This window comes from Amblyomma americanum, chromosome 3, assembly GCF_052857255.1.
Source record: "Amblyomma americanum isolate KBUSLIRL-KWMA chromosome 3, ASM5285725v1, whole genome shotgun sequence".
Classification (NCBI taxonomy): Eukaryota; Metazoa; Arthropoda; class Arachnida; order Ixodida; family Ixodidae; genus Amblyomma; species Amblyomma americanum.
Window position 1 is genome coordinate 141368796 of NC_135499.1, and position 144179 is coordinate 141512974.

Here is a 144179-nt window from a genome sequence, read left to right on the forward strand (position 1 = left end):
TGTTACTCCAGGGCGCTTACTGGGAAACGGCCAATATGAGCACGTTTCAGATAGGAGGGGAAGTAATAGCGTCGTTCTTAACTCCAAGCGGAAGCTACGCAACGGAAGTAAACGTCGCAATTTTTCTCATTTCTTACCTATTTCATCTTCGGGGATTGCTCCACGTATATGCCCAAGAAGTTTAAACAAATGTTGCGTGCGTTCCATTTTTCCTTGCACCTTGCTTTGAATGATATTTTTCACTCGCCAAGTACGTTTGTGAGTTAACGTTTATTAAGATTAAGGTTGGTTAAGGTCTTCCTTTGGGAGTTCCGCTCACACGTCATTATTTTCTAGACGTTCATTCTGCGCGAAGGGGGATTTTTAAGAATTCACCTTCCTGTTTGTTTTATGGTTTATACGACGGCCAGTTACACCACAAACAAGGGTTTGAGAAAAATAAAAACTATAATGGCGCCACCTTACGCAGCTCCCGCGCAAATATTAACAGATACACTTTTGCAAGTAGTTAGAGGTAATAAGAAACGCGTTACAGTTTACAGTTTACCAATAAAAATAACTGGTTACAGCGGCAACCCGTTACGAAATCTAAGGTTTGACGGAATCTCGTCTGGTCGGATAGTAAGTTCATTCCAACAGGAAACAGAAGACGCCGACCAAGGGTTTGGGTAAAAAGAATTTGCGCCTTCCATACGTAAGCCTTGGTCACTGAACACTATGCTTGAGAAGCATTAAGTACGTTTTAATAATCGTGAAATGTACTCATGCATCGCTTCTCAAGCGTAGTGTTCAGTAACCAAAGCTTCCGTATAGAGGCCGAAATGTCTTTTGACCCAAACCATTGGTCAGCGTCTTCTTTTTTTTTGTTGAAATGGTAACTCGTTATTAGTCTGGTTACCGCCCAAGACGGAACAGCCAAGCCTCCAAGCTATGCGGCTGAATATGACGCCAAGGATACCCATTATGCATTGACGAGAGGTATGGAAAAAAAAAATGGACCAGACACTTAAGCTCCGCCTAAAGGGTATGACTCGATAACGTAATGGGTTAGTTCTCATATACGCGGAAGGACATTCTCTACTTAACAATCGTAGATTCCCTGGGAGTCCTCACACCCCTCCTGGCGCAGTGGTGCAGCGGTTAAGCGATTTGCCAATGCCCTACAATGGAAGGCGCTCCGAGCGGTCTGCCATGTGCGGCCGAGGTTGCTCATCCCGAGCGACCAATTATTAATTTAACTGCCATGGCGCATGGACAGTTTTCTCACTATCCGGTGGGCAGGTTGTGATGACGCCGCAAGGCCACGTGACCTATCTGGCACACCTGGCTCCTAGGTTGCTCTCTGGGGACTACCTGCCAGACCCATGCTCGTGATTCTCCACTCACAACGCCGACGCTGGATTTTCCGCGTAATGGGGGCCTTCAACGCTACCGCGTTAAAAAAAGGATTCTATACAAGCGCTGCGTGTTTTCGCGCTTTCCTTCGGGGTCTATCATGAACTAACTAGTCCGGTCTAAAAGTACTAATAGCTGTACGCACACTCTCCATCTGCGCCTTTGATTCGCCCTTTTTTGCCCCCTGGATCCGGGGTAATGTCGAGTCCTCCATCCCCTCCCCCTTCCCCTCTTATTATCGGCTTATACGTTGCTTTTTTAGGCAGCAGATTTTTAAGAAAGTCTAGCATTCAGCAGTCGCTGTGAATACCTGAATATTTTTTTTTTCTCCGGCATAGTTGTTCAAACGCTGATGCCCGACAGCGGAGTAAGAATGTATTGCTTCAGACACACCTCGAGAGGAATGGAACCGACCCCCATCTTCGCTACGTGAAATGAATAAAAGAGGCGTATACACAATAGCTGCGCCACAGAACACGATCCCGAACAATACGCCACTTGTACGCACGCGTTGAGCGCAGCATCTTTTCAAATAGGCGGATTCGATCCACTCCGCACTCCATGCATATTGATAGGGTGGCGAAACGCCGCTTGTCGCATGAACGACGCCATGTACCTTTCGAACACGCCGCGACTGCTCAAGGACAGGGATATGAATTGTCTACCCCGCTTCAAAAGTGAAGCCCTGTTAGCCGGGCAGGGTTGCAATAGTTCAATATTAACCTGTTGTCAGACAACGGAAGCTACGCCGCATGTATACCGTGCAACGTTGAGACATTCGTTGTGAATGGAATGCCTATGCGAGGCAACGCAGCTGATTACAGCTGGGCGGACCCCTTCTGTATACACCACGCTTAGGTGTAACGCCCTCGCTTCAACAATGATACACCGAAAATCAAACTTTGCTGTGAGGAAGGGACGACCTTAGCTGTCAAGACGCAGTACGTAGTATTAATCAAAGTGAAAGAAAGAGGGACACAATAACAACACACGCAGGAACGTCATCACTCGTGTTGGTTTAATCAGTATAGTAGTAGTAATGGTAGTAGTAGTAATGGTAGTAGTAGTAGTAGTAGTAGTAGTAGTAGTAGTAGTAGTAGTAGTAGTAGTAGTAGTAGTAGTAGTAGCAGCAGTAGTAGTAGTTTATTAATAAAAATAGTCCGAAAAGGAAGGAAGAGATGTTGCCAGCCGCGGCAATTGCTGTCTAACGTCTTAAGCACCCGAGCTGCGGCCGGCGGAAATAAAGAGACAAGGAGGGGATAGCAAGGAGAAGTATAAAGAGGGGAGCGATAGCGAGAAAGGACAGGGGAGAGTTTTCACTATTTACAATCTTTACAAAAATATAAAGAAAGGGCGAACAGCTTCGCGCCGCTCGCGCGCCAGTGTCCATGCTCTATCTGAATTATAACCGTGCGCAGGCGGTTACTGCACATATTTACAACATAGAAATACTGCCTAATTCTCTTATCAATTAAGTACCGAAGTTAAATGGTATATATATTGCTTCTGCAGGTTTTATTTGAGTAGATGAATGGAAATCACGAGACGAAGTTTCTAAAAGTTCCAACATGACACCGGGCCTACCTTGATTATCAGAACAGATTTCTCTGGTTAGATTACCGTCTTTATCAGAAGTCAGATGCTTGGGGATGGTGCTGCCAGCTCCTTGTGTGTGACTAAGCCATGAGAGAAGTGCACTAGGCCTGACTGTCTATACACTTGTTTTCTATAAGAAGCAAGCCACCTTATGGCCGCTCTCATTTAGCTACCTCGACCGTAGAGGTAGCTGGTTGGCCATATTTTGTTATACTTCAACTACGACGTTACATTGCGCACGTTAGAGGATACTGTGATCCGAAGAAAAATCGTGGTTGGTGCTGCAAGATGTTACCTCCTTGAGGACGCAACACCGACTTTGAAGAATGCATGGCGGCTGAATGAAATGGTGGCAGCAGCTACAGGCAGCCGGCAAGTACTTTTTGAGCCGGTATGACGAAATGCAGAAGTGGTGCGAGGAGAAACAAGGCGGCTAACTGCTCGCGGCCCGCACCATGCAATAGCAGCTAGCAGTCGTGGTCCCTGCGGCACCACCATGGCAGGAAGGCCTATCGAATTATAACAGCATTGTTGGACCTTATTAACAGCGGACGTAATTGGCAACCGGCTTCCTTGAACAAAGTGACCACCTTCGCTGCCGTGAAAGGAGCCAATATTCAGGCGCTTATGGGCATCTCTACGACCTTTTCGGCGAGGCATCTTCAACGCTACGTAGTATACATGTCCCTTCTACGAATCCAAGTGATTGATTGGTACGTACGTTTCCTCAAACTGCAACTGACTGCTTGAAATGTTCTGGGATTAAGTACGGACGACGTCAGAGGATGAGGAAGGGCAAAAATTGGCTCCCAAGGATTTTCCGCTTTTCCAACATTTATTCGCCCACGTCACAAGACTTATCGGATCATCAGAGGCATCATCACGATTAAAAACCCAATATTTATTTAATTTGTACCTCAAATGCCCTCAAGGAGGCATTATATGAAGAGTGGGATGACATATTGATGCCTTGAAGCGGTTAGGGGTGTTATGTAGTACCGTTTCCATTGGCAGGTGGTTCCACTCTCTGGAAATCTGGCTGATTTATATAATATAAATATAATATTTATTCGGATATTGGGTACATGCCAAAATAAACTCCGCACATTTAAGAAATAAACGTCGCGTTTGTTCCCTCATCCAAGCGGGCAGAGTGGGTGAGGGAACAAACGCGTGTTAATGACATCCTAGTCGAAATCAGGAGGAAGAAATGGGCTTGGGCAGGGCATGTACTGCGAAGGCAAGATAACCGCTGGTCGTTAAGGTTAACGGAGTGGATTCCAAGAGAAGGCAAGCGTGGCAGGGGGCGGCAGAAGATTAGGTGGGCGGATGTGATTAGGAAGTTTGCAGGCATAGGGTGGGCGCAGCTGGAAAAGGACAGGGTTAATTGGAGAGACATGGGAGAGGCCTTTGCCCTGCAGTGGGTGTAGTCACGCTGATGATGATGATGATGAAGCCTAGCTGTTAAAGTACAAACGATATCACCCTGTACCCCCTGATTTGGTGTATTACCATGTGCTCCCAAACCTAGCCTCCCTACGCCACGTTGTTTAATTTCTAACCTTGCTTGAACATCTGGTCTCATGCACAGGACCGCATTACCAAAAGTAAGGCTAGGGACCATCACCCCTTTCCAGATCCCTCTTACCACTTCATACCTATTGTAATTCCACAGTGCCCTATTTTTCATGACAGCTGCATTCCTACTAGCTTTATTCATTACATATTTTTCATGCTCTGTCAGATACTCAGCACCGTTATTTATCCACACCCCAAGATACTTGTACTCATCCACTACTTCTAGCATGAACTCCTGTATTCTATGCTCGCCGCCCTCATCACTAAATATCATGATTGCAGATTTTTCCTTACTAAACCTGTAACCTAATCTATCTCCCTCTGCACCACATATGTCTATGAACTTCTGTAAATCTTCCTTGTTGTCATCCATTAGCACTATATCATCGGCGTATATTAGTCTCGGTAATGCCTGTTTAATCCATTCTCCTTGCTTGAAAAAAGAAAGGTTGAAGCCTAGTCCGCCACTCTCTAGCTTGGTCTCCAACCCTTGCAGGTACAACATGAACAACAAAGGATACAGAGGACATCCTGGCCTAAGCCTCAGCTGTATCTCTACAGGCTCTGATACATTTTTTCCCCATTTTATAAGCGCTCTGTTACCTTTATATATATCTTTTAAAATATTAATTACTCCATCTTCCACGTCCAATGTGCCCAGTATGTCCCACAGATACTCTTGAATAACGTTGTCGTAGGCTCCCCTAATGTCCAGAAGTGCTAGCCATAGGGGCCTGTGTTCCTTTTCAGCAATATCTATACACTGCGACAATGAAAACAGATTGTTCTCCAACCTCCTTTGTTTCCGGAACCCATTCTGTAGTTCCCCTAGCACCCCCTCGTTCTCCACCCAAGCCTGCAATCTATCCTTTATAATCTGCATCACCACCCTGTAAACCACAGATGTCACTGTTATGGGACGGTAGTTTTGTCCCACTTTCCCTTATATATCATGTTCATTCTACTTAATCGCCATTCATCGGGGACTTTCCCATCCACTATCATTTTATTCACTACCTGTATTGATGTATGCTATGATTTTGGTCCTAGCTTCTTTATTAACATAATCGGAATACCATCTGGTCCTGCTTATGTGCCACTAGGAACCTTCTTCTCTGCTCTTTCCCACTCTCTTTGCTCAAGTGAAGCTATTGCAGTAACCGGCCTGTCCTCCTTCGATAAATTATGTGCAACATTTCTTTCTTTAAATCTTTCTGTGATCCTTGTTCCTATCCTTGTTCCGACAACCGAGGCGAAATGCCGTCGACGGCAAAAAACGGCAAAATGGTCGTAACCGTGCAGTAGCATTTTTTCTTCGTAAGGGAAATGCTTTGCCTGACAAATTGAACAGCTGACAAGGATGCGTACCCGCTCTTCCAGAATAGCTGCTACGTCGGTGACCCCACTCACCGACACATTATTTGGAATCCTCCTCACCAGGTGCTGGCTGGAAACGCGGCCAGCGCGCTCTCTCTCCGGGAAGTTTCCTCCTCTCCCTTAGAACAGGAAGCTGATCCTAACGCGGCGTATACTTTCAAAGATATCGTCAGTAAACTACCAATCTGCCCACAGCCTTTAGCCCCGCCCACGTAAAGGCCTTTCAAAGGCGGATGTGTGACTCTTACTCCGCCTTTTTACTCCAATACATTACTTTGCCCGGCAGCTCTAAAACATTTTGACCCTGCTTTCTCTGGCAGCTGCCCGCACTGTGGAGCGGTGTCTTCGGACATCTACCACATGGTGTGGGCCTGCCCCTGCAATCCCGCTATATCTTCTCACCCCAACCCAACTTGGGAGGAATGGGAGGCGACCCTGCTCGGCTGCTCTGACCTGCAGGCCCAACGGACCTTGGTTGGGCGTGCCCGGGCGGCGGCCGACGCCACTGGGGTCCTGAACTAGGGACCTCCAACTAATACTTGTAAGGGCTGGTCCCCTCTGGGTCAGCTCATGCATAAACTTCTGTGAGTGTATCTGCCCATAAATGCCCCCCCCCCCCCTGCATAAGTCGCCTGTGTGCTGCGAGTGAACGTTAAAGATCCCCAGGTGGTCGAAATCATAATGGAGTCCTCCAATACGGCACCCTTTTCTCCCTTTCTTTTTTCACTTCCACCTTTATACCTGCCCTTACGGCGCGGCTCGGTGTCCATCGAGATATCAGACAGTTACTGCGCCATATTTCTTTTCCACGTACACACACACAAAAAAAAAACGCTGCATGCGATGTGCTAGGTGCAATACAATGCTGCCGGATGTATCCCATTATTGCACGTGTGCATCCACAACTATTGTCTCGCGGCATAACGTTCCCCGAAAAGCTTACTGTGCTCTTCCATTGATGCAAATCTGGAGCCGACTTTTCCGTTTAGGTTCGTCTTTGGGTGCTCGCTGCAACTGCAAGGCTTACAGCACTCCAGCGCCTAGAAAGCCGGTTTCAGTGCGGTAAACCCCGAGCAAGATCTTGCGATGTTTGTGGGTTTGTTGTTGTTGTTGCCTGAAATACGATGGCACATACCCACGGTGGGGGATTGGCCAGGGTTTGGTGCAGATTCAAACGGAAAATCTAATCCAGGTTTATCTCAAGCGGCTCATAAATTGAGAGGATTGTGAGTGAGAAAGGAAATCACGAATTTTGAGAGAGCTTGAGGAAATCGGAATGGAAATCAAGGAAACAAAGCGGTGCGAGTAGAATAATTAAATTTTGAGAATTAATCAGAAAGAAAATAATTTTGAGAGGGAAGGAAAGGCATCGAGAAGTTAACACAAAAATCTCCCGGTTTCAATGATATACTTGTGTAGTAGCTGACACACCTGCCAAATGGCATGCCCTTTGACGGTTGCACCGAAGGAGAGGAGGACGGGAAGAGTAAACGGCAGTCCTAATTGAGCGAGAGGATTTTGCAAAAACTGAATTCTCTGCCGTGCAAACCGCCGGCAGTAGAGGATGAAATGACCTATTGATTCAACGTCCCCGCATGGCGCACATAGATTCGACGGCGTGAACCCGGAACGGCATAAATATAGATTAAGGCGAGGAATCCTACAGCGCAGCAGCGTCATGGAAACCTCACACTGTCTTGATGCGCAGTAACGTATGTTCCATTGGAATTTCAAATGTTTGAAAACCGCTGTATCAAGAATGGGCTCAAGGCTCAGGTAATGGTGAATTTGGTAACGTTCATAACGGGACGTGGTCAGAAGGATGAGGTTTGGAACGACATGGGCAACAGGGCCATTGATGGCTGATTCCGCTAAGAAATCGGCCATCGAATTTGAAGTAATGCCACAGTGCCCTGCCCTCGGATACACTGAAAGCACACCTCTAGGACATGACGTGGCTTTGTGCGAAGAGACATATTGTGACGAAGAAGACGAACTGTGCAGTGGCGCGGGCAGGAGCGCTCGCGCTAGGCCAGCGGCCATTAAATCACCTCATTGCAATCGATCATCGCGTCTCTTTCTTCGGCTGACCGCCACGTGACATTTGGTGGAAGTGTGGGGTTTCGTCGACATCCTGGTCCTGGAGCTTCGGCGTCCTGCGTCAGCCATTGTCTTCGGCCGTGAGTTCTTGGCCTGCGTCGCTCGGCCATGCCCCAGCCTTTCAGACCCGAACCGACCTCGCCGTTGTCCCCCGTCCACCGCCCAGACCACTCAACGCGACGAAATGAACCCGACGCAAGGACGTGACCTACCGACACCACCGACCAGAGACGCCGCTTACATCTGAAGACACCGTTCCCCTGCCCAGGCCGTTCGGCGCGTCCTGGGGCCTCGATCGTCGGCTCCTGGCGACCTGCGGCCCGGAAGCTTCGTGGACCAGGATTCATTCAGCCATCTCATTCATCGTGGCGGCCAGCACCTCAACACTTTCTCGTTCCTGTCCAACTGTGCAGTGGCGCGGGCAGGAGCGCTCGCGCTAGGCCAGCGGCCATTAAATCACCTCATTGCCATCGATCATCGCGTCTCATTCTTCGGCTGGCCGCCATGTAACAATACATACATACGTACATACATACATACATACATACGTACGTACGTACGTACGTACGTACGTACATACATACATACATACATACATACATACATACATACATACATACATACATACATACATACATACATACATACATACATACATACATACATACATACATACATACATACATACATACATACATACATACATATATCCGTGACTGCGAGCGGTGCGAACAGATCAGCTTCGCTGGCTAATGCACGACAACACCATGCTATCGCCGCAGTTCATCACGATCACGCCTCGTGTTAAACTGCAACACATTCTAGCGCTGCGCATTGAATATCGTATTCTTTATCAACTAATATACTACTGCCAAACTAATATTCGCGCTTTGAGCTATGTGGCGGTATCAACATATAGAAGAAGGGAGCCGTTGTGGTCGTTTCATTTTACGTTAGACCAGCCGGTGGTGCTTCCTCCCGTATTAATCTTGTCTGGTTAACAAGTGTCCGTCGGCAGGATCCGGGTGTCCGATTTTAGTCGGAGGCGACTTTAACGCCCCTCACCAGGATTGGGGGTACCCCGCTTCAAGCCCTCGTGGTAGGCGTGTGCGGGACGCCTTCTCGGATGCCCAATTTGTGCTGCTCAACCATCCTGGGAGAGCAACACGGCCAGTGCGTCCAACTCGCAGTGCTTCATATGCTCCAGACTTGACGTGGTGGTCGGGTCCGGGTGCTCCCTCCTGGCACATGGAGCAAGGCTGCTGGGGAAGTGATCATCACTCTATCATCATCGGTCTTCACACCTCACATTTCCGACCTTTACGCTAAAAATGTTCTGCGATCAACTGGGACAGTTTTCGCTCCTGTATGGACAATCTCTCCTCAGATTCTTCACCAATCCTTGTTGAGCGCATAATAACAGCGCTCAACAATGCTACAACTACCACCTGGACTGATGTGGGTTGACCGGCACCAGACATCGGCCTTCTTAACTTGTGGGCGGCACGCCGTCAAGCCGAGCTGGCTGCTACGCGAGACCCTACTTCGTCGCAGGCACGTACGCGATTGCACTATTTTACAGCTAAGACACGAAAATACGAGCGCGACCTCTCTCTGCGGCAGTGACATGCGTGGTGCGAACAATTTTCTGCAAAATCCTCGAATGCCTCTCTCTGGCGAACATTCCGTACAATGGAACGCGGTCGCCGTTCGACTGACGCAGCAGCAACCGCATGCTTCGCGGCTAACTTGTCGCCAGATGATTTCGCCAAATATGCAGCGCAAAAGTTTTTCCCAAAATACGATGCTGTGCCTTCTTCATCCGCTAGTTTAAATATGGCAGGCATCCCAGCGCATGCATATCAAATGCCGTCTGATGTCGACGTAGATGGAATTGCGTGTCCATTCTCTAAGCCTGAGTTGCTGGCTGCAATAGATGATGCGAAACGGAAAACAGCGCCCGGCCCGGACAATATTCAGTACGAGGTGTACAAGAACCTGAGTAGCGCTGCCCTCCCTCAACTACTTGACACCATAAACAAAGTATGGTTGGATGGCGTAGTGCCCGAGAGCTGTAAATCCGCTGTCGTCATTCCTATCCCGAAACCAGGAAAGCCTCCGACGGACCTTGCCAACTTGCGGCCTATCTCCTTAACTCCTACGCTGTGCAAGCTGGCGGAAAAAATGTTGGCCACACGATTGTCATGGTGGCTAGAGCACCACGGTTTTCATCACCCAGCACAAATCGGCTTTCGTCCATATATTGGTACAGAGGACGGGTTGGCTGTCTTAGCATCTGCAGTTTTGTCATCTTCCCGCAGCCGCAATGTGCGTGCGTACTGTTTTAGCAATGGACGTTGAAAAGGCATATGACAACATCAGTCATGCAGCCATTCTGAACTCCGCTGACATGCTTCATCTCCCTCTGAGTGTGCATAGTTTTGTCCAATCATTTTTGGAAGGCAGAAAATTTGCAATACGTCTCGGCGGCGAAGCGGTCGGATCATTTGTTCCTCTCTGCGGCGTGCCCCAGGGATCAGTATTGTCGCCGACCTTATTTAATATTGCTGTCATCCCGCTGGCTTGGCGCTTACATGACATCCGTGACATCAAATTTCTTCAGTACGCTGACGACATCCCGGTGTGGAGTACTCACCAAGATCTCCGTACTCAGGAGGCTGCCTTTCAGTCTACCTTGGATGTTACCTGTAATTACGCATCATCCATCGCACTTCATCTATCCGTGCATAAAACAACATACACGTCAGTCGCCAAGTGCTGGGGACGCCGTAAACTTGCTGCAAGTCCAATCCGTCTTTGTCTACCAGGCACCCCACTACAGGAAAGTCCGAGCGTAAAAATCCTTGGCTTAATGATTCACCAATCAGGATCAGCGACTGCATGGCTTTCTCAGGCAAAAAAGCAAGCTATTAAGACTTTGGGTTTGATTAGAAGAATTGCCCTTAGAACTGGTGGCGCAGGCTCGTTCGTTGCACGGCACTTGGTGAGGGCAGTTCTGCAGCCACGTATTGTTTATCAAGCCCAGTTTCAACATCTTACAAGAGCCCAACGGGATCGCCTTGAAGCCGTGAACCGAGAGGCTATGGGGACCATTACGTGCCTTCCACGCATCACACCGGTCGTAGCTTTACAAGAGAATGCGCAGCTCAATACCATTTAAGAGCTGGTGCAGCAGCGCCGTGAAGCGCGCAGCCAGTCTACCGCACTCCACGCATGCACTGAGGACTTATGCAACGTCACACTCCATTAATCAGCCGCCAACGCCAGTTCTTCCCCCATGGAAGTTTGTGCAGCTCAGCGACAACAAGCGAACAGATAATCGCCGGCCAACATCTACTCATTCAGCCTCGTTGCTTCGCCAGAAATTTGAGGAACAAGATGCTTGCCTGTCTGAAGGATCCATTGTTGTCTACGTGGACGCAAGCATACAAGACCGCAAAGCAACAACAGCTATCTACTGCCCGTGCAGACCTGCCCTGAATCAAACCTCTTGGTTTCAGCTTATGAAACCCCCTTCGTCCTTTTGTGCTGAGCTCGTTGCAGTTCAAGAAGCACTCTGCTCCGTGGCCGAAATAACTATATATGCTCCCTGCGGCCCGCGTTGTCATCCGCACTGACGCCCTTCAAGTTGTCCGGTTGCTACGTGTTAGCCGCTGTCCAACGATATGTCAGGACATCCACCGGCTCGCGGCACGCATCCCGCAGCCAGTACGTATTGAGTGGGTCCCACGGGATCTGCTGACCTATCAAAGCCAGGCAGATTTAGCGACACGCCTTGCGAATACAAACTCATCATCGCCTCGGCTCCTTCATTTGGACAATTTTACCCTCCTTTCATCAAGAAAGGAACTCCTCCGGCGCCGCACACGTGCTGTCATCCCTCCGTGTGCGGTAACCCTCCCCCGCGGTCTTACCCGTGCAGAGGAGGTTGCGCTTAGGAGGATCCGGGTCGGGGTTGCCCTCACACCAGCCATCACTCGGAAGTGGCCTCAGTACCGAGAATTGTTTCCTCGGCCAGGGTGTCCGGTATGTAAACACGAGGACATTGAGGCCGACATTCATCACTTACTGTGGGACTGCCCAGTTCTCAAGCCCATAAGGATCCGGCACCTGATGGTAGCAGGTCTTTCACCAAGCAACCCTGCTTCATACATTGCCTGGACGCAATGACCGTACCATCGTTCTCTACTGGACTTCGTCAAATCAGCTAACCTTTTTCCATTTATTTAATCTCTACTACATAATTCATCCCACCTTCACCCACCATTGATGCCCTGGGGCAATAAATTTCGCTTAAAAAAAAAAGATGTGCGCTGCATGCGTTGGCGCGGACAACGCTGTGCTTTCGCACAATATTCCGTGCCAAACAATGCTAAACCGCCAGCCATTTATTTGTCGCCAGTGCAAGTTTTTCAACGACGGCTCTAGCAACGGATGTGTCGACAGGGGTCTCGTGTACGGTAGCCTTGCGGCCTTTATATATTGACAAGATGCTGACAGCTCTATAGGCACGAGATGCTGAAGCGAATGCAGCAGTGGGGGTGCGCCATTCACACTGCCGGGGACGCAAGTGCAGCGTTCGTAATGCCGCTTATTTCTTCCTGCTTGTGTACCGTGTCTTTGTATCTTTTTTGTCGCGATTTATTGGGTGGCTGCGCATCTTATAGCTGCATCCGGATTTACTTTATCAACGTAGCGTTTCGGGCAGAATAATATCGACTACGAGCTTCGGCGCTCACTCTTCTCACTCGTAATCTAGAGGAAATTAATGGGTATATAATATTTCCTCACGTAAATGACCCCTGTGCGCCTACGCATAAAGGAAGAAAACCTTTCAACAGTTGAAGAATGGGGTGCAGCGCATACATGGCAGGTTCTTTCAGATCATGAATGGCAATTTACCAATATCCCTCGCCCCGCCGCGGTGGCTCAGTGGTTAGGGCGCTCGACTACTGATCCGGAGTTCCCGGGTTCGAACCCGACCGCGGCGGCTGCGTTTTTATGGAGGAAAAACGCTAAGGCGCCCGTGTGCTGTGCGATGTCAGTGCACGTTAAAGATCCCCAGGTGGTCGAAATTATTCCGGAGCCCTCCACTACGGCACCTCTTCTTCCTTTGTTCTTTCACTCCCTCCTTTATCCCTTCCCTTACGGCGCGGTTCAGGTGTCCAACTATATATGAGACAGATACTGCGCCATTTCCTTTCCACCAAAAACCAATTATTAATTATTATTAAGCAACTGCATATGGTACCTGAGAAGCGCAGTGCGCAGACAATTTGGAGTACGGGAGAACTCCAATGACCTTGACAACCCGATCCAAGCACAGCGCTTTCAGCCACCGTTCTACGGGCCGCGTATTAGAGTTTCGGAATCTTTCGCGCCGAAGCCTACGAATCGCCCAGAGAAATGCTCCCTGTGAGTTGGCGCTTGATCAGTAGTATGACCGACACAGCCGGGTAACATTTTTGCCGGTAATTTTTGCTGCTTCGAATGGCAACGCAACTGTTGCGCATCATTACAAATAAATAGACATAGCGCGAAACGGCCAGTGAAGTTACCTTGAAGTTCGTTATATCCCTTAGTAGAAAAAATTTCTTTGTAGAAATGAGACATCGAATACATGGCCTGCTATGGGTACTCCCAAGACGCAATAGCTATTCCTTCGTTATGTCCGTTATTTCATTATAGCGAGGTTTGACTGTGTGTCCATTACATAAAGCGAGAAAGCAGTTGGATTGCCGAAGCGCAGTCCATATTCTGTCAGTGACTGTACCTGCAATGCTGCACCAGACTCAGGTATGTGCACTTACCTTGTGCACTATGACTGAGTAAATATTTTTAAAAATGTTTTTCCAAGAAATATTACATCATGCACGTCACAATGCATGAGGTTGATCGAATTAATTTTTGGGCATGCTCTTATTTGGAGGCAGTCAATAGTGTGCATCGATGCCAGCATCCAGGCATCCTTATATCTACCGTTTATGCAGCTCCATCTCTTGCACCTTCTAGGCAAATGCTGCAGGGGCTTTAAACTAATCAAATGAACAAGAAGAAGGTCCCTTAAAGGTGCCATTCAAGTGTGACAAGGTCAAAGCCAATCTAATTTGCGAGCTTCTCTAGCACCTATTGAGTTTCTCATTACCATTGTTTACCACCCCACATCGAGTCCTATCTGGAGCAGCCTTTCCCACTAAAGGTGTACTGTATGACACAAGCACTTGACTAACACCATGAAAAGTAGTGAACACCTTCCAGTCACCCAGAAAAATGATGAAGGCGGGTACTTTTGTCATTGCTTTATTCCTCCTCTACATGATGAGTGGAGCACTATATATGCATGTGTATTTCTTAAAACAGAAATATCAACGCCATTCAAAAGCGTGAACCCTCTCCCAGACATCTCAGTATGGATGGAAGATCAGGAAAGGCGCAATGTACAAAGAACTGCCCAGTTCACACCCTAAACTCATTTTTTACCAGGCTGAACACCATTATGCATGAGCACACATGCCTATACAAACACATAAAAATGATGCACATGCGTCATAAACCATCATTCGCAAACTTCACTCGCACAGATTTTTTTAAGACAATGTCAAGGCGGTCTGGTGACATGCACACACATTCACACAACACAGTTCTCACACAGCAGGTCCCGTCACCGAAGCAAAGCAAAATCGGTTACATGGAGGTACTGATGGTATCACAATATGTACAGCTGTTACCTTCAACACCTCTGCCACACACTTCTTTACTGTTGGCACACTCTATAGGTTTTGTGGAAGCCTGCGCTCGCTATGGGAGTGACACTAGGAATGCGAATATGCTTATGCACCAACACTGTGGAAACACTTGACAGTGCCAAAGTGACAAAATAATGCTAACACTAAGAACAAAAGTCACCAGAAGGAACCGTCAGCCAAATTTGATTGCAAGCCAAATGAACGGAGAGGAAACAGCATTAAAACAGTGAACGTCCAATTACACCTCAGATTTTCTAAGCAAGCCCTGCAGAGCAATATGACAATTATCTGGCACAGAATCCAGTGCGCAGAACCTTAGAAGTCTGCGGAACCCCCTGAACTACTTAGTGAGAGCAGTTTCAGCGCACTGGAAGATTAAAGGTTTAACGGTGGATTCTTGCCACAACGAATACAAAACCCTCCTTTCCAGAGGATTATAGATATGCAAAAAAAAACCTTAGAAAAATAAAGTTACAGATGAAAAAACTTCAGCATATGCATGACTGAAATGTCAGAATTATGAGACAGCATTGGAAGAGGGGAAAATGGAAACAGATATGATAGTACTCGGAGCTTTTAGTGCCTTTTGCATAAAAACTCATTTTAGCTTACTGGCAGGACAAACATAAATGCTGCACATCTGCCGGCCAAGACAAGAAGCTGCAAGCTGAACATTCACGCTCTAGACAAGTATACAAGGCGGTATGCTTTGGCGGAGTAATCACACCTCTGATGTAGGATGGTGCAACTGCTGAATGAAAATGTGATGCCTATTCAAGCCACTGTGAGCAGGGCAACCATAACAACAGATCAACCAGCATAGTAGTGTGGTCTGCCTTTACTGCATTATCTGACAGCAGAGTCACAGAAACCTGCCCTTCAGGCGGCAATGCACTGTAACCGGAACATACATTTTCCAGGTAGGCAGCCAACCTTTAAATGTGTTTCGTTGCATATTAAGCCATCAGTTACACTAAAAAATATTGGAAGACAGCAAAATAAAGCTCAGTACGGTCCTCTCTGGAGCACTTCACTATCTTGGCATCACGATCATCAACGTTCATTGGCCAATTACAACATGGGCTAATGCATGGGTAAATTCAGTTAGTGCTTAACTTCGTTTCATGCTGCCACCAGAAAAATGCACACTTGAGACTTGCCGCTAAAATGCAATCCTGAATTTAGCTGTGGCTGCCACGGTTACTATGGCTCCAAGTTGTGCCCTTTGCAGCTTATGGGAGAGACGATACATTAGAAAATGCCCCCACAGTTAGATATTGCCAAAATGTGCCACACAGCCATCAGACCGTTCACTTTTCGTGACCTTGCCCGTGTGCTGCCAAGGAACATGTAGTGCTCTGCCTGGGAACTTGCTTGCTGCAAAAGACAGCTGGCAGGTTAGTTGAGAACACGTAATGCATGCAGGATTTTTCTGCAATTAGATGTATGCAAAACAATTTCCTAAACTATTTCGAAGTGCTTGGGAAGCAAGCTCGTAATAAGAAAAAAACTGTATTACATCTGCTCGTGTAACGCTGCATATCATAAGCCATCAGCACTGCATATACGTGAAATATTTCTTACAGAACACGATTTAGCAAAGTCAGGGCTCAGAAAAGTCAGCATACGAAAAAAAAAGTTACAAAGCATCAGGGCCCCAGTTAACACACAGACATAAAGAAAAGGCATATCGCAAAGTCAGGGCTCAGAAAAGTCAGCATACGAAAAAAAAAGTTACAAAGCATCAGGGCCCCAGTTAATACACAGACATAAAGAAAAGGCATATCGCACTACAATGTCCAGAGGGTTATTTTTCGCCTTTTTTTTGTGCCAGTCCATTCCACTAAGAAATGCCAACTCTTCTAGAAAATAGTAGTAAGTGGCGGCTGGCACCTTACAAGATGCCGGCTAGCAATGTGCGAAAATAATAATAATAATAAAAAAAAACACGTGGGGGCAGGGGGGGGGGGGGGATAAACAGGGCAGGTAGGGTTTAAGCACATTCCTTGTACTCCGAGTCCTTAGACGGCATCAGAATCTGTCAAATTCGCTCTATGAACCGAAAAATTTTTTAGCGGCCACTCTGCTTTGGATCAGTAAGTGCCTTGGAAGTTGAGAAAAACTTATTTATATAGTTGACACTGAATGCACTGTATTAAATTAGGAGGCAACCAATCCTGACCTTGTCCCCCTGCTTACACCGTGCCTGCAAAAAATCAGGCCTTCGTATGTGTCAATGTGACCAGCTAACAAATAAAATGGCTAAGAGCTAAAGCAACTGGATGGAATGTGGCCTCAGAATATGGTGCCACTGATACAGCACATGAGAACACTTTGATGCCACCAGTAGCATAGTAAACCACCACACTAGACTAAATTAAATTTTGGCCACATGCACAGTGATTAAACGCGTACACTGCTGGCAAGCCCACGTCACCTGAACATACTTAAGGTCACACCTGCAGCCATCGACAAGCTCTCATCTCCAAATGCACACAAACGCATGGATATCGCTTACATATTCACCTAACAATAAAGCAGCATGTCCAGTGCAGTAGCATCTGCATTTTACAACTTGCCCCACCAGAAAGGATGAAAAAGAACCAAACTAAAAAACTATTACAAATCATTACAAAACTTACGCACAAATATGGAAGCACATTCTAGTAACGCAACAGTGACACCAATGACAATTCCCACCTTGTCAAGTAGCATCTCAAGTAAGCTAAATGAAAAGAAATTGCACGCAATGTGAAGGCTACTTTTTACCATGTTTTCGGCTGATAGTGTTTCTGCTGCAAATTAAACGTCTGAAAAAAAAATCCCAACACTCACCTGCAGGGCAAAAACAGCCTCACACTTTTCAGTAATTGTAAATTTAACCAAGAGAATGGGAGGTCTGTTGCACAACTATCGTGGCATATGAAAGCCAGCCAGTAAGTGCAATATATGCTAACATTGACAGAAATTTAACTGAACCCTCTATTAAAGTTCCACCATAAATTTCAGGCCATTGCAGCAGACCAGAAATCAGGATGGATTGAGGTAATGCCTGTTCACTCTGCGATGACACTTTATAAGACACGCTGAAACTGTCTGCACCTTTTTTGTGAAGCAAGTCAAAACATTAAAGAAGCTGAAATTTAGCTGCAGATAACTTCTGGTGAGCAGGCAAATGAATTATGCTGGAACATCAAATACACAGTTATAAGTAGTCGCGCAGGCATTTCATAAAATTTCGTATGACTGAACAAAAACGCACCGCAAGTCCAATGTAGGTCTCAAGCCCTGTAATCTACAAATTTATTGTACTGCTCGAACAGGGAAGCCTTCAAACTGCTCTCATCAGTCGCTTCACAGGCATGCCAGTATGGTATTTCATGTCTTCTAAATATGCCACAAAATGCATTTGAAGGTTTAGTGAAAGGAGCTTCTGCAATAAAAGAACAAAATGGAAGAGCAGTTACACACCTCTCAACGTCATTACAAATAGCTTTCAGACAGGGGAAAACCTCTCATCTGCATCTGCCATTTGGTGGCTACTAAAGGTACTGGAAAATGGGACTTTGGAACACCCTTCCTAATGACTCAAACCCTGTTCCTACCTTTTCATATGTCATCATCATCATCATCAGCCTTACTGGCCTCTCCCATGTCTCTCCAATTAACCCTATCCTTTGCCAGCTACATCCACCCTTTGCCTGCCAACTTCTTAATCTCATCCGCCCACCTAACCTTCCGCCACCCCCTCCTGCGCTTACTTTCTCTTGGAATCCACTCCGTTACTCTTAAGGACCAGCGGTTATCTTGCCTTCGCATTACATGCCCTGCCCAAGCCCATTTCTTTCTCTTGATTTCGACTAGGATGTCATTAACCCGTGTTTGTTCCCTCATCCACTCTGCCTGCTTCCGGTCTCTTAACGTTACACCTATCATTTTTCTTTCCATGGCTCACTGCGTTGTCCTTAACTTAAGCTGAACTCTTTTCGTTAGCCTCCACATTTCTGCCCCGTAGGTGAGTACCGGTAAGATTAAGCTGTTGTACACTTTCCTCTTGAGAGAAATTGGTAAACTGCCCCTCATGATCTGCGAGAATTTTCCATATGCGCTCCACCCCATTCTTATCCTTCTAGTTATCTCCCTCTCATGATCCGGATCAGCTGTCACTACCTGCCCTAAGTAGACGTATTCCGTAACAACTTCTAGGCTCTCGCTGCCAATTGTGAACTGTTGTTCCCTTGCTAGGCTGTTGAACATTACCTTGGTTTTCTGCATGTTATTTTTTAGACCCATCGATCTGCTCTGCCTGTCTAACTCATTGATCAGATTTGCAGTTCACCTCCTGAGTGACTCAGCAAGGCAATGTCATCAGCAAATCGCAGATTATTTAGGTATTCTCCATTTATTCTTATTCCCAACTGTTCCCAATTCAGGCCTCGAAATACCTCCTGTAAACATGCGGTGAACAGCATTGGCGAGATCGTGTCTCCTTGCCTGACGCCCTTACTTATTGGAATTTTATTGCTGACTTTATGGAGGACTATAGTATCTGTGCAGTTGCTATATATATCTTCCAGTATTTTGACATAAGGCTCTTCTACCCCCTGATTACGCAATGCCTGTATGACTGCTGACGTTTCCACTGAGTCGAATGCTTTCTCGTAATCAATGAAAGCTATACATAGAGGTTGGTTATATTCTGCGCATTTCTCTATCACCTGATTGATAGTGTGAATATGATCTATTGTGGAATATCCTTTACGAAAGGCTGTCTGATCATTTGGTTGGTTAAAGTCTAACGTTGCCCTGACTCTATTAGCGATTACCTTAGTAAGTGCTTTGTAGGCAACGGATAGTAAGCTGATCGGCCTGTAATTTTTCAAGTCCTTGGCGTCTCCCTTCTTGTGAATTAAGATAATGTTTGCATCCTTCCAAGCTTCTGGTACAGTCGAGGTCAGAAGGCATTGCGTATACAGGGCGGCTAGTTTTTCTAGCACGAGGTCACCTCCATTCTTCAACAGATCTGCTGTTACCTGATCCTCCCCAGCTGCTTTTCCCCTTTTCATTGCTTCTAAGGCTTTCTTTACTTCATCTTTCGTTACTGGCGGGATGACGCATTGCTGTGCACTGTTGTCTTTCTCATTAATGCTCTGATTACATTGGCCAGTGATGTACAGTGATGAAACTGCTGTTTGACCTCTTAGCTCACATTGTGGCACTAGCAAAATGTGCTAACTGCGTGCCCTCAGGCTGTTTTGGCACAATAGTTGGCATGTATTTGTATTTACATGCTACATGTGGTTCTAAGATTTATTTCATTGGGTAAATGAAAGCAGCCTTAGAAATTGGTGATAAAAAAACTATGTGGATGCTTAAGTCACCTTAAGAATGGAATGCGACAGCATTAAATTTTATTACAGCTTCTGTCGCAACTTCTATGTGTGTTTGCGTCATTTTCTTTGCAATTGTCAGTGCATCAACTGCCATATTCGGACTGCTAGCTGCAGTAGCAGGTATCTGCTATGCTGCCATGGTGCTGATATTTGCATACATCATATTTTTTTATGATTTCGATTCTCTATCTAGGTTGCTGTCTAGAAACTAGATTGCTTACAAACCGGTGGGCAGGTTGTAATGACATCACAAGGTCACGTGACCTTTCTTGACCAATCGCTAATTTCATTGCCATCTGCCACAGTGGGCAGGTTGTGACGATGTAACAAGGTCACGTGACCTCTTTCGACCAATCAGCGAATTTTGCGACACCAGACATCGGCGGCATTTTGGTGTGTTGACAACTCTAATGCTATCGTATTAAAATTCCTCTAGACCATAACAGTTCTAAATGTTTTCTAACACATCAGCTTTGCAGTAGCGTACCAATCCCCTTGTAACAATGCAGCACACTTGGAGCAATAGGAGAGCTCCGAGAGAATTTGCTTCCACAGGATGGCAATCATCCATGTCAGCTACATCAGCAAGTCAGAGAATGCTACCAGCAAGGACGCATGGATGCATATATCTTGATGCATCTGGATGCTAAAGAGACAAGGAAAAATGAAGGGACACACAATACATGTAGCATGAGCATCATAAGCCATTTGCATCCCATTGTTTGTGCTCGTCTCTTGTGCACAAGACACATCCCAGAATCAACAAACTAGACCTGACCAAAGAGTTAAAAAGACATCTACCTTGGCTGCGTTAACAATTGCTAAATATATATTTTTTTTCTACTTTTATATGTGCGTGATTGTGTGCGTCTTGGTTGACCTGCAAGTGCCCGTGGGCGAGAACTCTTCCAACACGGCATTTCCCGCCTGTGTGAATGAATATATGCTTGCTAAATATGCTTTTCACGGCACTGACTTGTGCGCTTTGTTTATGTGCTTGTGCAAAATGTCTCCATGTGAGTTCAGCCGTTTCCATCTGGCTCAGTCCAACGGGTTGGTCATGGCGACACAGTTGTGCGCGCATGTGACGCATGACCGCAGCGTGCCTGTTTACCATTGCTGAATTGCTCTGATGCCTCCTGTCCATGCCTTGTGAGCTTTAAAGAGCACTAAAAGTACTACTTTTTCGAGTTCATACGCTATGCTAACGCAGCTATGTTTTTCCTTTGTCAGTACGAACCATGCTAGTAGGAAAAATGACATGCTCAAGGAGCCATTTGCCATGACATCATGCAATGTCAGAAAAGCTGCGTTGGCAGTTTCGTTGTCATGCCAGTCATGTGACGATTCCCTCAATGGCACAGGTGCAGTGCTTAATGTTTGGCTCCATAAAAGGGGTGTATCTAGTGATCCTAGCACAGGTGGAGAGGGAAATACAAGAGGGAGAGAGACAGAGAAAGCAGCTGGCGGCCTGTTTTACCTGTTTTACACATTTACACAATCTTTTATACAAAGGGGAGAAATCATTTTTAAAGGTTCTTGCTTGCTCTATGACACAGACCTCAAGCAAGCAATTTCTGTGCTCTAGCAGCGTGCTCGCTGTTGTGTAGCCTCGGAGCTGAGGCCTACTCTGGACTGACTCGTGGTGCGAGGGCATCGGTTTCTTTTTTTCTTCCAGCCTTTATGTAGTGCTGATGACTTTTCAATTTTCTCCGTCTTGGGTTTTAGAAAACATGTTATTGATTCTGACAAAAAATCACAGTGAAACTTTCGAAACGATCAAGAAGAAATATTCTGACCACCACTGACAATTAAGAAGTGGATTCAATTGGTCCCTACAACCTAGCACAGGAGTCTCAGAACCTTTGTCAATCCTGGTGGGGGTCTGAGACCTCCTGAGACCGTCCTGACTTTAAGCCCTGCATGCTGTTCACTCTAAGGAGTGTGCAATGATGCTCAGCAATGATGTTCACTGCAATGATGTTCAGCATTTGCCTCTGTCACCGTGAGCTTGTAGAGAACGAGGAGAGGAGGCAACAGGACGCTCCGGCACCACGTGGGTTGGACACGAGATGCCTCGCGCATCTGCGCCACTCGTTGATATCCTCTCCTCATTCTTTACTAGCAAAATGCATAGCTGCCTGCTTTGCACAGGTCTCGTTTACAGCAACCTACCAAACATACAATAAAACCTCATCAACTAAAAGGAAGAGGGCAGAGTATGTCAGGGATCAAATACCAGTTAATGACATCCAAGTCAAAATCAAGAGGAAAAAAATGTACTGGGGTAGGGCATGTAATGCAAAGGCAAGGTAACCGATGGTCCTTAAAGATAACAGACTAGATTCCAAAAGAAGAGAAGTGTAGTGGGGGGCAGCAGAAAGTTAGGTGGGCGGATGAGATTAAGAAGTTTACGGGGATAGGGTGCCCGCAGCTGGCACAAGACAGGATTAATTGGAGAAATATGGCAGAGCCCTTTGTCCTGCAGTGGGCATAGTCAAGCTGATGATGATGATGAACTCAAAGTTTTAGAAACAATGAAAAATTTTGAGATAGAAAGAGTTTCAAGATAAGCCAAGTACCTAAATTGTTTAATGTATGGGACTAAAAGAAACTTGGGCGACAAAAACATGCATGCAAAAACATGCATGCACAGATGGCGGCGGCCACCGCCATCTGTGCCATGCGCCAGATGCTTCCGTTACCTGTGTCAATGAGGGTTTATTGCAACTCCGGGATCAGCTCAGTGCTAAGCAGAAAAATCTTATTCTTTTTTAGATTCTGAGACACATTTTGCCACATGCACATTTCTGTATGTGGCATTTTTTTTAGCAATTTTTCACTATAATGCCATTGCGGCAATGTATCAGCACAGCAGTTCCATTACTGTACGCAAAGAATGTTACGGCTGAATATGCTTGAATTTTTGAACTTCAAGTAGTACCAATAAGCTAAAAAATAACCACAATTAATGCTCATTGTATTAGAACACATGTACAACCCCCAAAGCATGCTTCCTTAATAGCACTTACAGCACAGGCAATATGATGGCACAGTGGTGTAGACACATTCAAATGCTGCTTTTACAACATATTTAAAAGCTAAGTGCACAGAGAAGTTGTAAAAACAATGTTCCAAGATGACTTAGAACCAATAAAATTTCTATAAAAAAACCATTATATTTTTGTGTGCTTAAAGTTGCACAGGTAAGTTTTATTCCAAAGCCAACAGTTTGGTGAAAACTTGTCTGGTGAGTAGAGAAGAGTGTGAAAGAAATGAGCACAAGTGAAACAAAAAAGATTGGTTTGGTTTGGTTTAAGGGGTTTAACGTCCCAAAGCGACTCAGGCTATGAGAGACGCCGTAGTGAAGTACTCCGGAAATTTCGACCACCTGGGGTTCTTTAACGTGCACTGAAATCGCACAGTACACGGGCCTCTAGAATTTCGCCTCCGTTGAAATTCGACCGCCGCCACCGGGATCGAACCCGCGTCTTTCGGGTCAGCAGCCGAGTGCCATAACCACTTAGCCACCACGGCGGCGTAGAAACAAAAAAAGAGAGTAAAGCAACTGACGTTTTTGAAACGGCAACTGGTTTTGAATTCTTCCACTGGGCTGTGGGAAGTACTTTTACCACTGCTGGTATTTTATGAAAGCTCATGTCTCCTTAGTCAAGCATACACTGCTATCAGGAAGGAAGTATAGTTTATATGGGTTTAACGTCCCAAAGCGACTCAGGCTATGAGAGACGCCGTAGTGAAGAGCTCCGGAAATTTCGACCACCTGGGGTTCTTTAACGTGCGCTGACATTGCACAGTACACGGGCCTCTAGAGAAATGAATTTCGCCTCCATCGAAATTCGACCGCCGCGGTCGGGATCGAACCCGCGTCTTTCGGGCCAGCAGCCGAGCGCCATAACCACTCAGCCACCGCGGCGGCTATCAGGAAGGAAGTGTTCAAAACTAGAGAGAAATGGATTGGTACCCTCTAGCAATGTTTCATAAATGTATACTTTCCCCTGTAATGGCAATGTTTCAGGAGTTCTCCGGGAAGGCTGTTCTTCACTCTTGTGAAGCCTGAACAGATGTGTAACGATTCTGAAACTGTTTGATCAATAAGCCTGACAAATTATGACATTGTAGTATATAAAAAACAGATGTTGAATAAATTTTTCGCTGCTGCCCGAAAGCAAGGCTTCAATGCTAATCAATGCTTCAGTTGTAATCAATGGAAGCTAGGCTCACTGACCTACTTCTAGTGTTCAACTGTTCTCTAACTGCTGCAAAGTTTAATGTTTTTCATAAGTACTATTTGAAATCAAAAATCCATTTCGCCATCTGGTGCACATCCCATTGTTATATTAGAGTTTAAAAATACCAATTATCAGCAGCGACCTATTCAAATTGTTTCTAAATAAAAGAACTGGGAAGTAGTTTCTCATTTCAGCATTGAAAGCTTCAATCATGAAACATCTTTAGGACCAAACTAAAGTGTAAACAGCAGTAGTAAGAGTACTCTCCCCAACAGCGGCAATTGCAAAGCAATAAAAAGGAGAAAGTACATTGGAAAGAAGCTGCATTTGGAGCAACATGTGCAGAGCATGATAGTAGTAGTAGTAGTAGTAAAGACTTTTATTCGACCATAATTTATAGGCCGAGCATGTCGACCGCCTGGGCGACCAGAAGCCGCTGTTCTTCTTCCCCTTCAGCGCCAAGCCAGTCGATCCAGGTGGTGATGGATAGAAAGGGTGGGGGGAAGGAACCCGACTGCTGAGCAGCCGGGCAATAGAAGAGGCAATGGGCCAGGTCCGCATAGATGCAGGGGCAGTTGGGACAGGAAGGGTCCGATCGATAGCGATAGAGGAAGAGGCGGGACGGGGTGATAACTGCATTCATCTGAATGTGCCGAAGAAGGCGAGACTCCGGCACCGTGAGTGATGGATGAGGAGGAGGGTAAAGGCGTTTGTCGAGGCGGAGCTCAAGGCAGACCTCTTTTATGGTGCGGCGAAGGGTGAGCCTCCCACCGTCCTCCGAGGGCTTGGGCCAGGGGATCAACGGTGCCCGGAAAAGTGTGTCGCGGGCGAGCTGATGGGCCAGCTCATTGCCGTCAATCCCTGAATGCCCAGGGACCCAGCGGAGGAAAACGATGGAAGGCTGCAGTGCGGAGACCGCTCGTTCGACCTCCTGTTGGAGAGAAGGGGTCAGGGTGCGTTTCTGTATGTGGTGTATAGCGGCTTGTGAGCCTGAATAGACTGTGTACTCTTGGAGAGAGGGAAGGAGGGCAAATGACTGGAGGGCATGCGCAATGGCGAGGACCTCGAGGGACAATGCGTCTGGAGGGTGTAGATACGGCCCGCTGGTGTGGGTTTCAGGAGCAGGGAGGTGTGGATGGTACAGGGCGTAGCCGCAGGAACCTCGAGGAGCCACGAAGGAGGCATCCGTGTAAGCTACACCCTGGGTATCAAAGAGAGGGGAATGGTGCTGTGCGGCCGCATGACGACGTCCGGCGTGCAGGACGGGGGACATGTTGGTCGGGAGGGGAAGGATACGAAGATTGGGAGCGGGGTGGGAATAGGAGAGGTAAACGGGGAGATTGGAATGGGCGAGATACCCGCTTGAGTCAATAACCACTGACCCTGACGGGTAAGGGAAAGCCGGGCAAGTTGCGAGTCACGATGGAGACTGAGAAGAGAACGAAGAGGATGGAAGAGGCCTGTGGCAAAGAGCTTAGTGGTAGAGGTAGTGATAGGGAGGTTGAGAGCTGCCTTGTAGAGGCCCACAAGGGCAGTCTCGAGTGCGTTAAGTTGAGTCTGATTGAAGGAAACGTAGGGTGATAGGAATAAAAGAGAAGTCTGAGAAAATCCAGAAGCTGAAGCAGAGCCCGAGGCTGTAGAAATGTGAAATTTGGAATGTTTATAGCTTGGAAGGTTGATAAAAAAAAAGAAAAAAGAAACTGCAGGTGAGAAATCTCACAAGCACACCTAAGTACTAGGATGAGGCTGCTAAAGAGACAAACTGGGCCAAGAGCTGTTGACGTAGTAGTAGAAACATAACCAACAAGCATTCTTTCATCTTTTGACCTAGTTTCAGAAACAGAAGAGTAAGTTTTTTTTTTATGCTCATGTTTCAACAAGCGTCCATTTCTTTCACATCCTTTTCATGAAACCTAGTTCAAGTGGAAGCTCTCCAGCAAACAACATTCCCTGTGATGCTGTTACTTATGGATAAGGTTAAAAGCTGCACGAAAGTTGAGTTCTGGCTGCATGACTTCAATGCACAAAATAAATTATAACATTTCTTAGTCACCAACCTCTTTTCGCAAGTTACAAATCCGTTACTCCAAAAACTGATGACATGTAACTTTGACCAATTGCTGGCAGAAGCCTTGCATCCTGTTCAAAAAGAAACAAATGGTACAGGTAAAAAAGTTTTCAGGAGAGAAACTCAAAACACTGGGCATAGTTTCATTTCAACAGTTACAAAAAAATCTGCAAAGACAAGTGTCAATTTACTGTATTAGGCCTTTCATTATATGCAGCACAACCGTATCCTTGCAAAAAACAAAAACAAAAAACAAACAGGCAAGTGCCTCTGCACCCTAACTTGCACAGGTTCCGCAAGCAGAGAGCATGACAATTTTAAAAGCATACAAGTCGCTAGCAAGGTGACTACACCAAATTACTGGAAAATCTATTTGGTTCACTTTGATACTGACTTAGCCGCCTGTGGCAGGCACTGACAGAGCAAAGCACAGTGTGGGCGCATTTTAGGCCACCTACCACCCGTTCGCCTTGTAACCTATGCTGTGCGTAAGCTAAGAAGGCGTGTTGACCTTCCAGCACTGGGTAAAAGAATTTCTTCACTACGGACAAAACAAGACAGGACCAGGCAAGCCAGAATCTCTCAGTGGCCATTGCAAGCCACATTGCAATGGCAATGGCCTGGGATTTCACAACCCCCATTTACACTATGTATACAATAGTATGATACACTGTGAAGAAGTAAAAAATAACGAGAAAAAAAAAACAGGGTATATAAACGATGAAGGAGTAGGGGGACAGAAGTAAGATTAGACCATTTCCTCGCAGTTGCTCTTCCAATCACCTGAAACGTCACTGTCACTAGCAAACGGCTAAAGATAACCAAATGGCATATCTGCACATCAAGCGTTTCTGTGAGTGACGGCAGTGATTAGCCAGGCTGAGGGTGTGAGAAGAGCCACTGCGATGCTTGGCCTGCTGTGAGACTGCCTATGTACGCCTATGTACATGCGGACAATGTCTTCTCATCATCATTCACTGTCCTCGCTGTCAATGATGTCTTTTAACCTTGAGAAGACCTTGCGCGGCTCGTCGACTGCCTCTTGGAGCTCCTCAGGTGGTGTGGCACTTGGGACGGCGCAAACAGCTGCACTTCGAGTCGTCCGCTTCGTTGCACCGTCTGCAATGCAAATTCAAAGAAGGACCACTCAGGGTAAGCCTGATGCATGTTAAAGGGACACTGAGGGCGACTACATCGAACTTTTGCTCAACAAATTTTCGCTTTTCAATAAAAATCGATTCGATGTCTCTTTATGGCCATGCTAATGTTTGCCCAGCAACAAGATGCATTTATTGCTGAAAGAATTGCATTTAAAACCGAAAAAATTTTTTTTCCCCTCCACTCACTTCAAACTTGTGATGTCATGACTGAAAAGGACTCTGTGGCCATTGTTTGGAAGTGAATGACCATGTAGTTTAGCCTCAGTGATTCGCGTGAAACAAAGTCTTGATGCACTGCAGTTTGCTTATGAAAACGGCCAGTGTTAGTGATGCCTACATTTCATTTTTTAAATATTTTTTAGCTTATAAAAGCTCTGTCTTCAGCAAAGGCAGCATCTTTGTCATGACGAAACGGTCATCCATCGATACCTGCCAACTTCCATATTTACCCTTAGTGTTCCTTAAAAAAAACACCGGACAGACAAAATTAATCCAGAGCTCTCAACTACAGTGACCTTCATAGCCCGCCTTGTTGCTTCGGTTTAAAATTATATTATTGATTTAAATGTACTGGTGAGTTCATAAAGAAAAAAATATGGAAGCATATGATGTGAGAAAGTGCCGAGACTACATTTAGCAACGTAAATAAACAATATTTACCCCAGCCAGCAAAAACTAAAAAGCAAGACCCATAGCTACCTTGAGAGTTTTCTACAATGCAGCTTTTGTCAAGGCTCCGAACTTCGTTCTCTTCTTCCCGCTTCTGCCTCAGCTCCTTGCAGCTCTTCAGTGTTGCTTTGCCTAAAAGAAAAGAAGCAGTGATTGGCATCTCAGCATCCTGTGTATGCACCATGTGCACCTTAAGCAAAAATGATGCAGCCTCTTCAGCTGCTCACAAAACTTGTGGCAGAAATGTAGGTACATGGAACTAGTACGGTGCATTCTGGTAAAAAGGTGAAACAGCGGTCGAAGTTTGTCTTGATAAAAACAGCACTACCAGGAGGCAAGCCTTTGTGTGGAGATGGTGTGAAAAAGAGCGAACTACATGTGTAGTGAAACAACAAGGAATGTTTCGTTCCAAGCGGTTGCTAACGGTCATTGACACTGCACTGTGTAACCCGACAGGAAGGAAGGAGGAGTTTGAGTCCTATGAAAATTCACACAAGAGGCCGTCTCTCTCTCCAACTGAAATTCAAAAAATTTTAGCTAACTGATGTGTGTGACAAGAACACCAAAAAAGAAAACAGAAAAAACTCATAAATGAAAATCCACAACTGTCTTAACTGATGCCATATATAGAAACAATAATAACAAATCTTAATTTAGGTCCTGGTGGTTGCAAAAGGGAATGCACCATTAAAGCAGCTGAATCAGAAACTGACAGCTGGTAAATTGTGCCAAGTGAAAACACTTAGTGTCCACAACATGATCAGCCAACTTTAAAGCTAATCATCACTGTACGCGCAGTGAAATAGAGTTTTGTAGGACATTACAATTTGAGAGCAGTTTATATGGCCAGTATCGCATGTATTGCTACAATCACCACTTAAAGGGCCACAGAAAGGGGTGTTTGAGCTTGGGTTTAAAATGCTTGCACTATGTGGAGTACAGGCCACCGAGCGTCCATGCCGCGTACGAGACCTCAAAAGCGAGCGGGAAATTTACAATAATCTTTTTTTTAAATTCCCGCTTTCGCACCTCGCCGTGACGCGTGGTGCCGGGCTTCTGCGCGAAAACCTGGCAGACGACATCACGTCTTGCAAATGACGTCAGCAGCTGGGGGTTATCATTGGTTCACAGCGCCAAATTCTTTCAGACGTCACGCGCTACCGTGGCTGCGGCCACTCTGCGCGCGCCGCAGCCGGCGGAGGTAGGGGAGGAGTCGAGTGAGTGGGGCCGGCGGAGGAGGGCTGCCGTTTTGACGTGCGAGAGGAGAAGGAAAGGGGCGAAGACGCGGAAGTTCAAATTTTGTCAGCATATAACTCAGCTTCCACAAAACGCATTAAACTAATTCTTGCTGGGGGATAATTATGAACTGTCGTTTTTAACATCCCAGACATATCGCACCTTTATTGAGACCCCCTTTCTGGGTCCCTTTAATCAGGCACAAGTATATTATCTGTCATTACACATGCTGCACTGAATTATGGGGCTATGCCTATTCACAGTTCACAGCACCTTGAAACAGTCACCACTTCATAAAAGTGAGAACTGTGCATTTCACCATTTCAAAAACACACAGAGAACACACAGCATTTTTAACGGCATTTCAGGCAATGCCATTTATATTTGCATGCCATTATAAAACTGACTGCATCATAAACATTATTCCATCACAAAATAATCAGTTTCTTTCCATCTTTTAGGGAATTAAAAAAGCATTAAAAGTGCCATTAACTATTACTTCAATATACCTCATATCCAAAATTTACATAGCAAGCAATATTTAGTACATAACAGAACCAAAATACTGAACACAAACAGCAAAATGTAATTATGATTTTTCTCGTTCATCAGAAAAATTATCAAAAATTAATTTCCGTTCCTTTTCGAAATTCAATGCCAGGCTGAAATATGGTGTATAGTGCTGGTTCCTACAAGCTCAACTATTGTGTCAAACAGTACTCCTTCAGCTGGTGATAAAAAATTCACTTTTTCATAAGACTTGCGGAACTGAAGAACATGCTTGCTCGCTTTTGCATCATTTTTTTGCTGTCTTCATACCATATGCTGCGAATGATTCCACTTAAGATCTACTTTCTGACTCATACTGATTTGACACAAGTGTATGCATGCCATGCCACAGCTGAAAACTAAACATTTCGACAAATTGCCAAAATTGCCAACAGAATTTACCATAAGCGTCAAAGCCACTCTTTGCTACTAGTGCCAGTAGTACATGTTATCTGTGTGTATTTAATGCATGGGCACAGACTAGAAAATCCCTAAGGGCGCAGGAAAATTTGTCATTCAGTTTTTCTGTGCATAATGCAATAAATAAATAAATTAATAAATAAATAAATAAATAAATAAATAAATAAATAAATAAATAAATAAAAAAAGTCAGGTTGCCACAGGAAGTCGAAGGTGGACAACTGAGGCGCACTGTTGGTGTTGGTTCTCAAAACTGCGCGAGACAATGTCATAGGCTCCGAGAACCGTACATAAGGTTCCACTGTGCTTTACCTGCTCCAGATGGCATAGTGATCCCAACAGAAGCCGAAAATAAACTGCACTGGCGTGCATAAAGAGAAGGCTTACCCTGAAGCCCAGCATCCCTGAGAACCTTCATGAGCTTCTCCACTTTCTGGTCCACAGTGTCCGTTTCTTCTAGTAACTGAACATAGCGGACCCTCAGCCCCGCAGTGCTAATGCAACGCTTGAGCCTTGCTACGGCTGGATTCTCAGCAGTGGCTGGCTTTGCTGCTGGCTGCAGCACACACAGAAAGCAAAAGTCAGCCTTGGTTTTGTTTCCAAAGCAAACACACAGCAGACTTTCCTCAAGCGAATTAAAAACAAAAGCGCACAGGCCAAACCAGCTCACAGAATTTAAGAGCAGTGGGCCTACAGGTCAATTAAGAACAAACCGATACCCTTCCCTGCTCCAAAATAAAAACAATTTTTGCAACCCAACAGATGTTGCAAAACGAATGTAGTTTAGGCACACGAGAAGAGCTAGAAACGGACTATATGACATTCAGGAAATTTTGTTCTTTAAAATGTCTAAGCCTAATTTCAGATAAAAATTTGAAAGGATATTTATGTCTGAAAGGTCATCGTAATTTTCAGCTTTTTGCATTTACATACCCTAAATGCCCTTTACAGGCATTACACAGGGGATGAAAAAAAAAGTGATGCATAACACAGTGAATCATCAAACAAGAAAATTAACATGTGCAAAACATGTGCTGATTACCGGCAAAAAAAAAACGAAAAAAATGGGGGTTGAGAACTCAACACTAACAAAGAAAACAATTCTGGCGACAGTGTGTTAAGAGTCAGCATGAATTAAGCCTTCAGTTTGCTGACAAAAGAGTCACAGTTGTTAGGTACTCTTCTAAGCTAGCTGCTAGATGTGATGAACAGAAGACACCCGATTACTAGCGACATGACCATTGCAATTCATGTCACAATTTGAAGAGCCTGTATCTGCCATGATTTAACACTGACCGTTAGGCCCATCCAAACAATGAACTGTCCCTTCCCACAATGTAGAACACAAGTTATTATGTGACACAAAAATCAACATCAAGGGACTTGAAAGAGCTAAAACGCTATGTGTACAAAATATGTACAACATGCTCTCTGCTGAACGTTGCTTTGACCAGGCTGTAAGATTACCAATAGGCATGATAAAAAAATTCAAATGTGCAGAATGGAGGACAGTACAAACACTGCACACTTCAATGAGCTACTATCACAGTGAATGCCTGCCATTCTTTAGCACACAAGAACAGCATCTAAGATGAATACATTGATTATACTAACTGATTATATGTAATACACTCCGAATGGTTCTAGAACCCAACTTTTTTTAACCTACAGGCTGTCTGCACTGCTCTTCCATTTTTCTAGATAATTAGCATCATGCAAGGTTGATAGACAGATCCAGTGTAGCACTTGCAACCATCTAAATCTTTGCTAAGCCTAATGTGCTTTCAAATGCAATTGTTTCCACTTCAATCAATGAAAAGTAACAAAGGCCAGAATTCAATTTCAATGCTGTAACAAAAATAAACCTGATTTAACAGAAGCCACAGTGGACCAAGGGAGATTGTTGGATATACATGAAAAGTTCGCAAGGATGGTTAACTCCTTATGGACTCCTACAAAAAAGGCTACCAAAATGGCTCATTCTGATCCTTTTGGTACCATAAAAGAATGGGTACTGCCATCTATGTTGTAAAAGAATAAATACGTTCTGATGGCCTGTGTTCGTCGAAAGCCATTTAGAAAGTAGCGAAATACTCATGACGAGCTGAGGTCGTCATAAACCTTTAATGAATTAAGGGACTTTTCAGCTCATCCTAACAGCTGTTGGAAAACATATCTAAGCGTGTTTTAGCATCACATTTCATTAGAGCCAAGATATGGCATTGCACTCACTCCCTTACCTTACGCTTTTTGCTTGGAGGTGGGAAACCATCAGCTGGCTTTTTCCTCCGTTTGTGCGTACGGGCAAGTTTCTGCTCCAGGTCTGAAAGGTTGGTGTTTTCTGTCACTGCCACTGCTGTTGCCTGCTGTGGTGAAATTGCCTTCTTTTTTGGTGGCCTTCTGCGCAGTTCTGACAATGGTTCATCATCACTCGAGTCGAAGATGCCACGGGCGCTTTCCGGTATCTTCTCCTTGCTTTTCCGAGGTGCAGCAACACGCTTTCGCCGGATTACATTGGGTTTTTGAGAAGATGTCTCGTCTCCGGCATCAGACTCTTCACTCTTTGGCTTGACCATAATCCAGCCACCTGTCTTGGTTTTCGTCAATTTCAGAGTGAATAGAGGCATGTCGTCCATGCTCTTGTGGTCCTTTCCGTTGCTTTCCTGGGTTGGCGTCTTCGATCCTAAGTAGAGGGAAGATGTGGTTTTCAACTATAGCAATGTTTCTCCCTTGAAAATTAACACAAATTATAGTCTTAACACATAAATTGTCACAGTGACATATTTGAAATATGTCACTGTGCTGCCTCAGTGCATGCCCTTGGTTTTGAGAAATGGTACTGAAAGAAAAGAAAATCAGCACCAAAACTGCAACACATATTTGCAAGTCTATCATAAAGACGTTCCCTAGAAAAAATAAATTATCCAACAATTATACTTCTCGGTAATAAAATTTTTGATCACAGCTGCTATGGCATTTGAACCATAGGCAACTGCAGGCCGAACACACAGTGCCGAATGGAGGTGGCTCTGGGATTCGGCTTCAGCAGCGCGTGCAGCAATCTGTCACTGCTGAGCTTCTCCTCGGGCAGTACATCTGTAGTGGCGCTGGCATCGCCAGCGGCGCTGATGAAGATGAAGCTGGTGCGACCTGCAGACCAGGAGCTCTCACTTGTGCAACAGAGAATGCTCTCATCAACCAGCCGGCCAGCAACGTCGACAGCCCGTTCCGCCGGCTCACCAGCCGCAGCTACCGGACATCCATTAAATGTGGATCACCTACCACACATCTGCCTGCAGCCATAGCTGCCAATGGAGCACAGCTTTAGCAGTACCCTCCTCCTACACTGCATTGCTTTCACCTGCTCTTTAACTGCTGTTCTCCTCATGATCTTGCTGTACCCTCCTCCTGCACTTTCCCCCTCGCTATCTCTTCACTGCCGCATGTTCATCCTCTGCTGTGCTCTTCATTCACTCTGCCAGTTGCACCAAGGCAGAAACTCAACCCAGGAATGGGTGCCGCGCTCTAAAAAGAAGTACACTGATTGAAAACCCCTAACATCAGATAAGCACTGATGCAATAATATTTTCAGAGCATGATGGCTGACCAAAAATAGAGACGGGTGGCTCCACAAGAGATCGAACTGCCTAATTATTTTAAATGTTTAATTTTTAGATTATTTTATATATTATGCACACATTATTCAGTACGCCAACAGTGAATTTCGTTTTGTGAAAACACTAATATTTGAAGAGAAAAAATTATACATGATGTCGCAGCAGAGGAAGCGTTTTCAAGCACAGCTCAATTTTGCAAATTTGCCGTGACGTTAAGAATCTAGATATGAAAGCCATGATGGACATATTTTTCGTGCTAAATGTACACGTGAGAAGCAATATGTCAGGCTTATTTTCTCCATTTTGAGGAAGTTGTCGCTTGCTGGAAAAAAATTTCAAAAGTGACACAAGTCTGAAACGAGGCCATTTTCAAGAATTTTTTTCTCCGCAAATTGTAAAGCACATCTTCAAATTTGCACAATCAATAGGCATGAGGTGCTAAAAGTGTGTACCGACTTTCATTATTATATAAACAGGGAAGTGCAAGAAGTATTGCCCTAAATATGGCATTTTTTAATATAGTAGTGTTTTTCAAAAATCAAAGGAAAAAAACCCCAATCTTCAATTTTTCTTAAAACTCCTGAAAACAGGTCTCTAGAAGGAGGTGAAAAAGAATAAGAAAGAACATATTGCATTATTTTGTTTCCAACAATGTTATCCAAACTCAAATTTATAGCTTTTTGAGCATCAGCAGGAGCGCCTAAATGAGGGGGCAGAAGCAGCAAACACGCCGTCCGCTGCTCTAAATCCCAAGACAGAGACCTTTTCCATCAGGAGAGAGCATACCTAATTTCTTTTTGGGGACAAACACCGATCTGTGACATAAGCAGGATTCGGTGGCGTTGCTATCCCCGAGTGCGCATAAAAACTCTTGAGTGCGGCCTATAGGAATGCATGAAAACAAAAAGCTCTCAATGTAATTTTCTGACTGCACAGTGCACCTATAAGGTTGCCTTTCATTAAAAAAAAAGCCGACTACATCATAGAAGCGAATGTGGAAGCATACAACGTCATTTCAAAGCCAATGTTTATTTTTTAAAACATTAGAATATGTGCTTGTGAGACACGTTTCACAAATCCACATTCTGTACTATGGGCTCTTATCCTCTTGATGAAGGATGACCTTATTTACTCATTTTGGAGTCTCTGTGATAGGCAAAAGCTTAAACAAAATTGAACATAAGTTCAGGGAATGTCGACTCCAACATAGCTATAACCAATTCAGCATATACCAGCATAACCAATCAATATAAATGAACAGCAGCTAAAAAAAGAAATCAAGCGTGAATTAGAAAAGAAAATTAGGTGCAGTATGCCTGGAGTGAAACGAAAAAGCGAGGGCCTGGGGACACACACGGCTTCATAGAGGTACTGTGCAGTAAGAAAATTACATACAAAACTTTTCTGCACATGCATTCCTATGGGTCACTCTCCCAGTTGTTACCCGCAATCGGCGACAGCGGCACTACCGAATCCTTCTTACGTCACAGATCGGTGTTTGTCCAGAAAAAGTAATTAGGTATGTTCTCTCTTGATAGAAAAGGTCTCAGTCTTGCGGCATGCGGAAAATTTAGAGTTGCGGAGGGAGTGTTTGCTGCTGCCGCCCCCACATTTAGGCACTTCTGCTCAAGAAACTAGAAGTTTGAGCTTGGATAACATTGTTGTAAACAAAATAATGCAGCATGTTCTTTCGTATTCTTTTTACCGTCGTTCTAAAGACATGTTTCAGGAGTTTTAAGAAAAATTGAAGATGGGGGTTTTTTTCCTTTGATTTCTGAAAAACACTACTACATTAAAAAATGCCAAATTTAGGGCAATACTTCTTTTGTACTTCTCTATATTATACAGCAATGAAAGTCGGTACACTCTTTTAGCACATCAAAGCTTACATATTGTGCAAATTTGAAGGAGATATTTGTTGAGAGAAAAATTCTTGAATATAGCCTGATTTGAGACTTTTGCCATTTTCAAATTTTTTTTTCTAGTAAGCGACAACTCTACACAATGGCAGAAATAAGCGTAACATATTCTTTCTTACCCGCGCTTTTAGCACGCAAAATATATCCATCATGCCTTTTATATTCTGATTCTTATGTTATTGCAAATTCGCGAAATTGAGATCTGTGTGAAAATGCTGCCTCTGCCATGACGTCGTTTACAATTTTTTTCTCCTGGAATATTAGCATTTTCACGAAACAAAATTCACTGTTGGCCTGCTGAATAATGTGTGCAAAATATATAAAACAATCAAGAATAATAAAAATTTCAAATATCTGGGAAGTTTGATCTCTCGTGGGATCAACAAGACTCAATGTACTTCATTTAGTAGCGTAAATTTAAATACTTAGAAAATCTATGCACTACACCTTCCTGCCCCATCTTCAGTTTTTAACAACTATTTCAATGAATAAACAGCACTGAAACTAAGTGAATTTCAATTTTGAGTAATCCCCCCCCCCCCCCCCCCCTCCTAGTCTGGATTTAATAAAGGTAATAAGTGTTTAAATTCATAATAGAAAATACCACATGTCATTTTTCTATAATGAGAAATACTTATTAAAATCCATTTGCACACCAGGTGCTGCCAGATGGGCACAAACTACAACGGCAATATTCATACACTGCTACTGTTGCATCAGCCGAAGAGGGGACAATACAGGGTTTATTTTTAGAACCTTGGGGTTGCTGCCCGTAGCTAGCAAGCGCTGTGCAAGCACACAGAATACGGGCTCAAACACACTTAGTTGTCGTCGCCAGGTGCCAAGAGTGCCACCTGGCAGGATATAACAGCAACTTATCTGCCCCTGCTTACTTGCTTACATTCTGTGAGACAAGAAAAATAACATGCAATGTATGCTGCACTCCATGTGTTTCAGCTGCCCATGAATGGTCAAAGCTGATGTGAACAAATTAACCTCCGATTTAATTCATTAAACTAAATGCAACATAAGTGCACTAGCACAACATGTGTGTTTCCTTCACACAGGTTACTTATGACAGTTTCACAAACAAGGTAAGCAGCAATTGGCGCGATGCCATTTCTGCCTTTCCACTAGGCTTGCAGCAGGTGCGATACCCTCTGTTCTTCTTGGCTGCAGCTGGCATGCACCGGTTTCGTCCTTTCCACCTGGCTGCAGCTTCCGCAAAACCTGTTTTCCTCATTCACCAGGACACATAAGGACTTTTTTGATAGTGACACACCCAGTACTAGCTCAAGAAAAAGGAAAGGGGATTTCTCTCTCTCCGCATTTCCACCTGCAACCATTACTTGTTGCCCTCTCTTTGTCTTCCCTCTCCGACTTGCATTTCTCTCTCATCTGAAAGTGGAAAGGGGATTTCCATCTCTCCACTTTGCCACCTGCCAACTGTGGCAGGTGGCAGCTGGAGGCATCATCTGCTGACAGGACGGCTTTTTTATTAGCAAGGCACCTAGTGCTGGTGCACTAAAAAGGCAATCACGTCTCAAAAGTTAATCCCCATATTTATGTTTTCATGGTCCCCAAACATGCCTTGAACATCCTGGCAAAAAATTACTGCTCTGTGCAACACGGTAATCCTAGATATAGTCAAGCCCACTTATAACCACCATGGCCATCATGTGCTATTTGTTTGTTATATCCCAACGTTCACAGTAAGCGCACTTAACATAAAAGATTGGACCGCTGTACGGCGAGCTTCTATGTGTGCTTTTTATGGATATGTGGCAGTTCCTATTGCCATGGTGTGTTTTTGTATTGTAACCCATTTCTGCCTAGGCTACAAAAAATAATGTGCACAGTATGATCAACAGGGTGATCATCAACCCATAGTCTGTGTCTAAGTCTAGCGCGTATCAGAGCTTGCTTTTAATTACGGCATATATGACAGCCAGTCGTGAAATTTGTACCCACAAATTTGATCACTTCAGCACCTACGACATTAGTTTCTGCCAAGGCGTCTCTGCTGAGCAATAACTGGTGACAGCCTTTCAGAGAACAGCTGCGTGTAGATGCAGTGGCGGTGGCGGGCTGTCGCACACAGAAAGCATTCCACACCACCAAACTCTTGCAATCTTAGCACGAGCCGAATTGTGGGAAAAATAAATGCAGGGAAACTCCATGTGGATCTGCTCAGATGCAAAGCAAGAGAAAGTGTCTTTGTGAGGCGCGGTTGTTGTGATGAACAGTGAAATCTGGTGGCCACTTATTTTGCAGCTGTGCAGGTCTAATGTGGCGTGCAAGCTTTTTCAGCTTATAACACTTAATCTGGTTTGAAGGAATCAGTGCATGTGGTGCAGGTGATCGATAACTGGCACGACTCAAAAGCACATTCCTGAGAAGATGATATGGCATTGCCTCCCAGTTATGGCTCGGTTCTGGCAATAACATCTCTTTCTTTTATGACACATTGCAGAAAAAGTCTTGGGATCCAGTGTTTAAAAGGGAGGACAGGTAGTGCTGACAAGCCACGAGTGTGTTGCTCCCCTCCAGTCATTAGACGCTTCCCCAGGTGGGTAAACTTCACAGTGACGTCAATGGAGTGCAAAAGCCAAGGCGATGCTGTGACTGCATTGCAGACTTTCCTTTTACAGCGCCAGCTGTTAAGGGCATATTTCCTTGTTCTGCGGCACTGTTGGCATCGGCACTGTTGGCATCGGCGCTGGCGTAACACAAAGGATAAATGAAGAGGAAAGGGGAGTGGCACTGTGCCATTTGCTCTACCCTGAATTTGTGGCATCCTCTGTGCACAGCAGTGCAAACTAATGATTATGCTGTTTGTGCTTTTGCGCAGAGAGGGTGCCCCTCTGTGGTGCGGAAAATGACGCATTGAGCCCCGCAAACAGCTGTTACTGATACTCGCATTACACAGGCCCAATAATTGGTGGTCAGCTTTCCGTCCTATCTTGGCGTTCATATAACCGAAGCAGGGCAGAATGGTGGGCCTGTTGGTATGGCATGTTAAAGAAGAAATATAGTAGCCAAAAAAGACGAACACTCAGGACAGTGGCTGAACTAGCAACTGAATTCTTTATTGAGTACAGACCAACGAGTAATCTCAACACATGCGCCAAGGCAAGACAGACACTCAAACATGGTCATTCAAATAATCAAATTCTTTTGTCGTCAGCGCTATCGATCGCGAACTGGCGCAAGCATCACCATGTTTAGCTATTTGAAAGGCCTCAAAGATTTCACGAGCCTTCCGTGTTTTTCCATAGCCCTGAATGGTGACATCAGCGAAACGTGGGGAACATTTGCCGGGACATCTACTGCAGGGCCAAGCAAGATTGCCATCTTCACCGGCGCCAACTTTTGTTCTGTGCTCGCGCATCCTCTCGTTCACACGGTTGCCTGTCTGACCTATGTAAAATTTTCCACAGGTCAGCGGAACCTTGTAAATCACTTCAGTCTGGCACTTTGCGTACATAGTTCTATGTTGGTCATGCAACGCTTTGTATTTCCGCCAGGCATAATTCATGCACAAAGACCTGAAAGCTTAACAGGAGCAGAAAAAATCAAATTGACCCCTTGGCGCTCGGCGAATTTCTTAAAATTGTGCGCCACTTTGTGCAAATAAGGCATGACTTGAACTTTTTTTCTTTTGTCAGTGGCATCATTGTTTCCTTTCTTGACTCCGCCGTTCATTTCCTTTGATACGGATTCAGCGACCGCTCTGAACATTTCTGCTGGGAAACCTGCATCAGACAGGCGTATGGCTTGCGTTGTGACACTGGTTGACACGGTGTGGCAGCAACTTTTTTTCACAGCGTTCTGAAACAAGCCTTAGCAATACCTTGCTTGACTAGTTCAGAATGATTAGAGTCGAAGGATAAGAGACCTTTTTTTGTTCTTGGTGAGTACATCCAGCACACATGGCCTTCCCCAGAAAAGGTTTGTAACAAGTCTAAAAAACGAATGGAGTTGTTAATGGCTAATTCGTGAGTAAATTTCAATTGGAATGAGCAGCGCCTAAAGGCACCGAAAACATGTTGAACTATCATCTGATAGGAGTCATTAGGTCCGATGTTTAAAAGCCCTAAAAAGTCATCAGCATATCTGACAACGATGTCCACATATCTCTGTGGAAATCGAAGACGTTTACTACTCTATCCCTCACGACGAACTGTTTCATGCGGTGAGACAACCGATTGAAGAGTCTGGTGAATTGGCCTTTCAAACAAGATGTGGAATCCAGAGAGAAAGTTTTTTGGAGCTCCTTGCAATGTACCTCTCTTCGACTCTTGTCGAGTTAAACAAGAAGTTTTATATTCAGAAGAACGGGATTTGTATAGGAGCTTGTGTAGCCCCAGTGCTCTGCAATATTTTGTTAGCAAAGTTTGACCGCTCGCTTCTAAAGTTTATTGGATGACGGGTGTGTTCTGCGAATTGTCAGATATGTTGATGACTTTATAGTGCTTTTAATCCTTGAACCTAATGACTCCTATCAGATGATAGGTGGTGGTGGTAGTGGTTTTTTATTAAAGTAATAGTAAAAAGGAAGGAAAAGATTTTTGCTAGCCCCGGCATCTGCTATGGCATCTGCTATTGATACTGAACCACCTGAGCTGGGGCAGCGGAAATAAAGGATAGCAGGCAGAATGGAGAAATGAAATGAAAGAGGTGAGGGGACAGGAAGAGAGGATAGGGGGAGAAGTAATATATACAAACTATTTACACAATAAGAAATGTGTCCAGGTTGATAGTTGAACATGTTTTGGGTGCCTTTAGGCGCTGCTCATCCCAAATGAAATTTACTCACGAATTAGCCACCAGCAACTCCATCCGTTTTTTATAATTGTTACAAACCTTTTCTGGAGAAGGCCATGTGTGCTGGATGTACTCACCAAGAACAAAAAAAGGGCTCTTATCCTTCGACTCTAATCATTCTGAACTAGTCAAGCAAGGTATTGCTAAGGCTTGTTTCAGAACGTTGTGAAAAAAAGTTGCTGCCACACCGTGTCAACCAGTGTCATAACGCAAGCCATACGCCTGTCTGATGCAGGTTTCCCAGCAGAAATGTTCAGAGCGGTCGCTGAATCCGTATCAAAGGAAATGAACGGCGGAGTCAAGAAAGGAAACAATGATGCCACTGACAAAAGAAAAAAAGTTCAAGTCATGCCTTATTTGCACAAAGTGGCGCACAATTTTAAGAAACACGCCGAGCGCCAAGGGGTCTATTTGATTTTTTCTGCTCCCGTTAAGCTTTCAGGTCTTTGTGCATGAATTATGCCTGGCGGAAATAAGAAGAATTGCATGACCAAACATAGAACTATGTACGCAAAGTGCCGGACTGAAGTGATTTACAAGGTTTTGCTGACCTGTGGAAAATTTTACATAGGTAAGACAGGCAACCGTGTGAACGAGAGGATGCGCAAGCACAGAACAAAAGTTGGCGCCGGTGAAGATGGCAATCTTGCTTGGCACTGCAGTAGATGTCCCGGCAAATGTTCCCCACGTTTCGCTGATGTCACCATTCTGGGCTATGGAAAAACACGGAAGGCTCGTGAAATCTTTGAGGCCTTTCAAATAGCTAAACATGGTGATGCTTGCATCAGTTCGCGATCGATAGCGCTGATGACAAAAGAATTTGATTATTTGAATGACCATGTTTGAGTGTCTGTCTTGCCTTGGCGCATACGTTGAGATTACTTGGCGGTCGGTACTCAATAAAGAGTTCAGTTGTTAGTCCAGCCGTTGTCCTATGCTGTTCTCTCCTTGTGTGTTCATCTTTTTTGGCTGGCATATTTCTTCTTTATCATGTAACCGATGTCTTTTACGGTTTTCCAGTGAAAAGCAGAAAAGTGAAAGCTGTTGAGATTTCAATGCCTATATACGCCTCCAATGAAGACCATGGCTGCGCACAATGCCCCAAAGCGAGTTCATAGACATTCGTTCTATCCAAGACCTGCTGCCATAGCCATAACATTATGTTGCCTTTGTTTGTACAAAGTTAGAATTCATTATAAGTGGGGTCGTTACAAGTGGGCTCAACTGCATAGTAAAATACATGTGAAGGTGACATGTACCACTCAGCATCAGACTAAATTTCTTTTCTTGACACGACGTAGTCAGTTTGCCGTAAATTGCACTGGCTTCCCCAGTGCTATCAGTAGTTCAGTGCTGAGATACAAACGTGCACAGCCCACAGCACACAGAGATGCCAAACTCAGTGCTGTGAGGGTGGGGCATCAAGGATGCACACGGCCAGTAAGAAACAGGTAGGCAGTCGTGCTAGTTCCAACGTGCATTTGTACTTGCCCTGTGGTTTCGCATTTTCGCCGAGGTACCAGCTGCTGCACAAGTGAAGACAAGTGTCGAAAGGAGCAAAACAGTGTGAATGGAGGCAAAGCTGAACCTTTTATAACTGCTCATGTGTTGCCCTATTAAAAATACTCACTGCAAGCCAAAAGTTCTCCAGCCTCCAATTCTACACACATGTGCACCGTGTGCCTCTGCGTCCATCAGATGCAATCACTGCAGATGACATGAGATGACACGAGTGGGGCGCAGAGACTTCTACCCGTCGGATATCGCCACACTGAACGTGTTGCCTTGGGTCATCTAATGCGCTCCACCCCTGACACATGCAAAGGCACTCGGTGCACCACCATGTGGCATTTAAGATGGCGAGTGGAGAAAATACAATGAAAGACCACAATTTCGAACTAAGACTAGTACCGTGGCTCTTCAAAGCATCAGAATACAAATATGGCATGTTTCTAAAGGTTATAAAGTAAGGCTTTGATATTTCATTCAACGTGCTTCAAACTGCAATTTCAATTAGCTCTTTCCACGTAGTAAAGAAGCTATTAGAGAGCACAAAGCCCCCTAGACAACAGATATCATACTGAATGCAAATTCTGAAATCTGTATGCGCAGCAGATGCTGCAAAAAGCACACAATCTCTGATAGTGACATTTGTATGCTGCCGATGCCTGCCTTTGTTGACTTGCTTCCGGGTGTTTTTTAATGAGCTGTTGCGCAATATCTCCAGCGCAGAGACCTATGCATAAATGCACATCTTTTTTTTTTATCCTCTTACATACTGTTGACAAAGATATGTCCGTTATAGAAATAAGTTTTATCAATATTAATGAATGAAGCATACCATCTGGAATTTCCGCACACTTCCAGTACCAGCTGATGACAGAATACAAAGCATAAAGCAGTTTCCGCAGATCATGGGAAAAAATGGGCTAGCTTACTGTGAGCACCTTAACTTATAAATGATGAGCCATTTTATAATTTATTTAGCCTAACCTGTTATATGCAGTGCAAATACTATCAAACAAAAGGTGCAGATTAGTTAGGATACAAAAACAAAAGCACCTCCCAGCCCCCAGGCTCTCTTTTCCAGCTGCTATTTCAGCCAAACTACTTTATGAAAAGAAAAAGAGGCGGACTGCTCTTTTGTATTCTAACCTAACAAATGAAGACATTGCTGCTACTCATACTACCATAAGCCATTGTAGCAAATTAGAGTGACATTGTTTGTCCTTATTATTTACAAGCTTCTGTTGTTTCTTCCAACCTTTTACAAGCTGTCTACATAAAGGCTGACTGGCAAGGCAGCTGCTTTCACTAAGAATCCAAATAAAGTAGCGATTTAAATAGAGCCTTGTATGTGGAATCTATGCAGAAACGTTTAACATTGTTGCTGGCAGCCTTAAAAAAAAAAAAAAAACTCTTGGAATGTCAACAAGCAATCTCTAGCAAGCGCCGCAGCTTGCCACATCTATATGCCATTACAAAAAACATGGACACCAACTTTCTGGGTTAAAAGGATGACGTTCCGGCTCCCAGAATGGGGGGCCTCATTCACAGTGAAGCGATAACTAAAGTGGCTTATTTTAACAAACTAAAATGTTGTCCTTTAAGCCCAGCTGGCCTGTGGCTGTGTTTTTTCTAGTGTATCCCATTGGCCTGACGGGATTCAGTCATAACCTAAACTTCATCCATTTGCCAAGTTTTCCATGACCTGAATATCTGTAACCTGTTAAGTTTCTTTTTCTATAATATGCCCCAAAGCAAGCATGTTTACAGATGACGCCAGTACGAAAGAAATCTTGCCCAAAATAAAGGTTCAGCAAAAGATGGTTAGCATTCTTACAGGAGTTGCACACACTATTTACATAGAGACCTTCATTTTAAGGTTTTACTTTTTTTGGAATTCAGGGGTTAAAATTGGCGCTATTTCTCGAGTCCGAATTCAGGTACAAATCGGGTTAATCAATGAAAGGTGCATCAAATCGTTTCTTCCAGGTTATTTTTCCCTGTCAGGAATATTTCACTATATGTGCTCACTTTTGTGTGCAATCTAAAATGGTCTTTTTTTTGCTTATTTTCACATATATATATAGATATATATACATAAAAACTAGTTTCAATAACACAATGAAGCAGCATGTCATTACCGTGGATAGCGTTTAATACACTGATGCCAATAAGGCGTGCAACTAATCCATTTGTTTTGGACTCTCCCTTGTTAAGCTCACTGTTGAACTTGTCTTCGTATAAAGCTGCACCATAGATAGCAAACATTAGAAGAGGTTTTAAATAAACAGTTAACTGAAAGCACCGCTCCACATTTAGCTGTGTAAATATTTTCGAGTAGAAATTGGGTTTAACCTGATGCTTCAGAAATCTGCTCAGCTTGCAAGAATTGGGTGCAACCAGCTTTTAACGAAAAACAAAGGGCCCTATATTTACAGCGTAACCACTGTGCCCAGTCTAAGCTAAGTGCTTGAAATCGCTTCTGATTCTTGTTTCCATTAGGCAGGCGTTTGGTTACACATGCTGACATCTTGACTGGCACCTCGGAGCAGACACAGCTTCAGTAAGGCCAAAGCTGTTAAACACAACACAACTGTAAAAAAATGAAAAAGTACTCTACGCACCTTCACTCATATTACTGCCGGCTGGTTTTGCCTTTTTGTTTTCAACGGGTAGCGAGGACCTCCTGACTTTCCCCGCTGGCTCTCCGATCCTGGCACTGCCTTCACCATCTGATGAAGGCCTCCGCGGAGATTCAGCAGACATGGGGGACTCTGCGATCATCAACTTTCCTTCCGAGTCTGAAGAGTCGGATGCATCTCCTCCACAAGGGGCCTCAGCCTTGTCCACTGAAACCACTGGGAACACCACAGTCGGAATGGCACCACACACTGCACTGGTTGCAGTACTGGAAGCAGCTGCACTGGATTCATCATGAGAAACCTCTTTGACTGGAGCACTCGGGCCCAGACCTGGGGCTAGGCTGGAAGCTGAGCTTAACAGAACACCCGCAGAAACACTAGAAGAAACACTTGAAGAAGCACTTGAAGAAACACTCGAAGAAGCACTTGAAGAAACACTTGAAGACACACTTGGAGGAACCTTGAGAGAAATGTGCGGTGAATCGGATGTGATGGCTAAGGATGTAGTGTTGGCACCTGTGTGAGATGTACTGTTGACAGTGGAGGTGGCGGTGGTGGTAGTGGTGAAAGTGACACTGGGCATGAAAGCCTGTTTCGGTTGAGTTCGCCGACGCGTTTGCACTCCAAGCGTTTCTTTTACAGCTCGAATCACGTCATCATCGTCAGAATCACTGCTTGAGTCGGTGATGCGCTGAACATTCTTGGCATTGGGGCATTTGATGGGCGAATCAGTGTCAATGTTGCAATTGCCGTTTTGAGGCAGCACTGAACGCAGCGGACTGGTGTCTTCAGAGTCCGCAGAGGAGTCATTATCTGACTTGATGTCCTGAACAAACAAGAAAATGCAATAATATAAGGTGCAACGAAAGCTCTTCGAGCAAGATGTGGAACGACATGCTGACAGTTGCCTAATATGAATCCACAAATATAACAGCGCATACAATATACATGGCTTGCCCCAACAACGTGGAGGCCATCACTCTGGGGCCTGCTAGCATGGTGAAAGGTGCGTATTTTTTTCTTCTAATCCACTTATCGCCACCTGCTCCAACCTGCATTGTGGATGCCATGGTTGGTATTCTATCACAGCACCTGTGACGTGTGCAAGCCATCTAGACATCTACTTCCTGGTATCGTCAAGGTGACAACACACATTGCAATACAATAAGACAAAGCTTGGCAACAACATTGACAGTAATACCAAAATCAAGAAAGCTATTCTAAAAATGAGACCCAAATTATGGCTGCTTTATTGCAGGATGTAAGGCACTGTTTCATGCTTTCATAAAGGGAGTATGTGACTCTCTTGGAAGCATGCAGTCGAGTTAATTTCACAAAGATGGTCAAAATAAAAGCTCTCGTTACCTGTGATGATTTGTCTCTGCTTTCGGCCAAGTCTTCAAACTCCTTAAACACGGTTGTGACAATAGAGGCAAAAACTTCACGGTTTTCTGAAGACAAGTGCTTGACTTTGAGCTCGTCCGTGTACAGTGTCCGCAGCTGCCTGATTGTGAGCATGCTGAGTTGGTGGACAAAAAAAAAAAAACAACAATACTCATGAGCACGTTTAAGAAATTACGATGAAAGTAAACTTGAGCGATAGACAAGTTTTCACAAAACATTAAAACTACCGTAACACGGTCCGTGTCACTTTTCCGTGCCGTCTGAAATTAGCTGTACTAAATACGACACGTCAACCTGAACTGATGTTTCACATTAAGCTTAAAAACCTTTGTAACGCGATGTCCACAGTGTAAGCGTCCAGCGCACCATTTCTCAGGATTTGAAGTTAACGAGGATGCGTGTCAGATAATCCCGATCATTCGCAAACGAAACAAGCACGAATAGATCGTAACGATTCACAGCAATCTTGCTTGCGTTATAGATATGACATTTAAGGTCGGTGTGCCTCGACAGCGTTAACACAATACGCGTCGTTAGGCGCTTTTCCTGGCGCGTCGTTGTCTTCTCGCATACGTGGCTCGCTTTCACGATTACAGACGCTTCATTACCACGTTTAATAACCCCAATGAAAGCCAGTATAGGAATGCTGCGCACGGCAGAAACAAACGCATCACAGGGGAAGATCGGCAAAAACCGTTCTTGTTCGCCTACGTAGTCCGGAAGGCTAGTTTCCCTTGAAAGTAGAGCACGAATGGTTTGGCGACGACGGGGTGATTACGGTTAAGAGATGACTTGTTAGCGCTATCGGACCTACAAACGGCTGCCAGAAATTGAAACAGGGGTGTTCAAATGTCGGCTTAGCGCTGACAAAACTAGTAATTCCGGCAGGGCGAATTTGTTAACGTCAAAAGTGGCACTCGGAGCAGCACAACAGAGCAACAGAGAGCGACATGATCACAATGTTTACAAGCAAAGGCTGGGCGCTAGGCAGAGGAGACGGAAATAATTGTTAGGCGAACACGTCGGGCAACTTTAAGAGAGTTGATTCAAGTGTTGTACGCACCCATGATCTCGACGTTCGCGAAAAATACGGCGAACAAACTCTAACATACTACTGGCACTGACCGCCGCCATTGCTAGTTCGCGCCAGCCATTATTCGTCATCTGTCGACTGATTAATTTTCAGTTGTTCCTAAGTAGTTTTGCGTGTATAAAATTAAACTTATATGAAAATATTACTGCATGTGCTTAATTATTTGTTCAAACATTAATGCACAGCAATATTAGCAGGAGAAAAAGCCGAGGTGGCAGCACTAGTCTCCACCAGTCGCAAACCGTGTGAACCGCACGAGCTCGAAGAACGTGTGTTGGGTGTTGGTTTCAGATCGGTCTGCTAGCACCGACAGCTATGTGGATATCTGCCGGTTGCTTTGTTTTTTGAAGCTTCAAGTCTAAATACTTTTAGGTGCACAGTAACCAGAATGGTTTTCCTTCGGGCTCAGCACATTAAGTTTTTTCAAAGGTGCCTCAATGTTCTCCCCTATGCCATGTCATCCTTGGACGAAATGAGGTAAAGTGAAAATGACAGGCACAGGTTTACTGAGTGAGCATTAGCAGTATACGCCGTGCTTAACCCGCTGTTCATGTTAGGGGGTTGATGCTTCGGAACGGCCGATCGGCTTTTGCGTTCGCTGCTTCAGTACAGTGGACTGCGCGGAGATGTCATGGTTCATTTCATGCGACTCCCACTTTGTTTTGCGTTTTGATAACAGAACTCAAAAGGCAGCATGCACATGACTGCACGACTTTGTGCACTTCTCCTTGTTTTTAGGATGACTGTTGCCTACTTTGCTGTATCCGGATTGGATCTACTGAACGCCCTGGACACGATAGAAAACAAGCACCGCATCATTGAATGGATATATTCGTTACAAGTGCTTCCTAACAGCGATCGTAAGTATTCTATACGTTCAGGTGACATTTGATTTGCTGGGTGCATATTATAACCGCTAATGACTGAATGAAAGCTTCATCAGCGTCACTTAATTTAGTTGGGGTGGGGGAGGTCAACCTTCATCAGGGCTCGTATCGTCCATCGCACTTGAAACCAAAAGTAGTGTAAATATTTCGCGCAATAAATAACTGCATCTGTGGGGTGTTTAAAAGCTCAGTGTGAGTGGCTGTTAGCGTTAATGTGCTCCTGGGCAATTTGAAAGTAGTAAACATATAATAGTGAATCGTCATCCCCATCAGCCAAATTATGCGAGATAAGAGGCCCCTCCTAATGCTCCCCAATTATTCCTGTCCCAAACCAGCCGTGGCTGCTGTATCCCAGCAAACACTGAAATCTCGTCTCTCCACCAGACTTCTGGTTACTCCCGGCTATGCTTGCATTGGATTCCACCCGGTTACCCAAGCTTATCATTGGTTATCCATTTGCTGCATACAACGTCCCACTGATGATGTTAAATGCTTATTTAAATGTTAGATACGATCACCTCTTGCCAAAAGCTGCATAGGCGAAGGAAAATCGAAAAAAACACTTTTGTCAGGCTGGATGTTGTTTGCTGGTTTGCTTCTGCTGAAATAGTAAAGAATGCTCAATGCGCATAAAGCACTATCTCACCTTGTCTTGACCAAGAGGAAAATGAAGACAGGCTTGTTGGTCCAGTTGCCAATTCTTTGAGTGCTGGAAAGAGATGCTATCGCACAACCACATAAGGTGCTGCATGTCTACTGATGGTTTGTCAAGATGTTGCACATATCAGCTACCATCCACCGTATTGAGGCTAAAGTCGGAGTGCCACAGCCACAATGTAGTCGCAACAACATGCAGCTGCACGAGAAATCTTTTGCAGTGGGTGTTGGATTCTTAAGGAGGAGGAGGAGGAGAGACTTTAATGAATACAGGAGAGGAGGTCTGCAGCATTGGCTGCAGAGAATGGTCGCTGCTTTATTATAGTTCTGTGGCGGTGTGAGTGTGATCACTTCAGTGACTGAACGGATGTAACCCCATCGTGTGTGATCCTGTGACTGAACATATTCAAGGGCACTCTCATTGGTGGCTCATTAGTTATGGCGCTCGACAGCTGACGCGAAAGACGTGGGTTCGATCCTGGCTGTGGCAGTTGCATTTCGATGGCGGCGAAATGCTGGAGGCCAGCGATGTCAGTGCACGTTAAATAAACCCAGGTGGTTGAAATTAGCCGGAGCCCACCACTATGGCGTCCCTCATAGCTCGAGTCACTTTGGGACAGTGAACCCCATAAAAATAAAACAATCTCTTGTGACCAAGGACCTTACAAATTCTCATGCAGTAGCCTGAGTGCAACATTTGTCAAACTTTATGGTGTCTAGTTCGCTCCGTTACACTGATTGGAAAGATACTGCATCACGCCTGTAATGGTTCCTTTCTTCAGCTGTCTCCTCTTTCTTACTAAATGCAACACAAGCATTACATTTGAGATCTCACACTCTCACTTTTTCATGGCTTCATAGAAACTGCACAAATAAGCTCGAGGCAGCATAAAGCACTGCACATGCCTCTGGTGCTGTTTCTGGATGACCATTGTCACTGCTGTCATTGTCATCATCAGTAATGTGTGTAGCATTTAAATGTGTTTTTGATTTGATGTTTTCATTTTATCAGCTTTGCGGGCTGCTATATTTCTGTCAGTGCATATGTAAGTGGACTTGTAAAAAGAGCTAGCTGCCTTAAGTCTTTTTTATGTGAAGTTTGTAGCTTTGGCAGTGTTGATTGTGGCAAAGCATCTACAAAGTCATGCGCTCTCATCTCTTTGGTAACTGAAAAGCTTCACCTTCCTTAATTGATTTTGTCCTGATGTACAGCAATATCCTTTAACCCCACATTTTTCTTTGCTTTTAGCATGTAAAATGGCAGGTGAGGAAAACAAGGGTTATTATAGTACCTGTGTGTAACGAATGAAGGTGCTACTTTTTTTTTTCAGGCAAAGGTACATGTAACAGAGGCCTTTAGCCACTCTTCTACATTTCTGTTGACTTGTGCTTTTGAATTAAATATTTCAGGCACTAACCTTGATCGCTGTGGTTTCAAGGGGTCTCATGCAAGTGGCTACAAAGGAGACAACTTGGTGAGCTCGGTAATCTATCTTGCACTATTAATGATTCCTATATGATCTGTGTGGTGCTCACCCCTTACAGCTTTTTTTTTTGCACTCCTGTTTAGTGGCCATATATCATGCCATCAACAGACTGATTGTTAGTAAGCATGTTCATGATTTGTTGAAGCTTTAGGCTATTCGCTTGAAGGTCATGCATTTCATTATCTATCAAAGAGTGCATGAGCCTGCCTTTCTGACTTGCCATTGCTGCACTGTCTTGATGAAGAAAGGAGGTGTAGAAGGCTGTCCTGGCAGTTGGTGAAGAAAATATGGGTTCTACCTGTTGTGAAAGCATTAATTTGCAAGATAATTGAGTTAAGGTGAACCCTGATGAACCAATACAAAGTGCGTCAGATATTCTTAAACATAATTCAGCGTGGGAACAGCAGGAAATAAACTTCCAGTATGAAGTATGTGCATTGTCCCCTGCCAAACCCGTTGCATACATTTAAATGTTCCATTCTGCAGAGTGATTAGAACAATTAAGAAGAACAACAAAAACTGAGCAGTGCCTAGCCTTTCGTGACTTAGATGACTAAAGCAAACATCAGCAAATACTTCAAGCCAGCAGTCTGCATGCTATATGGTGACATTGTTTACACAGTGTTAGATAACAGCTGTTCCATGTGTCTGGGCTTCCTGATGCTGCAAAATGCACCGTTCAGGTGCACAATTGAACCCAAGATCATTTGCCAATGTGCACTTGCTGTTTACTCATTATTTTTTAGCTTCGTCAGCCAGAGGGGAGCGAACAAAACACCAAGCCTTTAAGCAGCATGCTACAGACTAAATTTATTGCTGCAGTCATGGACTTTGCTTTAACCTCCACCACCTCAAGACCACTGTAAACATTCTTTTTGCAAGCAAAGGCTGTTTTTGCACTGGGCAGGAGATCGTTCAGATCTGTTTCTGCACATTAGCGACCAACAATACTACTCACCTTGACTCCATCATGCGTTGCTGTTGTCCTTGGTTGGGTCTTGTCAGCCCCACTTTGCTTAGGAGAGGACGTGTCTTTAGGTTAGTTGATTCATGTTTGGCTGGTTGGAAAATGCATAGTGAGACAAGAAGACTAGAATGCGGTGGATGTATACATTACTGTACTGCATACCAATACTTTTTTTTTGCAAAGTTTGTTCTTAAAGTAGTGCTAATTCTGTGAACATCTTTGATAATGATCCTCTGTTAAGAACAGAGGACCATCCGACATGTGCTGGTCAAAGCACAGATAGTGCTGTCCTTTAATTTTGCAGATGTGTTGTGAGGTTCATGATAGTCGAACACTTTTTGGCATGTTATTTTTCATTGCTTCATTTTAACGCGATAATGTTAAGTGTCCCGTGTTACAGAAAAGCCGGCGTTGTCGTCGGCATCATTGGCTATGAGTGAAAAATCCACGACATATTCCCAGAGATACAACTTAGGTGTCACATGGGCCACCTAGGCCACGTGACCTTGTGAAGTCATCACAACCTGCCCACCAGGTTATGGGGAAACTGACCGCTGTGGCAGGTGGCAGTTAAATTAATGATTGGTCGCGAGAGGTTGCTCGGGAACAGTCAACGTGGGTCGCACAAGCCCCACCGGTGGCAGCACCTGCCCACCCAGGGCGGTGGTGCACCATTTAACCACTGCACCTCTGCACCAGGAATGGTTTGGGGTGTTCCAGGGATCTATGAATGTAAATTAGAGAATGACCAATTCTGCACATATGGGCAATAACACATTGATGCTGTCACATCATACCTATAAGGCGGAGCTTAAGTGTCCCCTCCAGTTTTATTTTTCTTGCTCGCTCTTTTCTTCTCCTCATTTTTTAAGGCTCCATTTGACAAAGAGGAACTTACATTTGACTAAGATTAGCACGGGTGCATGTGTGCATGGGTATAGCTAGGTGTAACTGAGCATGGTGAATGTTGTGCAGCATGATTGTGCTTGAGTTTACAGAAGGAAAGAAAAGCACCTTGTTTTTAAAGTAGTGCATTTCAGATGTGTTTCTTTTCACTTATCGACAGGATGATGGTGCAAGTGAATTCAACTGCGGTCATATTGCCATGACCTACACAGCCTTGGCGACCCTCATCATACTGGGTGATGACCTGGGCAGAGTGGACAGATATGCAGTCATGCAAGGTCTCAAAGCCCTTCAGCAAGAGTCTGGAAGGTAGGTTTGGGACATGTCACTATGCTCTGCTCCCCATGCAGGGTGGAAGATTGTTTTTGCTTAGAGTGTTGGGATGCGAAGGCATGGTAGACATTCCATTTTACACTGTTTCTGCCACAGTGTTTATAGCAGTGATTGCAGGCAGCTTCTCATGGTGAAGAGTCAGCTGTTTGCTTTTAGGCATGTGCAAATGATAATTGTGCAAATTGAAGTGAACACAAAGCGGATAATTATTTTGTTTGAGTAGTTTTCAGGTCAGAGTAAATGTTCCTTGCTTGAGGTGAATATTTTGAGATAACAGGCATGGGGAGAGGGAAAGTCATTGAATTGTGTCGAGAATGAGAGCTTAGAGAGTTGTCACAGAGTTCTCCTGTACAGAGAATGGGTGTTGACTAGTGTCATTCCTAAAATAAAGCTGAAAGCAGCCTGTACGTAGTAAGAGTCACGTATGGAAATAAAACCGTATGAGTGCTACTTTATTTTTTTGTTCCCTGGCCACATCAACTGTGTGCATGTTAAAACCATGAACATGTTAGGAAAGTGTAGACATAGTACTGTCGCTTTGTAGCCAGGCCATTTATTTTTCTTGAAGTAGGGCCAGTGAAATTGTAAAATGACATCAGTGTTATTGTGAACTTCTTAACTGCTTTCAACAGTGGCCAAGAAAGGCATATCTGGCAAATTTACTGGAGAACTAGAGCATGTCTGTGTTCCATCAGATGTTAAAGAAAATGCATAAATTATGGCAGTTTGGGCATATATCACATGGCGTGATGTGAAGGTGGGGTTGTCACTGCCTTTAAACTTTGAGAACATTTTAGGTATAGGTTGCAGAGGCTCAGTGCATTTGCTATTGCTATTGCTAGAGCACTTCACTATTTGGATATGATAACTGAGTACAAAAAAAAACTTTTCACTCAAAAATTCTTGAAAACGTGTCATTTGTGGGTAGAGTCACTGTCATCGCCAGAAGGTGGGCAGAAGCCTCTGGAGACCTGGACTGAGGGCCCACCCACGTTTGCTTCCATCATTCCTCTACATTAAATGTTTACTCACTTGCTCACTCAATAGTTCCCTGACTGACTGTCTCACTCACTCACTGTCTCACTCGCTCGCTCACTCTCACACTCACACACTCACTCAGTCAGACTGAGTGAGTGAGTGTGTGAGTGGCTGACTTCAGTCAGTCAGTCAGTCTGTGGGAGTGGAAAACAATGGACTCAGAATTGGAATAGAACCACAACTGGAATAGACTGGCAAGTGATCGAGAGAAGAAGGCTGTTGCATTTCCACCACATAAATCCAATTGATTGCCTCTAAAGTTTTGGTTTTTTTCTTCCCTTGTAGCTTTACAGCCAACATTCATGGAAGTGAGGATGACATGCGATTTGTCTACTGTGCTACTGCTATATGTTCCCTGTTGCATGACTGGTCTGGTTTTGACAAGGACAGTACTGTGAAGTTCATTCAGAGTTGCTACGTAAGTGTTCCCTATTGCCTAACTGCCTTTTGTTTAACTATTTTCATGGATATCCATCCTGCAGCTGGGTACTGCTCTACCATAAGTGTTGCTCATATTCATTGTGTTGATCAGGGGTGGATTTAAGGGGGGAGCGGTGAGAGCGGTTGCCCTCCTTAAGCATGAAAGTTTACATAGGAAGATATTCGTAGTTGTTTTGGTAATCAGTGCTCTGCACCCAGAGGTGGGCATTACTAAAGTTTGCCATAAGTCCTGGCCAGCATTGCTTTCATGCACTATCACTTCATTAGTCAGAGTGCGGCCTCTGCGGCAGCTGCGGTCAATTTCAGTTTCTCAGTGCTGTTGTGAGTGTGGATATATTTGTTCATCCTGGTCTGTCTTGGACATCTTGGCCTAGGTGTAGGTACATGTGGCATAGGGCACGGCACGTCTGCAACATGTCCATTTCAGGCAATCTGCAGTAGCGACACTGACCCACAGCTTGAATAGAAAATTTCTGTAAAGTAAAGTAATGTAATGGATTTTTTTCCCCCAAAGCTGCACTGTGAACATTAAGCCATATCGAAGGAACTGGATTTAATCTGCCCACTTGAGATAGTTTAACATTGACTTAAGTCTGAATGCATGGGTGCCTTTATGATTAGCTGCCATTGAAATGCAGCCACTACAGGAATTGAACCCATGAAATTATGCCCAGTAGCTGAATGACATAGCCAGTGATCCATCATGATTGCTTAACTATTGCTTTTGGTGCTATCAGTAATGCTCGTAGTCTGTCAGTAAGTGCTTCTGTCTGGTTCAAATAGTCAAGTACCTGATGTTTTTGAGTTCGAACTGTAATGATCTTTTTCCAGAGTAGAAAGCTTGGGCACGTAACGAAATTGTTTTCAATGGTGGAAAAATGTGAATTAACCAGCATGAATACATCAGAATTATAATCACTCTGTAGTTGGTCATCTGGGTTGCACTGAGAAAGGATTAGATTGGTGGTGTTAAGATGGTGGCTTGTGAAATAGAAACTTGACACATTAGATGATCAAGCTTTGGATGAATGCAGCTGTAGAACTTTTAAGAGTGTCATAGCAGTGCTACAATGTGAACTGTCAGCAAATTGTGCCAAATGGTGCTCAGCACTGCTGTTGTTCAGTGGCTATAAGTATTCTACTGCGGAGGACAAGCGTGAAACTGATTTTCGGCTGTGATAGCCATGCTTCGATGGAAGTGAAACTCAAAGGTGCTTATGTACTACATGGTTTTGGTGCTTGTAACGAACCTAAGTTGGTCAAAAATTTAACCCAGAACCCTCCGTTACTATATTCCTTAGCCTGTATGCCGCTTGTTAAAAGTTATTGAAAAAAAACTTAACTCTTGCTGATACCAAGACTGGCATTCTTTTTTCTTTTATTTTTCAAAAATGCAGCTGGTTGCTTGAACGGCCTAACCTGAATAGTATGTGACTTCATTCAATGTACTTGTTATTATGTGAAGCCCACTTGATTACACGACTGTTGTAGGTCGTGCAAAAATATCCGCTTTTGTAAGTGCATAGTGTTCTAAAAGAAATTTGCTTTGTTTGACAGAGCTATGATGGAGGGATATCACCTTACCCTGGAACAGAATCGCATGGTGGGTGCTCATGTGCTTTCTTCATTGCTGTGACTGCTTTCGAGTTGAGCCAGTTGCTATCTGCTGTTTTGCAGGGTTCTGTAAATATAACAGAGGTGGAACCTGCCTTGTTGCCTTCCTTTGCTTTTTCTTTTTTGGCAGCACCCTTCTTTATTAGGTATTTGAAATTGTATGTCCTGAATCAAATATACCTATAGACAGTGGAGTATTATTTTAGGTAAATGAACATGCGGTCATTGGACATGTTAATTTTGATCAAAGCCTACTTCGTATAGAATGTTGCCTCTCAGTGGTATCTGAATTTAATGAACCAGTAGGAAAAGCCTCTGTGCTCATTTTTATTGGTGGCACAATGATTGGTGTGTGATGCGGGCAGTTTGGTTTGCTGGTGTGCAGGTGGCTCGACATACTGTGCGGTGTCCTCGCTCGCCCTGATGGGGCGGCTGCACTCGGCGCTGACTGAGCGGCAGTTGCGCAGCCTGCAGCGCTGGTGCCTCAACCGGCAGCTGACGGGATTTCAGGGTCGCCCCAACAAGCCCATCGACACCTGCTACTCCTTCTGGGTGGGCGGAGCCCTCAAGGTGCACAGCGGTTTTCCCCACCTTTGAGTTAGCCTTGCTTTGCAGTCTTGCACAAGGAGCCCCAACGTAAAATTTTAATTATAATTTTGATTTTAGTGTCACCCAACTAAGTGAACCTCAGTCTGAAGCTGCCTTCTCTGCAAGGCAGTTTTACTTTTTTCCTCGGTTGCTTCAAGTATTAATGAATTAAAAAGAATTCAGTTTTTCTGTTATGATTTGCAGTTGTTGCTGACTGACTGACTGACTAAACCTCTTATTTAGCTGATATTTGTATGCATTTCGTGGTTTACTATAAATGGCAAGCGGCCTGTTTTGCCTTGCCTTTCCAAATGTCAAAAGAGGCTTACATTTCCCAACTGCGGCATGAAATATGCAACTGTACTATTTATTCGTAAAATAGTGGGTGCCAACAGTCAGAATACATAGAACTCCTCTATAGTAAAGTAGCTTAGACCAGCGAAAATCTTTACTATATAACAGTTGTTGGTGGTGGCATGGCTCTAAGGATGCTCTCTGGCTACTTACTAAACACGAAGTGTTGGTTTACAAAAGAAACACTCAGAAATACCTTCCATTGTGCTCTTATCGACCCTTTATGCCATAATAATTTATTTTCAGTTATTGCATTTTATGTTATTATGTTTTCAATTTTGTTAATGTCTTGTAGAAGTACTGTATTAATTTGCACGAATACAACATGGCTACGAATATCATGCCAGTTTGATTTCATGTAAAAGCCAAAGCTTTGCATGAGCACGGCGTCGTCTTCCGCAACCTCAGCGTCATTCAAGAGGCTGTAAAGAAATGCGCGCGACGCTGTTAGGTGCGGCAAAGCTGTCAACGCAATGCCGCTGTGCCTCCACTTCTTCTTGCGGTTGCTCTTCAGTGCTTCGCGCGGCCATACTGTGAACGTTCGACCTTTTCTTCCTTTCCCTACCTTCTGCTGCGCGTTTACTAGCGTTCCCTTTCTCAGCGACCCGCGCCGGCTTCTTTCCATGCGCATAGTCAGCTTTATTTTTTTTTTTTCGTGCGCACTGCGCGCTTTGTCTCACGGCCCCCGGGCCTACCAAAAGTTGGCTTCTCCTCGCGCTATCGAGCTTGGTGGTGAAGCCATCTCAAAAAAGTGTGGTTTTATTATTATCGGTATCTGTTTGCCTCCAAATGTTGGCCTCGCGATATTAGACTTTGCGCGTGCCATGTTGTCATCACTCCGCAGGAAGTACGTCGCCATGCCAGATGCCTTTTACTGTAGCCGTTTCTTGTAAAACAAATCTTTTGCTATAAACAAAAAAACAGTCATCTATGGAAGTCGAAATGACACCGCAGTTTCATTGTACAATATCCAAGTTTTTGCTATATCCGAGTTTACTATAGGGAGGTTTTAACGTAGTTACCTAGAGATACAATTCCTAGACTTCAGATCTTTCTGTAAACCAGCAGGTAAGCGAAAAATTCTCTTAAAGCGAAAGAATTCTGCCTTGCACCTGGCCCCGGAAATTATCTTGAGAAACGAAATTTGAAATTTGCTGAGTTGGCAACCTTGCACCAGCCTTCATCACTGCACTCACTTTTTGTTAATTTTCTCAACTCTCTTTAGAAACTTGCTACTGCCTAGTGAATTGAAGTGTTTGTACAGTAGGATTAATGATTTCAACACACCAGCAGAGATGCCAGCCAGAGATATGCTAAAGATATTGGATTCATAGACACACAGTCGGAGGCACAGCTCTCTTCCATCTTTTTCTTTGCACAGCTTCTCGGTGCCTTCCAATTCGTGGACCACAAGGAGAACTACGAGTTCTTGCAATCGACTCAGGATGGAATCACAGGTGGCTTCTGCAAATGGCCCGACAGTGATCCAGGTATGTGAGCTGGTGTGGTTCACTATTGTTAGCAAGTGCTGTGACTCCTGTTGTGTACTGGTAGGCTTAAAACGTTTGCAGTTTGCTTTGCATTCTTCAACCATATGTGTGCATGCTCTAGAGGAGAATAGATTTGTGCTGCGGATAGCCTTTATGGAATTCCTGGTCTCCGGTGTGGTGTTCAGTGCTGTATTTCTCGTTATTTTTGTGCAGTGCTGTTATATCTGATGTCTCTTTTATGTACATTTAGAAAGAGAAAATTTGAAACTTGAATGCAGCACTGCAACAATTGCGACTGTGACTTCAGTTATCGTGGATGGTATCACAGCTGGGATTGGTGCTGCGGTGATCATGTAGTGCTTTAATGCAGTGGCCAGCAAAGCTGATTGGTTTGCGCCGGCCTGGGTTCGAAACCCATTTCCAAAGGAATTTTATTAAGCTGCCACGGTTGCTCAGTGGTTATGGTGCTCGGCTGCTGACCCAAAAGATACGGGTTCGATCCCGGCCGCTGTGGTCATATTTCGATGGAGGCAAAATGATAAGAGGCCCGTGTACTGTGCGATGTCAGCGCATGTCAAAGAATCCCAGGTGGTCGAAATTATCCGGAGCCCTCCACTACAGCAGTGCTCATAGTCTGAGTCGCTTCGAGATGTTTACCCAATAAAATAAAAAGAATCAAAAGGCTACGATCAGCTTTTTTTGGGCTACCTAAGTGCGTGCATACCTATGCGTTGTGGGCGAAATGGCCAAACCTGAGTTGTACCACTTTGTCTTGCACAGACCCCATGCATGCATACATGGGAATTGCAAGCTTGTCACTCATGGGCATGGAGAAGCTGGCACCCCTCCAGCCAGCACTGAACATCAGCCAGCGGGCGGCGGAGCATTTGAAGAAAGTCCACCTCTCCTGGGATTTGCCGGAGCACAGAACCAACGATGCACATGGAGCCGGAGACAGTTGATGATGTGCTTGCTAGTGATGCTAGCGATGGCTGTTAATACCACGTTTTTCCACAGCCAGTTCAAACGGTGGGCTGACATATCGTGTTTTAACTTCATGGATACCGGGGCACTGTTTTAATTGTGAGGAGAGGAGCACCTGTTTGTTGGTGCAGTAATGAGCTGTAAAAAGACTGTGCATGACTGGGTTTCTCAAATAGGTCTCGTTTTTGCTCGTAATGTCAAGATATACCTGTATATTTTTTAACTATGTGCACTTGGTGAGCTGGGCAGGCTGTGCTCGGGTGGTGTAGTTCTGTGAAGGCGACTGACAGTGAAAATGAAAGAATGTTGCTGGCTGAACCTTGAAAAATTGTTCACATGAGGCTAGATTTGTGTATAAGTTGGGAGTGTTGCCAACAGCTTGTGTGCAGTTCTACAGGGTGTGAACAGATATGCCAGATCTAGTAAGTAGAATGAGAAATCTGTTGAGTCTGGTGGCATAATGTTTTTCTAATCCGCTGTTTATTGTAAACTATTTTTGCACAATATTTTGTGAAGTTGCACTGGCACATGATTGTTCTTCCTGTACTAGTAATTCAGGCAAGCTGGGCAATATTTTTTTTTTTTAGCCGGCTGCACTAATAAATGTACTAGTAATCCATTGTTGCAGGTGTCTTGGTAAAAAAAAATCCTTCATGCCTCCGAGCTAAAGGCTTCGAGCTTCTGTATATATACGTATGTGCATATAAGATGTTGTTTCAACTTTGTGGCAGTGAACGTTACCGTGGAGTAGTAGATTTTTGCTGTTGTATTTTAAGCAATGGAGGTACGGGGTACACCAAAATTCTCTGGACCACAGGGTCGGCTTTTGAGTCGTGTCGTGGGACATTTACAACAGCTCCAAACCTCATAAATCTCTGTAGAGGGTAGGAAAAGTATGATTCTCACCTCTGAGAGAACTTTGGTCTTAGAATATACAGCTGACCCTGTGGCCTGGGAACTTTTGATGCACTCTGTACATTCATTTTCCTAACGGGAAGCTGAAATCACTTTTGAGAATTCGAGGTTATTCAGTAATTCGAATCTGTGAAGTTTTTATTTAAAGCATGCAGGGTATTTTTGCACTAGCATCTAAAATGGTGACACAATTGTTGATTAAAACAGTAAAAATGTTTAGGCTTCTCCTCACTGCATTGGAGAAATGCGGGCGAACTCGTAGCGACGTCATGGTTGCCGAAATTTCAGATGTCCGCTGCCTTTGCCGGCATGCTGCTGTGCATCACCTGATGCCGGCAAACTATGCTTTGTGAGCTTAACCTTTGATGGCGTTTGTTTTCTTCCATGAAACAACCGTTCCTTCGCTGGAAACATAACGCCATCGCACGTGACATCATTATTGCGGCCTCTGCCCGTTGCTGTGCACTGCAGATAAGCCTGAACACGAACGCCGCTTTATTCGGAGATTACACCACCATTTCAAATGCTAGTGCAAACGATTTCACAGGCTTTATCTACATGTTTCACACATTTGGCCCTTTTAAGCTCATCGAATTCTAAAACACCTTCAGTTGCCCTTAAAACATAGGGGCTATGATGGTCTCTATATTAGCAAGGGCATAGGGGCTGTGATGGTCTTTATATTAGCGACACACAAATAGATCATGCCTTTCCCATGCGTGCACTATTTTTTATTTCATGCTTGCCATTGCAGTCATCATAAATGCGTCGCGTAAGCACTAGTTTCATTATGCCGAATGTGCGCTCTTGTTATTTCTGTGTGCTCCTTGCTGGGGTGACTTGAGACTTGCTTAATCCAAAGAAACTCATTTTATCTCCAAGGTTTTAATTTTCTGTGTATCTGAAGATGATTTACAAGAGCTTGACTTTTATTTTCTTAATGGTTTTTTAACAGCAAGTTGTGTGTGAATATACCGCATTTGGAATGCAGTTCCCTCACGAACCACTGCAGTTTTATGGCGATGATAACGACTTCACGCAATTGGGATGCCATTAGCCTCTCGTTCTTATTTTTCTATGGCATGAAATTTTGACATATCAATCTTGAAGTGAGCGGTGGAAAATCCTCATAATACGCATACTTAACCAGAGCACCTTATGAGCAATGTTGCATTCGATTGTACATATATTCACGGTAATGAGTGATTACCTGTCTTGTTACTGCAAATGGTACTGAGTTGCTGTGATGACTCTGAAGTGGTAATAAGGGTTATTGAAGCTTTATTTGCTGTGCGTCACTCTACTTTGCCAGGAAGTCCTGCAGGACAACTGTTGCTTGCATGAATGCTTTTATGTTGATTATGCAAAAACTTGTAAATACAGTACTGCAGATACATTGGCTACAACCAAGCCAGAGTTAGGCCTTTCTGGGTCTATGCACATTGTCAGTGGTGTCCGTAAAGGTATGGCACTTTGGCTAAATATACTCAAAAGGCCATAAAGAACTTAATTTGTTAAGGGTACTGGGTAGGCCCTATAGTTCCCACATATTTTGACATATTTAAGACCCATTTTCTCAGTAAGTATAAAACATAGCTAATTTGTTTGTTTGTTTTTACTTTGTTTGCTCTTCTTATAATTGAACCAGAATTATGTTTTGGCAAATATGCACAGTTTTGCTACGTTTTGTTTTTGAAGCCATGACCTTTTCTTTCATTCTAGTTCAGTAGCAGCTTTGCATATCTATGCAGATAAAGCGAAATTGGCCTTCTACCTTTTCTTGTTTCTTAACCTTTGAGATCCAAATTAAGACTTTGTGGAATAAAAATCGACACACAGAGATTTGAGTGTTTAGGAAAAGGATAATTCACAAATATGAGGAAATCCGGGCTCAGCCTTTTCTCTATCCATTTTTTTTTTGCAGTCAGTGGGACCTGGTGGGTGTGAAATGTGTAAACGGATGAGCTGAGTGAAAAAAAATGTTTCCCCACTAAAAGCACTGAAACAATGCCACTCTTTGTTGATGTGGAGATATGTGCCACACTTCTCGTGTAGACGGCGCGAGTGTAACACGATACGTTACTAGCACCTCTGTTTCTTATCATAGTGTGTGGGTCAGTGCGTGGTCTTGTGAAGCACTGGTTCTGCTGGGAGGTGGTGTGTAAGAAGCAGGATGACCACGTTTTTTTTTTTCCCCCCCAGTTTTAAAGCGAAAGCTTTACTACTTCCTTCCATAGCTTGCTCAGCGTGTGTTTCATAACCACGTGACGTCGCCGAGCTGCAGCTCTGCCGAAACCGGTAAAGAGCAGGAGCTTCGAAAGCAAAGGAAAGGAACGTAACTGGCCCCCTGGGACAGTGGGCACCTCAGTCCTGCTTCAGCTATGTGGCGTGGCGGTAGTGACAGATATGTGCTGCATGTGGTGGCATGACAATGTTGTGGTAGAGACGCGGCACTGAAGCTATAGACCATCGGCGTTCATTGTGGTCATTGGCATTGGCGTTGATAACGTTCTAGACACTGATGATTTTGAGGAAAGGAAAGGCGCATAACTGGCTCCCTGAGTCAGTGGATGCCTCAATTGCGCTTTGAAGTATGTGACGGTGGTGAGACAAAGATGTGGGCTGCATGCTTTAGCGCTGACAACGTTGTGGCAGACATGCGGCACTGCAGCAATAGGCCGCAGTGTTCATTGGGTGACCAACTTTTCGCGATCAACCATTAATTTAACTGCCACCTGCCAGGGTGGCAGGTGGCACTGTAACATTCAGTGCAAACGTTACGGATGCCAAGCTGTGTCTAGTTGCCCGATAGACCATAGCTTTTGCTCTTTAACCAGGTTCAACAGTAGTTAAACCGCAGCTAATTTTTTAATGCTTTGAGGAGGGCCTTGGCAATTTGTATTCGGGACTGATAGTATCCAGCTTTCTGCATGAAATAATATTTGTAAAATGAAATTCTGTCAGATTGAGTCACTGCAAAATTTTTTAGAGAATTAGTTTAGCAAGAGTGTGTTGTCTTGTTGTTGGGGTTTGTAAGCAGCTGGCATGTTGTGTCTAGAGGGATTTTAGTGGTTTGCACTAGCAGCGTCATTGCGCAATCACTAGGTTTTTCATTGTCTTGCAGTTTTGAACTTCCATGTGACGGCCAAAATTGCATGCAGGTTCATTGTTTTCAAGTTCTGCTTGTTTTTGTTCGGTTCTTGAGAAGTTTATGAATCGACATCGTCGTTAGACACCCCACCATCTGATGTGAGCAGCTTTTTAGACTTCTTCCTTTATGCTCTAAAGGTTGCATGTTTCTTCTTATATACAGAGCCCAGAAAAGGCAATATTTGCGAACCCTTCTAGTTCTTGTAAATTAGTTTTTACAGAAGAGTTTATTTTGCCAGAATACTGCGAGGCCTTAGTAGTCTGCCTCCACATGATCAGTGAAAAACAAGCAGTTTATTTTCTTGCACATGGTAAAATGGAGGCAGTGGTATCCGTCGGCAGTGGCAGGAGTTTGTAAGCAGTTCTTATACTCCCTTCCAATGTAAGCATATGCCTGCGGGGTGAAAGGTTGCTGATATATGTAGATAATAGCTAAATACTGGATTGCCATAAAAGCAGATGTGGAGCTTCTTCCCTGTGTCAAGTGTGCCATTTGGAGTCACTAGGCCGAAAAGGTTAATAACAGGTCAAGTATAATAAAATATGGCATCCTGAGATATTAGAGTCAAAGACAAAACATCTGCTAATTTTTTGGCACAAACGATTGAAACATTTAGTAGCTGCTAGCCATGTAATCAGCACCAGTGAAAATTTTGATTCTTTGCTTGTGAGTTTGCTTCTGTGGCCTCGCTTGTGATCTGTACTGCATCTCTCCGAGTAAAGTACTTTCTACAGCAGCCCCATCTCTCACAACGATATCCCTAGATAGCATTACGCTGATATCCCAAATGCCTTAGGATATTACCAAAGATATCTCTGAACGTTAAGTTGGACTTCAGAAGCTCTGGCTGAGATTGTTGCCGCAGAGCTAAATTTATGGTGCCAAGAACTGATTTGGGCGAGTATTTGCGCAGGAAAGGCTCATTCATCATTTCGCTCTCGTACACACACCAAGTGTTGGGGCGTTTTGGTGCAGTTGAGGTGTCCAACAAGAAGTGAGACAGTTACTGCGCCATTTCCTTTCCTCGGTGGTTAGGTGCTCAGCTGCTGAGCAGGAGTTCCCGGGTTCAAACCTGGCTGCGGCGGCCTTGTTTCGATGGAGGCGAAATGCAAAAGGTGCCCGTGGGCTGTGCGATGTGGTGCATGTTAAAGATTCCGAAGTGGTCGAAATTATTCTGGAGCCCCCCCGCTATGTCACTTCTTCCTTTCTTCTCTCACTCTTTCCTTTATCCCTTTCCTTATGGTACCTCTCAGGTGTCCACCGCGATGCGAGACAGATACTGTGCGATTTACAAAAAAAAAAAAAAGCCTAGGTGTTTCAGAACTCACTATCCCTAGCTAGCATGCGGAAATAGTTTGTCACGTAGGCCAAGCTGGTTTTTAATGCAGGAAAGCATATTACGGCTACATTTTCGCCTCTCTTTGTTTGCAAACTTTAGATGCCCCGTGTGCACCTTGGCCATCCTCTAGGACCTGCATAAGTGCTCAAGGTGCTGCTTAAACGAAGTTCTAAAATTCTTGTTTCCTGTTTCTTTTGAGTGTTAATTAGTTCACAATATCGTAGATTTGAGCTATGCAAACTATGCAGGGTTTTAAATTATCACATACAATAACGATGCTGCGAAAAAATATGCATGTCATCACAAATGAGAGTTGTTGAAACATTAGGCAGCAGCAGTCCGAAGGAGCTTCCAGCGCGTGCGCACAGGCGGCACACTGTACGCGGCCGTTAACATAAGAATCGCCATGACGGTGCCAGATGGCGCCGCATTTCAGTGAGGTGGGCGCACGCCTGCTGTTTTGGGACACGTGCGGCTAGTGGTGCGAAAGTATCACCCGACGCTTGAGGTGGAACGACCGTCTCAACTTTCCTTTGAAAATTTCATTTGCTAACTGTGTTGCTTTGAACTAACATGACAGTGCCGACATCGGCGGAACCTTCTACAAGTACTGCTGCTGATCGCTTACGACGCGATCGTCTTCATAAGCAATAGGCGAGATCTTTAACCATGGAAGAGGATCGACAGCATGATTGCCTATGGCAACAAAACACGGATCAGCACGCATTCATTCTTGCAGTGTGGTAATCTAGGCAAGGCGTGGATTACGCCACTACTTTTTAGAGTCTGACCAAAAACAAAAGAAAACTTAAAATAACTGCACAGGTTTGAAGAAATAGCGTGCTTATAGGAGACAAGAAAATTTAAGAGTAAAAAATGCTATCGTTCAATGAAATATATTATGTACTGTCGGCAACAAATTAAACGCAAACATTATACAAAAATACAACAGTACAAAAATGTTAGCTGCTGGAGGAGAAATGCAGGTGGGATGCATTAACACTTTCACAGAGCAGTGTTGTGCCAATGGTGTGAAAAGTGCACTGGTACAGTCTCCCTCATCTAAAATCTTTTTCCTTTTCCCATTTCAGTAGCCTTGTTCATGTTTCACTTGTTACTGATAGTACTTTTTGCTTTGTCTTAACGCTTTTAAGGAATTTTTATAGTTTAGAAGAATTCCTAGTTTTTCTTTCAGCATCATTTTATACAGCAGACCATTGCATTGACCGGAGCCGGAGCGAACGGCATCTTGGAAGATATTGGCAAATATGCTAAGATAAGTGGCCTCTACAAAGCAGTGTAAAGTGTGGCTAGACTACCCATGCCGTCCCTTCATGTATCAATAGACCCCTACTTTTCCCTTCCTCAACAACCCAATTCCCCTACAAATGGCCTACAGCCTGAATTTGTAATAAATAAACAGCTCATTCATTCATTCATTCATACAGCAGATGTGCAAGTGAGGGCAAGCTAGATAGAAACCGGGCACATTCCTCACTCGCTCAAGTAGATTTGGCAAAAGCATAACACTCTCTGAACAATGTTCATAAAGGCTTCGGCATTCAGCAGATGTGCGAGTAAGGGCACGCTCCAAAGAAATCGGGCATGTGCATACGCCAGTAGGTTTTGCAAACTGGAATGTTCGGGCTCTAGTCAAGAACAGGAAAGCATCTGACTCGCTGAATAATGTTGGTTCCATGATTCAGCAGATATACGAGTAGGCAAGCTCCAAAGAAATCGGGTATGCCCACACGCCAGTAGGTTCTGTGAACTGAGCTGTTCAGTTCAGCATGCGAGTCACTTAATAACGCTCAGAAAGGTTTCGGCATTCGAGATTAGCTGAAAACCAAAACTCAATATTTTTTTCAATTTCAGCCTACCCTGTGCCCTTAACTGCCTTGTGCAAAAATGTTATGTGTGCTAAGTGACATACCATCACTGTGTTGTGAGACCTTACATCATGTGTTTGCCGCAGCCATTGCACTAGACGAGGCTTCTCCATATATGTCAGCTATGGACATGTTTTGTTTTGTCTACTCAAGTTGTATCTTCTCAAGTTGTTAGCGCTGAATGTTCGCAACTGCTAGTGTGCTGATGCTGTTACATCTTCTTTGTTGTAGAATAATATAAGCTATCTGATCACTGGAGAAACAATCATGGCTTCATTAGACCAACATCTGACTGGTTGTCTGAAGTGTGATTAGATTTTTTGTTAGTAGTGCCTGCACCTGCAACTTTGGTGACTTCATTTTGCACTTGGGACTTCATATGTGGTAAACAGGTGTAAAAATGCTGACTCTGATTAACTGCTAGCATTTTAATAAATTAAATCAGTTATCAAACACATATGAGGTCCAGGGCAATGACCTGGCTTTGTGCATTTGCTTCCTTTGGCCCTTGTGTCATGTCACCTGACACAACTTACACATGGCATCCTTAGTGGCAAAGGAAATTAGTTTCAGCATGATCCCCAAAACAGCGGTAACACACATACATGAACATCAAAATAATGAGCAGAGCAACATCATTCCAAACAGAGTTGCTCTTTGGCTATACATACTCAATAGAATGTGACATTAGAATGTGACCGGCATGACGAGTCCAATGCAGCAGAGACCAATTTCTGGCCTACTACAGTTCTTAGCTGGCACACGGAGGTTTTTTTTTCTTTTGAGTCCTCAAAAGTCACTCTTACTACTTATTCAAAATTGGAGGGTACACTTAAGCTCTGCGATAGCGTAATGGGTTAATTCCCACATATGCAGAAGGTTATTCTCTACTTCACATTCATAGATCCCTAGGAGTCCTCATACCACTCCTGGACAGTGGTGCAGTGGTTAAGCAATGCGCCACTGCCCTACAACTGCAGGTGCTCCCAGCAGTGGGGCTTGAACGGCCCAGGTTGCTCTTCCAGAGTGACAAATCATTAATCTAACTGCCACCTGCCATGGCGGGCAGTTTGCTCACTATCCTGTGGGCAGGTTGTGATGACGCCGCAAGGTCACGTGTCCTGGGTGGCCCACCTGCCTCCTAGGTTGCTCTCTGGGGACCACTTGCCAGAGCCATGCTCGTGAATTTTTGCTCACAATGCCAACACTGGATTTTCTCGAGAACGGAGCCTTTAATTCTGTCGCGTTAAATTAACGTCTGCAAAATACTCAGGGAACACTTAAAAATTAATTCTAGCAGCCGTTTGTTTATAATACCTATTTCATGATCCCATTCTTGTGCGGTTGCATGATTCTCATTTAAGAAATGTAGCAATGCGAGATAGCACACAGCTGAACGTGTTCCTTTTTATTGCTGAGAAAACAGGGTTTAGAAATGTAAAATTTTTTTTCTACCTCTTGATTCATAGTCAATGATGCCAAGACCAAAAAAAAAAGACTCCATGATCACTGTTTGGAAGTAGATGGCAGTGTAGCCTAACCATGGAAGAAGGAAAGCATAGGAGAGGCACTCGGTATCTGAGCTGCATCAAAAAAAGTGTGCCGGAAGTCACATGTTTTCGCAAGAACTACTGGGATTCTTTAGTTTATCAGGCAGCTGCATAGTCTGCATCACCAGCGACTCCGTCAACTGCCGGCAGCCCAGCGCGACACAATCTGTTTGCATGCTATCTCGTCACAAGCGGCACATGCACAAGTGCACCGAGACGATGAGCGTGACTAGCCAATTGTCATAGTGGAGCCCTCACTTCAAGCTTCAAATAATGCGGCGTAACGGCCTCCTAACCTTCCTCCATGAGCCTAACCTTGGAGGTCTGTATACAAAAACCAGACTTGAAACGTAGTAGTTTGCTTGTGAAAATGGCCGCTAGCGGTACCTGCATTTATTTTCTTTTTTAGCATTTAAAAGCCTTCTTTCCTTTTTTTACGATAAGTGATATATGGCCTATACAAGGCCTATGAGGGACACTTTAGCTGCCTTTTTGCCATTAGAATGCAATAATCTATTGACACAGGCTATCGATACGGGTGCAGGGTCTATTGATACAGGTGCAAAAAAGTAGAAAGTCTTGCTGCGTTTTTCTTTAGTTGTGGCTTCGCCCATTTTACAGCATAATAATCGTGTTTGTTTTGGTTAGTCCTGCCTTTTTTATGGAAAGTAATTCACACCCTGCAACTTCAATGTAATAGTATCTTAACCAGCTTTCTATTCAGATGCAGTTGAGCCACAACTCATGGAAAACTGTCTCAGAGATAAACTAGTAAACAAAGTTGCTAGTGTTTAGCTCACACTTAATGTACGCTAGAAGATTATTCTACGAGAAGATTCGCAAGCAATGAATGGATGTGTATCTTTCTTATAGGGAAGGAAACGTATAACCACCCAAAACTGGGCAAAGAAAAGTGCAAGAGGAGATCCCTCGGTCCTCATACTCGCAACACAAGGCAAAAAAAAAAAAGTGACTGCACATTGCTTGATGGCACTACTTGTCTACAAAGCATTCTGTGATGATAGCATCTACAACAAACAATGTAATGGTACATGGCACGCGTTTCTTTTTGTGCGGGCTTCATTCAACATTATAAACCCATGTGCCACTCACTTTTACTTGTGCATGCATATGCTTGTCCTCGTTCAGAATGCGCGAACCTGTCCAGCACAGAAACTTACACATGGACAGTAAAAGAGCACCCATGATGTAAAGTGTGACGTTGCACATGCACACAGTTTGAAGTATGCTGTTGGTTTACAATGCTGTGTGTTGTACTTAATGACAGCAGTAAACCTTAAAGAGGTATGTGGCTTTAAAATTAAAAAAAAAAATGGCCAAAAAATTGATTTTTTGAAATATGATGTATCAGCTTGTGTGTCTCATTTTTTTTGTACTGTACTGCTGAACAAAGCTATGCTGTACTGATGTGGAAGGATGCTGAATAAAGATTGATTGATTGAGTGTGTTGTGGGGAAATGCTTGAAAGGGCGTTTTTTAATGCGAAAGCATTTCTTGGCTCAAGAGCAGCATCACAGGAAGCTGTGGACAGGCGCTGTGAACAGAAGTTGTGGACAGAGCATGTCCTCAGAAACTGAATAAAAGTGCAGTCGTAGCACCATCATGCGTCACCCACTGAAACCCCCGGCGCTAGTCCAGCAGATGTCACATGCGTATGTGACATGGCGGACGCGTATGAAGGAGGAAGGACGCGCAGTAAGAGAAATGGTTTCGCATTACTGCACCTAAGCAGACTTAAGTGCACCCCTGGAATTTTTTGTTTTTTGTAGCGATAGCTACATTACGGTAGCATTTCGAGCCTTCAGTGTGGCGGCGCCGCCACGCTGTCACGTGGTGCGGAGGAGCTGCCGGCGGCGTGGCACTGGGGCTGATCACGTGGTTCGTCACATGATTGGTCACGCGACCAGCCACGTGGTGCGGAGCAGCTGCTGCTGCCGGCAACAGGGCGCGCCGGCGAAACAGCTGCAACAGCTGTGCACGTGCGCCGCGTCAAGTGGGACGAAGATGAAGAAGGAACGCCCAGCGAAACGGAGCAGCGAACGGAAGACGGAGACTGACTTTGCAATTCAACTGAGCAAGTTCCTCTCGGCCAGCTGTAGCTATCGCGTCACTCCAGGTTTAACCAGAGCTAAACCACCGCCAAATTTTTTCTAAATACTCGCCTGTCTGTTTTAGTGCACGTCATGACATTCTTTGTTTTTTCAGATTTTTGAATTTACATTTCTTGTATAAAATTTTCCTCTCACTCTAGATATGTCAACGGACACCGCAGCGTAAAAAACCCAAAACCAAAATTAATGCTTTGCGAAAAAAAAATTCTAGGAATGTCTTTACCATAGCAAGTTAGTAGGAATGCTATGAATGTTATATTTTCTTAACTCTGCAGCCTTTTCACAAAATTTAGAGATAAAATATATTAGGCAATTTCCTAGAGATATAACAGTGAAATTTTGTGAGAGTAGTCAGAATTATTTCTAATACACTAAAAAAATTTCATGTAAATACATCAAGGAATAAAAAAGTTTTGCCTAAAGCCGCATCCTCCGTTAAAAGCCAGCTTCTTTACTGGATGGTAAATTTTCTTGCTCCTCGTGTGACTACACTTGTGCTTGATGTGCACACCGCAAGTGGCTCAGCTGTGCATACATACATAAATAAAGCTTCGCACACAGGTGTGACAGGCTACTGGCCTCTCCCAAGTCATCAAGACTGCACAGAGAATTGCACTGCTTGCACACTGTTTTCACAGTGGGAAAAAGAATTTATTATGAGGACTTGAAAATAACTGGAATGCACTTGCAATGTTCAGGGTGCGTACTGCCTGGCCAGCCTGTCAAACTCTTGCTCTTTACTGTGGTACTCCTTCACAAATGGATGACTGTTGTTAGTGTCACGAAGCTGGCTTAGCAGGCGACTTGTCACCTGCAGGTGAGTTTAGAAAAAGAAAGGGCCACACATTCGCCATAAAAATACTGCCAGGAACAGGAGCCTTCAAAAGCAACCTGGTCATGCCGAAAGGAAAGCACATCAACCACCATGTGGATGTGCTACATAGCACATCCGACACAAGACTATCGCATGGCTTTTAGCCTAGTGCAAAAAATTTATGGCAAAAACTAGCACTTAAAACAGTTGCTTTCAATCGACATGACAAAAATGTGCGTCACAATGCATGCCAAATCAGTGAGCAACTCCAAAGCTTTGTGAGCTGTGCTGATGTCCCAAGAGCATTCCACTGGTGTCTTGAAACATTTCTACGAGCTGTTATATTCCTCCACGAGCAGCATCAAGTGTCATTAAGTGACTGCATCACAAAGATAAGCTTCTAAATTAATGCAAACATCAAAATGCATTTTCACACTCTGAAAGTTACAGTGCAGCTAAGGAGACTGGAATAAGGCTTTATGTGCTTTAACTAAAAAGATGGTTGAACAAAACGCTGTAAAATACGCAAGCTAGTCCAATGCATTCAGAGGAATCCTCTTCCAAGGTGCGGTAGGTTTTAAATGAGGGAGTAAGCACTCATTATCATCCACTCAAGCACAGCCATATGGCCACAAAGGAAAGCAATACAGCTTTCACAGGAATTTCATAGTTGAAGAAAAATTTGTCCTGGTCTGGCTGCCACCAGTCCAAGGCAGTTGCTCTATGAAAGGATGAAGTTATCGAATTAGTTCAGAAATTCGGCCTTGCTTGCTGTCTGTCGTCATGGTTGGCTTGGATGGTAGGGTGATTTCCCCGGACAGGCAGTAGCCCCGCGTTCCATCCCCAGACCAGAATTTTCCTTCAACTAGTACTAAGTTTCCTTTTGTAGCCATATGGTTGCTCTTATATGAACGCTAATGAGCAGTTAAATTCATAGATGCTGAGCACTTGTTGTAGCACAAAGTTCACAGTAGGCAGCAAACAAATATTATGGGGGTGCTTATTGTCATGCAACGACAGTGTGCTAGCATTAGGTCTTCTCCTTTGTTCTTAGTGAAACAGCGTGGCTTCGTGTCATTGTGCTATTTCACTAAGAATTATGTTTGACCAACTCGCCCACCAGCTTATGTCCTCTTTGCTTGAAGAGCTAAGCTTTCCGGCTTAGTGCGTTAATCAGCAAGAGCTGATTGGCATTGGCTGATAGGTCCTCCACCTTCCACGGTAGCCACCTGCCTTGTTGTTCCCATGGCAACCACCTTCAGACTGCGCATTCCTCTGCATGCGCCAGTGTCTCCTCTGTCCACGGCAACCACCTTACGGCCTCCACCCCTCCAACCCCCCCCCATATTATTAATGCGGTTAGAGTAGTTGAGGTGCACCCTTTGTCAAAAATATACACTCCAAAGGTTGGCTCCTGTATCTTGTAGCGGGACTCTGCAGCACCCGTGAAGGTCCTAAGCTCTGGAGGGGTGAATAAGAGAGTTCTTTCGATCTTCGAGCGACTTGGAACACTGAAGATGTAGAAAGAACAGCACTGCATGGCCTAGAAGCAAACCCGTTGGGCTGCACATTTTTGGGAAAGGCTGTACATCCCTGACATTACTTTTATATTTCTTGTTTCACACTCCACGACACAGATTATGTCTGCTAAAATGCTCGAAGATGATTTCAATTTACACTGTCTCATTGTAACCCCCTAAGCTAGACATGCTCTTCTGTGCTAGTGGTCAGAAGAGCTATCAGTATGGGTGTGCACTGCAAGCTTCGAATACATGTGCCATGGTGAAGACTTTGAGGAAGATGTGTCATAAACGTGGCTAACAATGTAGACTATGAAGTTGATGTCAGTGGCTAGTTAAAAAAAAGTCTCGCACGAATATAGCGTGATGATGCATACGGGCAACAAGGGCAACATTAGTGACTGCTTATGCCTAGTTAAGACAGTGATGAACACAAATGATGTTAGCTAGTTAAGGTCATGTTATAAATATACAAGAAATATAAAACACACCCCATGCCTATGCCCATGGCTATGACTGTTCATGGCATCTCTGTATCTTGTCAAGAGAGTGTTTTGTTTGCAGTTTTACTGGTGTGCCGTTTTTTTGTAATTTTTTTTCTTTTTACAGAGGAAAGGTCGCAGTCTTGGCAGTGGATACCATATTGCTCAGCAGATTGATTTTACCTCAGCCATTTAACATGTTCTTGCTTTGCTGCAAGAGCTAGATGTGTACGAAGGAAATGAGAAAACAGCAGAACAAGTGTTGCAAAGCAAACAAAAAGAAACACTCTCAACGAGAGCAGAGAGCATAATGCAGACATTTCAGAAAGTTTACAAATGAAATACCTCTGGAGACTTCCCCAAATGCTGAGAGAGCACCACGAGGTTGATCAGCGTTTCCACGTGGTTGCTATCCTGCAAGCAGCGTTCAATGTGGCCCAGTGTCAACAACAATAATGCAGCAAAGTTCTCTTTTCATTGCTTTTAGTTATCACCATAATGTGAGATCAACACGGATACTAGCATTTAAACACAAATTATTATAAAGAGGAAAGGTTTTGTTTTGGCAGTGTGTCCTAATTTAAACATTATGGACCTTTTTGTGCAAAACCCAACACATAGAGCAGCTCCTTTTCAATACTGTGAACAACTTACCGTATTTAGACGATTGTAAGTTGACCCTTTTTTTTTGAAATTTAAAATTCCGAAGTGGGGGGGTCGACTTACAATCGAAACGAAACCTTGAACTGCCAATAAAAGCAGAAAAAAAACAATCTACCAGGGACGCTACTGCGATGTTAGAAGTTTTTGTTTGCTCTACGGCTCCAAGCGTAGCATTCAGGTATTCCGCGGGCTTTTTGGCCAGGATTTTTCATTTTTTATTTTTACTGCGCACACCGTTACCCACCGTGATGGTTCAGTGCTACTGACCAGGATACCCGGGTTAGAACCCGACCGCAGCGGCAGCGTTTCGATGGAAGCGAAACGCAAAGGCGCCCGTGTGCTGTGCGATGTCAGTACAGCAGGTTAAAGATCCCCAGGTGGTCGAAATTATTCGGGAGCCCTTCACTACGGCACCTCGTTCTTCCTTTCTTCTTTCACTCTCTCCTTTATCTCTTCCCTTACAACTGGGTTTCCGCCGATATTTGAGACAAATACTGCGCCACTTCCTTTCCCTCAAAACCAATTTCATTTCATTTCAGTCGTGGGAAGGGCCGCTGTCCTGCTGTGCTGTTTCAATCGTGGAGTCTGCGCCAGCGCCCGGGAGTCAATACGTAACAGCGGCGCTTCTGGGGAATGCCGATGTTTGCTGGAAGAGCCGACGCCCCGACACCGATCACTCTTTGTTTGGTGGTGCTTGGAGTTGGTGCTTTTGACTCGACTGCTGGCCGCGTGCTTCGCCATGAGCTCTCCAGGTTCGAAAAGCATTCGGCGCTCATTCACTGCAGCTTTCAAGAGGGAGACCATCATTTACGCCGAAGAAACCAACAACTGCGCGGCGGGCCGCAAGTTCGACATTTCTGAACGGTTGGTGCGGGAGTGGCGGAAGCAGCTAGACAAAATTTTCGATTGCGACTCCAAGCGAAGAGGTTTCTGCGGGCCGAAGTCGGGACGCTTTCTGGAGCTGGAGGTCAAGCTTGCAGCGTATGTCACCGAAATACGTGATCGGTCCCTTCCAGTGACATGCGAAATGATCACGCAACAATCTCGGGTCTTTGCTGCGGAAGCTGGAATACTCCGAACAGACTTCAAAGCCAGCAGGGCTTGGGCTTTGAAATTTATGAAGAGGGCTGGCTTCTCTCTTCGTCGGTGTACTAGTGTATGCCAGAAGCTGCCTGCTGCTTATGAGGAGAAAGTTCTCGCCTTCCATAGGCACTACCTCAAGCTCTGCGACTCGCGGCGATACCTGCTCGGCCAAATCGGCAATGCGGACCAGACTCCCGTCTACTTCGACATTACGAGCAACACAACAGTGAGCTCGCGAGGTTAAACTTCTCACGAAAACGAGAAACTTCGGTTCACTGTTATGCTATCATGCTTGGCAGATGGCACAAAGGTCCGACCGTACATCGTCTTCAAAAGAAAAACTATGCCAAAGGAAATGTTCCCGAAAGGTGTGATTGTGCGAGTGAATGAAAAAGGCTTTATGACGGACGACTTAGTTATTGATTGGTACCGTCAGGTGTGGCTTTTGACAAAAGGCCAGGGGCATCCCTCAAAAATCGCAATCCGAACCTCCTTGTGCTGAACTCATTTCGCGGCCACCGTACCGCGAAAGTGAAGGCAGAGCTCCGAAAAGAAGATAGATATGCTGGTGATTCCCGGCGGTCTGACGGGGCAGCTGCAGCCGCTGGACGTTGGCATTAACAAGCCATTCAAGGACTTGCTCCGGCGTGAGTACAATGAGTGGCTGGCGGCAGAAGGGCGGGAACTTACGCCAACGGGGCGCGTGAAGAGGGCCTCCCTGGCGGCTGTGTGCGGGTGGGTGATTTCCGCTTGGGCGGCCGTTCCACGCGATGTCGTGGTGCGGTCATTTAGGAAGTGCGGGCTTTCCATAAAGGACGATGTGCTGTGGGATCGCAGCGGCGATGACGACGACAGCAGTACCACTGAAGATTACTCAAGTGAGAATGAATAGCCCATCTATGCAATAAATTTTCGTTTTTGAAGCGCTCCACCGGTGTTTTTTTTTCGGACATGTGATTGGGGGGGTCGACTTACATTCGCGTCAACTTTTTTTTTCTTTTTCGGACATGCGATTTGGGGGGGCCGACTTACATTCGAGTCGACTTACAATCATGTAAATACGGTATTTGTTGCAAGCTATATATTCAGCAAATTTTTGTGAAGTCATTATTCCAGAATATTGCGAGTAGTAAATTTCACACAGCGGAGGTGATAGGCTCATTAAAGCTCCTCTTGCCCAAATTATTCACAGGGCGAATTTGAGTGCACTCAAATGAGAAAAAGAGAGGGGTTAAAAAAGAGAAGGGGGCAACTGACAAAAGAACTTAGTGCGAAGAGAGAGAAATGTCACCGAGATGCAAGGTAGCATCTCATGTCTTGACAGAAAGCTGGATGCCGAGTCAACTGAAGATTTCGTAGAAGAATTTCATGCTAGCACTAATCCTGACGTGCATTACAAGACCATTATTAGGACGAAATGTGTTGTATTCAAAGTGATCTTGAGATGTAACTCCTGAGGATACAGCAAAAAACTAACAATTTGCTTAAGTTGCACAGCATGCTCATCATTGATCACGAGTAGAACGTTTACTAAAAAAAGGCTTTATAAAGCTACATGAATCTGTAACACAGCTACATGAATCTGTAAATAATAAACCTCCTAAATTTTTAACTAAGAGGTGCAATCTCGATTATGACCGTCTTGGTACTTCAACAGTTGAGAGATAATAGCCGTGAATAGGGAATTATGACTCAATAAGCCTGTTTGTGACAAGTTTCTCATTCAGGACTGTGGCAATGAAAAACTGTCTCCGCACCATTTGTCTGTTAACAACAGGCAATATTTTTTCAGACTTTCCAATCACTGATGTAGGAAAGCAGAGGCTGACTGGGATGCAAACCCAGTTTTTTAGCACTGTGGCAAGGTACCCATCAATTTGTCACTACCGAGCAAAGGTTTTATGGAAGTGCATAATCTTTTAAAATAAAAAAAATACCTTTTCAATTGCCTCTTGCAGTAGGCCCTCTGCCTCCTCATATTTGCCCTGGGCAATATGGGCAGTCGCCTGTCCATTAAGCAGCAGTGGCGTTGCTGCGTTCTTTTCAGCCAGCTCCTGGTAGATGTAGAAGGCCTCCTGCAGCTTGTCTCCACCCTGCATATTTTGGGACACCTTGGTGAGCCACATGCTTCTGCTATTACAGTGATGGTACACTCACCAGAACATCAATTGCTCAGCACATTAATTCACACAAAAGTAGCACTAGTTTATTTTCAAACATCTGTTCTTGAGCCACTGCATCGGCACAGTTCAGATAATTCTGATGCAACTACAAGCTCAATGAGACCTGTAAAGGCTATAAACAAATCCCCAAAACCCCCAAAAGCAACGTGACAACAATCAACCCACTTCAACCACGTGAACATTCCTGTACAGTGCAAACTAATGCACATTACATGAATTAAACTTTCTTTAGCACAGAATGAAATTTTCCAAGAAAATTCTACTCTACTACTGCCTCAAGAAAAATAGAGAGCAACAAGCCTGAGAACCAGGTTCGCATTACCATTTCAGCATAGCTGTAAGCATAGCTCAGTACTAACCAGGTAGAGGTTGACCCAAGCTTGTGCCAATTGTGTCAGAGTTGCATCATCATCTTTCTCTTGCATTCTTTTCAATTCTTTCCTGAAATGTGACAATGTGAGACACTTTTCCATTATATGTATAAAGTTTCTACATCTGAAAAAAAAAGTGACCTACCACACTGCCTTTTGTTTAATAGGTTTTTTTGTACCTCTTATATGCACAGTTACTATTTCGAGAAACTCCAACTTGAGAGCTCTCATTTTCTAAAGGCTTCATCTGTTTCAGCAAATTCATCGCATGTACAAGATGTGCAATAATAAAGCTATGAAAATTGCAACCAGAATCTAAGATGTCCTGCAACAAAATTACCATTTATTTCAGTACTGTCTTAAGGAGGAATGGAATATGCATGAGCACTACGCTTCTTTACACATGAAGAGAGCTGTCTAATTATAGAACACCGAGGCACACGAAGGCCTCCTGTAGATTTTTATTTTATGTCACCAAAATCTTGTATAGGTGATGCTACGTTCAAGTTTTGTTAATGTGTAACATTGAAAGTAAGCTGTCCCCATTTGAACATATGAGTCACAATTTAACATCCTCACCTGGCCAAGTCAAGTCTGTCCAATTTGAGGTAACATTGTAGAGTCAGAGCAGAGCTGGAACAGAAATTCAAGCAGGTCAGTCCATTTGGATCAAACTAAACAGGCATCCTCTAGAAAGTGGTCTGCTATTCTCAAATAATGCACCAATTTGATGATACGCACAAATTTCTATATCCGCGCATGAGGAAATGCCTCTGATGTCAGCACTCACCATTCAAGGGAATCAGTCTGGTGAAGCACTCGCAAAGCTGCTTCGTAGTTCTATTTTGTGCAAGCAGAAAACATATAGGAAAATGGACATCACTTCAGCTGCCAGCAAAAGCTTCAGGCTTAAAAACACATACCTCAAAAGCATAACACCAAATGAATAATAACTACACTTCCAGCAACATAGACAAAAAGGCATGAAAAATAAAAAAAGGGCAATCAGGTCTGCCACAACTGTAAATAAACTGAAAATAAATGTTGATGAAGAATATGCTCATTAAAGCAGCCTTCACGCAAAGATAAGTAACTGTAGAAAAAAAAAGCTATAGTGATGTTGCTGTTCACCATAGTTTGTGCAATTGAGTTTCATTACAGTGAGACAAAATCCGAAACAAAACTGCATTCATTATCTCTAACATTCACTACAAAATGCAATAAATGCAAAAGAATCAGCATCTGGACATGCATAAACGATGCCCAAATATTAACAATGCTATAGCACTTGACCAAAATGGTGTCAAAGCTTGGTATTTATTTTAGGCACTTTGTCAAATAACACAAGGCAATAAAATGCCGCTTTCTTTCTTTGAAATCTGGCCACAGCCATTTCCTGGATTAAAGCCTCTGTGAAGCAAGTCATACAGTTCAATTCTCTTTTAAGGAAGACATATGGCACTGGTTAAGTTGTACATAGCTAATAAAAACACCATGGACTCCAAGATCACATGTAAATTTCATATTGTGGAGTTTAACTTCCAAAATTGACACATTGGATATGAAGGACGCTGTAGTAGAGGGCTCTGGACTAATTTTGACCATCTACGGTTCTTTAACGTGCCCCGACATTGCGTAGCACCTGGGCATATTTGTGTCTCACCTTTTTCGAAATACGACTGCCATGGCTGGGATCAAGCTTACAACCTTGGGATCGGCAGCCAAATGCCAAAGCCATTGAGCAATTGCCGCGGGTGAGATCACATGTAGCAGTTTGCTATGTTTACAGATGGGTCAAAAGCAATGAATGTGCACTTATGTCACACAGTTAGAATGCTAAGAAGATTGAGCACTAACTTTTTTATTAAGCTGATAAGGTGCTAATTTCATGCTTCTTAGATCAGTCTAAGAAACTGGAAAGTGCAGGAGTGTGGTAATTTTCCACACCAGTGCTTGTTGTAATGAGATTCGGCTATACTGCACTTAGCTAATAACATGCCAGGCTATTAATGTTGGAACTGTGGAGGCTGCAATCAGTTGGGAGAGCATGTTCAGCTGCTTGGAGAATTTGAAGTTACAAAAATTACAAAATTTCTTTGTACACTATAAACTATAGCATAGGTGCCATATTAAAGATAATTTTAGTTTTGCTTAGCACTGTAGATATGCAAATCTGAAAAAGTTTTTACAGAGCAATGACAGGTTGCAAATTTTTTCCCAATTCAAGTTTGTTTCTAGAGTAAGAAATTTTGCCCAAGACAGAAATAAGTTCAACAGCATGAAAAATTATGTAACTGACCCTTAATTCTTGTAAAAGTGACAGCTTAAAAAATTTTGCCACAAAAAAATGCAATTAATGGGAGCTCACCTGTTCATGGTAGTAGATGGTTGCAGCCACAAGTGGGAGAATAACATTGTTTACGTCCAGGCTCTTGGACAGCTTCTGGTCTAGCTGCTTGACCACTTGGTCCCTTTATAAGTTTCAAAATGCTAACATAAGATGACCACACTATGTCAAGAAACTTAAACTTAAATTTTTTCCGCGGTTGGCTCAGACGTTCTTAGTAGTGGTGCCGTTATGCAAGGTTGACCAAATTTTGTGCTAGGACCCTTCGCTCTGATGGACCCCTCTTTGCTGCACTACAGTAAAGCTATGTTGCACTATACTACATTTGCCACAAATGGACCATGATGGGAGCAGTCAAAAATGATGTGCTAATCACATGAATCACAACCTCATGGCTAAGTCGGTAAGACATGTTTTTAAAATGAATTTTCAAAATCAATAATGTGGGTCATTGGGTAGAATTTTTCAGTGCAAAATGTGCAAAAGATCTGAAACGTCTTTTGCTGCTTGCAGAGTTCACCACCGGCCAAGTGTAAAAAGGGAACGAGAACAGTGCACGGTGTTCCAAACAACTACCCTAGTACTGTTAACAACATGTAAAAAGCAATTAGTGTCAACAAATGATGAGCACTTTAAGCTAATAAATATGCGTCAGAAAGTAAAGCATAGCTGCCTGATTGCAGACCAAGTGCTAACACATCATCACTTAGGGCTGGGTAAATTATAATTATTGACTGAAAAATGGGATGCCTAAATACATGATAATTATGTATTGAAAAAAGTAACGCCCATACTAAACTTTCACCTTTGCAGTTTTTTTGTTTTTAGCTAGAGCGAGAAGGCCAGCTTGTAGAATAAATTCAGGTAGCAGCCAACTTACTTTCTAGCCATGTCCCCAGAAAGGTAATCGGCGAGCATACGGATGCACTGCAGTTCGTCTGGAGCCATTGAACGGATTTCATCCAAGACGACGCCGTACTTCCGTTGCGCTATGTAAGCTCTGTACAGGAACACGTCTTTCTCCAGCTTGTGCTCAGGACTGACGTTCTGCGAAGCATTCAGAGTGGCATGAGCAAACAGTCACACAAAGATCTGCACTCAACCCGTTAGTTACAGCGGCACCATTTCTAAGGAATGATGGCTATGGCAACAACGACAGAAGGCTACCACAAAATTTGACAGATGACTTAACCCCAAAGGGTAGCCAACCTTTGTTTTGGGCATAGCTTTCCATTTCTGCTAAAACACCGAACAGCTATCAACATCCTGGTTTGAGCTACTTTGTCATGCTTTTTTACCTTAAAGAAACAGTGCAAAGATATACGATTAAACGAAAGGGAACACTCAAGACAAGACAGGCACTGCCTTGTTGTAATTGCATGCTGTCTCTTCAGGACCAACAAAATTAATGACAGTCCAGAATTCATACAATTTTATTTCAGGTAATGTATGCTTGGCCTTCTTTAGAAATGGATGACCAATTAGACTCACTCTAGAATGGGTAAACTGGATTCATGGCAAGATCATGTTTGACTCTTGCTTGTGCTACAGGCTATCATTTACAAATCCAAGACTGCCTGCAAGGCCTTTGCACCTAGAAACACAGACATTATGCATGCTGTCGGGTGGTTGCACACCAAAACGACACCTTCATAGATTAGCTGAATCAACTTTTGGCGAGCTTTTGTGAAGTGTTTTTAGACTGCAAACAATGTTAACTCCCCCTCTAGGGGCTAAGTTTCTGGACTAATTGCAGCATTTTCCAGCAACTTTTTTTGGTAGCATGGTGATAGTTTCGTCATACTACCACTTTCGCTTAGTTTCCTTTGCACCCAGAGGGAGCTATCTCTGCATGCCGTACACATACAGGACTTCGGAGCGATTCCCACTCCGTGACGTTAAACATGCACATAAATGCCAGCACACAGGCGCGTTCGAATTTCGCCTACATCGAAATGTGCCGACGCCCGGAATCGAACCCAAGCACCACTGAAACGTTGCGGTAGATAATGAGACGACCAGCACTGGGTCAATGATAAACAGCTCTCGTTAAACTATGACAGAGAGATAAAACAATTCGACTAGAACGCGCGCGTCAGCCTAGAGAAAACAGTCGCTGCTCATACACGTCAACTTTCACTACTTCACATGACGAAACTGGTCGCCATGCCGGGTTCGACGTATTGTAAAGCGCAACATGGCAGTTGAACAGATGTAAGGAGGGGAGGTATCCAAATAATTGAACAGCGAAACGACATCGTCTGGGGTGCATCCACTGAAAACACAAGTGCAACCAACTGTTCTGTGCGGAGTCTGCAAGGCGGTTCCGTGCGGTCTGCTTACCTTTCCTTTTTGAGCTTCAGTGATGCAGTACTGGTAGTTCCCGATGTAAAACGCATTGCGAATGTCAAAAAGAGGATCAGGCTGATTCTGGGCAGACATTGTAACGAAATTCCAAACTCTGGCGGCTTAATACCCAAAGGAAAAACCTCGCAATGCAAGCAGCAGAACTTAAAACGAACTCCGTGGCATCGGCATGAAGTCAGACGGAAGTCGGCCCGAGTCGGCCGAGTCACCGAGCTGGCCGAGCGTTTTTTTGTCAACTTCCGCTATTATAGTTTTATCTAAAAATTAAATTACAATTAATAATTACATAAATCATAATTTTAACACATTTTATAGGAATTATTGTTAGAAACTAATTTTACGAGAGGAAAATTCACCTTTCTTTCCACATAGGGGCAGAGCAGAACTTTCCTCTACCACCCGGCGAGCTCCCCTCGTGACTGGCCGTACCTCTACTCAAGGCCTACCTCGTTAACTGCGCTGTAGCGCGTGATTTGAACAAGGGCAATACCACGCGGTATTTCATGTGCGCTAAGTATCATATTAGTCCTACATCACGATTAAGAGCTACTCAAAAGCACCAGAAATCTTTCTTTATCAAGCTCTGATTATAATTTGTAATGCCATTCTTGATCAGCTTGCCCCACGTTCGCTCCGAAACCGAAGCGGTTCGCAATGCTCTGCGGTAGTGCAGCACATATGAGTTTCTTACTATTAACTAGAGGGAAAGCTGGCGCACCGCTTATGGGAGTTTGCATCGAGCTTCCTCGAGACCACCTGAGCCACCATGGGCGCTCTAAGCATCATGGGGCGGAGAACTACCGACTGCAGAACCACAACATTTGGCCAAAAAATAATGAAAAAACAAACGTTGTTCGATAATCAAGAATGTCCTAACATTCAATATTATGCCTATAAATTGCAACAAACGAGCAGAAAAACATGTGAATGCAAAGTTTGCCAAAATAAGCGATAGCTTGCTCTCCTATTGGCCAAGCATTGAAGACCACAAAAGCCAATATTTCGTGCGTAACAGGCGCATATTTTTAAAAAGAAATATGTTTGCATAAAGAAATGTTGTTGTTTGAACACTTTAAAAGGTTTTTTTAATGGCACTTTGGAAACCAAAAACCTTATATCGGCGTCATGTGCTAGCGGTTGCGTTTTCGCTACTATGCCTTTTGCGCACTACATTAGCGCCAAAGTCATCTGCGCCGTGGACGGAACGCGACATCTCAGTAACGCCACTCTGTTCCTGAAAAAAAAAACGACTGTCCCGCACCAAGTACCTCATGGCCCCATGATGCTTTGAGAGCCCATGGTGGCTCAGGTGCAGCGCCGCCAGCTTTCTCTATAATTAATAGTAAGAAACTATGGTGGAGCATGGAGCTGGGGCAAACGGCAAAAGCGAGGACATAGAGCACGTCAAGCACGTCGCCATTATTTGCAGGTAGGATTCCTTCGTGGCTATGAAGGGGTCATGAAGGGCTATAAACAGATATTAAGAGGCTATGAAGGGTTTCAGAGTAATGATGTGCGAACAGTACTTTTTCGATACCTAATCGAATACAATTGCTACCTTTGCTACTGAATTGAATACGAATAGTGTAGTTAAAAACTAAATCCAATATTAATTGAATACGAATCGAATGTTTGTGTGATAATTCGCTAGGCTACTCGTGCGAAACATTCGTAAAGAAACGAATATTAGTGCGGAAGAGCGAAGCGCTCGGCGCAGCTTAAATCATGTAGTTAGCGTTGTAGCTATCGAAACCTGCAACAGTTATCTCCACTAGAACACACACGAAACTAACTCAATATATTAATTCTATGACGCCATGTCATACACACAAGAAAATTACATTTTGCTACTGATGACGACAGAGAAACAACTGGCGCCAAACGTCAGTTGATGAGAGAGTCGAGAATTCGAACCATGGCCTCCAATGTGGGGCATCTGGGAAGCATTTGCTAAACCTTGCTGAACCCTGTCGCGTCGTCAAATCTTAAAGCTCATATGTATTGAAAGGGGGTTTTTGTGTATGATGATTATGAACGCCGTAACACGAATGGACTCAGTCGCAGCACTGAACCATACTTAGCGCACAGACCGACCGCGGCAGCATGCTGTGCGGCGTCGGAATGGACACAATTTTTGGAACTTCGTGCCAATTATTCAAAAAACTATCCGAAAACTTGAGAAGGGATTCGATACGAATAATTTTGAACATCCGCTAATTTGATTCGTTCACTGTTTGATAATTTCGAATATTTGTACACCCCTGCTTCAGAGACGTCGTCGTGGGGGGCATCAGGGAGCGTATATGGTTTTGAAGGGGGCATATGACATCTATGGAGTGCTTATATATTGCTCCCGAGGTGGGGAATCTTTGAGTGAACGAGGCGGTGGTGGGAACAACGGGGAAAATTTTAAGGGTGGAAACAGTAAGAGGTAGAACCTGTACCTCCAGCCCTCACACACACTGCACACCTCCAGATTTCACTCCTCCAGTCCGGAGGCCTGGAAAACTCAAAACCAAAACTCAGCTACGAAAACATATTAGGAAGAACCTGCTCATAAAACCACTCCCCAAGAACATGCATCCCGTGCAACACGAGGGCCGCTGCTGTGAGGACTCCCAGGGATCTGAATGTAAAGTTGTTCTCGAATGACCTCATGCAGACGGTCTGCGCATCGGAATGAAACCTGAAGCGGCACCTAATGGGGGAGGGGGGCGCGGACCGTGCTAGGGCAGCGACTGCCTTCACGAAGTTTAGCGCGCCGATCAGAAGGGGTGCGGCAGCGTCGCGGCGGAGGGTACTTAGCATGCAGAGGTAGAATTGCCAGCTGCGTGGCATCGAGTTACATCACGCCGCAGCAGCGCGCGGCGACAGCGTTCAAGAAGTGAGCGGGCGGGCTTCCTCCTTCTCACACATAAGCAGCCTTCTTTGTCTCTCTCGACTGATTGCTGCAGTTTCACTGTCCGTGTTCATTTGCTGTCAACTTGACGCGGCTTCGGTCCTGAGTTCACAGTAACAAAATCTGCCCCGCGTCTCACAGCACAAGAAATTTCAAGACCATGTGTCTGCTGTGGGCGACGATCGAGGAGTTGGCACATGGTGGCCCGATGATTTATGGCTGTCGACGATGAGCGAATCAGCATTCGCCTAGGTCTGTGCGACCATGGCGGGTCAACACGCACCTGAGTACAATGTTTATTAATAGGGCCGCATTCAGTCTAACCTCACATATTTCTCACGACAGTAGGAGACTCTTTTTATGGAGCCATGAGTTCCAGTACTGTGCAGCTATGGTGCAGTTAATTTGCGCCCAGTTTTTTTAATGGCCCATTCAAGGGTGTGGACATCAAATGCAAATGTATAGTAAATGCCGCAGGCACCGATTGGGCGTCACTTCGTCTCTTGCCATTTTTAAGTTATCGCAGAAGGTGAATACAGTGGCGGTATACAAGCGAGTTAACAGCTGCGTGGCAGCGGCTACGTAACCCTTTATTACCCGTCGTCGGCCTTATTGGAACGCTGTGCTGTGCATCACATATAGGCAGCTAAAGTAGCATGGTTTTTCGCAGAGGGAATTAACAAGATAACTTGCATGGTTTAGCCTCAGGTTCTGATACTCTACGTTCGGCGATAGGCAGAATCGATAGCAGAGCGCCGCCTATTGTTTGACTGGACGTTGTACCGTGCAGGCTCTGTATCCCGGAGCTGATAGTTCACGAGAGTCGAAACACGTATGCCCTAAGGGAGTCGACAACAACTCCACACTGGATGCGTTTCTGTCTACTATTTGACTCCTTTCATACGACGCCGAGTCACCCCTTACAAAAATGGTCTATAGACAGCCTATAGACTTCTTATAGACTCTATTGCCTTCCTATAGATATTTATTTTTGTCTGTTCGTAGCCTATATTCTGTCTATAGACAGAAGTCTACTAAAAGTGTATGTCCATAAATCTAGATTGTCTATAGACTGTCCATAGGATTTGTATGGCCTATAGACAGTTTTCTAGGATTTGTCTATAGACAGTCTATAGACTTTATAGACAGAAGTCAATGGGCAGTCTATAGACTGTCTAGAGAAATTTTTGTAAGGGACGGTTGCTACGGGTACCAGTGACAACTTTCAGCCACCAAACAAACAAGAATCGAGAATGGTGTGTTGATTCCGCATTTCGCGGCGATGACAAGCAACCGGTCAACGCCTACAAGCACACGCATGGCTGTACCGATGAGGGCAAGCGTGAATGCATAATGTTCACGCACAGCCTACACGTATTCTAGCGAAAATTTTTGTATGCAAAGTTGTTACTGTTGAGACAGTTATAAAAGGATAGAACAAAAAAGCGTGTTTTCTTTTTCTTTCTGTTCTGAACAAAAAAGCGGGGAGCGGTTATTACAGGTATCCGTGGTGCCAGTGCAAAAGTCGAAGGTGACGCTGAGGACGAGACCGCGTCTATAAGCGCCCGTCTCAAAAGCGTTCAGTGCATAATGAATGACTACCGCAAAAAAACGTCGCCGTCAGTTTGAGCGGTAAATGCACACAGAACGTAGTGTAGCGTGCTGAAAAATTTCCAGTTGTTAATGCCGTTTTCTTATCCTTGAGCCAGACGGTGGACGTTTAGACCGAATTTCTGAGTCCATCATTTAGTCCATTTTAACCGCACTTTTTGGCTCTATGTTGCATATCGTTCTACACCTTTTCTTATGCATGTATACCATTCTAGAACTGGATCACGGGTTTAAAGAGGTTGCGTACATCAACTTCCCGACTGTAGTGCTCAGTATGACCTTAGTATCGGTTCTGCTAAACAAGCGTTCCTCTAAACAGTTTTTTTCTCGCATTCTAGCGCAGTTAGATATGATTGCTTGATCCGGCATTCCTCGCACCCTGCTTCACGTGGCATCTAATGAATACTGCACAGTTCTCGACGTCTAATCGAGAACAATACGGTTGCTGGGCGCAGTAATCTCTTATGGGCGTCGGCTATTCGCCAAGGGAGTTAATGGTGCAGGATAATATGCTTACACTGCAATACCAACCTTTTTATACAGAGCTTGCCGCGGTGGTTCCGAGGCTTTGACGTTCGGCTGCTGATTCCAAGGTCGTGGGATCGAGTCCCGGTCGCGACGGCCACATATCATAGCAGGCAAAATTCAAAAACACCAGCGTGCTGTGCGGTGTCAACGCGCGTTAAAGAATCCCTATGTGGCCAACACTCTAAACAGAAAGGAGTAAATATAGAGTCAGCTGTCCTCTAATGCACTCCCTTTTTATATAAGAGAGGGCGCTTCAGGACAGCTTACTCCCTTTTTACTCCCATATAGGCGTATTCGTGTGAGTGTAGATTACTACCAAGCCCTGCATTACGGCATTCCTCAAAGCCATGCGTCGCTTCGGGGCGTTTAATCCCACATACCACACTGAACAAAATAACAAAAATTACATAACAAAAATAACAAAATCATAATAATAATAACATAATACATAATAACAAAATCACTTGAAATTTCAATTTCTTTCTGAAATCAGTGACATCGGTTACACAACTCGATTAACGTGAGACACGAGAAAGCTTTTTTTGTGACGGAAATGGCAGCTATGGCTGTTGTTTGTAATGAAGATGATAACCAATGGAAAAATTTCCGAGCAAGCGACTCTGTTTTCGACACTGTCCTGAGAATGACGCAGAGTGGCGTGTTTCTCTAAGCTTGATCAAGCTTAAAAAAAGAAAAAAAAAAGAATCCGGCGTACTGTGCCTCATCACCTGTTTACTCAGCGACACAGAGATCGCAGGGACGCGTGTTGTCATTGCAGCGCTACCCACGCCTGGGAAGGTGACAGGCGACAGCGCTGTCCGACAGAGCTCTCATGTAAATACCAAGAGGCAGGGCCTTCGTTACACACTATGTCACACATATTTGGACGGTGCTGTACTCTATAATGCATGAAGATCGCTGATGGATGGCGTATATTTGCAAGCACGAAGTTCGAACAGCGAAGAACGAATACAGGCGAAAAATGGCACACGTGCAATGCTCACAGGAGCAGAGCTTCTTTGTTTCTAAAAAGCAGACATGGCCAATTTGTAGGAGGCAAGTTGTATTAAAATAGGCTGTTCAGTCATTAGACGATGTAAAGGACGCCGTTAACAAAATTAAAAGCGAAAACAATTTAGAATAGAGCAAATTATATTTCAACTGACATATTAGCAGCGATTAGCGACATTGGGTAAGAAAACTGAAAGCAGTAGCGTATCATTCGCCCTGCCAAGTGTGTCAGGCGCATTGGATTTTTATGAAACGAGTTAAAAGAAGCTCGCTAAAGTCAGCCGAAGCGCGTCACTAGAGAGAGAGAGAGAAAAAAAATGGCGGTGGTTTAGCTCTGGTTAAACCTGGAGTGACGCGATAGCTACAGCTGGCCGAGTGGAACTTGCTCAGTTGAATTGCAAAATCAGTCTTTCGCCGCTCCGTTTCGCTGGGCGTTCCTTCTTCATCTTCCTCCCACTTGACATGGCGCATGCGCACAGCTGTCGCAGCTCGGTTTCGCCGGAGCGCCGCTCCGTCGGCAGCAGCAGCTGCTCCGCACCGCGTGGCTGGTCACGTGACCAACCAGGTGACAAACCACGTTATCAGCAACGGCGCTGCGCCGGCGGCAGCTGCTCCGCACCACGTGACCAACCACGTGACAGCGTGGCGGCGCCGCCACGCTGAGGGCTCGAAATGCTACCGTAATCTAGCTATCGCTACAAAATTACAGAAATGGACACCATTTTCATCGTCTAAAAGACCCTAGCAATGATGTGCGCATCCTGCAAATTATCTCACAGGTTGGAGAGTACCGCGTGCCATTTTGAAAAGCGCATGCACGCAGAACGCTCCGAGTCTGTGAAATACAGGTAAGTTCGCATTCAGGTGGTGGACCTCATGAAAGCGGGCAAGTATGGTCAAAAATCGATAGTATAAAAGAATTCAATTGCACCAGAGGACACCGGCAGTGGGCCACCTGCATAGGTCTGTAAATTTGCATATCTGGCATTCGCCTTTGTCATACATGTGAGCCGCGCTATGTGTCAAGAGGTCTTTAAAGCTTGGAGAAAAGGGCGGAACGCGAAGTTGATAGCAAAGCAACCTCTGCGGAATCAGGTTCCACTAGCAAAAAGAAGACCAGACTACAACGGTCACTTGTAAGAAACGCAGAGAAGATATAGACAGGACGCAACCAGGGGAAACAGAACGAGCAGCTGCCCTCGCTCTATCTATTTTTGCAATGCACCGCCTTTTGGGGGGGGGGGGGGGTGAAACGTGGATCTAAAGCTGAATTTAAGTGGAAGTGACTTAAAAAATGTGGTGGGCCGAGGCTTTGGTAGGAGAATCTATCTTCGTCATGGAAGCCAATGTCAGCCTCGGTGTGCAGTGGTTGTGACGTCATGGCCTCTAGGCGGTGCTTTTACCAGTGGCGGCGATAAAGAAAAATTGCCTGGCTCTGAAACATGCGTTGTCAATTTCCACGTCACCTTTCCGCCTGTTCACGGATGCTCCCAGCCTGTCACACTCACACTTTGTTTTACTCATCATTTGGTTATTATCTTCTATTTTGAGTAGGGGTGTGCGAATATTGAAAATTTTTTAACGCGAATCGAATAAGTGAAGAAAGAATGCCTTCGAATATCGAATATCTGTTCACTATCAAAACAAGTTTCTGAAAAAGGTAAGTAGGCGAACGTTGCTGTCCTTATTTTTTTTTTTCAATATACAGTACGTGGTCTTTGCAATCGAAACGAACGGAATCAGGCTAACTGAATGACAACTACAGATAGAATGACGGGTAGTAAAGCCTCATTAACTTGGGCTTATAAGGACCGTAACAAATGCTCGAATTATCCGAAGGTCGAGTTATAAAATCTGTAACCACCGACTCCCCCTTGAAAAAAAAAATGCTCCCCAAAATGCGAAAATGAGGTGGCGCTTTGCGAGGAGGAGGCTCTATCGCGCAGAGAACAGGCGTTGCTAAGCGCTCAGTTTCGGTCCACATGTGTGTCGCAACGCGCATTAAAGTCGGTACGGTGAGACTCGTTATAAAGAGACAAGCGACGCATCAATCCGGGTGCGAAAGCGGTGCGCAGCTGGGTTCGGACGCCTGGCGAATGCCCGGTCGATAGCCGCCGCCGCCGTGTGCTGGCGGCGAAGCTCAGAAACCGAAACTACGTGGAGCTCAGAAACCGAAACTACGTGGAGCTCAGAAACCGAAACTACGTGGCTAGGCAATTTTTTTTTGGCCTAGCCAGAGGTGCCCTGTTGTCGCTGCGTTTGCCGTTGCGCGCCTAAGAGGTGCGTGGGTTACAATGCACCATGCGCAGGGTTGCCCTGCCGATTGCCCTGCAGATGATACCTCGACTCTGCCTCCTTTGGGAGCGTTAAGTATGTAACACATTATGGAAAGATAAAACAAACAAAAAAAACGCGCGCTTTCGCGTTGTGTGTGTGTTTTTTAAAACGCTATTTATTGCCTCAAGGCATAAAGGGTGTATTTGATGACGGCTTAAGGAAAAGGGTGGTTAAATGAATGAAAATAGGATGGCCGGTCTAATGAAGTCGAGGAGTGATTGTTCTCCATCTGATTATCACGTATGATATGTGGGAAGGCCCATTTACGGAATTTCGTATGAGGTCCACGTCTAACAGCGTCCGAATGTTATTGGTCCACACGATAAATGACGCTGAAGAAAGCCAGAAGGACGGCTTTGTACTGTTTTCCTGACAGTTTAAACTCGATCTTCAGATAATTTGCCCAGATACGGTGTTGTTCCCCGGACAGATTTATGAAAGTCAGAGCGGTATTTAATGGCTGTCGAATATCCGGAAATTCTCACATATTAATTTCTTGAATCGAATATGAACCGAATAGAAACATAATCGATTCGTATTCGAAATTTATAATATTGGCGCACCCCTAATTTTGAGCGTTTTCTTTGCTTTTATCTTTTCTTCCTCTCTGTCCTGGACGCCACATTAAGGACAATTTCCCGTGTCTTGTAGGACCTTTAGAATAAACATTGTGCCAATTTTCCTTCGCGTTTCACTCTAGGCAGTAGCTACCTGCAAGAACAGTGCCCAGAATGTCGTAGCATTTACGATACCTGACAATGACAGCGCAGAATTAATGAATGATTGAAGATGAACCTCTCGCTGAAAATGCGCGGAGTTTTTACAGCACCTATCAGCACTGACATGCTAGAGCGGGCTCACAAGACGGCTCGAACGCATGACTTCAATCTTGGACGAAGAAATGCTAAAAAAAATTGATGGGCGATTGATAGTATTGATGCGGACGAAATGCGAGAGCATTCTCTACCATCTCTTTCTTCGTGCTATCGGTCTGCAACTTGGAGCATGAACTATTACCACTACCGCTACTTGTATCTTCACTAAGCCGCTACCACTGTAATCACTAGAACCCATTCGCGTGTCACTGAAGTGTCCTTATCAAGTTGCTGGCGCCGGTGTTTTGTGCTAACCGGTTTTATAACAGGTGGCAGGTGGAGAATTGGAGGTTGCCGGCGTAGAGCGGGAACTCCCCTTAAAAGCCACCTTCCACTTGACACCTGCCACGGTTCGCAGGTGGAGGTTTCCCACAGACACCGACGCCGGACAGTTTAAGTCGTCATGACTCTCCTAATACTGTCGCATTAAAAGATGAAGCTCAGAATCACACTTTCATCACAGGTGTTTGGGTTTTGGTATTTGGGGAAAGGAAATGGCGCAGTATCTGTCTCATATATCGTTGCACACCTGAACCGCGCCGTAAGGGAACGAATAAAGGAGGAAGTGAAAGAAGAAAGGAAGAAAGAGGTGCCGTAGTGGAGGGCTCCGGAATAATTTCGACTACCTGGGAATCTTTAACGTGCACTGACATCGCACAGCACACGAGCGCCTTAGCGTTTTGCCTCCATAAAAACGCGGCCGCCGCCGTCGGGTTCGAACCCGGGAACTCCGGATCAGTAGCCGAGCGCCCTAACCACTGAGCCACCGCGGCGCGTTACTGTCATCACAGAATCCACCTTTTTCACAAGGCCGCTCTGCGCATGCGCGCGTCTTCTCCTCCAGCTGCACTGGTTGAAAATGAAACCGCCGTATGCTGTGCGATGTCAGTGCACGTTAAAAACCCCAGGTGGTCGAAATTTTTCCGGAGCCCTCCACTACGGCACCTCTTTCTTCCTTTCTTCTATCACTCCCTCCTTTATCCCTTCCCTTACGGCGCGTTTCAGGTGTCCAACGATATACGAGACAGATACTGCGCCATTTCCTTTCCCCCAAAACCAATTATTATAATTATCCGACTGCACATGATGTTAGTGACAAGCGCATGCGACAGAAGGCGACACCTGTCAAGCACTCGCACTTGCCACTTCGCAGGCGCATCTGGCGCCTCGTGGAACCAGATCGCGCCTGCGTCTCCCACGTGCGTTTGTTTAGCTTGTTTTCAGTGAGTAGCAGAAGAATTTTCGCCACTTCCCGGAGGGTGCCAAATCTTGTGAGAAAGGCGGATTGCTGCATCAGCTGCAGCACAACGCGCGCTGTTTGCAAGACACTCCCCATAACTTGACCTTTGACGCCTCAGCGCTCTTTGACAGGGCGTGAGATGGACTAATCAGCGGCATCCTTGCATAAGTGCGGCTTCAGTAGAAGCCGGATATCCGGCAAGATAGTGGCCGATGACAGCAGCCTCTCTCGGTGCACCCGTACCCTTGGCTTTGCGCTTTGCGCAACAATTAGAAGCGCTCGCCGGTCACAGCGGACGACCGATTAGATGACATAGAAAAATGGGCTGGGTGAATTGTCTCGTTTTGCGCAACTCTATTTGGAGCTCACCGGGACAAGGGGCACAGTGATGACGGCATAAAGGCCTGCAGGACGTAAGGTCTAGTGCATCGCTCGCTACTTCGGCACTCGCATCAGTCTTTCCATTTGACGCCACGCAGTTATATTTGTTTCTCTCGAAAACCAGGTGTACAACTTAGTCATGCGCATGAAATGGTCACAATGTGTATAGTTCGCATGAATGCCATTTTAAGCGCCAGACATCATTGGTACCTGTTTTGTTTTTGAATTTAAATGCTAGGTAGAGCTTCGTGTAATTTTATTACATTTCTACACGATGAAAAAGATCACTACACAATCGCGCAACTTGCGTTGTGCTGAGAAATCATGTGCGTAACATCAGTAAGGATGGCACGCTCTGCCCATTCTTCTACTTACAGATTGCAACTTGGACGCTAAGTGCAGTGCGGATAGGGTGTCTAGACACCCAGTGCGGCTTCCCATCGTCGGCTTCCCATAGTCAGTAGATTACGCACATGGTTGCCTAGTCTCGCTACTAAAATATTTGTGGAAACAGTTTCTTAATTCAATTCCACCCATCGGAAGTGAAGCTTTTAAGGTTTGCATTTCTTCTCTTTTAGCTTTTTGTCCGGTGTTATTTTTCGCCAAAGAAAGTGTAAAAAAAAGTCGATGCGATGTCGATGCGTTGCAAGTCAATGCGGTGCGATTCAATGCCATGCCGATGCTGGCGTCGACATTGACTCTGATGTCAAAGTACGTCGTAGCACAAAACTGGTGACAAATGAGATGGTTACCGGATGCCGGGGAGTTAGCACTCTTGGGACTTTCGTGGTCAGGTGATTGTGGTGGGCCTGGTCCATCTGGTAGAATGGACTTTGGGGTGGGCACCCTTGTATGCTCCTGAGATCCGGAGTGCGCACTGTGTCTTTTACTTTGTTCAGTGCTCAGGGTATGATAATTTAGATTCAAATACAAGACAAACAATTTTTGCTGCGTTTCGAGCGTTTGGATGTGCACTGGGAAATAAGGTAGTGATTACTCATTGGCATCCACCCATGCGCAGCCATACGGCTACAAATGAAAGCTATACAGCTTTGTCAGAAACATCATAATTAAAAAAAATTCGTCCTGGTCCGGGGTACGAATTTTTCTTTAACTACGAAGTTTCTGAGAAAGCTGTATAGCTTTCATTTGTAGCCGTATGGCAGCGCATGGGTGGATGTCAATGAGTAATTACTCCCTTATTACAAATCTACTCCACCTTGGGGGGATTGCCCTAAACATTTGACCTGCACTGGCAAATGTCCTGTGTAGGCTAAATCACATATCCGATGTACAGAGCAAAACTAGAGTATACTCCTCGCTCAAATGAATACTTATGTGTGTTCGTAATCGAACTGTTGCGAGTGCTGTTCAATACTTAAATGTATTTGAACGACTGTTGGAATGCATGTAAGTCGGCTTTCGTTGTATTCTTCATGGCCTGCACCGTGAGAGGTGCTCGCACTGACTCCCACCCTTTTGAAATTTCCGCAAGAGGAGGGAAGCTATACAACTTGGGCCACACTCACTATACAGGAGCACAGGTCCCAAATGAACCGAGAAAGAGCTTTTTACGCCACTATCCATCTATCAGTGGCTGCCGGGTCTGCGATTCCGTTGCTCAATATAGACAACTTGTTGAGCGAGTTGGTATTAGTAAATTGCTCTGTAGTTATAGAAAATTTTCTATAGTCTTGTCTAAAAAAAAGATATAGCGGTAGAAGGAAGGGAGAGGGTAAAAAGTTGAGCGATTGTTGGCGATTTTTTGCCTTAAGAGAGGCGAAAGAGTCAGTATTTTTATAAATTCATGGTATATTGTAACGTTCGCCGGAGGACTCTTGCAGCAATAAGTATTGAAAACTATTTTAAGATAATCTGCTTTATCTCGAAGCACATTAGTATGTCTTGTTAATTTGTTGTAGAACCTGAAGCAGGAATAGTGTTATACTAGAGTTCATCGATAGCTCGGAGGAGGCTGGTTATACTCTCTACACATTTGCCTTTCTTAAGCTATCAAAACTGATGTCGCGTGTTTTTGGCCCAGTTACTTCCAAGTGTCAACAAGAAGAAGATAGATGCGAAGTGCGTCTCCGACGTCCCACATATGGTATCAGCTGAGGAAGCCTTCGAGTTTCGGGATCCGGACTGAAGCGGCAGCTCGTAGATTAACGGAAAAGCGACAAACCAAGCCCACTTTCTTATCTGTAAACTTCGCTCGCTTCCGGCTCAAGGGAACAAGTCAACGGTCAAGATATCCCTTAGTGACCAAGATGTCTTCCCTCAGTACCGCCTGCTGTGGGCAAAAGTGCGCAGTCGTCGAAGTGATGTGCGTTCCATCATTGTGCTTTCTTCCTGTGGTGTTAAGGTGGCGCTGACTCAGAAGTATGGAACGCACAGTAAGCAGATGGGTCGCTTCTGGATTTTGACTTCCTTTCGAAGACAGACCGAATCTGTGGCTTACGCGACTCTTGCCGCCGAGGAATATGGTGTATTGAAGTAAAGTTATACTTTCCTCATTAGTAACGGGGTGTATGTGTACCACAAAGGAAGAAAAATATTGATGAATCTGTGCCGCAGTCGGAGCGAATATGTGAAATTTTCACTCCTTCGTGATAAATTCAAGGCCTCAAACAATACCGAGTACTCGATTAGAGAGCTCTCAGATAACCTCCTCCTCCCCTACCCCTCGCCCCTTAATCAAGACCAGTTACATAGATAGAACGTATACCTAGAACCGTTTGCAAGGTTACTGCCAACATCTTAGCCTGCTAGCTCTCCCATCCCAGGTGCAATCTGAGTGTTATATCTACTATACTTTCATCGGCGATATCCCATCTCATCTGTTCTTTCAGTGCTGTTTACTAATTGGCGCTGTATACGGCTTGGCTGTGTCTTGCCGACTATATTTTTAAATATTTTTACGAATGTGCTTAATTAAACACTTCACTTCTCGAGTATATTATGCCTAAATTCGCAGTCGAATGAGACACTATAGTCAGATACAACTCAAGAATGAAGCGGCGTTTCCACATCAAAGGGCCCCCCTTCCAGCCAATGGCGTCGGCCGATTCTCACGAGCCTGCTAGCGTTACAATGCAGGGAGTGGCAGATGAAAGGGATAGTCCCCTTCCTCCATGGAGCAAGATCATGAGAATCGGCCGACGCCATTGGCTGGAAGGGGGTCCTTTGACGGGGTAAAGACGTTTCGCTCTTGAGTTGTATCTGACTCTAGCTGAATCACTTAAAATATTTCGAATTTCGCGTACTTTTATACAGATGGTGACGTTTTTCTCGTCCTCTAGTGCTTCACTCTCATTTTACAGGTTCGGTATTTAATATACAGTATTTAATAAAGCACGACTTATCCTTAGCGATGTAATTCGTACCTAGCTTCCTTGCTCCACACAGTGCCCTTTTCTGGTTAGTCGCCAGTCCAGCTCTTCCTCTGCACCTTCGACTATCACTCACCTTGCCCGCTGGAACTCGTTCCGTCCTTTTTTCAAGGCAGCTAGCTAGCACGCAGTCAAGGTAAACCAAGACGCAGTTCCCAGGAGCTACCCGCACATCTCCTACCACGCGCTGTCACCACCGACAGGGCGGCCGTGGAAAGCGCACGACGTTCACTGTCATTTTTGCCTTCTCACCGGACGCAATAGCAGGCGGGAAGGCACACTCATGAAAAAAAAAGAAATGCCCAGGAGACAGCGCTAACAATCGGGAGCCAGAACCTAACCCTTGATTGGCCCGCATGTCAGGACCCAAACGATAGGTTCGTCACCTGCCGCCAGAAATACAGAGGGACTGTATAGAAGCATACGCCTAGAGGATCGCTCCGCAATCAAGCACCCGTGAGAATGTCCTGAGCCCTTTACCAATTAAAAAAAAATTGGAATCGTAGGGATAATTGAATGTCGGGTTTTACGTTTATTTATTTATATTTATATTTTACGTTACTCTTGTTCTCATTCCGTTTTTTGCTTATAGAACTCTTTTCCTGTCGTCTCTTCCATATTCAGAACAATGAGCCGCCCAGCCAATCAATTCTTTTTCATTCATTCATTCATTCATTCATTCATTCATTCATTCATTCATTCATTCATTCATTCATTCATTCATTCATTCATCTCGTACTGTAAGCGTATATTATATTACATTTTTATAAATATACACCAGGGGAGGGATCGCGGTTCCTTCAATGGCTTATCGTGTAAGTTGAGCACGGATATTACCGTTCCGTCTAGTTCTCAGCGTTTCAGCATAAGGTAGCGTCAATGTGTGGAAGCAATGTGCATAAGCAGCGTGCTTTTGGTGTGAGTCACGCTCATTTCCGCACTTTGTTGGTGACATTTCTTTTTACCGCACGCAAAAAAGTAAACAAATGCCACAGAGTTCAAAGGCCAGCTATGTGCAAAGCCGCTAGCTATCATCATCTTGGTAGGCGAGGACAGAGACATATGGCCCAAGAGAAGATGATGGTTTGAGATAACAAATTCAGTGGTAGCGGCAAAGACATCAGTGATGCTGATTCAATCTCTGATGACTGAACGGTGCGAAAATATTTAGTTCAGTGTGTTTAACACGAAAGTTTGCATGCGAAATTTCGACTGCCGCACTGTTTGTTTTGATCTGTGCTGTATTCGAATGTCGCCCACTATATTAAAAAAAAAAAACTTGTGCAAGATCATTCTTTGGGCACCAAGGTATACACGGTCAGGGTTTCACTTATTCGCGACAGTGTTTACTGAGACCTCACAGATTGCTTACAAAAAATTAATAATTTTATTAGATTTTAATACAGCTCAGCTGCAGTGTGATTAAGAATTTTGCAAGTTAACCCGTCATGAAAAGAGACGGGGTGACTCAGACATTTTCGGATAACAGTTTGTTCAGAAACGTTTAGTATCACTCTCTCCGCGTCCACACTATTTACGTTAGTCATAATCCCCAGGTGGTCGGCATTAATCCGAAATCCTCCACTACGGCGTCGCTTTGGGACGTTAAACCCTATATACCCATAGCCGTGTTGGTCTTAACCAAGTTCAAGCCAAATTTTTATGGCTCTATATTATATAACTTCCGGCCTACACCTTTTATGTGTCCTGGCGACGGTCTTTAGACTTCGCGGTAATACTGTGTCACAGCTCAAAAAATAAAAATAATAAATAAATAAAAATAAATAAAACAAAAAAATTTCACCCGCCGCGGTGGCTCAGTGGTTAGGGCGCTCGACTACTGATCCGGAGTTCCCGGGTTCGAACCCGACCGCGGCGGCTGCGTTTTTATGGACGAAAAACGCTAAAGCGCCCGTGTGCTGTGCGATGTCAGTGCACGTTAAAGATCCCCAGGTGGTCGAAATTATTCCGGAGCCCTCCACTACGGCACCTTTTCTTCTTTCATTCCCTCCTTTATCCCATGCCTTACGGCGCGGTTCAGGTGTCCAACGATATATGAGACAGATACTGCGCCATTTCCTTTCCCCAAAAACCAATTATTATTATAAAAAAATAAATGTTGCTGTCTTTTTTCTATCACTTTTCTTTCTCCTTTACAGTTTAAAATTTCATGTGCATTTAAAATTTTTCGCTCGAACTTTTATCTCACCTCTATTTACTGAAAGGGAGGGTCAGTTTCGTTCACGACTTTTACTTGCGCAAGAAGCGAGGCCTCCGCGGTTTTACAATACGCACTGTACGTACTTTCTGAAAAAAAAAAAAGCTATGAAATGGATGTTGCACATCATGCCAAGACAGGCTTAAACTAACTCAAAGTCATTCATTATTCACAGCGCGTGCGTCCCATTTTCTGAATGTTTTTTTTTCCCGGTGACATATCTTACCCCTGTCCAACTTATCACGCCACAGCGATTACAGGGTTATTCACCGCATTCATAACGATCTGAATAATTCGAATCGTCCTTTGGCTGCTGCTCACAAAGTTGGCGCAAATTCAGAATGCATACTGAATCTGCTGCATATATGTGCAAGCACGACGACGCCCGAAAGGCACGGACGACGTCTAACGCATGAGATATTCTCGCATCGCTGCTTTTCTACCCGAGTTCTCTTGCGCTGCACCTATTCTTCATAGAGTTTATTTATATGACCCGAACGCGAGCTTATTGGGCAAGAGGTCAGAATGACACAACCTTACCTAGTCTTGTTTGCATTAACCGATTGCTGCCGGATCGAGGTCACAGGGACCCCTTGCGTCGAAGTCAGAAAACACAGCGTGTTTACGCGGCCTCCAGTTTCCAGTTGTGGTTAATGTTGAGGGCAGTAGATTAATTATATGACGCTATTGTGGTCATAGATGAGATCGCGCACTCAAGTCTCATCCGCGGCGTGGGGTTTCTGTGCACCACTGATCCTACGCGATTGTATACATTTACCTTGCCAAGAAATTCGGCTTGACCCGCCTAATATTGTCACTGAGAAACGGTTGGCGTAAGCAGGGCTGGTTTACTTGCTTCAATTAGACGCGCAAGACGTTGGAACGCGCAAGGCAGCAGGCGGCAGCACGAGAGATGAAGACACTGCGTTCCTCCATGGATAAAGACGAAGCATCTAGCCCCGAGAGCCGAGATGGCTCAAGGCTTGTCAACTGCCAGGAAATGCAGTTTAGCCGCTGTATGGCGCCACTAGAGTAGTTAGGAGCGTAGCAATATACAGCCGGTTGTGTGCTTCCAAAATGCTGAACTAGAAAAACGATGAAAGGAGAGAGACGAAAAAATGTTTACTGAAAAGAAGTGGAGGGATGAAAGATATTTCTGTCGAGGATATTTCACAAAGACACAGACAGGCTGAAAGTGTCGTTATATTCAGAACAGTGAATGGAGGTATACGAGCCAAAATAATTAAACAAAAACAGCGAACGGAGGCAGATACAACGCTAAAAAATAAAATATCATTTGATTCAGTTGCATTCAGACAAGACAAGACAAGCGAGCCCAACATCCTTTTAAAAGTGCGCGAAATATAGTCTCGGTGTATACAAGGTCTGTAAAGATTAATTTCAGCATTAGGATATGGCTGTAACTTGAGTAAAAAGAAGCAGAAAAAATATAGGTGTCGTGTCAATCATTTAATGATTAAAGTCACCCAAAGCTCCCTCTCTCGAGGCCATTTCGAAAAGAGGAGTATACATAAATGCACGTTAGTGCGTTACATTGATAAAAATTGCCTTTAAAGCAATGACGCTGATAATCACGTGCCTTGGATAACACTATTGAACATATGTAAACGACCATGTCGAAGTTTACCTCATCAACTCCTAATTAATGTTGGTACAGCGAAGGAACCGATCATGCAGCAGCAAACCAAAGCGGGGTTCATGGACCTCTTTGTACGTTTCCATTCGGTGCATCGAAGCGTGCGCTCCCCGGCAAGCGGCATGCCCGCAAAATTACGCTCGACCACGTTTTCATTCAACCAGCGAGCTCACCTTTGAAAACGGCTCCGGGGAAAGCACGATCAACCAATGAGCGTACCGCAGGCCGGAAAATCGCAGCGCGGTAGAAGGAAGGTCCGCTCGTTAGGAGCCCGAACACAGCACACCGCTGGTGTTCCTCATTTCCATATAAATGGGCTCAGTGCAACGTGCAATCGTTAGATTTCTGTAGCAGCCTTAGTACTACTTCTACGTGGTCAGGTTAATTTAGCATGTTATCTCCCCTCCCCTTTATTCTGCAGAAGCCCGCGAACAGTTTGAATTAGAAAATCAGGATCGCGCAGTGGCAACGAAATGCTGTTTATAGGAAAGCGACGGGCTGTTTTTGACTCTGTTCAGAAGCCTTTATCATTTCAGGTCAATGCTCTACGCCTTATCAGCGCCTTCCGCTTATCGCCGCGCCGGGATTCTTCTCCGTTTACTGAGGCGCGGCTATAGAACATGCATTTCCTCCCCAACCCGCGTTTCGTTCAGAGTGAGGAGTTGGTGTAGTGCAGCCACCCATAATGAAGTCTCCGTCAGCTGCCTTGTCTCCGTCTCAAGTGCGCACTCGCATTCAAGCGCCTGGTAGTCTCGCTATCGCAAAGATTGCCCGGCGACGAGGGTTCCCTGCTTGTTTGAACAGAAACAACTGCCGCCCCATGGTATCCGAAACTCTGCTGGCTATCCCAAGTGGGACACACACGGGCGACAACTACCCACAAGAAGCGCAGAAAAGTAAACACGATTTCTACGCTTGTGCTTGCTTACAAGGAGTCTGTGCGCGGTGAAAGTGCAGAAAGATTGCGGACGTCCGCCACTGTGCGCACGAGACTGGGGAACTGCACTCCGCTGGGTGCAAAGCTTCATACGTCCTCTCCACTCTTGCGTTTTTTTTTTTGCTTTTACCTTTCCATATTACTATCATTTCGCTTCGTACCTGAAAAAGGCAAGCGAATACGAAAACTAGCCTTAGAAGAACAGGCGCGCTTTTTCTTTTTATTTTAGCTTTGTTAGCAAAAGTACGGTGGACCCTTGTACGACCGTTGCACAGGCAGGATGCGATATCACTAAGCAAGAAACACCTCTTCCTATTCACGTTCAGAAACGAAACCTTTCTCGAAGCAAGCAATCTTGCAGGAAAGAGTTGCGGAACAGGGCTTTCTATTGTTAATAAGGGGAGGCATATCCGGGTGTTTCGCGCGTCGTAGGTGATTGATACATTCGCCACAAGAAAAATGACTTATTTTAAGCTACAGGTGCCACTCTGCTTGCGAATGGATGAAGTCATGTTATGCAGTGACCAAACCAGGAACTCAAACAAAATACCAATGAACAAAATTCTTAGTTGCCAGGAGGCACATTCTTTGCGGTTGAGTATTATCGCCCTGGTGACGAACCCGGCGTTTTTATGATGCACGCAAGAGTCCGAATGCTTATTTGCAACGCATCAAATTTCTTATTAACACCAGTAAAAAAAAAATGCAGTAGCCAAAGCTCCGCATTAAGGGTATGACGCGATAGTGTAATGGGTTAATTCCCATATATGCTGGATTTAATTCTTTACTGTACATTCATAGATTCCTGCCAGTCCTCATACCCCTTCTGGTGCAGCGGTTAAGCGATGCGCCACTGCCCTGCGATGGAAGGTGCTCTCAGCGGAGGGCCTTGTGCGAACCAAGTTGCTCTTCACGAGCATCCCGTGTGCAGGTTGTGATGACGCCGCAAAGTCAGGTGACCTAGGCGTCCCACCTTCCTCCTAGGTTGCTCTATGGGGACAAGCCAGAGCCGTGTCCGTGGTTTTTCGCTCACAACACCGACACCGGATTTTTTGGTTCGCAGGGCCTTTAACCCTATCGCGTTAATGCTACGTGTGTCCGGAAAGTTCCCGATCTCTTCTCATTTAATGAAAGAAAAAAAGATCACACTCTAGGACAATGACGCCTAACTTCCCTTCAGGGTACTCCTCTTGAAAGCTCATGCTATATCGCCTTGCTTTTCGGTTCATAGTGCGGTGTATTATTCTTTGTGATGGTCACAGTTACCTTACCACATTGTATTTTATCTTCTCGCTAGTTTTGTGCGCCTTTCAAATGAGACTTCAGGTTTTGGAGTAGCCAGAAGTTCCGCGAAGACAAATCTTCTCAGCATCTTTTTGCATCTGCTGTCTGTAATTCATTTTTACAATTGTTCTTATAGGAGGTCCCGTCCACAGTCTCTGACTTTGGGACCTTCTTCTGTATTCCAATGTCTTTCTCTAACCTTGTACCATAAACATGTAATAAACGAACCTTGAACCTTGAAGGAAAGTTTGTAGACATGTGTGATGCCATGCTGTGCGAAAAAAAAAAATTCTTCGCAAGAAGCGATCAGATGTGGGGCGCTATTGTGGTAAAGATTCCAGTGAGTGATCAGATTTACAGGAGTCTGTCCGTATTTTTTATCGTGAAATCACCGATGCGGCAAAGAGTTGTAACTTAGTACTTGTTTTGGCTAGTTTAGAGGAGCGCACTCATGGCAATGCGTTGGGGACCAAACAGAAATTTCAAAACAAACTTAACACTACTATACGGCCTTATAGCCTTCCTGTGACGTGGAGGTCCTCTTATAGTTTTCAATATTTGGAGTGAGTGAGTGGAACATTACATTACTCTGTCCATGACCGGCATGTGTACCGGGCTTTCTTCTCTGAATGGCAGCTGCAGACAAGCGCCTTATTTCCTGTTCGCTGTCGCTGTTCGCAGCCTGTCCTCTCTCTGTGCAACAAAGTCGAGGGATAAATTTGTTCCTCTTGTGGCGTGCGCCTAAATCTCGTCCCACAATATCTGTTATGGAGTATTGTAGGAGTATGATGCCATAGGAGCATAATAGTTTTGAGAACTTCAGTCCGCGACCTTTGTTGATCGTGACCTCATCCTTTTCATAGAAAAGCGGAACCAAATGCACAGCTATAGCAGAAAAGATAAAAAGATTAAGTTTCCATTACAGTAAAAATTCGTTGTTCGTTTCCTTTAGGAAAGTTTCCAAACAATTCCAATAATTTAGTTCGGCGTAGATGAAGACGACTATGAAGGCGTACTTGTAGAAGATGACAACCGAAGATATGTTTCCAACAAATATATGTACAGAGAGTAGAGCTGTAAGCCACAGAAAGGAATTTACAAAAAAGCAAAACAAAATTTTCGTAACTTTGCTCGCGGTCTAACTGGCTAGAACCTAAGTATAAACACGTTACATGGGATATGGGGCCCCAGCTCAGGCTGGACTGAACTGCTCTCTCGTCCTTTCATTGACGTGTTTATAGCCTTGATTAGCGAAGGAACAGGGATTGTAATTCCTAGTGGTCCGCCAAGAGCATCAATTCACCAATCAAAAATATCACGCGAGGTAGGCTTAGCCTCGAACCCAGGATCCCAATAACAGCACAAAGTAAATCAAAAGCAGTTATCACATCACCCTCTCCCGCAAGGGTGTCCGCTCAACAAAAAGGGAAGGGGAAAGAGCCACGAGGGGACCGGCGAACAAGATGGGAACGGTGATGCCTTCCACACCTTGGGCGACTCCACCGGAGAGACGGAAAACTTAATTGCAAAATTGTAGTAGTAATTGGTTTTTTGGGGAAAGGAAACGGCGCAGTATCTGTCTCACATATCGTTGGACACCTGAACCGCGCCGTAAGGGAAGGGATAAGGGAGGGAGTGAAAGAAGAAAGGTGCCGTAGTGGAGGGCTCCGGAATAATTTCTACCACCTGGGGATCTTTAACGTGCACTGACATCGCACAGCACACGGGCGCCTTAGCGTTTTTCCTCCATAAAAACGCAGCCGCCGCGGTCGGGTTCGAACCCGGGAACTCCGGATCAGTAGTCGAGCGCCCCAACTACTGAGCCACGCGGCGGGTAAAAAGTCAGCTTCTCCGCAAGGATGTTTTCCAACCAAAAGCTCTCGCTTACAGATGCCATTTTTGGATTTATTTTTTTGAAAAGAAAGTGGAGGGGGGATTCCTCTTAATCTGCGTTACAAGGATGTTGCCGGAAGGACACAATATAGTCACTGTATATAAGCTTTCCACTGGATCCAAGATACTCACACACTAGCCATCCTGTCACCAACAGTAAGCAAAAGAAATTTATGGCGACTCGCTCTCGAAAAACGATGGCAACCGTTTTGAGTTGTGGTTTACGCATGTGAATACCCCTCTCCATTTCTAAACAGATTGCAATAGAGGGCGACTGACTCATCTCCCCTCACGCTAACTCCTATTGTGGGTAGAGCACGAAGCGAAAACGCAGTCTGTGAACGAGATTTCTTAGTTGGAGAACATCTGCCTGTAAGTACAGTGAGTGAGTGTTCTAGAAGAACACTGTACTGTAAGTCGCTTTCCTGGAATTTTGCAAGTTTCACGGCCGCTCGTTTCTGCCTTTTTCGAAAGGCGCCAGTCCTGGGAGTCGGGCTCTCCTACGGAGACAACAATGTAGCCCTTCAGTTGAGCTCTTTCCTTCTTTCTCTTATGATGTCATTGAGAGGGGGAAAAAGTTGATGATGGTAAGAAGATGCATGCAGAACGCCTTCCAGGTTCGACTTGCTAAATCAGATCACTCGAAGTTGACTGCGCGAGAGTTGATTATTTATTTTCTCTTGAAAAACAAACAAATAAAAAACAGAAGGGAAGAACAACAAGGAGACAACCACATACAGATGACTGTCTTGCAGATAGATCTGACGAAACCGACCCCCGGCAACCCCGAAGCAGCCTCTTTTAATCCCTATGTCTCCGACCTCAGTAGCCGAGTTTACATGAATGCGACAGAAGTCAACACCAGTCCACTTATTGAGGGAAGGAGCAGGTTTTTAGGAGGAGAGGCGCGACTCGTCCTCCACTCTCTTGCTCGACGTTTTCGCACTTTGCCGGGGCAACAGCCAATTAGGTAAAATCCCAAGCGCTTCAATCACAACTAGAAGAAAAGACGAAATAGCAAATCAAATATAAGTCTTCCCCATCCAAAACTACACAAGTAAATTCACTCTCCACTGGTTTGGCAAACACCCTCGCTTTACGACGTTTGAAATATTTACCCCCTTAAAAAACACAAACATAGTATATACAATTTCGCCGAAAACCCCGCTCTCAAAGCAAACTGCGTCATCACTTAAATTGATGATGATGGATTTTTATGGCGCAAGGGCATCTGTGGCCTAAGAGCGCCATGGCACAAGGTTTTCGACTACTCAAAGGGGGTTCGAAGACCCATTTCCCAAGCATTTCACCCTAAAGAAACCGAGCATCAGACCAGGGAAAAGCCTGAACCCATTGTATCACCGGTGGGTACCCGGCGGCACTGGGGATCGAACCCTGAACCTCCCGCATGCGAAGCGGATGCTCAACCACTTGGCCACCTCTGCGGTTGCATCATCACTTAAATTGAAAACGTCGGGGACCCTCGCATACGAAGTCGGCGGACGAACACAGCGTGTCCGGCAAAGCGCGTGTCCTGAGTCTCCACTAGTTTCCACTTCAGCAGAAGCGAGCACTCATTGTCACTTGCGAAGATGTCGTGCGAACCAATTTGTTGACGAAGCGCCATCCCGGAACGCCGCAAAAGACAACATCCGCCTCGAGCAGCGGCGCTGTCGAGTAGGGACAAAAAGGCGCAACGTGGATGACACGTTGCTGTGTTGCTTCCCGCGTGCAGCAGCGTTTACGGGGGGGTATCAAAGATGCCCCCTCCCGGTTTCGTGGAATACTGCGTGCGCTGACCAGCTCAGCCCTCAGTGGCTGCTGCGACAGTCTCTTTGTTCTGATGTTAAATTTGACAGTTCAGCCACGGAAAAGAAACTAGCACACACGTTCACACAGCACACAAATAGGTGGCGCTCCGTCCGTCCGTTTTTGGGCCTCGAAGAAAACCAGCCGCGCACTCAATACCTGCCTTTTAAGTGTACTGCACATCTTGGAATGACGCGCGCACATGGACAACGCGTTCGCCGCATCCGGGACTCCTCTAGTGACGCGCACGAGACCGTCCGGTGCAGCAGAACCGATATGCAGGTGTTTCGAATCGTCTTGAAAGGCGTAGGCGTTTATTTAGACACACAGAGAGATAGCCGGGGCAAGAGGACGTCGCCAGGACGGCGGCAGTGCGTCAGGAAAAGTGCAAAAACTTCGAGGAAGAGAGTCGAGGATGAGTCGCGCCTTTTCTTCTCAAAACCTGCTCTCTCCCTCAAAAATTTTTTGACTTCTGTCGCATTCACGTAAGCAGGGCTATTGCCCCCCCCCCCCCCTTCCCCACATCCCCCCCCCTTCCCCTCCACGTGAACTCCAAGAGTGTTTCCACAACTAACCATTGACTGTTTTCATTTGCGCCTTTCACGGTAAGGGAGCTCGCTGTTTACAAGAGTCGGCACGGGCACATGTTTTTGAGCACATGCATCAGTTTCTCAGCGGAGGGAAGAACGCAGCCGGAAGTGAGCGGCGGCCTCACGGCTACCAAATGGACTCTCCCGAACTGACTTTTTCCGCCGCTATTTTCTGCAGTCGTGTTTTCTGCAGGAGCAAGGAGCCTTTCTGTACGACTTTTCACTTTCAACGGAGCAGCATTCATCACCGAACTGGTGGGTCCATAATTTAGTCCGTCTTTCGTTCATTAGTAATCGCTCTCGAATGCTTTGCGAATCTCTTGAACCTCTTCTGTTGGGGGAACTTGGTGCAAGTGGGCTGTCTAGGTAGCGCCTACATTTTCAATGCAAAGCTGATGCTGCACGTCACGGCATTCAGTCATGTATCTTTGCTGATCTAGATGACGAAATCGAAAGTTAAGATTCGCAGACGACCGAATGAATAACATTTGCGCAGACGACTGAATGAAGTGCAAGGGGAGTCATGGTGCTATGTATCACAGCCACAGTGCTTATCGGAGAAATCTTCTATATCTCCTGTTAGGGTGCCCAACCAAAGATTCACTCCAGGTAATCGGCCCAATGTTGCAACAGGATGGTTCCATCCTGGTCCTTTGTAGGGCCGGCTTTTGCCAGTACGGTTCCAACGCTGGGCCAATTACCTGTGCTGCTTGGGAAGCGATCAGGATGCGGACATATGAGCAAGGCGAAGGGCGCTTTATTTTCAGCGAGAGAGAATAAAATGTTTATGAGCAAAGGTGTAGAGTACAAGAAAGACAAAGAAAACGTGTCACGGTAGTCCCGATCCTTGCCCCATATCTGGCAGAAAACAACGGCCATGACACGTGATGAGGAGTCAGGAGGGAGCTGGGGTGGGCGGTTTGTGATCTTATCAGATGCATGCAATCACCGACTGCCCTCATTGATTGCATCATGGCGTTGACACACTCTAACAAACGTTGGGTCGGCTGTGTTAAATCTGGGACGGGCTCACAAAACTCTTTTCGCGTGTGTGTGAATTTCAGAATCGGTCGGTTTCTATCGTGTTGGCCCTCACGATCATTGGGTAATTGTTTCCTTGGCTATGACGATTGACCCCGCAACGCTTTGTGGATGAGAAAGTACTGGCATCCACAAAGATGCCACTACTTTGTAATGATTCTCCCGATAAAGAGATTCTTTTTATTCGTTCTATTCCATCGTTAGCTTCAGCCTCACCGGCTGCTAGATCCCGGTTATAGCAAGGGCATGGCGTCCCTTGAGCCAGTTACAAAGGGCAAATACAATAAAAATGAAACAGGGTTAGAATACAATTGATATAACAGCCATGTTCTTGTGTCTCAATACGCGGGGCCTCCTCTTAGCCCGTGCACTGGTTTGGTGAGTCAGAGCACATGCGACTGACTTAACGTGTGGTCGCGTTATCCTCTACTGCCACTTCCTCTGGCACTAGCGATAACCACGCAGTGGAAACTCTAGCGTATTACCGCCGAAACGTACCCCCGAAAGCTGCGTTCACGTATCGTTGCAACAAATGGGAAACACCCATGCCGCAATGTGTTGCTGGTGTCGTCACAGGAGCCATTAAGGTTCACTATACTAATAGCTTCCGTAGCGCGCCGTTCGGTGTAAGCAACGCGTCCCTTATCCCCTTGATAGGAAGCTCTTGATTGGGAACTGCAGGCACAAGTTCCACAAATATGCGCTATTGTTTCGTGACAAGCTTTAGTTTAATTTTAATGAGTTCTCCGTGAAAAACTGCCAGCCATTAAGCGGATTTGAGCTTAAACGAAGCGCAGATCAGAGCAGGCAGTTTATATGTAGTTTAGTCAGAAAACTTCTCTAAAGAGAAGATATTGTCTCTCTTTGGGAAGGGGCTTAACTATAGCGGAACACAATTTCCTGAGACCTCAGCCAAGCGCGCACTTTGTTCGACGCGGCCGTGTTTACCCCACCATTGTTGTCTGCGCGCCGAGCTTTCGAGTGGGGATTTTTTCCTCCTCTTCTCGCACGGCTCTCTCTCTCGCTCTCTCCCTTTCTCTCTCTTTCTCTCTGCTTCCGTTCAGACAGTTGGGTCACGTATCGGACTCGGTGTGGCCGTTCGCGGACTGTTGCACCTCTACTGCCGCTGCCATTTCTGTTCAGCACTTGGAACCGTGTGCACGGGTCCGCTGAGATCAATGGCCAGTGGCGCTCTATTGGTATCAGTTTGGGATTAAAGTCGACAAGTTCGGATTTGTTCGAAATACAAGAAGCAAACATGCTCACGCGTTCCCTTTACTTTAACGAGCGAACTGGCAGTGACAAGAAACCTGAATCAAGGGCAATCTCAAAGTTAAAATAAAAACTAAAGACCATTAATGTGTCTTGTTTCGATGCATCTATAATTCCTTTTATTTCGACGAAACAGACAAGCTCGGCGAGTTTATTTAGTTCATGGCGGTACCAAAGACAGGACCATCCGCGAGGATTGGGTCAAAAAGAGATGAAGAACAGACAGACTGAAAAGAAAAATGGTAGGGTGTTTTGCGCAGAGATGAAAGTTGATGAAGACGACGATCTCCAATGCATAGCGCGAGAATGTGTTGCAAATTTTTTTAATCCAAATTCGAGTCTTCGCCGCAAAATTATCCAATTACTCCACTCCTTACCCATGTGTGCGTTTGTATCAATGCACCCTGGCCAATCCCCCGCCGTGGGTACGTGCCATTCAGCCTGATGACATCATCATCATCATCATCATCATCATCATCATCATCATCATCATCATCATCATCATCATAATCATCATCACTAATATGTTGCAGTTGAATACGAGGCGTGATCGGCTCGGACTTTTGTCCCCAAGGTCTGAATTTTTGGCTGGGCGACCGCATGTAATCTCTTTCTCGCCACTAAAATTTATTACGCACTCCGAATCATTCATTGCACACGACTCTATATCCGGCGTTTTCACAGGGTTTTCGCCACTTTTGTGTGGCATTCGTCTTCTGAATCTATGAGGCGCGATAACCTTTTCCGGCCTGTAAGTGCTGCCGGAGGTCTTTGCTTAGTCCACCGGTACGTCCGGCAGATAGTTTCTCGTTTCATGTTTTTCCGTGACGCTACACACCAACTAGTGTGTGCATTCTTGCAAGTCAAGTTCATGTTTTACTGAACCTCACTGCGCCTTTTAATGTGTCTGATCGATAGTGTTTGTGAGGCTTCGTGCATGAGGTGCATTTCGCTGTTCGTTTCCTGCTTGTTCGTTTCTCCCCAGAGTTTCTTTTTTTGAGTGTCGAGGAAAAGGTTGTACAAGGCTCTAATCTGTATGTCACCCATGTACCGTTCTATGTATTTTGGTTTACCGGGGCATGACATACTCAACGGAGAGCGTAAAATACATCTCCCTCTTTGAGCAAGACATTTTTTCTATAAATTACATAGCGAGACATTGTCCGTTAAAACATGGTTAGAATAAGAGGGCATTTTAGTGTACACGGTCAACTGCCGCCTTTGTGATGCTCCAGAAACAATTGAGTATTGTTCCATCGATTGCAAAGATGCAGTGCACCTTTGGGATATCTTGCAACGGGCATTGAAAGAAAGACTTAATTTGACACCGCCTTCTGTACGGTATCTCACTGCTGCACTGCCATTAGTTGGTGAACCTTTAGACATGCTCTTCCTGACTGTACTATACACAGCCTCTGGAAAACGCGCATGATGGACCGGCATTGTGAACCTATTGTTTCTACCGGAGACCACTTCAGTAGAATGATTGTTCAACTGAAGGAATTTTATGCCCAGACTGAATTTGAACCCGAGTGGCAACCACTCCTAGTGTTATGTTCTTTATTACCTTGCTTCTAGTGCGTCGTTGCTTAGGTGTGTCGTATTATGATGTAGTAGTGATGTGCCCTGTGTCGCGTCTTTTCTCGTGCTTGGTTGGTTAGGTATGCCGTGTTATGCATTGTGTTGATTTGCGATTGTTTTCTTCATAGTTTGTACATAATTCATGTACATAGAACATTGCTTCACTAGAATAAATACCACGTTAAAAAAAGGCGATAGCGTAGTGCTCTGGCGCGGTGGCCAGAGAAGTTGATCTGTTCGCTCCGCCGCGGGTTCGAAACCTAGTCGCGGCAATATTCATTTTATTTCTGCAGGTTATAGTGACCTAAGTTCCTATAACAAAAAGTTCATGTGGCTGGCTAAGGTCAGAGCGAAAGAGAAGTCATATCAGTTCATCTGGTTCAAGAATAGAAATGTGCTTGTTAGGAAACAGCCAGGCGATTCTGTCATCCAAATAAAGAACGAGCGTGACGTCGACAAACTTGTTGAAGACCTGTATAATACACCTTGTGTCAAGTTATATATGGCTACCATGGCAAATGACATCAGCTATTATAACACAACATCGTGCACCAATGCCTTGAAGGTGCTACACAACAAGTTCACACTTCTTTATCTCTGTTTCATCTCAACTCGCGCAGTCTGCGAAATAAGCACATAGACGTCAGCTCATATATTGAGTCGCCGAATGATGAATTCAGTGTCTTGGCATTCACAGACACTTGGTTTGCTGGGTCAGATGACGTCGTGTCATTTGATAACTATCAGTGTGAGGCAGTGTATCGCTGTAAGCAGAGAGGTGATGGGCCCGTTCTTTATCTGTTGAAAGATATAGCGTTCCCCTTCATGCTTGAATACTCGGTAGTCACATTTTATTACGAATCACTTACAGTCAAGAACACTGCGATAGGTGTGATATAAAGCCCACCTTCTGGATCCCTACAAAAATTCAATAAATAATTTGAAGACCTGTGTGAGAACCTGATGTCGTTTAAAACACCAGTTGTTATAATTGGAGAACATATATCTGCTCTCAGCAGATTATTCTTCATATAACCTAATACAGATTGCACAATCTGTTGGTCTGGATAACGTGATCAATGTTCCTACCCGTTTAACAGCAAATAGTGAGTCAGTGATTATTTGTGCTTTACTAGCAGTACAGATCGTGATACTCGAGCCGGAGTTTTACAGGCGGGAATTAGCGACCACTTGCCAGTGTTTTGTTTTGTTCCGATTAATAGCAAAGTTTCTGAAGCAGATTTTCCCCTACGACATATCGGTGATGATGGCATACTTGAACTACGTATAGTTTGCTGGCAGTTACAGCAGCGAACGATGTTCTAAACTCCGAGAATAGAAATGAGGCATATGATTTCTTTTTTTTTTGTAAAATAACCAATATGTATCACAAAGATTTTATCATCAAGACTAATAAAACATCGAAAGGCCAGAAAGCCATGGATCCCCAAGAATGAAGCTACGAGGTGGTATATTTCAGACGTTTATTGCAACCAAAGACTTATACAAGCTAACAAAATTAAAAGACAGAGAAATAATTGCAATCATAGAAAACAAACTTTACACACCTGGAATATTCATAGATGTAAAGACGGCTTTTGATTCTATAAAACTAAATATACTTTTCACAAAGCTAGATCGATATGGTATTCGGGGTAATGCACTTGACTTGATTAAAGGTTATCTCCAGAATCGCTTTCAGTTTGTAAGCCTAGGGAACAATTAATATAGCTTGGAAATGATCAAGTATAGTGTGCCACAGGGCTCGATCTAAGGGCCAATCCTGTTCTTAGTGTATCTAAACGATATTGCAAAAATGCCCCGAACATTTGACATTATATCATATACAGACGATACGAATATCTTCTTGAACGGAAATAACATAACCAGCTTAATAACTGAAGCAAATACATGGCTTCGAGGTCTCTCGTCCTGACTCTGTTGCAACCAGCTGGCCTTGAATACTGAGAAAACAAACATGCTATTTCGTGCAAAAAACAAACTTGCTGATGTCTCTGTCGATGTTGTTTTTCAAGGGAAACCGCTGAAATGAGTGAGTTCACACAATTTCCTGGAAGTTTATTTTGAAGAATATTTGAACTTGACATAACACGTCTCGCAGTTAAGTATCGAGATCAGTAAAATCGCTGGCATGTTAAATCAACTGAGGTTTATGATACCTGTCTGGTTTAAACTCCAACAGTACTACACGTTAATTTACTCCCGTCTATATTACTGCATTTTAGTACGGAACGCAACAACGAGAACAAATATTTAAAGAGTGCGCGTGATACAAAAGAAGGCTATAAGAATAATTATAAATTAACCATGATATGAACACACCCCGCCTGTTGACAGTTTTCACCATGTTTCGGTGAAACCTCATTATGCAAGTGTATCACGGTGCCAAATTTGTTGGTTCAACATTTCTTGCATCCTATAGAGGTTAGAAATGTGCTTATAATTTACGTGAAGGAAAGTGTGTTAAAAACAGAGCGCGAACATCGTACGCAGCACAGCTATGGTTAACCATCAAATTCATGAACTGCTCAATGCTACCCCCGGCTACTCGACGCCCTATCCGAATCGAATTCACCCTCTGGGTTCAAAAACGGGATTAAACATTTCCTTCTCAGTGAAGAGTATATATAAGAAATTCTTCTGTCTCGCCGTGTGCAGCGCGTTCCTACGCCATGCATTCATGTTTAAAATCGTCACCCACAGTTCTCACAAAATTGCGATCTTGACGGCATCATTGTAATTCAAAGGTCATTGTATTGTCTGTGTGCAGATCACTCGCGTGTATCAGCATATATTGGTCGTTTTGCTCTCGTTAGTGCATGTAGGACATCATTTACTACAGTACCTAACCCAGCGTAATTCAGCCTTTTTCGCTTCATTATTTTGTCCCATCAGTGTTGTGTATTTCCGATCATCGCACCGCTGTCTGAAGCTTTGTGTGCAATATATGTTCCAAGGCCTCGTCAGGCGTGTGAATACGCCTTTTGTCTCGGCTCACCAGACAGGATGGAAAAATTGAATGCATATGCGCATGTACACCTTACCCGATTCTGTCGAAAATGAATTAATGAATGAATAGGTTGGCCAAGGTGAACCTCAAGGTCATACAAGCCACAAGATTATTAGTTGGGTTGGACCGTGCTTTCGCCCTAAGAGAAAACTTGACGCGTACCCCGCCTTTTGACGCGTACCCCGCCTTTTCCGTTGTCGGCACCCTTAGTGAAATTATAATTCTTAAATCCTCAAAGAAATTAGTTTTTTCCTAGGGAAGTTTGCGCCTTACGCAGCGTCACTTTTTTATATTTGGGGAGGAACTTATATATGCGTTCTGGCGTCAACCTCAAGCAGGATGTAGAAAAGTGAACGACATAGATACTGGCATTTTAAAACTTAGCTTAGCTCATTTTTGAGAAAAAGGCATGATTAGCGTAGCAACACGCAATCATGACAACAGAAAAATATTGTAAAAGGCGAAAATTAAGATAGAAAATGTTAAGTTTGACCGGAACTCAGTACTACAGTTAAACGAGATCGGCGGAGTTCATGTGCTTTTGCTGCCTGAAAAAAAAAAAATTCAACAATATTTTCGGTTCGAAACAGGCATGTGTCGTCCCTTTCTTGTCCTGTCTATGCGCGCTGTTTTCTGCCACGTTTACTTTTCACCAGCTATGCTCAACTCCAGACCGTTATCTAAATGAGTTATCCGCTATCTACGCTGACGGCATTTTCCGAATACCGAAAGCCGTTTGAATGTAGACGGGGAGAAGTCAGGCGTTAATAAACAATTGTCAGGGGTTACTGCTAATAACAATAAAGAACTCGAGTGCTGAATGTGGAAGGTAACATGGTTAACCGATACAATGTTGTCAAGTTGTCAATGGATACTGGTTTCTACAGTTATCGATTTTAATACAGTAAGACGATTGGAATGCCAAAGAGGGCAAGTTATGAATAATTACATATGTACAAACGGATATCATCATTGCTTCCTATGTGGGCAAACGTGATGTGTGAGCGGAATGAAGAAAACGTAATCAACAAAAGTATTCAAAATCGGCTGCAATGAGAATAACTAGAAAAAACGTGAACTTTAAAAATGAGTCATGTCGCAGTTTTTAAAGGTGCTCTGAAACACCTTACGAGGAAAGCAAATCATTTCGAGATAAAACAATTCGTTGTAGGCGTATTTGTTGACTTCACTCAGGCATTTGATTATATCCATCATAACATTCTCTTCAAAAAATTAGAGCACTATGGCATCCGCGGGCTTCCACTTACTTTGTTGAAAAGCTATCTTTCACATAGGTGTCAGTTTGTTTCTGTTAACACTATGGTATCGAGCAAGAAGCAAATCACATCCGGTGTCCCACAGGGTAGCATTTTTGGCCCTTTGCTTTTCATTCTGTATATAAATGATCTGGTTAATATAGCGTCAGAAACTAAATTTATTCTTTATGGTGATGACACCGGTATATTTATTGCCTCTCCAAATATCACTGACGGAATTGTAAAAGCAAACGATGTCTTGCGAGCGTTAGATATCTGGACGAGAAATCACCACCTAAAGGTTAATGCTACAAAAACAAAAGCAATAATTTTTCAACCTAGAGGTAGACAGGCCGCTATGATTACTGACCTAATATTTAAACCTTCGAAGATTGATATTATGCAGTGCGTTAAAGTTCTTGGAGTACAGTTTTCCGAACACTTGCAGTGGGATGACCATGTAAATTTTGTGTTGAACAGACTGAGCAGTACGGTAAGGATAGTAAATCGAAACAGGTGTCTTTTACCTGAGAGCGTGAAGTTAATCATATGCAGGTCTCTGTTCGCATCCTACCTAAATTATTCATTACTAGTACGGGGCACAACCACAGACGGTAATCTAAACAAGTTACTAACAACACAAAACAGATTTCTACGCATTATTGCTAACGTACCATACCCGCAATCTACCTCTAAGCTTTTTTAAACAGTTTAATATACTCAGAGTTAGTGAGCTATATAGGTTTAGGTTATCGCTAGAATATTATATTAGTCAAAAGCGCGGAAGCAGTACCCTTACCGACATTGCCAGAATATGCTTAGCCGATTCAGTTTACACCACCAGGTCTGCCCCATTTTGGAAAATGTCTACCTGGCGGACTAATTATGTTCGACAAATGCCGCATGATCTGTTACCACGTATGTTAAATGACTATATAAATCCAGGTATCGACATTTATAAACGGCAACTTTCTGATCTCATCGCCATGTCCCCCCCCCCCCCCCCCCCCCTCATCCGCTGAATCTTACTCTGTTATTTTGTGTACCATGTGATATACGCCCAATTGATGCAGTGTGATGTAGTTTATTTTGATAAGTTGAATGTTTGTACCACTTGCTGCGCTTCAATTTTTATTGCTGTATATTTTGTTTTATACTGACTGAGCTCGATGCGCCCTAGAACATTGCTCTTTGTGCTGTTCCAGCTGCTGCCACTGCCTGATCTGTGGGGACAAGGACAACTCAAGCCGTGCTTGAACGGCTTTTTTGTTGACTCATTTTTTCAGAGTATAGTGAGTAAAAATGAATGAATGAATGAACTCGCTCAATCGCTGCACTGTGTTGTCATGAACATCTGCGCCAAATAATACACTTCTACATGCAGCAGAGGCGATCACACGCGAAAGTTCGCGAGCCCATTTCGGCGACTTTTTCATGCTCGCACTCTCCTCTGTCGCTCGCATCTGCGTATTCAAGTTGGGAGATGGCTATTGGTCAAATTCTTTCAGACGCCAGGCAGCTACCATGGCAGCGGCCAGTAAGACGCGTAGCTCCGGCTGGTCAGGAAGCTCCGCCCCCCGGAGGTGGGGCCGGCGGAGGAGCGCCGACCTTCTAGAATGCAAAAAGGGACGAGTGGAGAAAGAAAGGCGCGAAGACGCTGATATTCAAATTTTCAGTATAGACAATTCAGCTTTACAAAGCTCAGTAAAAAAAAAAATTCTTGCTGGATAACGTTCGAGAAGCGACGATCTCTAACATCCCAGGCATACCGCAACTTTATTAGAGCTGCTTACAGAGCCCCTTTAAGCGCACCCAGGATAAGTTGATTTGCATGGAGCGTTGCAAAAGTAAGCAGGGAAGAAATGTAAGTAAGAAAGCACCGCGGTGGCACGCAAAAAATGAATGCAGTGATTGCGTGCTCGTTAAGATAATTTGTGCGCTTACTTTCTAGCAGCCAGTGCTAAAACTAGGGTAAAAGTATATGAAGATACTGGTAAAATAATAAAATCAGCAACGATTCATAGCGCTCACTGAAATGCGTAAACGCCTGAGCTCAGTGTAGAGTCGCGGAAAATGCCCACACAGGAATTAATAGGCATCTGCCCTGCAAGGCACGCATGACGGCACGTAGCAAATGTTACAGATAATGAAATAAAGAGCCGGGAGGCAAAGATAAAACTTCGTTGATCTAAAATGACGTCAGGAATTGGTGACGCGTAGAAACACCCTGCCCGGAAGGGAGGCCAAAGTCTTTTGTCGCCCTTCGTACTCAACTCTGCCCACATGCTTGTTTTAGAAACGTGCACATCGACAAGAAAGGAACGGCCGTTCATGCCTCTGTGACGGAACTTCAGACATAGTAGAATTTCAAATGGTCGTTCGTTTTTCCGAGGAAGGTTTACGAACCCTTCCTCTAGTGTCGTTCGGCTTGGAAGATGGACAGGAGGCGAGCTTGTAGATGATGACAGAAGAGCATATATTTACAGCATACATATACAGATAGTTAAACTGGAAAAAGTACAACTGAATTTACAAAAGAACAAACTGCGCTACTTTACTCATCGACCCGGCAGGTTAGAGCCTATGTAGCATCACGTTACGTGCTAAGCATAGAGCCCCAGCTCAGACTGGACTGGACTGCATCCATTCACATGCGCTTTTAAGCACTTAATTAACAAAGGACTAAGGGCGGTCATATTCAGTGGCCCGCCCTAAGCATCAATTCTCCAATCAACAATAACATGCGATATAGGGACTACCCCGTGCGTTGGGCTTAGCCTCGAACCCAGGGTCTCGTTAACGACACAAACTAAATCAAAAACAAATACGCCACCACTCTCTCTCAAGTGAGAGTATCCAACCGCTCTCCCTTCGGAGCTAATCCGACTTGCCTCAGGCACACCGCCACCCATCATCGGTCCGCGTCGCCCGTCAGCAACAGAAGAGGGAGCGAAAGGACCAAGAAGCTGCCGCGCTACCGACGGCGGGACACAGCTAATAAGCATGAAGGGGTTTTCCACTCCGGGAAACCAGATAAGGATCGTCCCTGTTTTCCCACGGTCTTGGTGAGTACTGCCTGTCCGCCATGACAGGTGTCATTCACGGCCTTCCTGGAAATACGCTTTTGTTCACGAGGCCCGGCGGGACGCTGCGGGTGCCTCTCCGATGCTAACCTACGTCGTTAGGAGGGTGGGTCTGTGCGTGAAGCGACCCTTTTCGTCCCCCGTATGCACTCGGGGGCTCTCGCTGGTACTAGGGAGCGGCTTCCGCGTGTGCCGGCGTCCTGCTTTCTGCAAATGTACGCAGCTGGAAAAGAGCGGCGGCCTTACAGACACAATTTTTGAAAATTAATCGACCTCGTAAATGCCGTGAAAGAAAGGGGAAAAAAGAAAAGAAAGGAACAACTATCTTGCATGTTCATGTCAGAAGCCTTGTCCGCCAAACTTTTCTCAAGCAAGACTACTGCGTAATTGCGCCGCCGCACAAGCGTACACACTAAACAATTTCTCACCCTTTATGGTGTAAATCAGCTGTCCCCAGACGAACACCCTTATGCAATTGTTCGGTGCTAAAAAAGGGTGCAGAGATCAGCACCCTTAATGTAGGGTGCACTTAATGATACTTTAGAGGATGTAATGGTTGCACCCTCATTAAAGGGCAATATTTTTCCATAACATCTCTACGAATGCATGTTGGAAGGGCGCTCCACAATGATTCACCCATGAAGCAAAAGCCTTGGATTGATGCGCGCCATCGAAACTTTCATGTTTGCACCCTTCCTTAAGGGTGCTGATCTTTGCACTCTTTTTAGCACCCAAAAGGGTGTTCTTCTGGGGACAGCTGATTTACACCCCTAAGGGTGAGAATTTGTTTAGTGTGTAGGCTTATCATGAGAGCTGAAGAGACGACTGATCAACTTACAATGAGAAAATTTTTTGAAAATATCACTCCGTACTCACAGTGGTGCTCGTACGCACTATTATATAACATTGATTCTTGAATGGTCGGGCCACGTGCAGTTCAAAGTCACAAAAGCCAATGAACGGAAAGATGGGCGAGTCCCATAATTGGTCAGTGGGTCCTTCGAATGGCCGGCAAAAAACCATCGGCCAGTGAAGAGCTAATATTAACTCTAATGCTTATTTGCCCACAGCAAACAAGGAGGGATTTGTAGCTCGACGTAGGTGAGGATTACAGATTAGTTTGGTGTTCTGGGGCTCTTCAAACTCCGCTGACATCGCACGCTACATACAAACACACAAGCGTTCTGAAATTTCACCTCCATCGAAATGTTGCCACCGCAGTCGGGACTCGAACGTGTAAGCTCATGCCCTGCAACTGAACGCCATAACGCGCGAGCTAACGCGGCGGTCAATGCCTTCGTGGTGACGACAGTTGGGTACTCTGCACAGGGAGTTTTGAAATAAGCTCCAGCGCCATGCTCTCTCGTCGCTTTTCCACCCTGTTACTGCTGCTGCACTCCCACCACCACTGACATGACGCCCTAACGGGACACGACGTTGCGAGTCACTGGGCGCAGTCACATTCTCGCCAAGCTTGGAAACAATGCGAGATAATGAATGCACGACCAGGCGGGTCGGAATTTCATTGCACGATGCGCGAGCCACCGCAGCGGCGCGATGCGCGTTGCGCAACGTTCAACGCCGCACGTCCAGCGTGGTGCACGTTCGCCCGCTTTTTTTAGCGGCGCGCCAAGGACGTCGGGGCCAGCGCCGATATCGGGGTACGAGAGGGCTCGGTGTCCGACCCTCCGAGCCTCAAAACATTCCAGAAGTTATTCCTAGCCCCGAGATAAGGGCGGCCCAGCGCGGCCTATCGTCTCGCCTCTCTAATCGCTGCCCCCTTCTTTTTCGCTCTCTCAACGCCACAAGCACTCTATGAAGAAGGTGAGGAGGAGGGGAAAGACGCAAAGAAAGAAAGAAAGAAGGAAAGAAAGAAAGAAAGAAAGAAGGAAGGAAGGAAAGGAGGGGCGCGCGACAGTAAAGGGCGAACGAAGTTGTGCGCCCTCCGCTGCCGTCTTCCAAAGCTCGGTGCAGGACGCGAGTGACGCTCGGGTTCCCCGATAGAGCCCCAGTGCAATCCCAGTGCAGCCTTCCCTCTTTGACGCCTCCGTGTGTCACCCCAAGCGACGAGTGTGTTGCTCAGCGTGGGCGGAGCTCTAAGCCGGGCTTCATAAAAGTGTCGCTCCCGTCAGATAAGGGCGCACAAGTTGTTCCCGAGTCCTCTCGTTGGGAGCTTCAACTGCTACTGGACCGCACTCCGCGAACTGAAGTAAGTGCACTGGCCCTTGCTGTAATTTTGGGCTCAGAGGTAAGCGGTGCGTGCTGATGTGGATTTACAGACGCAGAGCGATGAGGTGGGGAGGGAAAAAAAAGCACGGTTTAGTAGGCCATAAAACTAAGCTGGTCAAATGCCCCTTGCCGCGCGCGTCTGAACGTTGTTTTACGGAGCAGCGGTGGACCTTGTTTGCCTGCAATTCTACTTTGTTTATAGCAGAAACCGTACTTGACCTATGCATTCGTTCTTCTGCGCTGTGAGAAAATTGGTACTTGAAACGGTTCGAACGTTGGGAAAATATGAGCGTGGCTGCACGCCTCCTAGACATTGTCGGAGCATATGACAAGTTCTCGAAACCATGGTCCAAGGAACCAAGTGGGTTGGATACGTGTACGAATGGCACTGCAAGCACTGACCGCAACTGACCACCCCTTTTTATGCGTTGCATATTGCAATCACTCAGTTCAGCCCTTGGGCACGGCCGGGCAGCCACCAAACCACGTGACGTGACGTCACGACAGCCGGAGGAAAAGCTGGGCCCCAACTCGCGTGGTCGCGCGCGGCCGCAGCCACCACCTGACTCCCGCTCCTCCCTCTAGGGGCGCTGTGCCGGCGCGTGACGTCACGGAGGAAAAGCTGGGCCCCAACTGGCGCGGTCGCGCGCGGCCGCAGCCACCACCTGACTCCCGCTCCTCCCGCTAGGTGCGCTGCGCTATGATTGACGTCACGGCATATGTATAAAAGAGCTGCGCTCCTTCGCCGGGACAGTCTTATAACCCTGTCACATGGGCATTTCGAGGGCCCTCGAACTGACAGTCTATCGACTCAAAGGCGATCGAGCGCTGCTACACGGGCAGTTTCAATGGCGATCGAGTCAATAGCCTATCGAGTCAATGGAGCAGCACGGAACTCCATCGAGATGTGCAACGCATTCTTGGCTTAACCAAGCTAAGCCTGGCCATTTTTTTTTCTTTCTTCCCCTGTGCAGCGCGTTCATACCTTCCCTCACGGCGCTGTTCAGGCGCGCTTTGCTTTCTTCCTTACCTCCTTTTCCTCTCCTTAGTCATGAGATTTGCCTCGTAGATGCCGTATATGCCCTTACCGTTAGAAGTTCCATGCCCTCAGGACATTGTTCATGTGTGCATTTGTAAGCAAATCCTGCCGTGCCTACAGTTTCTGCATTACGAGTGTTGTATCGCTAAATTGCTGCATTCTAAACTTAAGACGCTGCGCATAACTACACAGCGTCACGGAGCAGCGAGTAGTTACAGAATATGCGATTCACACTATGAGGTCGAAGTTGATCGCGGTACTAGGGATGCTGGGGAGACATACACAGCAGTACTTGGCTTCTGTCGCAGCAATCGTCGGCGCTTCAGCGCGGTGCGTGTCAGTTCTATTCCTTTCTCTTACGAACCTCTTGATTCTTTCTACCCCATTCTATCTGCTCGAGGCAGCGATAGCGGCCCGTGTGGTGCCGGCGGACCGACCCGCACACTTCCTCTTCTTTCGTTCGTGCAGCCACTTGCGCAGTTTGTCGCGTTCACGTAATCTCAGAGGAGCGCGAGACGATACGTGACCATGAAGGGTGCGACATGTGGGCGGCAGGGTTCTTCTTTCTTGGTTTTTATTGACCACCCGACAGTTTCCCTCAGTGATGCAGCCAGAGTACGACGCTCGCCTTCGATTGGAACTAAGCTTGGTCTCACAGCTTGTCCGCTGCGACATGAAAGCTATACGAGCGCAAGGCGATGAAAGCCTGGGTAGAGAGTTTAAAAAAGTAAGATGTACAGGTGTGCCAACATCGCACCTTTCGTGCGCTTGCATACAACTAGCAAACTCCCAGCGTCACTTGGCACAGACTTGCATAATGTGCAATTATCGTTCAGATTTATTTCAACAGCACGGTATTTTCACCACCCTTGTCGTAGCGCGTTATTAGAAAGCTTTGACATAGTGGAGATGTATTCCGGATTACCGGATGAAAGCAGCGCAGGCGCATGCTTAACTTAGCCGCTCAGTTGTCATGGCGTGTTCGCAGCATGCACACGGTAGTCCGGTACACTTCTATGCCAGTACGCCTCCGCAATGTTAAATCTGTCTATTTCAATTAAGCTTTCATTTACCTTCCATGTTATACCACTATTTAATCGGCAAGCACTTCTTCGGATATTCCAGGCTTCGTCGCTTTGGAGGCGCCTCTGATTTATACCGATAACAGTGACCAAATACTGACCGGCACCGTTGATGCTTATTTTATTCGAAAAAAAAGTTTTTTTTTACGACTGCGAAGACCACGTAACCTCGAGTAACAAACGCAGCGGTCGCATTTGAAATGCGCGTCGTGACGGCGTGATGTGAATGCGTGTTGCAAATAAGCTGCTTCATTTGCAGAGTTTGTTTAACTCTTTGTACGCGTGATCGCTCGCTCATACAAGCCGATGCCTGCGCTCTGGTCCGTCGCGATAATATGTCCACAGTCTGGAGTTGGGCTAGCTGGTGCGAGATTATTGTTTGAAAAATGGAACACATACAAGATGGCGGAAAGACAACTCACTCGTGCTATACCGCCCTCTTCCGCTTCCCGTCTCAACGTGCTTTTTTTCTTTTCTTTATTTTTAATATGATTATCACCACGATAACAGCGAGACGATAGCTTAGGCGAGTCCCGTGATTGGCTTTAGACTTAGCCAATACCGACAGGGTATGAAGCTAGGGCGGCGTCTGTCTCGAGCCTGTCTCTCGCACGAGGATATAAAAACAGCTTTATGAATCAGGCCGCAAATGTATCCCTAGACTCGATGCATTCATGAGCCGAACCCTTTGAATTTTCTGATATCCGACAGAATATCCAATTTATCCACTCTCGATAGAGTATTTTATCCAAATAGGTTTCAAAGAAGTTATTATACTCCGCCACGAAAATAACATCTACAGAACACATGGCCTCCGTTATAGTTATTATACACATGAACAGCCTTTTTCAATAGTATATATACCAAGAGGTTTGCTTTTGAGGTTGTATTAAGCGTATCGTTATGCACCACCAACGTTCCAAATCTCTTGAAGATAAGAGAAAATTTCGTTCTCATTTCTCCCAAAGTTAGGACTTCCACGGATTATACAAGAAGCCATAGTACAAGGCTTATAAGCAAACACCTCGGCCTATTTACTTTTGAGAAAAGCTGTACGTTCGCAGACATGTTCAGAATTGTTCTCTTTTGTGCGTTAATTAGCGTACTGCAGTTTTTATGAGAGGTGCAGGACTAAGAAAAGCACTACGGATATTAAACGTTAAAAACGCGTGTTTTTAACTCTAATTAACCAGCTCTGGGAGAAGCGGTGCCCTGCCCTTTGACTGTCGGTTGATTGCTTTGAGACGCTACCTTTTCCGTATTCTCTGCCTGAAAACGTTGGCCCAGAATTGTCTTGTTGCCACTTACATCAACAGATCAATGATCACGAAACAAAGCCTGAGTCAAGTGAATGCTGATAGGACATGTGTGAAAGCCGAAACATCGCTGACGAAGTGGGTGAAATATTTGTTTGTGCTGCTATTTTTTAGTGCCCTTGTATCTGCGCTTTTTTTTCGGTAAGCTTCCTGTGCTTCCAATGCAATAAAGTGCATTTAATGTCGCCGCACTACCGGCATTACCAACATTAAAGGTCACTTTCCTGAAAATCTACTAAAAGGTCGCTTTCCTGAAAGGTTTCTCATTGGCCCGAGCCTTCGTTTCATTCAGTTGGTCTCCCTAGCTCATGTTGCGGTAGAATGGATTGCCTTGCGGCACTAAAAATGATGTTCTCCTGTTGATGAGTTTCTTTTCTCCAGGAAAAATGTTAAAACATACGCAGTATACTAGCTGACACATGATAAATGACTGGGTTTGTTGTCTACGCGTGTCCCCATGCTTTCTATTTCTAGCTCGCTAGCTGCGAAGATATTGAAAAAGAAGCCTGAGAAACGAAGAAATCGTATTGCCTGTCAAGTGCCCTTCAGGGCCTATTTTAGTGCGAAAAAGTTGAGAGCGAATTATGTCTAAAAACTAAAGCTTACTAATCTCTCTGTTCTTGAAACTTTGCGCCGCCAGCACAGTCAAGTGAAAGGTGCACTTTTACAGGTAGCGTGCTAGTTCTTGAATATACGCTTGCTTTCTATCCTTCGATACATCGGCGATGTCTATCTGGTTCGCTTTTATACGACAAGTACTTGTGCAGATCTAGGAAATTTAATAGGTTTCTAATCTCTCAGCCACTGAATTCATTTTTAGAAAATAATAATAAACGGACAGTTCTCAATGCTTTAAATTTTGCACTGGAGTAAGGTATCTGACAAGCGAGCGTAGACGTCGGCTCACGGAAGATTTCACCTTACTATCTTCTATTTCAACAACAAAAAAAAAGAGAAGAAAGGCTCTTAGGAGTTCTAAAACCTGTGTTGGCGTCTCTCGATTGAAACGCGATAACTCCCCCTTCCGTAAATACGAGGTAAACTACAATTTTGTTGAGAGTTGCACTTCAAAATTTTTTTTCTTCTACCTGTGCGCTTTCACGTAGTTTCGATCCTGAGAACGAAATTACGTTCTTGAACTTGAGCTTCCACGAAGCTCAATTGTTTCTCCGGTGTTTACCAACCTGCAGTGCTGGAGATTGGATTCTGCGAAAGGAAAAAATAAAAAAAAATCTATGAGCAAAAACTTTCTGCACAGAAAAACGAAGGTTCCCCTCCTCTAAGTCACCTACCCGATCTAATAATAAGACAGGCGTTAACTCGGCGTACAAAGAATCGAGATTGTCAGTAAGAGTACGTTAAAATGCTTTGTCCAAAGCAATAACAAAACTATACTGAACGAGACAGCCAACAGCTATCGCATGATTGTAAGCTACGTGAGCGGTTGTTCACCATCCCTTAGAGTTTTCCTTCAAGATTCCAGCTCCCCTATTTTTCTTCTAGGTTTTTTCATTCAATTAATTGACTTTACATAGTGGAAACAGTGGACATTTCTAGTCTTGGTGCTTTAAATGAACGAAGCCTGAAAGACACACAGAGAGAGAGAGAGAGAGAGAGAGAGAGAGAGGGAGAGAGAGAGAGAGAGAGAGAGAGAGAGAGAGAGAGAGAGAGGATACATAAAAAGACTTGGACGCGAAAAGAGAAAAGAAAACTGCGAAAAGACCCATTTGTACCGTTCCAGTGGTGCGATGAGAGGACGGCGCTTGAGCGCCCCTTAAGAGGCCATTCCTCCGTTTTTCCGGGAAGCTTCATTGCAGCAACAAGCGGAGATACGCGCTATCGCCGGGGCTATGGAAAAAAAGCTGCGCGTTTAGCTACGCCTACACGCAACAGCGGCTTTGCTTTATCAATCAGCGAGCCACGTTTTTTTCACATTGTATCTTTTTTCCAAGTCTGCACAGCAGCAGTGTCACTTCTGATCTCACGCCACAAGCCACACGTAATGCACGTGATCGTTTTCCAGAACTCCAAATATCGGGTCAGGTCTCATGGGCGAATCACTCCTACTTGGAAGGACCTATGAAGCGTGCATACAGTGAATCCATTCCCTTATAAAAATGGCCTGTATAGAGTCTATAGACTCTATTGCCTTCCTGTAGATATTTCACTGTGTCTATTCATAGTCAGTAGACTGCATGTCTATAAACGAAAATCTACTTAAAGTGTTTGGCCATAAATCTATCGATTGATTATAGACTTTCTATAGGATTTGTATTGCCTAAAGACTAGGATTTATCTACAGACACACTATAAACTTTATTAACAGAAGTCTATGGACAGTCTATATATTGTCTAAAGAATTTTTTGCAATGGCTGGCTGGCGAAAAGGGTCCCCGTTACATCGAAAAGTTTCCTAATGCAAGAGTTTTTTTGTTAGGCTGGCTATTCTGCAAATTTTTCGTGCCCACTACGCTGTTTGCTAGAACGCGCCCGTTTGTCGCTCAGCGCTAGTGAGGCGTGTGGTTTACGATCAACGCACATTTCAACGCGATAGCGTTATAGGTCCACCTCGGCAAGAAACCCGGGGTCTGTGTCGTCGTGAGTGAAAAATCCTGATTGGTCGAGAGGGTAGTGACGTTGAGCAGCAGTTTCACAGAAAAGAAAAAAAAGTGGTGAGGCGCAACCGAACCGGTGTTCAATATTGGGTCGGGAGCAGGGCACGCTACCTATATATACATAGGGTCCTTCATTATCGGGTACAACCCGATTTTACCCGATTTTTGCACCCCGAACATGTTCCTGAAATATCGGGCACAACCCGATTTTTTGGTAAATCTTGGTAAATCAGGTAAAACCCGATTTTCCCGCGATTTCTGGCACAACTATTCCAGCTTAACTGCTCTGCATGCCCCCAGTTGTCGTGCGGGCGAGAGTTGGCCGACAGACAGAGACAAAAACTAGTTGACGTTATGGAAACTGGGAGCCGTACTGAATCCATTGCAGAAGGGGCTGCTGAGCCACTCGTTTGGTGACTATTGACTTCTCTTGATTTCCGTTATCGACGATGTGAACTCACTTCGTGAGGAGTTTAACCAGTACTTGCTGAAAGCTGCTCGACTAATATAGGTGTTGAAGTCATGGACTATTGGCACGCACGACGCAACTGTGCGCTACCTCGGGCTAGAAAATACCGCGTTGACAATTTCATGCCTAGCTAATGGCAGCTGTGATGTTGCGGGAACATTCTCTAAGCCGAGATACCTCCAAAGACCAGACAGGTTACGTATGGTAACCGAAATGCTGAGCATGCAGATGATTACGTATGTTAACAAGGACGTGATAAAAAGTCGATGAACAGCTTGTGCGAATAAAATGTTTCATCATTTAAGACTGGTCCAGGCTCTTTACAAGTAATTAATAATTAGCAAAGAAACGCCGAATTGAGGAATATTTTCTTCAGAACTCCAGTTTTTTCTCGATTACCAGCCTGAAACATAGCCCAAATTGCTACCCTCCGATTGAAAAAAAAATCGAATAAATTATTACATTTTAGAAATTCAACCCGAAAAAACCCGAATTTCAGATTGCTTCCACGAAAACCCCGATTTCTCTCCTATTATCAAGTTGAAAAATAGCGCCCGATTTTTACCCCCCTCAAATTCGAAAAAATATAAAACCCGAAAACGAAGAACCTTACCTATACACCACTGAGGAACGTTCGTTCATTGGGATAAATCAAGGCCTAGTACGAGCACCTCACAGCGCCCAGTAGGAGAATTGCATTACGGGAACACAGTTAATTAGGATTACTAATTAGCGTCACCAGTTAATGTTAACAATTAGCGTCAACGACAAATAAGGTAGAGAGCAAACAAAGTAAAATAGCAGAAAACTGAGTATGAGTGACGCCGCATTTAAAGCCGCAGAGGCGGAACATGCGAAAAAGAGGGAACATGTGCGCGTAGAGTATTTCTAATGATATTGCATTGTACTCTGCAGTGCAAAATTAAGCGTCTTGTTAATTTTTTATTGCAGTAATTAGTCAGTAATTAGAAATCAAATATAACACCGATTATTGTTTCACGCGTAAGTTTGAAGCTGTCATATTAACCGACAAATTTTTTTTTCCGTATTCTTTCTGATTATCTCCTCTATACACGACAGTTCATAAACCAAAACACACATGCACTTGGAAGTTCCTGGTAATTACAACGCCCGCATCCTCAGTCTGACTATTGCGCAGAGAAATTTCTCTATCATTGCTTTCGTGACTGACTTACATACTCAGTAGCTACGCCGTTAATTTCTGTCCTCAAGAACTGGGAATAGCCGACGCGTTGCGCGCATTGAATTGCCGAAAGCTGACGTTCTACCATGTCGATTTTGTTCGTTACAACGAGATAAAATTTATTTATTGCTGTTCTTGTAATTCGTTGCCAACTAGGCCTTTCTATCACCTTAAGATAGAGAGAGCTAGCTTCACTGATTTCTTTTATTGGTAACATGCACGTCAAAAACTCGGAATAAACGGAGGTCCCTGGATCTTTGTTGGCATATCTGCTGCTAACTAAAGTTAAACACCTTGCTTACCGCTCCACTGTTGTGGGTTGCGGTTTTCCCGATATCGTTACTGATGGCGGAGCCTTGAGATCATTGGCGCGACTTCTACGTATTTACGGAATAATAATAATAATAATAATAATAATAATAATAATAATAATAATAATAATAATAATAATAATAATAATAATAATAATAATAATAATAATAATAATAATAATAATAATAATAATAATAATAATAATAATAATAATAATAATAATTTTTATTTCCTCATTCCAGTAGAAATGCGGGCCTGCCAAAGCGTTAGAAGGCTTGAGCGGCAGTGCCCGGCAGCAGACAGCATATAATTCATGCACCGAGCAGACAAGCTGCCAGACAACGTCTGGAACTACGCCATCGTTTCCGTTTCCTGAAGTGATTTTTTATACACGAAGGAAACACTGCACTAACATGTTACATATGACTGTGAATATCACTGTCCAGAGCTGATTTTCACATTGCTTTCCCACATCAAAATAGAGACACTAGTTCGAACTGGAAAAGATCTTTTGTATTTCCAGATGAAATAGCTGCAAAAAGAGTGTCGCAGTTGGAAGCGGCGGAGATTTCAGCTGTAGGTGGCAGTTTTTCACCTGGGAGCAGAAAACGGTCTAGCTGGATACGATTTCAATAATAAAGCTGGAAACGGCATTTAGCAGCTCAAAGAAGAAGACGTTCTAGCTGGAACTGATTGGGTTCCAGCTGGAAGGACATAGTTTCTGATTCAATTTCACCTCGAAATGACTATGTTATTTTAACTATTTACACATAATGCTAGCCTCAGGGAGGCTGTTGCAGGATTGGGAAGCAGAGGCGTAGAAACTGACTCTAATATGATTGCTAGTATGGCTGTTCGCAGTTCACTGCTCATTCACGGCAAACATTACTGTTTTATTGTGTCCTGTATTGTATTGCGTAAATTGAGCATTGTATTACGTTCCGTAGATGTGCCGTGTTAAGCCTTGCATTGTCGATTCTTGGGCTATTTACCCCCCTCTGCGAAAAGGATAATTTAAATAAACTGAACGTTATACCGCTTATTCCTCGCTTTTGTGGACAAATTAAGGAAATAAATAAAGAAAAGTCGCAGGGATACCTAATTACCTTCTGTGTTGGCACTGCGATAGCATTACAAGCTGCTGATGTCTTTAACAGAAGTGACATCATTTCCGGTCTGGTGACGTCGCTTGCCTTCAGCCAATAATGATTATCAGCCCTGGTGACGTCACTTCATCCCAGCCAATGGGCGAATTTTATGAGCGACGACATATTTTTTTTCCCAGACGAGGGTTTTATAGCTATCTCATTGAAACAGACCCTTGTTCCCTTTCGGCAGCCATGCCTGAGACGACGAGCCAGCCGGTGATCCGGAGTCACTTCGTGAGCCGCGTGACCAGCCTTCCGGCCGTGGTGAGCGCGCTGGACACGGCCAAGCAGTCCTACAACCACGTCAAGGACCGCAGCGGCCTGCTGGGCTACACGCTGAGCACGGCCGAGAAGTCTGCGGCGTACGCCGTGGGCCACTCGCTGCCCCTGCTCGAGAAGCTCGCGCGGCCGATCAACTACGTGGACAGCCTGGCGTGCAAGGGGCTGGACCGCATCGAGCAGAGCTACCCGGCCGTCAAGCAGAACTCGCCGCAGGACATCATCAAGGATGCGCGCGACTACGGCGCCAGCCTGGCCTCGCAAGCTGTGCGCGCCGTGAGCCACCCGCGCGAGACCCTGGCCAACGCGTACAACGCCTGGAGCCAGCAGGCGCGCACGCAGACCATAAACGCGTTGGCCGCGGCGGAGGACACCCTGGACAAGGTACCTATACCTCGCTTTAAAGTGCGCTACTAATCGCAGTGTAGGTGGGGTGGAAATGTGGGGAAAAGGTTACGTTACTAACCGTACAAAAGGCGGTATTCAAAGACTCGGCACAATGGTTCGCTGGAGAGGCAAGGGTCGGCATCTGGCAGCGCTTTTGTCTCTGTACAGCTACGTGTAAAAAGCAATATAAAAGATGGAGAAACGTTATTGTTCTGACGGCAGCTCTAGAATCTCGATGAGGGTAGCTCCGTAAATATCTAGGACGAGTGTGCTGGAACGCAATTGTAGCTTTGTGTGTCGTGCGATATTCTTTCTGAATTTCAAGTACCGCGCGGCGTACATAAAAAGAAAGGAGAGCACGATGACAATGACGATTTGATTTTACGTCAGAAAAAGATCGTAAACAAAGCTGGACTTGGATAAAGAGCGAGGAAATCTGAAGAAAAGGAGATGGCAGAGACGACACAGTGCGAAGGATAGAACGAGCGCAAGTCACACACACAGCGCGCAGGCTCTACATGAAAAAAAGAAAGAAAACAAGGATAGCTGCTGAGTGTGGGCGCGTTCACCATGTTCTGTTCGAGAAGGCGCCCGTGTGCTGTGCGATGTCAGTGCACGGTAAAGATCCCCAGGTAATCGAAATTATTCCGGAGCCCTCCACTATGGCACCTCTTTTTTCCTTTCTTCTCTCAGTCCCTCCTTTATCCTTTCCCTTACGGCGCGGTGCAGGTGTCTGCCGATATGTGAGACAGATACTGCGCTATTTCCTTTCCCGATAAAAGCAATTATTATTATTATTATCATTATTATTATTATTATTATTATTATTATTATTATTATTATTATTATTATTATTATTATTATTATTATTATTATTATTATTATTAAGATGCAAGAAAAAGGAGGGTGCACTGGAAGAGTTCGGAACAGGGGGAAACGAGAGCTCCGTATACAATGAGCCGCTAGTCAGTGAGCTAGCATACAACAGCTCAGTGTGCGCTGTTTGATTTGTGTTTGCCGAAAGCAAACGCCGCGAGAATGTAGCAAGAGAAACGCTTCCGCGTTGTTAGGATAATTTATTCGCTACACGTTGTCTGGCGTTTCGGCAAGGCGAAAACGAAGTCACGATTAAAAAATTGAAGAGTGGGTTAGCACAGCTAATCCAGGATTTTGTATACAAAGCGAAGGATGTCGGCGTTCACTGTGTTCATTGGCATTGGCGTTGACAATGTTCTAGACGGCGATGGCTTTGAGGAAAGGAAGGGCGCATAACTGGCTCCCTCGATATGCGGACGCCTCATCTGTGCTTTGATACATGTGGCGGTGGGGAGAGAGAGATGTGGCCTGAATGCATTAGCGCTGACAGCGTTGTGGCTGACATGCGGCACTGCAGCAATAGCTAGGCCGCAGCGTTCATTTGGTAATCAATCTCTCGCATCAACCATTACCTGCATGCCACCTCCCAGGGTGGCAGGGAGGGCGCGCCACCTATCCAGTGTGCGGAACACACTCAAAGCGGGTCTTTTGCAGCGCCCCGCCGCGGTGGCTCAGTGGTTAGGGCGCTCGACTACTGATCCGGAGTTCCCGGGTTCGAACCCGACCGCGGCGGCTGCGTTTTTATGGAGGAAGAACGCTAAGGCGCCCGTGTGCTGTGCGATGTCAGTCCACGTTTAAGATCCCCAGGTGGTCGAAATTATTCCGGAGCCCTCCACTACGGACCTATTTGTTCCTCTCTTCTTTCACTCTCTCCTTTATCCCTTCCCTTACGGCGCGGTTCAGGTGTCCAACGATATATGAGACAGATACTGCGCCATTTCCTTTCCTCCAAAAACCAATTATTATTATTATTATTAGTTGGACACCAACGCCAAGCCATGTACATGAAAGCAAGATTGAGGTCTCCACTGAACCACGGAGCCGGTTGTGCGCGTTTCCTTTCGTGAAAATGAACTCCCTCCTTTATCCCTTCCCTTACGGCGCGGTTCAGGTGTCCAAAGATATATGAGACAGATACTGCGCCATTTCCTATCCCCCCAAAACCAATTATTATTATTATTATTAATGAACGGCCTTTGCAAAGATGTCAACGCCAATGAATTCTATGAACGCCGTCGGCTCACTTGTTTTGTTTGGCTTTTGAGGAAAGGAAATGGCACAGTAACCGCCTCACATATCTCGGTCGACACCGGAACCGCGCCTTAAAGGAAGAGATAAAGGAGTGAGGTAGAGAAGAAAGCGACAACTGAAAATTGAAAGTTCGATTTCGAGGAAAGGCGCGGCGCTGCGCAGCGGCGGAACACTTGTGGCTCGGTGCTACTAGTGGCGCATGCGCAGTAGTGTCTAGGGAGCGATCGAGACAGAGAGAAAGAGTCGGCGGCGGCCACCTGCGCCGTGCGTGACGTCACTCGTGCTCCGACATACGCCGGCTCGCGCGAAGCGCGGAGTTGACTAGCGTAGTGAAGCTTTTCGCTTCAAAACGTACATCTGCAGCAAGTACCTCAAAAGCAAAGGCTAGCACTCGGCACCAAGCATCGGTGGCGACAATGTATGGTCCAGTTACGCAGTAAGCCCCGCGAACGATTTCTGGAGCCAATTCCAAGAAGATGGTAGCGCCACCTACGAGCACGTAGCTCTTGGCGGCACCCTCTAACCCTTCTTTCTCCATCTCGTACATGTTTCGAGCACCGTCGGGTGCTTCATCTTACTGACACAGCTGTAGTCGGATACAGCTCAAGAACGAAGCTGTAGATGCCCCTCAAAGGAGGTATTCCAGGCAATGGCGTCGACAGATTTTCACGACGCCGCGGTTAATTCAATTATGCCTTGCTTATTCCCCATTCGTCTGCCACTCCCTGCGATTTCCCGCTATCCGGACCAAGGGGATTGGTCAAGGGGGAGAAGGGGGAATCGGTCGACGCCATTGGCTGGAGGGACACCCTTGAGGGGCATTTGGCGCTTCGTACTTGAGTTGTATCCGACTATAGTGGCGCAACAGTCGGCTAACGCCCGAGCTTAGTACCATACCATCCACAGTGCACGATTCCGCCGCATGTGCCAGATGGGGAGTTTCCTAACTCGCATAATCAAACAGATCTATTTGATACCCTATTTCTGATGATATGAAGAAGCAGTCACTGATCATTGTGAAAAAAAGAAAGTTTCGAAACCAGTGCGGGTTTCGAAATGTCTTTCGAGCGGGTTTTGAAACGTTTTTCCTTTCTTTCGACTATGGTCAGTGACGGCTTCTTCATTTTATCGTACCACCATGCCTGACTAGACTGATTTTCGTCGAAACTTCAACTGCACGATTCGTAATTTGAGTTATTTGGCACCTGGAAACACCACCTCCTTGACCTGACCTGAACGTGACGTGTAGTTGATCAATCAATGCGCCATCACTAAGCCCTCCCTCCTTTCGATAACTATTCGAGGGGCGAACCGAGGGAAAAGATCGTTTACGGAGGCTCTATAGCACCGAACAAATGCGGCTCAGCCGCAGCCCAGCGTTCAGCTCTCACCGCGGTGAGCGAGCGTCAACCGCACGTCACGCACCAAACCCGTGCGTGCAAACTTCCGGAACCAGCTCGTTTATCGCGACACTCAACGCAAGACGGACGGCGCTGTTAATCACTCGGCGGAGGGGAAAGTGGATCCAGGGTTTTACGATGTCTTAAGCGCCTCGCCTTTGCGGAGAAGCCATCAATTACCCGGCCTCACCGGATCAGAGAGTCACTTAAGGCTGAGTCCCTGTCTTAACTCCCCTCCCCCTTCCCCCTCTTTGTTATTATTATTATTTTTTTGCTCTGAGAAGATTTTCTTAACGTCTCAGTTTCCTACTCTCCATCCTCCTCGCCTGGAGTTGATTGGGCGAGAGGCGCCTCGGTGCTTTGCTGTTTAATATTTTCTGCTCTATGTATGAGGAATAAGAATAAGAAGTTGGCTTAATTAGGTTAGCCTATTATTGAAGTGCTTCCTTTATTGAAGTGCTTCGTGAAAGGAAGTAGACGTTAGGCAAACTGGATGGGGAGTGGTGTCATTGTCAAGTCCCTGCCTGGTATTAGGATAACATTGACAGACGACCTTTCTGAAAATGCTTTTTTTATTTTAAATTCCACATAGAGGGCGCATTTTCTTTGTCAAGACTCCACAAAGGTCTCTAGACTGCACCCTCAACACACCAGCAAAACGTGCTATTTCCGAGATACTCAGGGGATGCATGAATAATAATAATTGGTTTTTGGGGAAAGGAAATGGCGCAGTATCTGTCTCATATATCTTTGGACACCTGAACCGCGCCGTAAGGGAAGGGATATAGGAGGGAGTGAAAGAAGAAAGGAAGAATAGGTGCCGTAGTGGAGGGCTCCGGCATGAATGTGTGTAAAAAATACATTGCAGTACTCCTGCAGCCTCATACGACTTTTACTCATATGCGCCTAGAGCGTACTGAGCAGTTGAATCCATCTTGCTTAAATTGTTCAGCACGCGTTTCTCGGCGCTGATAATAAAGTTGGAGGTTCGACTCCTGTCGGCTTTGTGTGGTCGCTGTGCTTTGTAGTACGAAGTACTTATACGTACAATGGCGTCTCATGTGGACGTGAAGTCGGAGCAACCTCGTTCGCCGTCACAAAATCCTTCTCTCCGCTTTCTTTCATCTCGATTCCCCCCCCCCCCCCCCCGACGATGACGTAAGGTGCTTCCTATTGTACTAGCGTTCGCTGAAACAACTGACAAACTCAAGGGACTTCCGGGTCGCATGCTTGCGCGCAGTTTTTTCCCAAATACTCATATAAAAATGGAGACGCACGACCGGCGAGCTCCCGGAATGCGCAGTTTGCTCGAGAGAAGCGAGCCGAGCTTGACAGGCAATCCACAGTGATTTATAGGGCCCTCGCTCCTGGAAAGCCTTGTGTAACGTATCTCTCAGGTATGACAGGATGCAGGGTTGGTTGCGCATCGTTGCGGAGGGCATCAATCAACGCTCCCTGCTCACGCTGGGATGCATCTATAGTGGCACCCGTAACCAAAACACCGCGAAGTTCTTTGATTGGCGAGATCATACTACTGACTCGCGCAATCGCTGATCCGGTAGCAGCGCACGAAAGGCGATTAAATGAGATAGAGACTGCATTTTTAGATTAATCCGCCGAAACGCCGGGCAACAGGTTATTGCGAGAACAAAGTAGGTCACTCGTAACAAGGCGTTTATTATCATAACCAGTGGCACAGTGAACGTGATGAACGTTTTATGCAACCTAAGTGAACTGCTGAATCTATATGTTCAGTGATCTTTCGAAGTAATAAGCAAGAGACGGCGCTCAGTGTAATTACGGGGTGATTAATCTCTAATGAAAATCATTTTTGTGAGCGTCCTGTATACGCACTAAAGAAAGGTCGGTGTTTCACAGTGAGATCAAACGCGGGCGACTAGTGCGGTGGAAGAGCACGTGGAGGAATTTCCTTTGTGCTCAGGGCCGCGGGGGCAGGCAAAGAAAATGACAGTTGTTGCGAGCGGAGTCAGTCGGCTCGGCGCCGCGATCATTGCCATCTCTATCTACAGAGACTGATACAAAGACATCACAGGAATAGTAGCTCTGTAAATGAGCTCCGCAGCGAAAGGAAGAAAGGACAATAGAGAAAGAGGGAGAGAGGGGGAAGGAGAGAGGAAGACGGCGCGGTGCATTGTGTAGCTTAAGCCGAGTCGGCGAAGCTCTCTGATTTTCCTAACAGAATTTTTGTAGCAGATTTTTATAATGAGCACGCACAGGGGAATGAAGAATCAGAGCGCTACACAGTGCGCTTGTGTGTTAGTTCTTTGTTACCCTGTGCGTGCTCGTTTTGTTGTACACAATGTCTTGCCATGGATATCTAATTTCTGCTCCAATTAAAAAAATAGTTGATTAACGGCGTTCCTTGCCTATACTGCTTAAAATCAAAGCCATCGCTCGATACATTTCGATATAACAATTCAGAATACAATGCAATGCATTGCGATGTAGTACAATAAATACAACGCAATACCATACTATACCCGTACAATACCCGTATCATACCTAAACCATAACACCGCACCGCATCCCACCGCACCACACCGCACCACACCACACCACACCACACCACACCACACCACACCACACCACACCACACCACACCACACCACACCACACCACACCACACCACACCGCACCACACCGCACCGCACCGCACCGCACCGCACCGCACCGCACCGCACCACACCATACCACACCACACCACACCACACCACACCACGCCACGCCACGCCACGCCACACCACACCACACCACACCACACCACACCACACACCGTACCGTACCGTAACGCACCGTACCGTTCTTTACTGCACTAACCGTACCTTTACCGTACAATACAATAGATTACATAACAATACATACAATAAAATACCGCATAATATAATACAATGCAGTACCACACAATAAAACAAAGTAAAACAAAATACAGTCGTAAACTGCAAAATGAAATATAACAACGCAATGTGAATGAAATATGCATGCTGCATGCAAAATTATCGCTGCTTCTGGTTTTTATTACAGTCTTAACTGCTCGATGCGAACGATGAAAACACTATAAAAGAAAGACTATTACCTTCGATGTTCCTGTACCAGTACCTTGCAGTTTACCAATATTCAAAATAATTGTCCCAGAATGTTGGACTTGGGACAAAGAAAGACTAGTGCCTTACTCTCTTACCCAATATTCTGCTGTCACGTGACGTCGGATGTACGTCGCGCGTTTGCCAATCTTTTCTGTGAGAGCTTTTCCGTCAAAATCACATGCCGACACTCTCCTTATCTTGCTTCTTCCGCCGTCCTGCTATCCATTCTCATTCGCACGCCCGCAAGAGACTTCATTTAAAAGCTTGCACTGAGGTTCGGCTGGTGGAAACCTTCGCTCCGTATTTTGGATCCTGCTTTTCTTTTTGAAACGGGATCAGAAGTTTCCATGTCTAATTGGGACGGCTTTCATTTTCGTGAACACCCCTGAGTCTCCTAATCGAGCAATTTAGAGGGTATACCTTAAAGAGGTTTAAAGGGAGGATCTGACAAGGAAGCTAATTGAGTCTTCTTATTCTTTTCGTAATGACGACCCTAATGACAAAAGTTGGCTGGGACGATTTTAAGTCGTTTAAGAGTTTGGCGCCACAGAAGCATTACGAAACGACGCGCTGTTTGAGCTCACAGATTGTGCGGAAAACATAATTAAGTAAGAATTGCGATTTTGCTCTCACATAAAGATATGAGAATTTGAATTTTAATTTCACACATTTCTCCATGAAGCTTTGATATAGATTCCTCCTTACTGCGGACTTCTGAGGCCCAGGACACCAAGAAGGCTTAAGCTTAAGGGGCAGCGGGATCGGTGTTATTACCAACACGTCTGGCATAACTTTTCTGTTTCTAGCGCATTAATTTTTATGTTATTGGCATGCCACAAGTTCTTTCTTCGGAACGATTCTAGCGCAGCATGGTCCTGTCATCAGCATCAGCACCAGCCTGAGTATACGCCCGCTGCAGGGCAAAGGCCTCTTCCCATATCTCTCCAATTAACCATGTCCTCCAATCAACCGTACAATTAACCCTGCTTGCATAAAACGCGGACGCGTATTACTAATTCTCTTGGGGCATTAAGTGGCCCAGTGACGGACCGTTGGTATGATGATGATGATGATGATGAAACGATGAATAGGATGACAGGTGACCAGTGTGCGTGGGATAGACGAGACGCCTCAAGCGTTACCGTTGGTATACACATTCTGTGTGCAACGTGCTGAACACAGAAGTGCTGTCATGAAAATTGCCACTGAAGTCTGTTATTTAGTATCCCTGGCAGGCACACCATAAAAACGATGAAAAAATAAGGCGCGCTCAGTTGTCAGCGTAGAGAGCGTAGAGGTAATTCGCGACTAATATGGTGGTGAGGACTCCGAATTTAATTTCTTCGAGTGCAAATCACAATATGCACTCATAGCAGGGTGCCTATATGAAACCAGCGCAGGCAGTAGCAGACCGCTACCGTCAAAAACGTAGCGTTCTTGTTTTGAAGAATCAAGGAGCTGCTTCTTAGACGAATAACGTGGAAAGTCTGTCATGGCATTTGCCAGTAACTTTACCGTGATCCATTTGAGACTGTTATTCTTGGCTACATTCGGCAAGTTGCATTTTTTTTTGGCAAGCCGGCAATAGATTGAAGGAGGAGCCCTGCTACGAACTGAACAGAGTAGTACATGCCGTTTCTTTGGTGATGAAGAAGACATGCTACCGAATTTATATAGTGAAGGAATGTGATCGTTTAGGAAATTACACAGAGCATGCACTCGGTATCTTTTTGCTATTGAGTGAGGCTTCCAGAAGAACGACGTGCTCCTTCCGGACCATGGAGGCATTTTTTGGGGGCGATATTCGGTCGCAAATGGAGCAGAAAATTCCGAACAGGTCGTTGCAGAAGTATTTTTCGAACAAGCAATTTGAGGGAGCGTATTAATTCCCCACAGTTTTCCATTGAGTACTCTGGCGCCTCTGGTACCCTATTTGATTTTCTATGCAGCGTTTCTTCGGCGTTCGTCAGCTGAACGACGTGGCCGGCGCATTTCAAGGCGATCTAGTTGCTGAACCAGTCATTCGCTAGCGCTGCCCCAGTACTTCTTCTCAGTGTCTTTCATTCTTTTGCTTCTGTGCCATCCAGTAGATATACCGCATCCTCTTTTGTCATTTTCTCAGGGGAGATATACTGAACGCGCACATTCTAGTGGTCAGCGCTGATCGCTTCAAGTGGGGATGTCATCTGGAGGCGTTTTATGTAAAAGAAATTGTAAAATTTGGGGTTTAACGACCCAAAGCGAACACAAGGACTGCGAGGAATAGCGTAGTGGAGAGCTTCAGATAAATTTCGACCGCCTGGGGTTGTTTGTTGTGCACTGACATCGCATAGCCCACAGGCGCCTTTTCCGTTTCGCCTCCATCGAAATACGGCTGCTTAGTGGTCTGGTGGACTGGGACTAATTTTAGTGCTCATCACATACTACTGACGCAGACGTGATGGCAGCAAGCTCTAGCACTTTCTAGGCGGTGGCATGCGTGAGCTTTTACATGTTCTTTCCTTGTCACCCGTCGTAGGAGCTGGCTGCCTTGGGTGCCTCTGTTGAGCAGAGCCACTACGAGGACTCCCAGCTGCCTAGCCGCGTGGCCAACGTAGGCCAAAAGGTGCGCCAGTACGTGTCCCTCAAGGGCCAGCAGCAGTACCAGCTGTTCCAGCAGCGCGCCTCGGAGCTGGCCACGCAGCTTCAGCAGGCGCTGGGCCTGCTCAACAAGATGAAGGACGGCCTACTGGACAACACCAAAAGCTTCAAGGACATCCTCGACGAACTGCACTCGGACGCTGGCTGGCTCAAGGCTCTGCTCAACGACCCTAATCCGGAGACAGCGAAGGTATGTTTACTGCACCTACATATACTACAGCAATATATGTTGTCTATATATTAGTAGTGTTTACACTACAACCAAGCATGAAGCGGTCCACGTCCTTGGAACTCTGGAAAGCCAAGGTGTGGGACTTCTAAGAATATGTGCCAGTTGTGGTGCTACAACTTTCCACTTCGATGCTGTAAATAATGCCGAGAAAAAAATACTGCGAGAAGACACTTTTGCTTTTAATCGATACTGTAGAAATTTTGACATACTCTTTTTGGTACTTGAAATGTAATAGATAATGAAGAACAAAAAGCGGAGGATATGTCTAAAAGGGTTCAAAGCTGTGAAGGGCGTTATTTTTTTAGCGTGAACCCCGCATTTCCCTATTCACGAATGAAGCTAATAACCGGACATTCAAAATAATCTTTATATATTGCTACCTGATGCCCGCTCCTGGCTTCATTTTTGTGATTAGGTGTCGAGTTATTGCCGAAAAACTATTACTGATAAAGAGTTTTCGAAGCATACCCTATTTATAACTTTCGTAACATAACAAAATGTTAGTTTTAGCAGCGAATTTCTTGCGATGTCAGTCTTGGGGTAAGGCCATTTACTATACAAGGCCTGACGGGCAGCCAATTTCCAACGATGTCAATCTTGGCGTCAATCTATACAAGGCCTGACGGGTAGCCAATTTCCAGCGATGTCAATCTTGGGGTGAGGTCATTGACTATACAAGGCCTGACGGGCCGTGAATTTCCAGCGATGTCAATCTTGGGGTAAGGCCATTAACTATACAAGGCCTGACGGGCAGCGAATTCCTAGCGATGTCAATCTTGGGGTAAGGCCATTGACTATACAAGGCCTGACGGGCAGAGAATTTACAGCGATGTCAATCTTGGGGTAAGGCCATTCACTATACAAAGCCTGACGGGCAGCGAATTTCCAGCGATGTCAATCTCGGGGTAAGGCCATTCACTATACAAGGCCTGACGGGCAGCGAATTTCCAGCGATGTCAATCGTTGGGTAAGACCATTGACCATACAAGGCCTGACGGGCAGCGAATTTCTAGCGACGTGAATCTTGAGGTAAGGCCATTAACTATACAAGGCCTGACGGGCAGCGAATTTCCAGCGATGTCAATCTTGGGGTAAGGCCATTGAGTATACAAGGCCTGACAGGCAGCGAATTTCCAGCGATGTCAATCTTGGGGTAAGGCCATTCAGTATACAAGGCCTGATGGGCAGCGAATTTCCAGCGGTGTCAGTCTTGGGGTAAGGCCATTGACTATACAAGGCCTGACGGGCTGCGAATTTCCAGCCATGTCAATCTTGGGGTAAGGCCATTCAGTATACAAGGCCTGATGGGCAGCGAATTTCCAGCGATGTCAATCTTGGGGTAATGCCATTCACGGTGCAAGGCCTGACGGGCAGCGAATTTCCAGCGATGTCAATCTTGGGGTAAGGCCATTCACTATACAAAGCCTGACGGGCAGCGATTTCCAGCGATGTCAGTCTTGGGGTAAGGCCATTGATTATACAAGGCCTGACCGGCAGCGAATTTCCAGTGATGTCAATCTTGGTGTAAGGCCATTGACTGTACAAGGCCTGACGGGGAGCGGATTTCCAGCGATGCCAATTTTGGGGTAAGGTCATTGACCATACAAAGCCTGAAGGGCAGCGATTTTCCAGCGATGTCAATCATGGGGTAAGACCATTAACTATACAAGGCCTGACGGGCAGCGAATTTCCAGCGATGTCAATCGTGGGGTTAGGCCATTGACTATACAAGGCCTGGTGAGAAGCGAATTTCTAGCGATGTCATTTTTGGGGTAAGGCCATTGACCATACAAGGCTTGACGGGTAGCGAATTTCCAGCGATGCCAATCTTGGGGTAAGGCCATTGGCTATACAATCACCGAGGCCTGACGGGCACCTTTCCTCTTTCGTGACAGTCGGCAGGTGTTGCAATATTCTTTGCTGCACAAGATTATACTTTCGCGGGGTGCGAGTGCAGTAAAGAGAATCACGTGCGCTTTTTTTTAAGCGTGAGAATCGAGGCGATAATTATAATCGCGCGTGGCCGCTTGTGACAGGAAGAGCGTCGTGCGCTTTGCTGACGCACAGCCGTGTCTTGCATTGTTCCTCGTCCACAGGCATTGCCCGGCAGAGTGCTGCTCGTGTCCCAAAACGCCGTTCACCAAGCCGTCGCCGTCGTTACCGAACACTCGAAACTGGCCCGCGGAATCCAGGAGACGTACACCAAGATCTCGCCGGAACTGAACAAGCGGCTCGCGCCCGTCGCTCACCTTGCCTCCGAATCGGCCGCCAAAGTATACGCTCAGCTTGCCTACCTCACCGACAGCCTCCGAGCAACACTCGACGCCCTTCTGAGCCACTTGGTAAGTTGAAGGAAACCAAAATATTGAAATCCTAAGCAACGCTCGATTCTATCTGAAAGCGCAGTGAAGAAAAACTTCCAAAGTTTTCGGTCTTTCCCAGGACTAAACAAGTGACAGCAATAACTACGTTGCTAACCGTGTCTCTCACCTTTACCCCGATCTACTCGGCTAAGCTCGGGTAGCAACTCGGGTTGGTAGTCAGCGGCACAAGATCGTACGTACGTACGTACGGGGACAAGATTCTTGGTCGATGTCAATTGATGAGCGTATGAGCACTTTCGCCCTAAGGGTTCTTCGCACTGAGGCAAATCAACTGAGCGAGCGGAGGAGCTGGGACAAAGAAGAAGGAAACATGCTTGAAGAACACGCGCGCAATGTTCTGAGCATTTTGCGCACTTCTGGAACGTATTTTTAAAAATATTACCATAACTATATCCCCAAATCGGAGCCGTTAAGCCTATATACGAAATAACGAGCTTGTGTGAACACAGTGGCAGACAATGCGTTCTTGATGTGCAACTGGCTTCCTACGCGATTTTGTTTTTTGTTTTGACTGAGCAACTAGCAATAATTCTCGCATGGCGATAGAGAAGCACAGTCTGTCCCTCCCTCCCCCCTCAGCAGTCTATTTACAGTACTTTCAATGAAGGTGGTCTTGAGCAGTCGACACCTGACTTGCAAACGAGCCAATCATCAGTCGGCCGTCATTGCCGAAACGCTTTATTACACCGTTTGAAGGAAGGAGTCGTAATGTGACTGCTTCATACAGCTCAAGTAGTTTACTGACTTGTTCCTCTAACTTCCTTTTCCAGCCTGCGCCTTTCGTCAGAAAGCCTGCTGATCAAGATAAGAGCAACGAAGAGGATGATGACGACGACGAAACGTCGACGGATTCAGAGGAATGATGAATCAAGTCTTGATCGTTTGTGTACGTTTTAGAGTGGAAATGAGCAGGTGTATATATGTACGCGTGTGTCCAACTGTATGCGAAATTTTGCCAGTACAGGCATTTGAGTCTAAAGAATAAAGAACTGACATTAAGAAAAACTTGAATTTGAGCTCGGTAAATGCGGAAGTTTTGATACTGAGATCAAGCTTTTAGCTTGATCTCAGTATCAAAACATGTGTTCTTCAACAATTCTTGAATGTCAATTAAAGTGACTGTGCTTCAGAAGAAAAAAAAACATCTGTGTTTGCGGTCTACTTTTGTTCGCATTAGTGCCAAAGGGTTAATGTGAGAACCCGGCGAAGAACCAGGCCCTGCGAGAAACTACGCATTTGTCGAAAAGGTAGTGACATCATGAGGAGCGGTGGATTTGAAAAGTGAATAAAACATCACATAAATTGTGATTATAAGGTCGTAACCTGACTCAAAATGTCATTGTGACTTTTAGGAATGTACAGTGAAATAATTGCACTCAAAAGGAAACTGGGGCGAGATGGGAATCGAACCCGTGGCCCTGGGATCCCTCGTCAGACACGTTGCCCCTGGACCACAGAGGTACTTTCTTTTTTATTTAGAAATACTGCTGTCTCAGTGTGAGACATTGCAGGAGTGGTTAAATAGAAAAATAAATAAAATCACAATACACACATAGGCACTTGTTTGACAAAAGCTCAGTCAGTAGGTGTCGCAACGAGCCATAAAGTTCATTCCACAGCTCAGCTGTGGGCGGGAAAAAAAGAAAATTTATGACAATCGAGGAAAGACCTGAGTGGTGTAATGTTCATAGAATTGCTCCGGCGGGTCACACGAGCAGAATTACTGTTAAATGAAATAGGGGTAGCTAAAGAAATGGACTTGAGCACAATTTCGTGTAGCATGATAATCCGGTCACACTTTCGTCGATGCTCGAGCGAAGTTAGTGATAACACATGGTAGTGCTTTTAAGTGAAAAATTTACGAACATAGCGGCTAAAATTGAATCTTATTGCCTTTTTTGTACCGACTCAAGTTTATCATTTCCATGCGCAAGATGAGGTGACCACACAACTGACGCGTATTCAAGAAGCCTGACCAGGGATTTATAAGCATGACATTTATTACAGTGAAATCATGTTATGTGGCCTGCTTATCTAATAGACCACCGAGCCACGTTCGTTTGACTTGGTTAAAGTGAGGTCTTGTGTGTCTTGTCCGACAGCGTCAGTGTCTGTGTAGTGATATGAAAGAGAACCCTAGGCTGTTGAAGGGAGCAATTGACGCTATC

At 45.0% G+C, this 144179-nt stretch overlaps 4 protein-coding genes across 7 annotated transcripts; 2 read left to right on the forward strand and 2 right to left on the reverse strand.

Annotated features, from left to right (window-relative positions):
* Window positions 1–14351: 14351 nt before the first annotated feature.
* LOC144125044 (uncharacterized) lies at window positions 14352–47637 on the reverse strand. Of its 2 annotated transcripts, XM_077658089.1 has the most exons (9): window positions 47537–47637; window positions 46435–46588; window positions 45052–45895; window positions 32799–33241; window positions 30946–31114; window positions 28384–28485; window positions 27532–27643; window positions 26514–26595; window positions 14352–18246 (listed from the first exon to the last, which is right to left on the reverse strand). In XM_077658089.1, exons 1-8 carry the CDS (start codon window positions 47635–47637, stop codon window positions 26538–26540), a joined length of 1983 nt encoding a protein of 660 aa, XP_077514215.1. In that variant the 3' UTR covers window positions 14352–18246; window positions 26514–26537. The 2 variants fall into 2 exon arrangements, with proteins under 2 accessions (XP_077514215.1, XP_077514216.1); XM_077658090.1 differs by lacking the exon at window positions 14352–18246 and having other exon boundaries at window positions 25167–27643.
* Window positions 47638–47805: 168 nt separating this feature from the next.
* On the forward strand, window positions 47806–59429 carry betaggt-I (geranylgeranyl transferase type-1 subunit beta). Its single transcript, XM_077658091.1, has 9 exons — window positions 47806–48043; window positions 48305–48426; window positions 50521–50585; window positions 52631–52779; window positions 54127–54259; window positions 55840–55885; window positions 56282–56466; window positions 58220–58328; window positions 59109–59429. The coding sequence occupies exons 1-9, from the start codon at window positions 47955–47957 to the stop codon at window positions 59288–59290; spliced, it is 1080 nt and encodes a 359-aa protein (XP_077514217.1). The 5' UTR covers window positions 47806–47954; the 3' UTR covers window positions 59291–59429.
* Window positions 59430–70898: 11469 nt separating this feature from the next.
* On the reverse strand, window positions 70899–100579 carry epsilonCOP (coatomer subunit epsilon). Of its 2 annotated transcripts, none has more exons than XM_077658094.1 (9): window positions 100441–100579; window positions 80632–80798; window positions 79773–79875; window positions 78195–78244; window positions 77984–78037; window positions 77393–77474; window positions 76788–76943; window positions 73450–73518; window positions 70899–71099 (listed from the first exon to the last, which is right to left on the reverse strand). In XM_077658094.1, the coding sequence occupies exons 2-9, from the start codon at window positions 80697–80699 to the stop codon at window positions 70983–70985; spliced, it is 699 nt and encodes a 232-aa protein (XP_077514220.1). In that variant the 5' UTR covers window positions 80700–80798; window positions 100441–100579; the 3' UTR covers window positions 70899–70982. The 2 variants fall into 2 exon arrangements, with proteins under 2 accessions (XP_077514220.1, XP_077514219.1); XM_077658093.1 differs by lacking the exon at window positions 100441–100579 and adding an exon at window positions 82095–82333.
* A 19425-nt stretch (window positions 100580–120004) lies between these two features.
* On the forward strand, window positions 120005–143064 carry LOC144125047 (perilipin-5-like). 2 transcript variants are annotated; one of them, XM_077658095.1, is made up of 5 exons: window positions 120005–120253; window positions 129649–130121; window positions 139274–139585; window positions 141724–141969; window positions 142782–143064. In XM_077658095.1, the coding sequence occupies exons 2-5, from the start codon at window positions 129651–129653 to the stop codon at window positions 142872–142874; spliced, it is 1122 nt and encodes a 373-aa protein (XP_077514221.1). In that variant the 5' UTR covers window positions 120005–120253; window positions 129649–129650; the 3' UTR covers window positions 142875–143064. The 2 variants fall into 2 exon arrangements, with proteins under 2 accessions (XP_077514221.1, XP_077514222.1); XM_077658096.1 differs by having other exon boundaries at window positions 120012–120253; window positions 129628–130121.
* Window positions 143065–144179: the final 1115 nt, after the last annotated feature.

Bases quoted from the DNA above. Each gene is read 5' to 3' on its own strand.
- betaggt-I (XM_077658091.1), top strand. From the start codon at position 47,955: ATGGTTTTCCTTCGGGCTCAGCACATTAAGTTTTTTCAAAGGTGCCTC. The intron at 52,780-54,126 runs GTAGGTTTGGGA...CTTCCCTTGTAG, and splicing joins CTTCAGCAAGAGTCTGGAAG to CTTTACAGCCAACATTCATG. The intron at 56,467-58,219 runs GTGCACAGCGGT...TTCTTTGCACAG, and splicing joins GGGTGGGCGGAGCCCTCAAG to CTTCTCGGTGCCTTCCAATT.
- LOC144125047 (XM_077658095.1), top strand. From the start codon at position 129,651: ATGCCTGAGACGACGAGCCAGCCGGTGATCCGGAGTCACTTCGTGAGC. The intron at 130,122-139,273 runs GTACCTATACCT...CACCCGTCGTAG, and splicing joins CGGAGGACACCCTGGACAAG to GAGCTGGCTGCCTTGGGTGC. The intron at 141,970-142,781 runs GTAAGTTGAAGG...TTCCTTTTCCAG, and splicing joins ACGCCCTTCTGAGCCACTTG to CCTGCGCCTTTCGTCAGAAA.
- epsilonCOP (XM_077658093.1), bottom strand. From the start codon at position 82,193: ATGTCTGCCCAGAATCAGCCTGATCCTCTTTTTGACATTCGCAATGCG. The intron at 78,038-78,194 runs GTGAGTGCTGAC...TTTCTGTTCCAG, and splicing joins CAGACTGATTCCCTTGAATG to CTCTGCTCTGACTCTACAAT. The intron at 73,519-76,787 runs GTATTTTTTTTA...CGCTGCTTGCAG, and splicing joins TGCAAGAGGCAATTGAAAAG to GATAGCAACCACGTGGAAAC.
- LOC144125044 (XM_077658089.1), bottom strand. From the start codon at position 47,637: ATGACGAATAATGGCTGGCGCGAACTAGCAATGGCGGCGGTCAGTGCC. The intron at 27,644-28,383 runs GTAGCTATGGGT...TTTGCATTGCAG, and splicing joins CATTGTAGAAAACTCTCAAG to ACGGTGCAACGAAGCGGACG. The intron at 26,596-27,531 runs GTTAAAAGACAT...CTTTTTGAACAG, and splicing joins CCGCGCAAGGTCTTCTCAAG to GATGCAAGGCTTCTGCCAGC.